General features: G+C 39.2%; 1 protein-coding gene across 4 annotated transcripts; it reads left to right on the forward strand.

The window, feature by feature from the left end:
- The first annotated feature begins 1148 nt into the window (after window positions 1–1148).
- On the forward strand, window positions 1149–106605 carry VCAN (versican). 4 transcript variants are annotated; one of them, XM_052700505.1, is made up of 16 exons: window positions 1149–1362; window positions 8905–8980; window positions 16936–17307; window positions 28403–28577; window positions 28692–28819; window positions 39584–39877; window positions 52039–55215; window positions 72789–78302; window positions 80397–80510; window positions 81974–82087; window positions 88871–89029; window positions 89772–89854; window positions 103236–103380; window positions 104711–104893; window positions 105417–105557; window positions 106237–106605. In XM_052700505.1, the coding sequence occupies exons 2-15, from the start codon at window positions 8911–8913 to the stop codon at window positions 105545–105547; spliced, it is 10659 nt and encodes a 3552-aa protein (XP_052556465.1). In that variant the 5' UTR covers window positions 1149–1362; window positions 8905–8910; the 3' UTR covers window positions 105548–105557; window positions 106237–106605. The 4 variants fall into 4 exon arrangements, with proteins under 4 accessions (XP_052556465.1, XP_052556464.1, XP_052556466.1 ...); XM_052700504.1 differs by having other exon boundaries at window positions 105417–106605; XM_052700506.1 differs by having other exon boundaries at window positions 1155–1362; window positions 52039–52452; window positions 105417–106605.
- Window positions 106606–141253: the final 34648 nt, after the last annotated feature.

Below are 141253 nucleotides of genomic sequence, written 5' to 3' on the forward strand. Positions count from 1 at the left end.
AGGCATCTCTTCCCTGGCTGCAGATTTGTACCATCCTGGAGGAGGGGGCTGTTGCACATGCTGCTGCCAGAGCTTGTGCCAGGATGGTGAGTCCTAAGTTTCTGCCACATAGTGAGATAGGTATGTTGTGGGGAAGGAGCTGCCTGAGAAGCACAACTGACACTTTATTAACTGGTGCAAGTCCCCTTTTGAAGGGTAGTTTAGAGTTCTGCTTATGACTTAATCTCCGAGAGGTCTGGAAAGAAAATGCAAAGGTTAGTCTTAAGGAAAAGAAAAAAAAAAAAAAAAAAAAAAAAAAGAAAAAGAAAAAGGAAGGAAAGGAAGGAAAGGAAGGAAAGGTAGGAAGGAAAGGAAATGAAAGGAAACGAATGGAGAAAAAAGAAAAAAGAAAAGAAAAGAAAAGAAAAGAAAAGAAAAGAAAAGAAAAGAAAAGAAAAGAAAAGAAAAGAAAAGAAAAGAAAAGAAAAGAAAAGAAAAGAAAAGAAAAGAAAAGAAAAGAAAAGAAAAGAAAAGAAAAGAAAAGAAAAGAAAAGAAAAGAAAAGAAAGAGGTTGGAGATGCGTAAAACAAAACTAGGGTGGAGAAGCTTTTGGCTCGGGAGGCTGCCGATGCGAGGCTGCCTGTGAATTGGCAGTACTAGGGGAAGTTTGGAACAATCACCCATATATTCTTTTATTGCAGCCTGTGCTGAGACTGGGGAGGCAGAGGGGAAAAAGGGATTTTGGTCCCAGCCACTTTCCCCACTGCAGCCGACTCCGGGAGCCAGAGCGGAGGAGGTCTCCCCATTCTCTCCCCGGTTAATTGTTTAATTGGGGAACAATGCTCCTCTCGCGCCCGCCTGCCCCTCTCTGCGGGGCTGATGCCGGTGTGCGGAGGGACCCGTGCGGGGCTCCCTTGCTCTCGGGGGGCTACGGGACCCCTGAGTTGCCCGCGGGGGCTGCGCGGCTCGGGGGCGGCGCAGAGCAGGGGTCTCCCGCGCCCAGCTGCTGGATGAGGGAGCTTTGCAATCGCGAGGAGGCTCTGGTGGAGCCTGAGAACCCTCCTCTCGCCCAGCCAGCGCCCCTCCTCTGCAGCGCTGACGGTACAACGATATAATAATGATGGGTGGCTGAGGCTCGCATTTGAACTTGCATGCGAGCTCCGGGTGCCCGCAGCTCGGCGCGGCTCGCAGGCAGGTGCTCACCGGTGGGAAGGGAGGGAGGGAGGGGAGGCTTGGGTCGAAGGGGAGACCCCCGGAACCAGCACCTCCTTCCAGCACCAACCAGGGAATTTACTCTTTCATGCGGCCACTGGGATCTCTGGACTAGCCTGGCCACGGCGTTGTGATTTTTTTTGCAATCTCTGCAATACGCTACCTTTTAAGGTAACTATAACTCTTTTTAACGCGCTTTCCCCTCACCCCCTCCTTTACTTGTGGTCTCCGGTAAACACCTAGCGTGGGGTTTAAAGCGATCGTTTCGCTGTCGGTACCTGTAAGGACAAAGAGTTGAACGGCAAACCTTAAGCGGGAGAGGATAGTAATGATTGATGATTTTGAACAACCTGGGGTAAGTTCAGCGACAGCCGGGGAAGAGAAGGGATGCCCGGGCACTCAACGAAACCTCTCGGTGCAAAGAGGAGAACAAAGAGAACTGGGCAATTTTGGGGTGGGTGCCCCAGAAGTCTTCGTACCGGTTGCTCGGGAAGGTAGAGCTGCACCTTGGTGTGCGATGGGGCACTTTCTTGCCCGGGGGAGAAAGAAGAAAGCTATTTCCTACGGGTACTGCAGACACAAAGCGCTCGTGCAGCAGGAGAAGGGAATGGCCAGAGGGAACCTTTCCGGCCACCAGGTTTCCTTGCGTTGGAAAAGCGTGCGCTCAGCCTCCTCCGCCCTTGTGTGCTCCCCACACCCCACCCCACCCCCCACCTTCTTTTTTTTTTTTTTCCTCATTTTTTCTTTCTTTCTCTTTTGTCTTTACTTCTTCCTTCTTTTTATTTTTTTTTTTTTCTTCCTTGTTTCTGGAAAGCTTCTGCCAAGACAGAGTGGGGCAGAGGCGCTCGGGTAGCAGCATCTATTCGGAGGAGCCGGAGAACGGGCACCGTCCGAACCACATTTCCACGGCCGGGAGGGGCTGGCAGGGGACGCGGAGAGAGACCGCGGGGTCAGCGGAGCAAAGCAACGCCTCTAAAGCCACGGACGGCTCTCGGGGGCACGGGGCACTGCTTTCCCCCGCCGCCCTTCGGCTTTTCGCCTTTGTGTCACAAAGAAAGTGAGAGAGCATCGCGGAAGGAATTAAGGGAGTTCCGACGGCGGGAAAAAGAGGGTCTGTGTGTGCGGTGGGTGGGTAAGGGGGGCTTGCCGGAGGGTCGGGCACCCACTGCAAGGGATGGGGCCCCGCGTACAACCTCTGTCCCTCCATCCGCCCCCACGGGCGGCCCCGAGGTGACTCCGCCACACAAAGGGGCGACGGGGCGCGGGCCAGCCCTCATTGTCCCACTTGTCACGTCCTCCCGGCCACCCCCATTCCCTTCGGGCACAGGGATTAAGACCCAAAAGCATTTTTTCTCCTTTTTTTTCCTCCTTCCCCCCCCCCCCCCCCCCCCCTCCTTTTTAAAGGAATGAAACGTGTTGCAGAAACCCATCCCATGACAACTGGAGTGTAAATGTTGGGTGGTTTTTCTTTTAGGGGAAAAAAAAAAAAAAAAAAAAAAAAAGGAGAAAGAAGGAAGTTTCCTTCCAAAAGGGGATGAGTAAGACTTGGCTGCGGGCGGGGAGCGCTGGCTGGGGCAGCAGGGCGGACCCCGGGGACGTGCGGATGGCCGGAGCGGGGGCAGCCGGCGGGGCTCACCAGCAGCGCGCTGAAACCGCCCCCGGGGCCCCCTCCCACGGAGCTCCCCGCGATGCCGAGAGCGGCGGCACGGCCGTACTCCGCTGCGGGGCCGGGAAGGGGTCCCGATGCCACCGGGCGCGGCTCCGCCGCTCTCGAGGAACGGGACGGGACGGGGAGCGGCGGCGGCAGCGTTATGGCGCCCCCTGGCGGCGACCGGCGGCGGGGCGGGGAGCTGTGGTTGTACGAGTATTTAATTTCCCGCCGGCGGCGTTGCTCGCGTTCGGGAGGAGAATGGAGAACGATAACGGGGATAAAATGGTCGCCGTGCGCCGGCGGGTGGGCGCGGTGTGACAGCAAGGCGGCACCGCCGTGAGGCGGGGCGGCGAACGGCGCCTTTCCCTCCTCTGGAGGGGGCTGGTGGTGCGGGGCCAGTTCGTGCCCGCTGCGGGGCAGCGGGGATCCTGCGGAGCTGCTCCGAGTCAGCCGTCGGGGCACTGCTGGCTCAGCAGCCGCCGTCGTGCGCTTTGTTTCTAAGAGTGCTGCTAATTTTATGCACTGAGGGGTAACATATCCTGCGTTGGTAACGGCTTTCACAGACCGAGCCAAGCGCTCCCTCTGCGAAGAGGCGGACATGTTGCGTAAGCGCCTTAATGCCCACCTCATGGCTGCAGCGCCTGTCCCTGCCCGGCCAGTCCTGCCACCTTCTGCACTGAGGGTACCGGGGAAAGAGCGACGTCAACTTCCTAGAGTGCCTGGTAGCTGAGGCTCGGGCCAGGTGCGCTCGGCTCGGCCTGGAGGTGCTGGGAGTTAGGCAGAGCTGAGTGAGGCTGAGCCGCCCTGCTTTCCTCGGACAGCTTCCCAACACCTCTCTGCATAGCTGCCTGCCAGCCCAGGGCTGCTTCTGGCTTAAATTAGTGCAGGCCTGGAGGGATGTCCTGAGGCAGCAGCAGGTTGCCCACAGCTGCCAGCATGGGGATCACCAGAACACTGCTCTGGTCACTCTCCCGTCTGTGCTGCTGTTTGGGGCCACCAACTGTGCTGCTTGCCCTCTGGGGTGAGGGGAGTGCACCTTGGGTGAGGATGCAGCAGATGCCCCACAGCCTTTTTGAGGACCATAGTAATTCCTTTGGAAGTGATAACAGGCCAGCAGACAACGATGATGAGTTAGATGGAAGGCGAGTTAGATGGAAGGCGAGACAACGATGAGATGAGACAACACAGTGTGCTGATTAATCACACAGCAGAGATGCAGTGAAACTAGCAAAGTCAATTGAACGGTACTTACAGTGAAGCTGGTATGTGTTGGCAGTTAACAGTCAGATGGCATGAAGGAATCAAAAGCCTGCCAGCAGAAAAGGAAGTGCAGAGCCTTAGAACAGACATCAGCTGAGAATGTCCCAGTGCCTGGTGCTCAGGAGGCAGTAGGAAAGGCACTGCATCTGGGCTGCACTGGAAAGTTATGCAGTTTACTGTTTTTCCCATTAGTAGGTACAGTAACTTCGACTTATGACTCTAGTATCAGGTTCTCTTAGATGTTTCTCCTCCTCCCCCTTACCCCTCCCCCCCCTTTTTTAAAAAAATTATTCTTTCTTGGTATGAACCTTACTTCATTATATAGGCAAAGAGGTTAAATGGGCAGAGACTACTTTCTTCATACTCAACATACAACTCTGCATCTCATACAACTGCAGAACATGTGCTGAATGACCTGAGAAGCTGCAGCCTTTTATGACAGTTACACTAGGACAGCAGTTAATTTCTCATTTTTCCTACTTTAGGGTAACCTTTTGTGTTACAGATATGATGTTCTCCCTCCTGGTTAAATTAAAATAGCATTGGTGTGAGATCAAGCTTGCACTGTAAACTAAGCACAAGCTGGAATTTGATCAGAATTTACTGCTCCTATGACACTCTGCTGTTGTAGGGAAAGGAGCAGCGCCTGCAAAAATAGGAGCTCTGTTCTCTGCTCAGAGGGAGAACCCCCACCATTAGTTTTCAAAGATATAAAGTTTATCAGGAACTTGGTGACTTTTGCTTAAAACTCAGATCTGCATTCAGTTTAGAAATGTGATGCAAATGACTGCTATGAATCAGTCCGTGAGCAGCAACTCCAAATGAAGTGGACCAGTCCAGTTGGACTCATGCCAATGGCAACCTGAGTGTGGTCACATGAATTAAGATGCTTTTTTTTTTTTTTTTTTTTTTTTTTTTTAATAGGAGGTGGAAATTAAACACTTTCTCAAATCATGCAGCCTTTAGTTGGCAGAACTTTTTTGCTCTGTCTGTAGTGTTATGGCTTTCTCTTCCTCTAGGCGCAGCAACACCAAGGGAAAAAAAAAAAAAGCTCATGGAGAAGATATGACTGGAAAGAGCTTGGCTACTTACTGCATACTTAATGCTGCAGCCAGCCAGCAGAGGCTTCTGTAGAGGGCAGGACTAGAAATACAAGACACTCTTAGAGCAAAGATTTTGTTGCAGGAGCAGTCCCATCTGATCATAGTTTACTGAGTGGCTGAGGCACTGGTTGCTAGCAGGCTCCTCTGCCTTGCAGGTTGCTTTTGAGGGAGATTGGTGCATGCCAGGAGAGGCCCATGTGCTCTTTCCAGGCTGGGCTGGGTGTTGCTGTTTGCATCTGCCCATTGTTCCTCAGACAGGGTAACAGGGCAATTTCACATTTAATTCTGGCAGCTGTGGTAGAGCAGCACTTTGTAACCCAGGAGTGTTTGTAGGAACCCATGGAGGATCAGGCTGTGAAAACTCTCATGCATGGCATATTGCATGGCAGTTGTGCTCGTGATGCTCATGAACCCAAGATTTGAACCCTTCCCCCAGCATTTTTCATTACTTAACAGCCTTATGGTGGAGGATATCTAGAAAATTGTGTGAGAGAAGATTTTTGAAGTGCTGGGTGGGGATTTTTGGCAGGTGTCTTGTATTAAGCTCTGTGGTCATGTACAGTACATTTTGGATTTTTTATTTTTTTATTTTTTTAGCTGTGTGAGCTCTTACTATAGCAAATAGCAAATATAATTTTATCAATCCTCATCACAAGGCCAAGTCAAGATCCCAACCATGAGTGCTCTAATGGTTTGATACCACCTGGTCCTCAGCAGTCACAAGGTGTCTTCGAAGTCATCTCTCTGCAGTTGTCTTTTCTGTTTCCACATTTCATTTTGAGTATATGGGGTTTTTTTCATCATTCAGGGCTGAAAGCTGAAAATGTTTTTACAATGAGATTCCTCAAACTATGTTAAGAGTGCTGTAACCAGCAGTGTGCTGGAGGCACGGCACTCTGTGCTTGTGTGCAAGGTGGGCAGGAACGAGAAGGTGAGATCTTTCATATACCCACTGCAGCTGACTCTCAGCAGCTCTGCAATATGGTGGCAGGTCTGGTGGAATTACCCGCATATGGGACTGGTTGCATCACTTTGTGTCACAGTACTCCAGTGAGTTTCGGGGGACACAAGACCTTGCACAAGTGCACGTTGTCCACTGACAGAGGGGCAGCTACTGCAGAGGAGCATGCAACCCACCCTGCTTAGGTGCTGCATACCTGTCTTCCTAGAAAGTCATTTATTCCTTTTCCATTGTGAATTTGTTTGATCCCATTGTCCAGTTCCCTTGTTTCTGGTCTCAAAAGCCACAGTTGCCTACTAAGGGAGAAGGGATGTGCAGTGCATGGGTAAACATGGAAAGCTGAACTTGTAAATAGTTTGTTCTAGACTTTTGTTTAACTGTTTGATGCAGCCAGTGCGTGACACATGGGAAACATGTGGACAGAACAGCTTGCAAGATCTGGAACTACCATGTCTTCAGAATGGCCAGAGCTTTTGCATTCACCGTCTTTGAGGTTGGAGAATACTGTAGATCTCCTTTGTGTGCTGCCTTCATAGTACTTGTTTTGCTACAGGAGCTAATTGGCAACGGCCTTGGTGTTTTACAGTGGTCTCAGGACACAAAGGTGCTTGAAACATCTTCTGGTTTCAACACATCTGCAGTCTCACAGTGACCTCTCATTTTCTGAGACTTTGTGTAATAATAGGGATCACTTGAGCATTTATTTAAGAATATGTGGCTGCCTTTATTTGAAAATTGTCCCTCTGAATTCAAAGCACTCTGATGTCTGCAGCTCTTACCAAGTGCAACCTTCTTACTCTTGATAGTGTTCTGCGGGAACATAATATTCTGAAGCACAGTATAGGTTTTTAAAATTAGTTGTGAAATAAACACGTGTATTCTCCATTTGCTGCTTTGCTTATGTTAGTTGGGAGAAAGATAAAACCAGCCAGTTAGTGTTTGAGTCCTCAGAAAAAGCTTAGTGGAGGATGGGGCTCAAACTGAATAAAGTCAGAGACGTCTTGGTTCATGTTTGGGACTGGCTCATAAAATGTGCAGTTTCTGTGAAGTTAATATTGCCAAATCAGTGATATCACATCGTGCTGTGAGCTCTGTCAAATGGATGAAGCAGAAATGAGGCGTCTTTGGCAACATGCAGCCTGCTCCATGGAAAGCAGCTGTATTCTTTCCTCCACGCCCTGGGAATAGGTTGCAGCATATGTTTCCCAGTGCAACCAGCCAGCCCTGGCCATCTGCATATGGGGAATGAAAATGGCTTGGATTTTCAACCCTTTTGGGTGGGAATTTTGAGCATGATGCTGCTATGTTAGAGACTGCCTCACTGGAAACTCTTCATTTGAGATGTTTTGCATCTTTTCTGAACCATTCAGCGCTTACAGGTCAGGTGCCAATTCACACAGATTCATGTTAAGTATGGGCTGCAGCTGTTACCGGTGTAGGGAATTTTCCTGGGATTGAACACATCATCAGTAATTTTTTGAATTTTTTGAAATTACTGCATGTTTCACTTTTGTGTTCAGTATAGCTTATGGACTTTTGTGGGTTTATTAGTTAAGGCTTTGACCCTACAACGTTACATATAAATACTAAATAACTAAAATGCTAATGTAAAAAATGTCAGAAAATGTGTAAGTAATACAAGGTTCATAGCAATAACATAGATCTCTTTAATCCTTATTTTGCTGTTGAGCTGTAATCTATTTTAGAGTTCAGATTTCTTGCCTATTTCCAAGCCAAGTAGTGTACTTTGACAGCAGTATCAGGAAACTCACTGTTCTGTGACTTAAAACTTTTCAAGGGCATTTGACAAATCATTGCTGAGAGCTATTCCTTAAGATGCCTCAGTAGTGCATATATATGACTGTGTGGGGAAGGAACTGTTTCTAAAAGCATGGTGGTGGTGGATCGGTGGATGGGCTAACTGATCTTAGTGGTCTTTTCCAACTTTAATGATTCTATGTTTCCAATAGTCGACATTTATGGGAATTGTGATGGTTTTGCTAGAATGCTTCTTAAGTTTGCAGGATAATTGCAGATGTGTAATTAGAAACTGAAATAAAAATGAGAACATACCATTATGAACAAGCAATGTATTATGTATGTGTTATATATGTTTTCAGCTGTGAGAGCATGGAGCCTGTAAAAGGAGCAATAAGCAAACACAAAGGGGATTGACACATTTGTTTATTACTGCAGACTCAGTAAACTGAAATTCAGTATGAATTAGTATTTTATAGTCATTAGAACTGCCACTATAATAAATCTCCACTATGAAATAATACATTCAGCAGTTCTAAAGCAGGACTTTTGTAGATGGAAAGGGTAATAGTGCATAGTGCAGATGTTGCTTCACGCTCAGAATTCATGAAGTTATTGTGGGAGCCTCTTTTAAACTTAATAAACTTTTAAAGGTTATTTGCTGATGCTAATTGATAGGGCAGTCTATGTTATGGATGCAGATCTTCCTGGAGGCTGCATCTGAATTGGCAGCTCTACAAGAGGAATAAGTCATCATGTTCTACTTATGGACTGCTGTTGCTGTGTGGTATCAGATTTAAAACAGTGTACAAAATGGTGAAGATCAGAATATTATTATTCACTGTCCTTCTGAGCATCATTTTTTGAGCCTACGACTGCTTCTAGTATCAACCAATGATGAATAGAGTTGTACTGACTTGCTACACTTTGTAAGGACTCAGTGTTAAATAACCATTTATTTTGTTTCTCTTTATTTGTAGGTCAAGATGTTGTTAAATATAAAAGGCATCATATGGATGTGCTCTACATTAGCTATAACTTATATGCTACCTAAAGGTAAGTCTGTTATGTATGGAATAATTTATTAAAATTAATTCCAGTGACAGCGGGAAGGAGCACAGTCCAATTGGGAAAGTACTTCCCAGGACTGGGGAAATGTGTTTTCTGATTTTATCTCTGTACTGTGTAACTAATTTTGTTCCTTTTTGCCTACTGATTTACATAGAAAACTTCTGGTGGTTGAGCATGTTTTTGGCAAGGTTTTTACACAGTTTGTGTCTCCTGAGGTTTGTCAGTGCCATTACTATAATTCGAGTAATGATAAAGACAGCGTGATAATGCGATAAAGACATTAGAAAGCATAAAGCGAAACAGCTTGCCTTCTTCAAATGTTCAGGAATGTGACTTAACTGCTTTAACCTCTGTTTGTGAAATGTTGGGCCTGTTTGTCAGATATGTCTCATACCTTCATTTGGCATGGCCTACAGAGGAGTTCCCCTGCATGGGTGAAGTGGGGAGTATTGGAGGGGATAGTTTTGGTGAAAAGCAAACAGTTTCATGAGGGCTTCAGCACTGAGAAGTGCCAGTGCATGAGAGCAAGAGCAGCTTGCTGCTACACACCTAGTCAGGCTGCAGAGGTCGCAAATTAAGTGGGGGAGTCTTGGATCTACACGAACAGCTGGGCTGCACATCCACCAGTCAGATCCCAATGCATGCATTCATGTTATTGATATGACAGCAGCCTTATGAGTTTGTATGTCTCTGACACTCTCTATATTCAGGGTGAAAAGTGCCACATACAAGTGAGATATAGAGAAACCAAGAACCCCAGTCTCTGCCTGCCTCTGTAATAACAGAAGAATGAGCCTAAGGAGGCATGCTTTTGGGGTCGCCAGACCCTCCGTGGTGGGGGCTGCTGTAGGCCAAGCTGGTTGGAAGCTGTGGCAGTCTCCTGGCTGCTGGGACCTGGAACCAAAACATCTTAAAGCAGCTGCAGGTGTTAGCTTTGGATAGAAAGTAGGAGCCCTGTTTACTTCTCATGGTGATTACGTGTTAAGCTGAAGTACATATTCATATATGATTGTATGGTTTGAAACTTTTGACTCAAAATTAGTACAGAGCAGGTCCCTACAGCAGCTGCAGACTCCGAAAATTGGAATGATGGTTTTCCCAAGCCTCAAATCAAGACAATTTTTATTCTACTTTCTTCTTCTCAGGAGCCTTTGGAAAATCGGATATACTCTTTATACTTTTCTTTTTTTTTTTTGACTTTTTTTTTCTTTTTTTTTATTTTTTATTTTTTAGCTCTTATACTGTGTATAGCAAAGTTCTTTCTTAGGTAGTTTTTCCTGTAAGATAAAAACTGTTTTGCTTAAGTGTTGACTTTAGAAGAAAAGATGGTGGGCCTTTTTTTTTTTTTTTTTTCCTTCACTTGGGTTGGGAGCACTATCCTTCTCTGTTTCCTGTCATCCCCTCCTCCTTAAATCTAGTTTTGTTTCTCCATTCTTTACTAAACACACAGCAGACCAAGACAATTAGAAGACATTCTCAGAGGAAATGGACTCAAAGCTTCAGGGAGGGGCAAGATGCTAAAACTAAGCTTCCATTTTCTCATTTATTGAGGGCTGAAACTCATTTGGTTATTAAATGTCAAGCTTTTTTTCTTTCCATTTTTTACTCAATAAAATCTGTAAATGTACACTGCTGTACAGCTCTTTGATCTGCAGGCATTTAATTATTTGTTCATATGAAGTATTCTAGAAGGCAAAGCAAGTGATTGTCAGAAGAAATCATGGACCAACAATGTCAGTTTATATAGGGAACTTAAAAATGTTTATTTGATAAGTTGTAGCATTATTAGTGAGCTTTAAAATGGAGTAAATGCTTGTACATCACTCATGGGATGAGAGGTATGAAGTTAAGATTTTACCTGATAATCAACCTTTGGGAGGAGAGCATGTAAGAAGAGGATAAGTAAGACAAATGAATCTGACATTGTATGTAAAGCTGACATTTCTATTACAACCTACTGAAAATCTGATCATGTTTATTTAGGGCATAATTCAGTGGTCAGTCTAATCTCACATACATCGTTTAGCACTACATGGGGTAGTTCTTCCCCTTCTCCGTACCCTGGTGCTGGCTGACATGTATTTCTTTGTGTTGACAGTACTTATGGGCATATCTGTCCAGCTCAGTCAGATAAATGACTTGTCTGAGAGACATCGGATAAGTCTTTTTGCAAGTTAGATCAGATCTTTGATCTGCCTCACTGATTTACGCAATTACCTGAGCTGGTAGAATTAGGGAATTAGGAGTGCATCAATATTTGTGGAGAGGTGAGACTGAAGGAATGACACCATTAGATGCCCCTCAACTTACTCCACTTATCATCACCTCTGAAATGGTTTATAAATTGTTCAAGTGATTTCCAGAAAAAGAATTTCAAGAACACAAGTGTTCTGTGAATGTGCTGGTGTGGTCATCTTGGGAATACAGACCAAGTTCTGACTTGTCCTCATTCACTTGAAATTTTTGGAAAAAGTGCAGAAAAATCTTTGTGTTCCTAGAAATATATTGTGGACTTCATGGGTTTTATTTTTGAAGTTGAGTATCACACTTTAGCCTTAGAGATTCTCAAATGGGAAGTTCTTCAGAATATGGTCATGCTGAAGAGGAAAAAGATAAGGTAAACTTTAATGTGAATTAATCCAATAAAGTCTGGGCTTGATCCATATCTTTCTGTTTTGTAGAAATAATAGTAAGTTTATGTAATAACTTTTCTGAGGATTAATATTGCAAGGTCACAGACAAACCTTTCCAGTCCTGCTGTTTAGAACAAAAAGAAACAACAACAACAAAAAAAACCCTTTAAAATAAAACCTCTGTTTGCATTTTGAAAGTTAGACAGGAATTTCTTAGATTTTGATTTTTTTTTTTTTTTAAATCCTGAATTTGAATGAAATATTGATGCCTTGAAATCTTTTGTGAAACACAGATTCCCATACTCTCTGTTCCCAAAACGGGTTTGGTTAACCATATGGGTTGATTGAGTAGTCACTTGCCTATGATTAATGGCAGTGTATCCCTTTGGGTAAAACTGTTCTGAAAGCTTAGATTCATTCTTTTGAAACTCGTATAGAAAATTCGTCAAAATCGACAGTTATTTTATGAAAGAAATAAGCTTTGGCAAGATGGCATTTTCTGCTAAGAAAAATGTTGTGTTGAAAAATTTAAATATCAATTGAGAATACTAATGTTTGAAAATGTGTACTGTTTAGAGGCTAAACTATCCAGTCTGTATTGATCATCTGTCATTCAGTCTGATGTTTGATTTTGGCATCATTGATTCCGTTGCTTACTGAAGCACTTCCTTTTCTCTTCCAGTAGCTCCAAAAGGCTTTCTTTGGAAGTTCCCCCAAACCCCTCTTTTCAAAAAACAGACAAACAAAGTTATTAATTCTGGAATCCAAGAGATTATTAGGTTATAGAATCATAGAACTGTCAAGGTTGGAAAAACCTCCAAGATTATCTAAACCAACCATCCATCTACCACCAATATTGCTTTACTAAAGCATGCTCCTCAGTATAACATCTAAACGTGTTCATCCAAATGTGTTTCTTGAACACACCTGGGGCCATGACTCCACCAGCTCCCTGGGCAGCCTGTGCCCAACCAGCACCTGACCATGCTTTCATAGAAATCTTTCTTGATATCCAACCTGAACCTTCTCTGATGCAACTTGAGGACATTCCCCCTTGTTATTTCTAGTCTGGGGGAAAAGAGGCTGACCCCATCTTGCCACTGCCTCCTTTCAGGCAGCTGTAGAGAGATTAAAGTCTTCCCTGTGCCTGCTCTTCTCCAGACTGAACAATCCCAATTCCCTCGGCCACTCTTCGTGAGATTTGTGCTCCAGATCCCTCACCAGTTTCACTGCCCTTCTCTGGACGACATGCTGTGGTGCATGTGAAGGATTAATTGATAGAAATTCATGAGCAAGGTTTGCTCATGACACCTACTCTTGGCCTGCCATTTACTCACTTTGAACTAGCTGGTGTTAGAATTCTCTGGTTTACAAGCTGGACCCAGTGATTATGATCATTGTTGAAGTTTACCTCTCTCATTATAAGCTGCTATTTATCATGTCACGAATAAGTGTGTTTTTGTGAAAGCCCTACAATCCAGAAGAGAATACAAACATCTTAGGTTACAGTATGTGATAATGTCCTTTTGAAGGTACAAATAATATACATCAACTTGGCATATCATGTTAATATTATACGTGCTCTAGAACACGTGTGCTTGCTTATAATATTTGCACATCTGTATGCATGTTACACTAAGACAGCAGATTACCTTGTAAAGAACTTGAGTGAGGACTTTATTGGTCTTGGTCTTCTACAACCTCTGCTATCAAAATTTCATACAAATTTGTAAAAGCTGTGCGTTACGTTTTAGTTTTTCAGTATCTTTATTAAAAAAATGATGGTTAACGAAAAGACATCTCTTAGGCTCAGTATTACTCGTTAAAGTAACAGTACACAATTTCATTGGTCTTTGCAATTTTTCTTGACAGGAAATATATCCTGTAAGTACATTGATTACAAACAATTGCACAGAGAATTCTAAGGAACTGCTTTGTGCTCAAGCAAGAAGTAGTTTGTGTCCAACTTCAAGAGAAACATATAAAAACACATGTCATTGGTAAGATAAGGCATGTAGGGAAAAATATTCATATATACTGTCATTTCCATGATAAATTGATTAAAATGTCTTAGCTATAGGTTTGGGGAATATACAGCATTGTTTAGTCTGTGAAACCCCTACCCTGACAGGACTGTTTCCTGTCAGGATACTGTATGAGAGATCTTCATTCTGTTCCTGCTTCTTATTCTGATATTGAACCTATTTAATATTTAAATTGAGGAAGACATAAAAACCCAGCTGCTAAAACACAGAGTCTGCTGATAACCTGACTGCATGTCATGCTCTGGGCTTGAATCTGCTGTCCCATCATCTAGTACAAAGCTCTCGTTGACTTTACTGGCAGTTCTTGAAAGATAGATCTGTAGCCAGATTACTTGGACTTAACTGTGTATTTTGTTTCTTTATTGTCTATTTTCCCTAAGGACTTATATATGCTCAAGAGTGATGCATTTTAGTTAGTAAGAGAAAAGAATGCTCATACCATATCTCATTTAAGAGTTATCAGTGTTTTAGGTTTTACTTGGGTAGATGGTGAAGACATGGTATGAAACAACGTTCAGTGCTAGGATTGCTCTTCGCTGATGATTGGGTAAATACCTGCTTTTCTCAGCTCATATTCAGATTTACAAACAGTTAGAAAATATTTTGTTTGCATTTTGTTGACTGCATCCCTTCTAAGGTACAGTCTGTCTCAACTGGCTTGGACTACTGAAGAAACCAAGTTTTTGAAACTGAATGAGAATATTTCTTAATCTTCAATACAAAGTTTTTCTCCCCTTTTCTCATCTGCTTGTCAAACCAGAGTGCTTTTAAAAGCGCTTCATAGTGCTTTCTACAGCTAGATGAGTTTGTAGGTACATAGTTTTTGCCTTATTCTTGGATGTAGTCCAGTTTAGGGTAGATCTAATTTGCATATCATTATGATATCTGTTTGCTGTCAAGGGTTTCATTCTACTGATGAGAAGACACAAATTCTGAAGAGGAAATTTCCTCAGGGTTTGGTACTGATATTCTAGATCACACATAACTGAAAACAACGCCTTTGAAAGTTTATTAAAATTCTGTCAGTCAGCGTAATTATAAGTAGATCATTTTTCATTTAAGAAGTTCCTGTAATGTATATAGATGACAAGAGATCATAATAAAAGCTAAATATTTTGAAACTGATTTAATCTCCCACCTGTGCGATTTGGCAGTTTTTCCATCACAACTGATAGGATTGAGTATTCATTCTATTTCTCTAGCTCTACCCAAATGTAATTAAATAAAGTTCCAAGAAATTAAAGGTGATACAAGAGTTAGTGATGTTTTCCTACTGTAAATCTTGGGATAAAACCAGCCCACTATGGTGTTTAGCAATCAGTTCTAGGGAAGTCAGGTTTTTAGTTCTTTTTAAACAATATCTGACTTCCCCAAATTCTTGTTTCAGTATCTTTTTTTAAAGAAATGTGTTTGCAATCAAAGCTTTTGAGCTAGTCTATAGTCTTCAGTAACTTCTGCAGGCTTGTCTTAAAGCCTTGTGAATTGTTCAGTCCTAGTTATATGTTGGTCCTGTTTTTGTCATTCACTGTTTTATAAATACATCCTTTCTAGATCTTTCTCAAGTTGTGTTTGTTCAACATGAGTTGTAGTATCTCACCAATCTTTGCTTGTAAGACTGAAAATTTCACTACATGCCTGAATCAAAGCGAAAAATCTTGCTGGTAAATCAGCTCAGTTCTGTGTGAACTTTTCATTTGAGCTTTGGATGCAGTGCAGCTGTATTGGCAGAATGCTACACCATTGTTGTTAGACTCTCTCTGGTCTAATCAGTTCTGATAAAGCTAGCTTGAGTGTTTCTGCACTAAGTTCCCAAGAATCTTAACTTAGGTAGGTATGAATGGAAACTATTTGAAGACTTCCGTTCCAACTTCTTGGTCATCCTTGGCTGGGCCAGTATTTTTCTGGCTACGACTTTGTTGTAAAAATGTATGACTGTCATACTGGTGATTATTGAATATTTTTGTAGATGTTACTATTAATGTTTTATTCTCTATGTGATGTGCATCTGTTAAAAATCATCAGCTTAATAGAAAGTTTTTCTTTTTTTTTTCTTTTTCTCCTTCTCTCCTGTTTTTCTTTCAAAATACTCTCCTCTTTATAGTGTGATGATGTTTTTGAAGGTAACTAAATAACTAGATAACTTTTCAAGTACTGGTATCTCATATTTCATGCTGGTGCCTGGTATTTGAAGATATTTTTTGTTTCTAAACTTTATGAATTCTACCTGACTTCAAATTAATGATTAGCATTTTCAACCTTTGAAAAAATGTTTGCAGGTCAGTGAAAGAGGACATATACATTCTATTATATGACAGCCTTTAATCTTCATTAAGCCATTAAATATGGTGAAATAACATCACATAACAACATAAATCTAACAGAAATCCTGTTTTCAGACAGTTGCTGTGTGCAGGTTGGATGAACAGTAGTCAACTTTCCCCTTGGGATATTGTCAGATGGAAGCATTTCACTGTAAAGTGTTTGCAGCTGGAGATGTCATAAAAATGATAAAGGTCCTATCAAGTCAAGCTTGAGCCAAGCAGGGACTTTCTGTGTGCTTTGCTTCCTTCTTTGCTTTAACATCTTAAAATACCCCATTTCTGTAATGTGTTAAAGGCCCCTGGGCTACAAGGAAATAATTTTGAAAGAATGACAACTTAGGATAATGAAAAGGCTTTTGTTTCAGCATGTATACAATAAAAAAAGTTAACCCTTGAAAGAGAAATGGAATAAGGAAGGCAGTGTATGTAAAGTCTTGGGCTGTGTTTTACTTCTACTACATGAGCATATGAACAGGCTGCTGTAAGGTAAAACAAAGTGTAAACATCACTAGCTCCCCTAAGTGCTTAGTTTTGGCCAGCAACAAATGTGAGATATCTGGTTGTCTTTCAACAACTGGTTTTAGTCTGGTGAAGTTTGAAAACATAGCTCTTACAATTCAACTGTCATCTGTAACCTTCAAAACAGTTTCCAAAGGAAGCCAATACCAATCCTTGCTACAGTCAGTGACTAAGACAAGTGGAAAAAACAAATCAAAGAGCAGTGAATTAATTTACCCAGACAGGAAAGAGCTCAGTCAAGGGCTGAGGATGTTGGTACAGACTCTGTTTTGGCTTACTCTGGTCAGATCTGTTGTGAACCAGCTAGAGTTCAGGTCTTAAAAGTCTGTTAATTATTAAATAGTGATGAAATGTAAGTGTTTCTGATTTTGCTGGTTGCTAATGTGATATATCCTTTCTCTTCCTCTCTCCCATTCTTCTAGTTAAGGCAGAAAAAAAAACCCTGGTGAAGGGATCCCTCTCTGGAACGTCAGTCCTTCCATGCTTCTTTTCAACCACACCCACCATAGCCTCCAGCTACGCAGCCGAGTATCTTCGAATCAAATGGTCAAAGGTTGAACTGGATAAAAGCGGAAAAGATGCAAAAGAAACCACAGTCCTTGTGGCCCAGAATGGGAACATCAAAATAGGCCAGAACTACAAGGACAGGGTGTCAGTTCCAACCCATTCAGAGGAGACCGGTGATGCTTCACTGACTTTCTCTAGGCTGCGTGCAAGTGATGCAGGGGTGTACCGCTGTGATGTGATGTATGGAGTTGAGGACACACAAGGCATTGTATCGCTGGCTGTTGATGGTAAGAATTCATTTATTTCATTTGTAGTCAGCAGTAATCCCAGTCAAACCGGTAACAGCTACTACTTATAACTACAAGGCATTCACATGACCAGTTTTAGGAAATTGTTCTTCCTTCACTATTGACTTGTTCCATTCTCTTTTTGATTATTTTTAAGATTTTTTTCCAGCCCATATTTTTCTCATTTCTCCTGCACATGTTCTGGGAGGATACTCTTGATTCACAGAGCAAATGCTGTTCACTTGTCCCAGTAGCACGCTGATTGGTTTTATATCCTTTACAAGATGAACTCCTGTTTTCACAATTACTTTTTTTTTTTTAGCAAGTACCTCTAAAGTTCTCCAAAACCAGTCTTTTTGAACCATAGTACATAACATAATACATCTATCTGAAAATGTGTCTTTATAAGAAGATAGACTTGGCAGGCAGAAGCAGTTTCTTAATAATTGTTTCTGTAGGATGAAAAGAAGCAACTGCTCTGCTCTACTGGAGCTCTGGTTGCCTTCTCTTGCTGCTTGGCAGTGGGAATGTAAACTGTCTAACCTCAAACAGCTCTTTCTGTGATAGAAACATCAAGCACCAAGGAAGAGTTTATCTCCATAATAGCAGTTGGATAGCTAAGAAAATCACCTGCCAAAAGCTGCAGGAAGACAAGTAGAAGGGTGCTATTATTCTTCCATGTGGAAGACTCAGGCCTAAGAGTTGGCATGCAAGCACCATAAGGAAATAGCCTCCAAAATTTTGGGGAAGAGAATTGTGCTTGTAAAGAAGCACAGGAAAGAAAATTTTAAATAGAGTGTTGGTGGCAAAAGTAGCACTGATCTATTGGCATTTTTCTCCTAAGTTCCTGCTTATACCCATGTGCAGACTGCTCCAGAGCCTGATGCCCTGCCAGTTTGGCACCAAGCCTGAACTATTAAACTGCTGAAAAGCAGGACATGTTAGCCCAGGCACTGTGCCATGTGAATTCTGGACCAAAATTACTCTGAAGAGCACTGGGCTGTATGGATGTACCAGCTTACATGAGCGTTGGTTTGGGCTCTACCTTGCACTTCTCTGCATTCAGGTGTTTTTTTGAAACTTAGGTATTTACTCAAGTGACTGAGTCCCAAAACAAACATTAGGATCTTCTGTTGGAAATCATGACTTTGGCTAAGATTTTTTGTAAGCTTAATACTATATTGTTCTTTCACTATGCCTAACCTAACTTTAGCAGTCTTTTGGCATCTGTTCAATGAAAGGTTTTGAAGGTGTGGTCTTAATTTGGAAATACAATAAATCAATGTAACCATTAATGTTTTTTTCTAACTTCATAAGCTGTGTAGTCTTAATGGCAAAAGCAAAAGAAATCCTGGTTTGAACATTATTTTTCAGTAATGAATATACCTGGCATTCCTTAGCCCTTTAAAGCACTCCCTTGGCTATGTATCTGTATCCAGGAGCAGCAGATGTTCACTACAATAAAATATCAGATGATTTACAGCAATACTTTAGCTTGTGTTACTGCTGCTACAGTACACTGCAATGAGATGCACAGTTCAGATCTCTTTTAAATGAAAAGAAAATTTCAAACACAGCATTTTCTTTCTGAAGCTACTCTTTTTTGTCGTTTTTTGCCTTTGATGTCAAAATTTGGAGAACAGAACAAGCTGTATCTTCATACACATGGTAAAGTAACATTGTTATCATCTGTGCACTTGATTTTCCATTTTCTATATAAACAAATATAATTTTTCAGACTTGTAAAAATTTTATATTAATGTTGTTGCTTAATTTTTGTACCCTTACTTCAATAAGCCTTCAGCATTTTTGAGACTTCAGCTATTATCTTAAAAGAAAAAAAAAAACAAACCAACAAAACCAATTGTATTAGTCACAAACATAATTTATTTTGATGATGTCATCTTTTTGAATCTGTGCCCTGAAATAATAACAATTACTGAAAGAGAGATGTGTGTTCTTTGTGTGTTCTTCATCACCTGTTGTTAGCAGTTAACATTATTGAGAAATCTTCTTTATGTGTTAATTGTGCTAATTTCTGAGTTGAGTACTGGTGTGGCTCAGCACTGCTTTGGTCTGCTCTTCCAAGAAGACCTGCAGGTGATGTTGCTTGTGTGAAGCTGAGTAAAATTATCACTCATTTTGCTAATGTGCATATTTTATGATCATGGAATGAAAGATAAAATGCGTTTGTGTAGCACTTAATCTCTGGGGTCTGAACAAGCACCTTTTGCTTCACCTTTTTAGTGAATTAAAAGTGTGTAGACAAAGCAGTTATTATGACTGTGAACATTGCAGTAAACTTCTTGATTGTGTAGATGAACCCAACATGACTAACTTGTTGGAGGCTTTTGCCAGCTTCACTCTGGGGACAATTTAGAGATGGGAAGGAATGCTTCTGTGATGCTTTGGGAAGCATAGAATCTTAGAACTGTGGAATCATAGGATGATTTGGGTTGGGAGGGACTTCAAGAATCATCAAATTCCAACTCCCCTACCACAGGCATGGTTGCAAGTCATTAAATCAAGCACTAGACCATGTTGTCCAGGGCCCCATCCAATCTAGCTTTGAACACCTCCAGAGAAAGGGTATCCAAAATCTATCTGGGCAGTCTATACCTGCACCTCACCACCCTCTCAGTGCAAAACTTCCCCTTGACAAACAATCTAAATCCTCCCTCCTCTAATTTAAAACCATTCCCCCTTATTCTATCACTATCAACCTTTGTAAAAACTTGATTTCCCTTCTGATTATAATCTCCTTTTAAATATTCTATTTCAATTATTTTAATGCCAACACTGTTGTCTGTGTTAAATCAAAGAATAAATTAAGGAGAAGTTGTAGCAACATAGAACCAAAAGGACATGCTTGATCGCTTGAAAACTTATTCCTTTGGTGTTACAGATCACCATGTTACATGTTGTGTTATATACCTTCATTAATGCCCAAATTGAGCAGGGATTACTATTTGAATGAGTTGTCAGGCACTTTGCATGTTATGTCCCCAAAATCATAGAATCACAGAATGGTGTGGGTTGAAAGGAATGTTAGAGACCATCCAGTTCCAAACCACTCCAAGTGCAGGTTGCTACCCACCAGATCGGGTTCCATCCACACTAGCCTTGGATGCCTCCAGGGATGGGACACCCACAGCTTCTCTGGGCAGCTGTGCCAGGGCCTCATCACACTCTGAGTGAAGAATCACCATGTAATATCTAATCCAAATCTCCTTTATTTTACTTTAAAGCTCCTCCCCTTGTTCTATCAGTATCTGCCTATGTAAAATGTTGGTCTCTCTCTTGTTTGCAATTTCCCTTAAAGTACTGAAAGAACACAATGTGAGGTCTCCCTGGAGCCTTCTCTTCACCAGGCTGAACAGTCTTAGCTCCCTCAACCTTTCTTCGTAGGAGAGGGGCTCAAGACCTATGATCATCACTGTAGCCCTCCTCTGGACCCACTCCAGCAGTTCATCTTTTTTGTCCTGAGGTCTTCAGGCCTGTTTGCAATTAGGGCCTAATGAGGGCAGAGGGGAACAACAACCTCCCTTTCCCTGCTGGCCTCTCCTCTGTTGATTCAGCCCAGGATATAGTTGGCTTTCTGGGCTGCAAGGGCATTGCTGGCTCTTGTCCACTTTTTATCCACCAGAACCCTCAAGTTCTTCTCAGCAGGCCTGTTCTCAATTAGTTGTTCTTGCAGTCTGTCCTCATATTTGGGATTGTCCTAACCCAAATCCAGCACCTTACACTTGGACTTGTTGAATTTCAATATCTTCCCATTGGACATCTTCTCCTGCCTGTCTACATCCCTTTGGATGGCTTCCCTTCCTCTTGTTGTATCAACTGCACCATTCAGTTTGATGTCATCAGCAGGCTTGCCGAGGGTGCACTCAGTTCCACTGTCTATGTCACTGAACATCAGTAGGGCCAGACTGCTGTACCCCTCATTACTATTTTCAATGGTGAGACTGAACTGTATCCCTCATTACTATTTTCAGTGGTGAAAGCTTAAGAGAGAAGTGTGAAATACTTAATTTTAATTGTACAGGAAGCTGTAGGCTACCACCTGGATACCATATTTAGTTAATGGCAATTATGGGTTCTCCTTGAGGCTGGGGAGGGAGCCTGCATCAACTGCTCAGCAGTGTTACATAGTTTCATCATGCTGAATACCTCCTTTTCCATTACTAATTGTAAGAAAAATCTTCCCTTACACCCTACTTGTTGCTACAATTAAATCAACTTTTCAGACAGGATGATTTTTTTGTTCATAGCAGACCTAGCAGTCTACAGTATTATGCACTTGGACCTCTTACAAAAAGTGGAACATTCAGAACATTCATATTTGCTTTTCATTTGAGGTGATGTCTCCTCTTTACACTGTACTGTTTGAAAATTTCTTTTTCTTGTGTGCGGTTCCTCCTTTTCAGCTGTTGTAATTTTATCTTTCTATGGTGTTTTGAGCTTATCTTTAGGACCCTTTTTGTAATTATTAAACCCAGATCATAAACTCTGTCCTGTTAGGAGTCCAAAGCAGTTGGACTTGATCTTTATATGTACTTTCCAACTGAATTATTCTATTTTACTATTACTGTCTTTGGAAACCTATTTTGCCATTGTTCTTAGTTTCTTCCCTGTTGCTGTTACTGAACATCAAGAGATTTCCAGTACAGTGCCTTAGCTGGCACTGAGCTGTCTCTCCATTCCCACTTCAAGCTGCTTTTTGAAACAGATGAAGTTTTACCTGCAACCCAGTATAGATACTTGGATAGAGATAATGTAGAGGTTGATTGCCAGCAGGCAATGATCTTCAGGTCTTCTGACCATCGTCCTTGAGTGTTCAGCCACCCACTAATAGTTTATCAAGTTTCACAGGTGTGCTGGGTCTGAAGTCAGAGTAGAATTTATTTTCAGTGATTTAAAGTTGGATGCCTAGCACTCAGCTCTTTTCTGATGGGAGTTGTGGGTGAGATGAGCTCTCTAGTAGTTCTCATTCCTGTTCCCTGATCAGAGAGTCTTAGACAGGTAATGTAAACTAGGCTCCTAACCTTCAGGAGTAACAGTGGTAAGTTTGAATTCCACAAAGAGTTTAATAAAAAGTACTACTGTACCTCTCCATATTTATTCCATTTCTCTAGGTATAATAAAGTTCGCTTGTGTAAAATAGATATAAGTTTCCTTATAAAAAGCTGACCTGGACATGCAGAGTAACAGCATGATTCATTCTCAAACATAGTTGAGCATTTAATGAGACTGTTGTTTTTTGTAGTTCTGCGAGATATTAAAAAGCAATATATTTGGACAAATGCAAGGAACATGAAAGAACTGATCTAACAACTCACTTGAGCCAGTTTTTGGTTATTTACCTTGGAAATGCCTGCACATTTGATTGAAGTGGCAAATGTGATCCTTCAGTTTTCTTGCTCTTTTTCAAAATCTTGTCAGAGAGTATTTTTTGGCAATAATGTTACCCTTTTCTTACTGCTGTCTTGGGAGTTCACTGCTTTCACAGACCTTCTTTTGTTAGCTTCTATTTGAGTCCACTGTTTGAGAGGCTTTTTACAAATCGGATTGTAGAGAAAAGCCAATAAGAAAAATCCGAGGCTTAAAATACTGACCTCTTTAAAGGGAAGAAGCAGCAATTAGGGAGGCAGAGTAGACTGTAATTCACAATTTTATTTTTATGCAAACTTCTTTCTTGCAGGCATTATAGTGATAATAAATGGGTGTTGTTTCCAGTGGGAACACTGCCTCTCAGTTGTGCCCTGAGCCCTAAGAGATTGCGTGTTGACAACGCAATTGATTTATTCTCTCTAAAGCCAGAACTCCCCTTTATTAGCACCTAAGTATGGCATTTGAAGAGATGGGGTTTTGTAATCTTTTAGATTTATCTATCTTGAATCCTTATCACCTGTTGATGTTGAAATTTCATATTTCCTTGATAACTAAATAGAAATGGACTGCTACATTTTTAAGCTTATTCTTTACTCTCCTGAGGAAGTGATGGTAGGGAAAATAGAGGTTTCTTAGCTACAAGGTAAAGAGCAGAATATACAGTGGCTCAAAGAGAGGGAAACTGAATTCTGTATTGAGATACCCGGTTCTGCATGCATCTGTGCCTAGGGAGTAGGAATGAGGATGCTATGATACATCTGTCACAGCCCTGGCACAGGGACTTGGAAGGTGGCAGCTGATTTTCAGGCTGCAGGTGATTTGGTGTCAGGCTGAGGATGTGCAGAGGACCACACACCTTCTCCCTTAAGAAGATAAAGTAAAGTAGGTGCTGATATGCATAGCTACACTGATTTTTATCCTGTCAATCATCTCCTATTGTGAGAACAGTTCTGAGAGGCTATGTATTTCTTTTAATTTTTTTTTTTTTAACAATTTAAATTTCAATATCAGTGTCTTGGCCTCACTGAATGCTGTGTGTCCAACTACATTGTTATGCAGAGGTAACAGCAGGTACGTGATCTAGGCTGTCTGTTCCAAGGTATTGCAGATGTAGTAACCAAGTCCTCCACTTTGGCAAGTTGTCTGTCAGAAGAATGCAGTTCAGGCTGAGCATCAACTGCTTTCTTTCTCTGCACTAGCTTGTTTAGAGGAGTCTGTGTACACTTGCATGTTGCTGCATTACTTTGTAAAGATGGAAGCAAAGATTTTGGGCAGAGGGGTGATGTGCGAGTTGGTGCAAGAAGCCTTGTCCTTGGAGAGCCAGCAAGTGGAACTGGGTGGTTGGTTTGTGCTTCCTCTTTGCATGCAGAGAGGATCCTGGAGACATCTGTGAATGCAATGCAAGGCTGCTCTCAGGTTGCCAGAGCAAGAGATGGGAGTTGCAAGATGTTTGCAGAGCCTGGAGTGGGAGAAGAGATGAATTATTGCAAGAAGCTCAAAATTCCTGTTTCTTCCTTTAATGCAGTGCTCTTCCCTGTTGCCTCTGTTTTGGATTGTATTTGTAATGTAAGTTGATTTCTGCATAAAAGTAAGGAAGATCACCCAATTTGTTTAGAACTCTATTAGCTTTGGCATTGAGGGATGCTTGAAGGGTCTATACCACTTTGACTGAGACTTGAAAATAAAAATGAACAGAATAACAACTGCCATAATTATCTTTTCTCTTTACATATTCTTTGTGTTATGAGACTACTTCTGAAGTTCAGTCTTTATGTGACTCCAGGCAGGCAAGTTGCAGCAGCATGAGCTCACTAGTGAAAGCTGTTGTTTATTAGCCACAATAAAGCAGGAAGTGTCTTGAAGGAGCCCTTCCCTCCAGTTCTAGGAAGTGTTGTAGCATGATACCCTGGCAAGTGATAAAGCAAAGCTGCAATCCAAAGGTGCAAAACCATAGTATCAGTCTCTTACTCAGGAAGGTCCTAGTTTGTTAAGTGAAATACTTCATGCTTTCCTTCTCTGGTGTAAGGCAAAAATAAGTGAATAAAAGACATTCTCTCTTGCTCAGGCAGCAGCAGTGAATTTTTGGGTGCTGCAGATTACTTTCCTGTGAGTGCTCTTTTTTGCAGACACTGCTGCTCTTTCCTGTAATTAGACTGACTTTGCCAGATGTTCGGTGACAACATTACGCTCTTGTAGTCTGTTTTCCAGTTACTTTATTTGTTCCTAAGACAACTCCTTTCTTGCCTTTTCTTTCAGAGGGCAAGTGGACAAAAGGGAAAAATCCTTTACAAATGTTGTAAAGTGCAAGAACTCGGACAATGGATTTTGCCCCCTTCTCTCTGTCTAACTGAAACAATGAAAGTCCTGCACTTTAATCTTCTTAGCCCCAGGGGGTCTTCTAATTATTGCAGCTGTTGCTCAGGCTTATACATACTGACGTCTTCCTACCCATTCATCTTGGAGGCTCTTTTATGTCCATTGGCTCCTCAGTGGAAATGGAAGAGCCTTAAACTCGGAGAATAGGTGAAGTTTACCTTTTGGATCTGGGTGAGGAGAACAAAGCATTCTCCAAGTTCCTTTCCAGGATTTACAAATGACCAAAGGCATTTTCTCAGCAGCTCTTTAAATTTATGTTAGCACTAACTCTTTAGTTCTGCCTTACCAAGGTAATGCAAGGTCCACATGTCATCAGCAAAGCCATTGATTGCTTTCAGTTTGTAAGAAATAAGGGGCTTGTTGAGAAGGCACTCATATGTAGGCAGCTTAAAGCTTTAAAATAATGCGAGTTTAGAGAAGTATGTTGCCTTCTCCTGCTAAGTTAATAAACCTTTCTGTGGCTTTATGGAAAAGCAGTGTTCTTGTGCCTTGATGAAGTCATGTTACATCAGTTAAGTGAACTTGCAGGGGGGAAAAAGTATTGAGGCAATGAGTCTAAATGTCTATAAAATTTGTTTTAATTAAAATTAAAACAACAAGCCAAATGAGCAAATTACTTCACATACTTGTGCATTTCTGGCTTGACTCTGTATAAACAGTCAGTGTAAAATATTGTATGCTACTGGTACAATAAGGCCAAGTTGGACAGCTTGTGAATTATACCATGACCAAACAGGTTAACTGAACCTCAGCATTTTTATTTACTATTGTGCCACTGAATAGAGTCATGCTGGTTTATACCAGCAGGTATGTGGCCCAGATTATTGACTGTGTTATAAAATAACCAATATATTAAAATAAAGCTCTTAAATCTTCAAATAACATATTTGTTATTTTGAATTTTTAAATTCAAAAAGTAATTAGTTGTTGTTACCTTAACTTTTTGTGTTGTAAGGCAGTGTACTGTGGACACATGGACATGTGATAAGGAACTGCATGGTTGTGGGGTAAACAAAGCCAAAATACTGCTACACATATGCTTATGGGTATACAAACACGTATGCATGGATAAAGTTTTGCACAACTTAAAGCAACACAAATGATCTGTGAATTTGCCTAAAGCAGGCAGTGGAAGAAGCCTTACAGCAGAGAAAGTGTAGGGGCATAGGAGCTGGTAAATCTCACTCTCTGACATTCCCTGTCTCTCAGAACAGAGAGTTTTCATTAGTAAGAGCATATCTTCCTTGAGGCTGTGCCATAGTGCACGGGCCATTGGAGTGCTGTGGTCCTCATTTTGTATCATTACGCTTGCTCTTCTCATGCTCAAGAGAGAAGAAAGGTGCTCACGGGCAGCTGTCCTTGCTTTTTGCTAACTCCTGAAGTCTGCCTAGAAAATTGTTTGGAAGGATGTTAGGAGGCCTGAGCCAAGTAACTTGCCGAACTAGTCTAGCAGTTTTAGCAGTCACGATGATGGAGTTGCAGGAGTTGCACCTGGAATACTTAATTTATGTAATATAAACATAGCCATAATTTTTTTGTGACCTGCTCTTCACTTTGGGCTTTGCCAGTTCAATATTTGAAGCTGAAATAATTACTTTGCTGTTTGTAAGAAGAGCTATGCATTATGTATTCTGTCAGCGACTCTGAAAATGCACTTTATGGGTCAATAGTAGCCTATGAGGATCCAAGCGGTGGCTGCAGCTGGTGTGTGGGTCCACAGTAAAGTTGAAATTTCTGGTGCTTCTTCCATTTCTTTTGTTTTCTGCCAGAAGCTTTAATGAAAATTGATGTCTGATGACTGAGCTTTGAACTACCTGTGTGTGAATACACATAGTGTGTTGTAATTTTGTTTGAGAAACTTTCTTAGCAAACCACAATAAAGAGAAAAAAAATAGTATTTTTTGCTTATTGTCCATAGTTAGATCTTTGATAGGATAATTTTACTAAATTAATCTTTAGGAAAAGCACCTACAATTTCTAGGTATGTTGGAATTTGGTCACTTTTGGAAGCTTCTCATATTGCTGCTTACTAGTAAGTTATCAGACTTCCATCTTTCAGCAGTATACTAATAACAAAGACTTCTCATTAAATTTGTTATTGTTTTAATGCCAACATTTCCAAGGTCATAACAGTGTACTGTATCCTCATCAGGAAATACCCCAATAAAATTATCACTAAAAATAACGTTTTGTGATTTATTTTTCTTGTTTTGTGGCAATTCTGCATAGTGGATTATTTATGGTACTATAATGCTTCTGAAGATTTTCATTTAAATAAATGAGAGTAGGTGTTATTTTTCAGTCATCATATCCTTTTGGTGCTAAACTGTTAAAGACATTAGCAATGGAGAAGGATGTGATTTGGTCAGATGGGCCATCTTAGAATTGGTGCCCTTTATATTGTTTTAGGTGTTCAGACACAACTGTTGTCAAACTGAGTTTGAATCATAAGTGTATGGAAAACAGAATGTGGTTCCTTGACATAATGTGTCTTAACAAAAACCATCTTAACTCTTACCCTTCTCTCTCCAGACATCTGACATATTCTTGTAATTGTGGAAATTGTCTAGATTCTTTCCAGAATCAGAAAGGCAATAATAAAAGCAAGCTTTGTTTTGTCTATATTGTTGGTACTGCATGCAGGAAAGCCTAGCAATGAAAAATAGGCCAACAGGCATATACTTATAAATGTTGTGTTTGCAATAATCTGTGAATGTGTAGGATCAGACATGAGGGCCATCACTGATGATTTAGCTTGCCTCAAAAGAAACTCTTTGGTGTGCCTGCTTGCTGCATGCTTCCCTGTGGCTGACAGATCTCAAACATTCAAGGGTTGCCCCATTCACTCTTGGCATTTCTGCATGCAGTTACTGCAGCTGGCTACTTCCAAAAGGCTGGTTCTTTTCTTGCTTTTTGATTAGGTCTGTTCAGTCTTGCCTGGTCACTTGATTTGACTTGCAATTGGATGGGCTGACAAGTGAGTGTGTCAGGTAGTGCCTTAGCATATGGATATACTTCAGTGTACGTTCTTTTTGGTCACAATGTTCCATTATACTTAAGTGGAAATGCTTAGATGGTTTAATTACTTTTTCAAAATATGCTGAATATAGTTCAAACTATTAAAAAGATAGGGTGTCATATAGTTACTGGTAGTAGCCACTAGAGGGAGGGGCATAATTCAATTGGTGGAATATCTCAGCCTTCTAGTGTTTTAATTGTACCCATCTGTTTTTACCATCATAATAATATCCAGGTAAAGTTACAATATGATGATGACTGCAGAAATGATGCAAAATGTGTCAGTAATCTGAGTTTGTTATCTTTTCAGGTGTAGTATTTCACTATCGTGCAGCCACCAGCAGGTACACTTTGAATTTTACGCAAGCTCAGCAGACTTGTTTGGACAATGGTGCTGTCATAGCAAGCCCAGAGCAACTGAAAGCAGCATATGAAGATGGATTTGAACAGTGTGATGCTGGCTGGTTGTCTGACCAGACTGTTAGGTGAGATGCTTAGAACACTCTTTGACAGAGTTTCTCCAAATTAGTATGCTTAGCCTGTAAAAACTTAATGTTCTGACTTATTGTGTTAATAAATATGGACATGCTGCATTTCAGATATCCAATTAGACATCCAAGGATTGGTTGCTTTGGAGATAAAATGGGAAAGAAAGGAGTCAGAACATATGGACGCCGTTTTCCTAATGAAACTTACGATGTGTACTGCTATGTGGAACACATGCAAGGTAAGATAGGTCCATATTTATTCTGCATGACAAATTTCAAAATAACTTGGGGTTCCAATATGGAAAAGCAAAGAAATATGTTCCGTGTGCAATACATTTTGGCCGTTTTGAATCTGAAGTGAATTGCTGAGTGGAGTGAACCTATAGTTTGTGCTGTACTAGACCTTAATTAAAAACAAATGTGAAGTCTACAGAAAGTCAGTCTGGTTTAAAGATGCTATAGTCAGTGACACCAGATCACACAAAACTAGTGTCAAAATGTTTTATTTTTTAGATGTTATAAAAGGATATTCAAAGAAATTACAATGAAAGTTTGAGAAACTGTATGTATCTTTTATATATATATACATATACATACATATATATATATCTCTATATATATGGAGATGGATATGATGCAAATGCTGCTAAATATATTATAGTTCATAAGGTATGTAAGTGAGGTTTTCACATGTCCTGAACATAAAGTTGGAAAGATATTTAATTGAAATCCAAGTTTAATCTTTTTTTTTTTTTTTTTTTTTTAAAGAGAGTCATCTCAATATCAAAAAGAAAAACACGAGCATGAACTTTCTATTGAGGATTAGCATTTTTAACTAAATTATTTGTGGTTATATAATACAACTGTAGTCTTTGCAGAAGTTGCTCATTAAATGACTCTAATGCAGTAGAGAGATTATGATCCTGCCACATGTTGATTACAAAACATAGATCGTGATGTGAAGTCTGTGGTACTTTATGATCCACTTGTGATCATGTGATCAGTCTTGGTTCAACGAGGTGTTGGATGTTGAAAAGTAAAAAAAACATTAAATTTTCCTGTGATTGGTCTATTCTCATACCCACTCTTTCGGAGAAGTAGTGTTTTCTACCATCCAACCTGAATCTTGCCTGAAGCAACTTGAGGTCATTCCCTCTACCCTATCTCTTGTTACCTGAGAGAAGAGGGTGACCCCCGCCTCACTACTACAACCTCCCTTCAGGTAGTTATAATTCATACAAGCTTGGGAACTGAAAGTTAAGCAATGCAATTAATGCTCTTAGTTTTGTCTTAGTTTTATTTATGTTCCTTCTATGTCTGACAGTGAACAGCATGCTTGAACACAGAGAATCCATATCATTCCTCCATAAATCCCTGACAGAATTCACCTCTGAATCAGCTCTTGAATCTAAGGTTATACATTCAAAATAGATTGTTCCTAGCTTTCAGAAGCAGTTTTGACAAATCTATATTGTTCTGGAATGAAAAAGAGAAGCGTTCTTCTCTTATCTTCATTTACCCCTTTATTACGGGGAAGTGTTATAATATAGAGAAGCTCATCCTGGATGCCACTCCATCAGATCCACAGCTTTTATATGCTGGAGACCGCAGAATTAAATATAGGTGGTGTCACATGAGACTGCATTAGATGGAAACAATTCCCTCAATCTGCTGGTCAGGCATCTTTTCAAGCAGACCAGGACATGCCTGGCTTTCTGGGCTGTAAGCACACATTGCCAGCTCGTGTTTTTTTACTATGACCCCAAAGTCCTTCTTGCAGTGCTTCTCTTGATTCACTTATTAGCTAGCCCACGTTCATGTTTTGGATTGCCCCAGCTCATGTGCAACACCTTGCACATGGCCTTGTTGAACTTTATGAGGTTCACACAGGTCTTTCTCAATCCTGTCCAGGTCCCTTTGGATAGCATCCCATTGTTGTGTTCCATCAAGATTTGCACCATGTTTCTTGGTGCCACCTGCAAACTTACTGAACTTTTAAGCCACTGCCTACGTCAGATGTTAAATAGCGCAGATCTCTGAAAAAGATCACTTATCTCTGGTCTCCATGTAGACATTGAGCTATTGACTGCAACCCTTTCCATCTAGGTGGTTCCTCTTAGTGGTTGATCCGTCAAATGCACGTCTCTCCAATTTAGAGACAAGAATGTCATGCAGGACGCATGCTTTCCACTAGTCCATTCAGTTGACATCAGTTGCCCTTATTCACCATTGCTGTAAGTCCATTGTTGAAGGCCACAGAATTTGTCAAGTGGAGTTAGCCCCTAGTGAAGTCATATTGCCTGTGATGAGTTATCTCTGTTTCGTATGTGCCTTAGCATAGTTACCAGAAAGATCTGCTCTGTGATCTCACCAGACACAGGAGACTTGCTGGTCCATGATTTGATAGGTGTTCCTTTTTACTTTTTTTAAAGATTGGGGTTCACTGGGCTACCACTGCTTCTCAAATATGACGAATAGTGGCTTAGAAACTTCGTCTACCAATTTCTTCAGGACCCTAGGATGTGTCTTAAGTCCTGTGTACTTGGGCATCTTTGGGATCCTTAGGTGGTTTCAAACCTTATCTTCTCTTCTCCTACAGTGGGTGATCCTTCATTTCTCCTAGTACCATCCTCTGGTTTCCGACTTGGATGGTAGGGCTAGAGCATTTGTCAATGAAGACTAAGGCAAAAAAGCTGTTGAATACTTCACCATTCACTACAACTTGGGTAACAAGGTCTCTGATTTCCTTCTGGACAGGACTCACATTTTCCCTACACTTTCTTTTATCACTGACATATTAGTAGCAGTCTTCCTTGTTTCCCTTGACCTCCTTGGCCAGATTTAATTCAGATATAATTCTGTCAGGACTTAGCTTTCCTACCCTGATCTCTCTCTGCTTGGACAGTGTCACTGCATACCTCCAATGATACCTGTCCTTGCTTTCTCCCTTTATAGGTTTCCTTTTTGTGTTTGAGTTTCCAGGTGTCAGGTGTCCAGGTGAACATGTGTCCAGGATCACATGTTCATTTCAGGCCTCCTGATGCTTTTGTCTGACTTCCTCTTTGTTGGAATGTATCACTTCTGAGCTTGGAAATAATGATTATTGAATAATAGCCAGCTTTTTCAGCCTCTCAAGGTACTCTATCAAACAGATCCCTGAAGAGGCCAATGTCTGCTTTCCTTGAATGCAAAGCAGCACGCTTACTCGATGCCCTTGATATTGTCCTAACGATCTTGAGCTCCACATTTCAGGGTCACTGCTACTGGGGCTGCCCTTGTTCACATTTTCTATTAGCCTCTCCTTGTAGGTCTACCACACCACCTCTCCTTGTTGACTCTTTGTCTCTTGGAGAAGGAGGTTATCATCAACGCACTGCAGAAGTCTTCTGGTTTGCTTACATCCTTCTGTCTTGTCCCACCAACAGATATTGGAGTGTTTTAAGTCCCCCATGAAGACCAGATGGTCACATTATGGTCCCAGTTGCTGGAGTACGTGGGTTATGTTCATATATAATAGTATTACTGCACAAAATACCTTACTATGGTAATAAACTGAATCTGAGTAGAGGGGAGAATTCCTACTAGGTCGGTCAGAGTTTCACCACTGACTTCAAGAAAGTACTGTCAGATCAATACTGAGCACATAATAAAGCTTATCCTTAAGCTCTCTATTTATGTAGCTGGAAAGTTCTTTATGTGAAGAGGCAACTGTGGTGGAGAAGATAATTGCCAATTAACAGTAGAATCTCAGCCCACTGCACAGGGATTTTGTTGCTTCTGTCTATCAATTTTAATGCCAGATTATTAGATTATTGCAACAACTAACCACATTTTTTTTGCCTATTTCCTCAGTTTTCAATGAACTCGAGTAAGAAGAAAGTATCTACAAGTCAGAAGTGCTATATGGTATAGATATGTTACACTGACATGCAGAGGAGTTAATTTATTCTCTTTGCTGAAGAGGAACAGATGTAGTACCATGTTATGGTACAATGCAGGATAACTTTTTTCCACCGACTTCACACAAACCTGTGCCTCTGAGCCAGAGTTCCTTTTTAAGAAAGAGCTATGGAGCCAAGATGGCTTTGTCTGAATAACAGAAACAGTGTGGTTTTTTGGTTGTTTTGCTTTTTTTTTTTTTTTTTAAGGAACAAATGATAATTTTAAATGCAGAACTTGTTTCAAGTTACACCAGTGGGATTACACTTTGCAACCATTCATTGCAGAAGACAGATTAAATTTAGATAAACTGCCAACAGAAGTTATTGGAAAGTGAACACTGCAGAAAAGCAGCTCCTGCATTTTATCTTCTGCATTGTAGCAAGCTCCTCCACTGGTGGAAAAGTTAGCAGTTCAAGATTAAGTTTTAGTCAAATTTCTAGTTTCCATATTTACCCCACCTATGGTTGATTCTGAAAGTGCAGCCATCTCTTGTACTGAGTACTGTCAACATTTCATTAAAAACAGCTGATACTTTGCGTATTGTAGAACTGTGCTTAAACACGATTATTTCCATACAAATTTGAAAGTTCTTATCTACATAGTCTGTTCTGTTTCAGTGCCAAATGTTATATTTGGGCTAAATAAGTCCTTATTCAGAGAGCTCATGTTGAGCAGATGACTATTCATGGAATAGGATGGTTGCTTGATTAATGATATCAAAATCTAGACCATGATGAGATGTCAGCATGGAAGTCATTGAATAGTTAATGGTCTGTTGGCCAATACTGGAGATATTGTTAGCCTAGAAGGCCATAAATGGTGGTAGGAATACTTAATTAGAATACATTGTAGTATAAATTTGTATTGAATTTGCAGTACTAATTCGGGAAGTTACACAGAGGATTTGTAGGAGCACACCATTTCAGTTTTCTTCCTTTCTGGCCATGTAAGTTAGCCAAACACTTGGATTTCTCCTTGAAACACAAAAAAAAATTAAAACCAGTTGTCTAAACTAAATCTTGCCACTTCCTTGCTCTAAGGAAACCCATAGAAATTAAAGACTACACAATTATGCATAAAATATTTTGAGTTTTGCTAAAAGCAAACTACACAGGATAATACTTCTGAGAAGGATTTTCAATTTCTGAGCTCCCAGTGATAAAAATAAGAATGTGGAGACAAAATCTGGAGTTAAGATCTTGTTAAATATGTACTGGGCTTGGGGGTCTTACTGTGCACTCATATACTTCTAAATCTTCATATTTCATTGCATATTTCAGTATGCTAAGTGTTTAAAAATATTTAGGATATCTACCTTTAAATATGAGAAGATTCCTAAATAAGAGTTTAATCTAAAGAGATTCAGTGCTAAGGGTTTGGATATAACTGAGGTTCTCCAAACATCTCCAACTGAAAAGTGTCCAGACCAATGTCTGATGTAGGAGACTCCATTGTAAAGAGATGGTTGATGAGTAACAAGGATTTTCCATTCTGTCTTCAGAGATAAGGTTGAATATGATTGATTTGACACTGATGTGCTGTCAGAAATAGAGACAAAGTGAAATCTGGTTGCCAAAGCCTAATGATGAAGTGAGGGACTGTGAAATTGGCCTGCAGAGCCAAAGCACAAACTACTCCATGCAGCAGCATCTTCTGTCCAAAGACAGTTACAAGCCATATATGTCTAATAAACATATATAGTATGCAGATGGGAAGTCATGCTAAGAAAGTTATTTTTGGGTGTCTGTGGGAAAGATTATGAAGTCTCCTTTTCATGCACCATTTTCAGCCCCCTAGTGAGTGTGGGGAAGAAAAAGAAAACAAAACCAGATGGTCTTTAAATACTTTCAAATTAGTCTCATTCATTTTTGCTATTGTCATTGAAATCTCTGTGAGAACAATAGTGATTTAAAAGGTCGAGGTCTAAAATACTGCTTCAGGTGTGAAAATCTTCTCTAGAGTCCATTCTTACTCTGGAGTGACAATTGGATTTTAAAGAGGAAGCACAGAGAATTATTTTTTCTTCTCAGTTCAAGGCCTGTGATACAGCCACAGTTTTTGCATTGGTATTTGCTGGATATGTCTCCAGCCTTGAACTATGTGATTTGGTGTAGATTTAAGGATACAAGAGTTCTCAAGCACTCAAATAATGGAACTAGGTAGAAAGTAATTCTATGCTGCTTTTTATGCATGATGTGGAATTTGATCTGGAGCATGAGAAATCTCGTCTTTAGGGAGATCCGAAAATTCTGATTTCTGAATACTTTCTATGAAAGTAAAGCACAAAAAGGAAAAAAAAAATCATATGCAGTTCAAAGTTCATTTCTTGCCTTTGTATGAGGCAGTGACAAAGCTCTGTAAGGACATAGCAGTTGCCAAGGTACTTTGCATGCTGGAGGGCAAGCTGATGGGGAAAGTATACTCTTCCAGTCCTATCAAGTGCAATGGATTCCTGTTCAGCCTGTGATTTTGCATAGAGCAGATCCAAGACAATCAGGAGAATTTAATTAAATTGTTACTGATGTGTATCAAAAGGAATCAACTAACTTGTTCTAACGTGTAAAGGAAAAAGACTTCAGCTTGCCTAACATTCTGCTTTAAAGTGCAATGTAGCTGCTTATGTCTTTGTGATAAAATGTTCAAGGCAGCGTAAGTCTGTTTTCTTTAAGTAAACCTGAGCGAAGCTGTACATCCAGGCTGGTTTTCTAGGTTTTCCTTTCCTAGAAAGAGTGTCATCATTGTTTGAGCTTCTGTTAAGGATACCTCTTTAACAGTCTGGTGTATCAGAGAAGTAACCCTTAGCAGAGGCAGAACTGAGGAAAAGAGTTGCAGCTGAGACAACAAATCTTGTCTGTGCAGCTTGGGAAATGAAAATTGACTCGAGAGCTGGACTAATAAACAAACTAACTGTAACAGTGTCTAAGGACACTGCATGTGGTGAACTTGTCAGGTCCATCTTGGCCTGGGTGTGCATGTGCTTTTTTTCCAGAGTAAGCAAAACAAGGGTAGAGGTCTCTGTGTCCTCATGCACGTGTACTTAGGTAGGGTAGATGTGGGTAATAACTCTCTGTCCCTGTGTTGCCCTGATTCTTCCCTTTGTCTTTCTTTAGATGACACTGATGATAATGGAAGTTGTAGACTCTGAGAACTCAGCCACAAGATTGGTGAATGCTTGTGAATTCTTTTTCCTAGTCATTGTTGCTGAATCCCAGATGGGATATTGTTGATGAAGAGTCTTGCTGCTTTGGGAGAGTAAAATGGGCAAAAAGGCTACAAATATTAAATATTGATAAATGCAGGGGTCTTTTGGTCATTCTTAGAAATGGGTTGAAGAACAGCTAGGACACTCAGTAGGTAGTTACCAACCACTATCAACACCAGCTGCTGTGCTACCTCTTTTGTCTACAGAATATTCAGTGAGAAACTTGTGGGTTCTCTTGTGAGCTTCTCTGCATTTTGAGGGAGCCCTGTAAAACTCTTGTTGTGACTTGCACGTGATGCCTTCCTCTGCAAGTGTACATGGCTTGTGTCTGTCACACTGGGTGACCCTGGGAGAGTTGATGATATACTCTGGGAGAAGAGTGCCACACAGCTAGGCTTAAAGAGCTACTATAGGAAATAGCAGCATACCAATACCTTAGTTGTGGTTTCATCTATTGGAAGATAAATTACTGTGGGACTAAATCTAGTTTTATTACTTTTGCCCTAGTCAATACATGTTGCATTTTGACCCCTGGCTATGCCTGCCCTTATTTCTGTGCTTGCTTTTAAGATGTGTGATTCATGAAATTCACACCTACAAACATGCCCAGCTCAGTGAGATGTCTCTGATGAGAGAAGATAAGTGAGCTAGCCTTCAAAAGAATGAAGCTTGCTATAAAACTAGCTGATAAGTTTGTGGATTCTAAGCTTTTTCCTTGGGGGTTGCAGTGAATCAGCTTGTCTTCAAGAGAAAAAGCTGGTTTCCTCAATCTGTTTGATCTGTTTGAAAGAGGGAAGAAGCAATAGAGAGGGAAAAGGATAGCTAATGCAGCATGATTTCAAACCATGTTCTCTTTCCAATGGAAAGTGAAGTAGGACCAACACTCTTTTCACGTACTATGAACTGAATTTCTACACAGCTGTGAGGATAGAAGTGCAGGAAAAGGAAGTGGGATATTATTAAATAGTCCTTGCAGCACATGCATGATAAGTTTTGATAATTTGGTAACCATCACTTTCTGACTAAGAACTAATAATGTTAGAGAAATGACACAGATAGCAAAATATCTCATCTAAATATAGAGATAAGAGATTTCTTCTTGATCTGCAGTAGTGTAAAGCTGGTTTTAGGAAATACAGGACATTTAACATCCCCACACATTCCATTCTGATTGCACTCAGTGCACACAAACAGTGGGTACTGATTAATTGTTTCTGTGCTCTATGGGTTAGCAGATCCCTGAAGTGCAAAGAATTCTGTACGTGCATCTTACATGACCACAGCGTGCTGCGGGTGGGATGTGCAGGAGGGATTGTGCATCTTCTGTTCTTGGGCTGCTGTAAACTAAACTGATTCTATCCCGCTGATGAAATATATTGAACACTGCTTTCTTTTCAATTGCTTGACAGAAGACAAACCTTTCCTTTTTTTCTTTTCCAATGTGGTTTTCAAATAAGATTGTAGGACAGCTTTTAAGAATGTTTGAACTTCTATAGCAAGGCCTTTATTAAAACTTCGCTTTTTTTTTTTTTTTTTTTTTAACATTTTGTCCCAGCAATTATCACACACATCAAGTGTACTCTCAAACAAACACATAGAACTTAAATTTATCTTCAGTCTGGACAGCCAAATTGTGGAGTTGTTTTTAAACAGTGGATTCAGTGGATTGTTTTTAAAACAAGAATTCTGGAATCAGAGCAAATCACTTTTTAAAGCTATTGCAAGCTGCTAAGTTTTAGCATGTATTTACTTTTTTTTTTTTTTTTGTCAGCAGTATTCTTGAAATACATGAATGATATGTGATTAAAGGGAAAATAAAAGCATTTTATTGATTGTTCTGGTACCTTTTTACATTCTTTGTGAATTTATCTTCAGATTTTATTTTTAATATGCCAAATAGGTGGGAAAGAAAAGCTTGACTTTTACTTGCTTGCTGAACTGTTCTAGTTAGACTGCATTTTTTCTTAAATATGTGGGATTTTTTAATCATTGAATTTTTTTCTGGTAAGATACCTTTTGACAAAGATTGTGTCTGTGTGGGTATAGCCAGCTTCAAGAGATGAACCAAATGAGTTGGTGTTGAGTCGGTAGAATTGATTAAGTACAGACATGTCACTCTCCTATTAAAATTGCAGTATTATCAATATTGCATATACAGACAAATTCAGGCAAATATCTATGTAAAAATCTTCCTGAGCCTCTTGGGTATTTCTTTGCAACCTACTGAGCAACCTACATAAATTCTGTGTGTATAATGGCTGCTATGTGAGCATATATTCCTCAGAGAAGAGGGAGCTGTACTAGGGAGGTGTTTAATGACGTCCCCATCTGGGACTGTGGGATAACTGCAGCCCTCATTCTGTGTTGGCCATGATACTAGATCTGCTCCACAATACAGAAAAAGCTGTCTTCTGCAGATCTGTTTAATAAAAAAGCTGTATTATATATGTGGTCTGGAGAGCTGGAAGAAGCATTCTGATACCTCTGAGGGTGAATGATTATTCACTTTCTTTATCATGAAGTGTTCCTGGTAGACATGTTCTGCCCTTCAATTGCTACTTCTAATTTAAAAACTCCCTACAACAAACTTACACTGTGGAATTGATATTACAGCTGTAATAACAAACCAGAGTTTCTACCCAGAAGGAAAAAGAATATTGGCATTTTGCCTTCTTTCACACTTGCATTCCTTTCAAGCCTGAAGCAAGTGTAATATGTGAATGAAATTGCTTGGGGTGATGTAGTCTGTCTGCCTTTTGCTAGGTTGTCTTGAAACAGCTGCTGAGGTGGGACAGATTGCATGTCCAATGTGAATAAGCGGTGCTGTCCTGCAACAATGGTTGCTGTGTTCTGGTCTGCTTACAAGGGATATGGGAGAGAATTGCTATCTTGTAACAAATGTTTTGAGTTTGCACTATTTTCTGCAGATGAATGTGTTGATTTTAAGTTTGATCAGTACTTTCTGAAGCCTGAGCAAAATCTGGAAAGAAGTCAATTTACTTTTTCGTTCCCAGGACAGAAAGATCAAAGCCTTGATTTTGCTTATAGTGTTTGGGTGAACAAGGCAACAAATCAACTATGTAATGGCTATTTAACTTTGAAGCAAAATATTAGGCATAATGTTTGTTTTCAGTCTCTAACTGAGAGGCTAGTAAGTGCAAATTACTATTTAATGGAAACAAAACTATAATAGGGGTAATCTAGATTAGTTCGGCTTTTTTACAAAACGGGCTTTGTGCACACAACATGTCTGCTGCATTCCCTCATCTGTGTTTCCCCACAAGGCAAGAGTAAGATTGATGTAAATACGACATTTGAAGCTGCTGCGGAGCAGGCAGGGAGGAGCATTATTTGCTCTTTGTCTGTGTCCCAAGTGAGATTTTAGCGATGACTAAAAAGGTCAGGTAAAAGGCTTGCAGATGTAAAGGATTTGTTATACTGAGAAAGTAAATTCTGTTGGGCTGGATTTAATTAGCAAAGTTGAGTTGGAAAGTCTGCTCCAGCGGAGGTCACGGAGGAGCTTTGAGGCTTGTGTTACCATTGCCTAGAGACTCAGTCTCCAACCATGATGTAGGTATAATTTGAGTATGAATGCTCGGGCTTTCTTGTAGGCATTTTTTCATAGTGCCTACAAGTGAGATATAAGAGAGTTATATCTCACTTATAAGAAAAGTGAGATTTAGGTTTTCTGTCTGTTTTTTTTGTTGTTGTTCATTTGTTCGTTTTGAGCAAAATGGTAAGTAAAAGGCATCTAAGCAAAATTTGAAAGTCACCTTGCAGGATATGGACAGGATGAGAGAAGCTAAGTTGACTAAATGAGGGAATTTGATACTCAATCTTTGTCTTTTTCTCCCTGTAGATGAAGTTGTTCATGTTTCTGTTCCTGAGAAGCTCACCTTTGAGGAAGCAAAAGAGCTATGTCGGAAAAGAGATGGTGTTCTTGCTTCTGTTGGAAACATGTATGTTGCCTGGAGGAATGGCTTTGACCAGTGTGACTACGGCTGGCTGGCGGATGGAAGTGTTCGCTACCCTGCCTCTGTGGCTAGGCCCCAGTGTGGCGGAGGTTTACTTGGGGTGAGAACCCTGTATCGCTATGAGAACCAAACAGGCTTTCCTTACCCAGATAGCAAGTTTGATGCCTACTGCTACGAACGTAAGCTTTTTTAGTTATAATTTTCAGTACACTCACTGTTCTATGTCTGAAAATTGTTCACTATAATATGTTTTGTTTCAGTTCTTGAAGTGCACGAGTCCTTAAAAAATGTTTTATCATTATGGCTTTAAAAAAAGTAATAAGAGAAAAGCCAAACTAAGACAAATGTCTTAAAGTAACATCTTGGTACATTGATGCAAAATTTTAAGGTAAGATTTCAGCCTGCTAAGTACTGTTCTGTTTATGCAGTGATATACACTATCCGCAATCACCCTGGGACCTGTGACTGTGGAATGCTATGTAATTCAGTGCCTCACTGCACCCTGATTCCTTGTATGTAATGTCAATGAACATGAGAACAGAAAAAGATGTCTTCTTTGACTAAGGGAGTGACTATCATCTAACCTGATGCTCTATTCTGAATGATGGCAGTAAGAGAGGCTGTTTACAGATTGCATTTAGCCCTACCGATGGAAATGCCAGTAATCTGGAGGCTGTCATTGGATTCTAGACATTTCCTCCCATCATATTTTTTATGCTTCTAAAGCAGTTTTATGTTCTGCTCTCACCCACGTGATGTTTCACGTACTTTTCAGCTGGCACTGTGGATTGTCTAAATTGCCTTTCTTACTGCTGCTTTTTTTTAATCTGATATTTTCTGAAGCACATCAAGTATTTGCCACATCCATCTTTAAACTGCATCAATCTAAATCAGATCTCCTTCATGCCTGTCAACTTTCCTTGGTCTTTGGGGTTAAATGTTCCTCTGCAACCTCTTCCATCTTCTGGTCAAGCAGCCTGGCTCTGCTGTTATTATGGTGCAGTCTATCCCTGCACAGATTCCATTTGTCTCAAAGATTCCCCAGCTTCTACTATGAGCTTCTCTTCCCTTTACCATTATCTCACCTGTGCACTGCAGGTCTAGATCCCTGCCTGTCTCTCTGACCTTCCTGGAACTGACAGTGCTTCACATACCACTATGGAGAACCTGGCCTCATCTGCCCAGCCTCCTTCAGAACACCTCTCTGACAATTCTCTCCATCCTCACTGATGATTACTTACACCGCCACCTCCCCTCCACTTCCAGATAACTTATCCATCCATCCTATGACGTTAAACATTTGAGCTACTATGTAGACCTTTCAAATACTGCACACCAGATAACTGTGTCAATTAGCAGAGGATTCTATCACCTTGTTTCTGTCCTTTATGATCCCTTCTATCACAGGACTGTTCCTGATGCAAGAGGACACTGATACTATTAGAAGGTCAGTCATGTATAAGAGGTTGGAGTTTGTGTCTTCCCAGCTGAATGTCCTGAGTCTTACAGGCTCCTCACCAACACAGGAAGGTCAGACTTCTCAATAATTTCCCTACAGGCCTCTCTGGTGAAGTTCCTGTGGTTACAGACAGTGCTTTTGGCACTAAGGAATAAAGACTGCTTGTGTTGTATTAGTCTTTAACTAAGAAAGTACAGTTTGGAGGGGCTCACTTCTATGACTGCAAGTCACCATTACTTGAAATTTGCAACCTATGCTGTCCTCAGTTTTGTCAGTGATGAGCTAGTTGAAGATGTGAATCTCTCCAACCAAGGCACTGAAGGCTCCTTTATGAACAAACCTTACTGCTTGAGAAACAAATCCCAAGATCTAGTGTAATGTTACAGTCTGATTGTTCACACACACTTGAACATGCATTTTTAAATTTTTATTATTGTTATTTGTTGCTTGTGAGTTAGATACTGCAAAACTTTGCATGTAAAGGTAGTCCTGGAGGACTTCAGAGGAGCTGTATACCAGGAATAAGGACTAGTTATGTTAGGAGTGTGTTTTAATCTGCAGGGCATAATTTTGTCATGTTACTCCTTCTGCCACTTCATATTTATTGTTTGTAAGTTGCAGGTAAAATTAACTAGTGGACATAAAACTCATTAATCCCTCTAAAAAACTGAAGTAAGTACTGAGTGATTTGCTTATAGTCCATGAGTATGGAACTTTTAATGTGAAAATAAAGAAGACCATACCAAGCCACCATAATTTATTAAATAGTGAACTTGAATTCTAGGAATTTTGATTGCAGTCAACATTACATCAGACATAATTAAACACTGCTAGTTAGATGACTCAGGTTTTGCCAAACATATCTTGATTTGTGCAGGGAAAAAAAAAAGAAGTATAATGCTGAATTGTATGTACTCCCCTTCATACTTGCTGAAAACTCTCCCTCTCATAAGGTGCTTAGAATTTCTCAGAAACCATCTGCAATTCTCCATTGCTTTTGATAAAAGATTTGTGCATGTGTTAGTGAGACTATCTAGTGGTTTGGTCTTTCACATCCCAGACAGCTTCCTGAAGTGGCAGCTGTAGTGAATCACTCTGCTGGTGGAGCCAATCCCTTTTCGGGGACAGAGGAACAGGGAAAAAGTTAAAAATGGCTCTGCAGCATAGCAGGAGATGTGAATTTAAGTCTTTGTTTCAAATGATCCTTTATATGGAAGTTTCATCTAAAGCTTCCCAGTCAGCTCTATTTCAGCATGACAATATACCACATCAAGTCCTCTATCCTGATGCTCTGAGTGCTTTCAGCTTGATATGAAGTCTAACACAGTGATTCCTGCAGTGCCAAGAAACCAAACATTCTTCCCTAAAACCTTGATTCTTTGCAGTTAACTCTAATAGATTGCCCATAGCTCTTAATATGCTCATTAGGTATTTGATGTTACAAGACATTTCTGTGGCTGAAAAAGAATAAAATGGGGAAGTGGCTATGCACATCTGCTACAAGAAAAAACACTGAGTTCCTCTGCAAACAAGGAAGGAACAAGTTGCCTGTTCAGATAGTACCAGTGCCAAAGGTCTGCAACACAGATGTTCATACAGTGACCTGGGGTTTTTAAAGCATCCCCATACAGTTTCCTCTGCCAGCAAGGTTCACATTGATCAAGCCTTGAGTACTGTGCCCACATGTAGATATTCTGTTTGAAATGCAACAACAATGACTGAAGACCTGCACTTCTACTCATGCTGAGCAACACTTTCCACCCTGAGCAAGACCACTGCAGCAAATGCTGCCCAGCACCAGAGTCTAGCTCTCAAATTTACATGTACTTTAAAGCAATAGGTCTGTGGCAAAGCAGGCAGTTGTTTGAATCATTATGAAGACAAGTCTTGAGTTTAAGAAAATGGATACTTCTTTCTTCAGCCCTCCTTAAAGTCTTTACTCCTAACTTGTGATTGAATGTATTTAAATGGAATATCACAATATATTAATTTTAGATTGCAGTAGAGTTAGAAGAAGCCTTAACTGATGCATTGAAAATCTAACTTTCAGACTCACATGATCAAAATATGTATTAAAAAAAAGCATAACTCAACTGTAAATTAAAACCAGTAGGCACTAATTTCAATAAAACAGCTGACCTGGACAATATTTAATAGTGAAGTTCAACTTTTGAACTTCAGCTCTTTTCTGGCTACATAATTACGTTGTGCAAAGTGTCTTTACTTCTGGTAAACAGAAATGGTCTAGACTAGTAATATATGATTTAAAATCTAAAAATCTTGTTAAAAAATAACAACCCTCTTCACTTTGATCAATCCTTTTCTTATTCTACAGAAACCACATGGCTTTGAATTTCTGAAACATTATCCATGTGTTTCAGCTCATCCTTTGAGTATTGCCAGACATCTTAGGGTTTTTTTGTTTGTTTGTTTGTTTGTTTCTATCAACAGTTTACGGGATGGTTCTGCCCAGTTCTGTGACAAGTGGGGAGGAGGGATCCGCAGATCCGCACCTCTGGAAAAAAAGGAAACAGGAGACCCCAAAATAATTAAAACAGCAGCACCGATCTGAGGAGAAACAAACTAATTTACTAATATGTTATCGGAATGCAAGATAACACACTATAATACAATATAATCAGAATTGAAGCTAATAAATCAAATATAATGAGAGAGAGAATGTCTGAAAGGGTGGATAGGCCTCACCACAACGCTGGGGTGAGATGCGCAATCCGGCTGAGCAGCAGCAGAGATGGGAGCAGTGCCCACGATGAAGGGCAGGTGAGAAAGAGCAATCAGGTGACCCTGCCAGGAGTTAAACCTCCTCTCCCTGACCGCAAGGTCCCCTGGGGAATGTAGTTCTTCTTGTCTTCAGGGCAGGTACCCAGGACTTGAGCATTGATAGTTAAACTCCCAGTGCCCCACATGATGTTATGGTGTGGAATACCGAAAGCCAAAAATCACAAAACCATGACAGTTTCTCTAAGAGGTGCCAAATCATGTATCTGATAAAGCTTAAAAAGTTTCAGATTAAATTAAGTACTTGAAGCTCCCTGGAGACCATCTTCAAGGGAAGTTTTTCAGGTGTTAAACTATAGGACTTCTAGTCACGGTTCAAAACAAACAAACAACAAAAAAAAACAACCCATTAAAAAAAATCCACGCAAGAATTAATGGTAGAACAGCTGTAGAACAACTGATAAGAGAATAAAACATTGCTTCAGCAAAAAATTCCTTCATTTTTAATTGGATACCTGTTTAATATTTCATTGTTGCATGGAGCTATAGGGTATTTATTTAACCCCATTCTCACCCCAGCCTCTGTCTCTTCATGCTTAATTCGGTGGAGTGTGTGGGAACCTTGCACAGACTTCAACAGACTTTGGATTAGGCATTTTATACTGCATTATCTGTAGAATAAATTGTGCTCCAGAAATGCACTAAGCAATATCTGTGCAGTTTTTGATGTGCATATCAGTAGCAAAACTGAAATAGATACACACAGAGGTCAATGAAGCTTTGAAGAATGAATGCACGTTTTACTGAGAAATGCTGGTTTATTAAAGCTGAATACTTTCATAGAGCTGTATGGTTTTTGTGAACTTCTCAGTAAAACAGTTTTTTGTTTGCCTCAAAACATCTGTTCGACATTTTGGAATAATTCTGCTCTGGATTGACCATTTTGTTTCATATTTGCTTTTTCATTTTGACTTTTTATTTCATGCACCTTCACTGATTCTCTTTCATTACACTCTTTGGTTTGGCTTTATGATTTCCTTTTAGCTGGGAATTGGGAAATTCTGCATCAGAGGAAGCATTTCCTTGCATAGTCACCCATGAACAGGGTCTGTGTTTGGTTTTTTTTTTTCTTTCTTTTTTTTTTCTTTCAGAAGAGCTGCATCAGGAGTCATTTCAAGTTATCTACTTCTTGGGTCTTGCTGATTTTCTGGGATGAATGGGTTTTGCTCATTTGCTGCTTCATCTGAAGTTCAAAATCAGTGCATTTTTTACAAAGAAATACAGGAAGCTACAGTCTTCATAATATGCAGCGGGAACTTATCTTTGTAAGACCCAAAGGGAAAATACTTGTCTCTATGCAGATTTCTGTCCTGTCAGCCCCAAAGCCTTTCCAATCTGAACCCTCTGTTTCTTATTATTTTATTTGGTGTGTTTCATTAGGATGCGGGTTTTGGTAACTTGATAGCAATGTTTTCTATAGAAGTGAGAAAAAATTAGAAAGAAAAAAATGTCCTCCAGCATTAGCCATCATGACTGCAAACTGCTGCCCAGGAGCATGAACTGTTAGCTTGTCTGACAGCAAAAAGGATAACATTTTTAGGCATAACTCAAAAGCTGGCAGAAACACTGTTGACTATCTGTTTGCTGTGTGTTCCTTGGTTTTGAAAACATTAAATAACTAAGCAGTCTTATTCTTTTCCACAGCAACCATCAATGACTGTATGTCCCACCTATTTTATGGATGAGAGATTATTTCTAGCCTCATGTCAGGGGCAGCATGGAGGGAGATCTGTGGGTTTTTGGTCAGCTTGAGAATGGCTGCAGAAGGTTGTAGACTCAGCGATAGTGGTACTCAGCACACAACAATGTAAACATGGATTAAATTTAAAAAAACTGTTTATCTTTAGAGAAACACAGTAGAATACAGATTTTGTCAAAGCCAGCGTCCTCCACCTCTTCACAGCTCAGTTTAAGTGTCAGCATGGGCAAAATAACTTTGAGCAAGCAAATGTTTGTAGGTGATGGTGCTGGCTGGTATGTGCAACAACGTGGGCTGTGCTCATGCTCCTTTTCCCTTTGTGGAGTCGAGGCCTTATTGCAACAAAACAGTTCTCTGGCTTTCATTATTTTGCTCAGATGGCGGATTTCTATGCCTCTTCCAAGTATGCTGTTTAGCCAGACCTACAAAGCAACAGAGCTGTCCAGAAATGTCTAAATTCCCAGGCTCCCTGCAGGGTCTGTGAGTGAATGTCATGAAGGCTGTGAAGGAAGGCTGTGCACAAGGACAACTTCTAGTGTTTCTTATGTCAGCCTGCCATACTTACAGAGTGAAGGGATTTTGCAAAAGAATTCAGAGCACACCAAAAATAGGCAAGGAATTCTCTGTGTCACACACCTCCCTGATACCTGTAGAAGGAGGAGGAGGTGGTGGCTGGGTGCAATTTAGCCTTTTAAATATCATGTGAAGTATAAAGACAGGATTTGATTTACCCTGGACTAAGTCCTGTAATCCAGCTACAGCCTTTTGGTGTCTCTGGAGGTACAGCTTCAGGTGCATGCACTTCTTTTGCCAAAGAATGCAAATATGCATTTCTCTGAGAGGTCCACAGGTGGGTTGCTGAAGCACACCCCTGAGCACAAACAGTGAACAGGAAAGGAAAGGGGACGCAATGGGAGGCATTTTCTTTTCATCCTCTTGGATAAAAAAGGTAGAGGGTCTGTCCCTTTGGGTATTTAAGTACAAGGAGGACAAATCCTTTTTACTCTTTATTGCCTGTGCTCATTGCTTTGGGAGCTGCATACCACCCACGGAACATACAGGTAATTTGTCTCCTTTCACAGTGGGTGGCAAGAACAAAGCACTGACATTTTTTTGTACCAGTTCCTGACTGAAGTGACAATCTTGGCTTTCTTTATTCTTCCATCATTTATTTTTGCAGCCAGAAAACAAAGGTTGTTTTTTTTTTTATTTAGTGCTGGAATGTGGACTTTGTTAGGAAGAGCTGAGTAAAGAGGCTTACCTAAATTTTGTATCCTTTGGCAGTTTAATTATAAATAACATGGAAAGAGAAGTACTTTTTGCTATTGTTCTTTCTGTGGGCAGGCAAGTTAAAATTTGTTCACAGAACCACATTTACATCTGGGGAAACTAGGGATAACATCCTTCCCCCCTTAGCTGCCTGACCAGATATTACAGAGCAGTAAATATATTACAGAACAGCATCTATGTTTATAGAGCTCATGGTGCTGCTGCCCATGCTGCGTTGTTAGCTGGAGGGAAGCAGCCTTAGCTGCCAATGTCAGGAGGATGCATAACCTTTCTTTCTCAAGTTTTTTCTTTCAAATAAAGTAGACTGCCAACTAGTTATTGATTTGAATTATTACTTTTAAGAATCCCACTTAGTTTCTCTGATTTTGCATGTATTTTTTAAGTGAAAAATGACACTGCATTTAGATTTTTCATTATTTTTCTTATTACATTTGGCTGTGTTCTGATATCAAAACACAATGTAGGTAACTGGGAGTATATTCCTAGAGTAATAGGGAAACTGTATAGCTGTAACATCAGATGTTGAGGCCTCCATATGATATCGCACATCTCACAGGTAGTGAAGGGGTACCTAGTTGCTGTTCTACTGACAAATCTTTGGCTCTGTCTGCAGCCCAAAGTTCCAGTTTTTTTTTTTTTTCTGTTCTGATCTGATTCTTAGACTTGACTTAGACTATTCTTAGACTCCAGGCAGTGAGGTTCTGCCTATTGTTTAAACTCCAGATGGGGCATCTTGCAGGGGAGCATTCAGAACTGTGCTGGTGCTCGGGCAGGTGGCAGGGAAGGAACAGACACTAAGAGCAAACTTAATGAAGCAGCAGTTATCACAGTATGTATACATGAAACACAGCAAACTGCTGGTGTAGGCATACTCAAAATGAATGGAAGATGTCCATTAAAAACCATTAATTTGGATCTTTTCAACATCAGTGTTATTCTGGGAAAATTTCTTTTGGCTTCTGTGATTCATAGAAAGAATTCAGCATTTCCAGGTTTTAGTGTGACTTAAAACTTTTTATGTATTTATATATTTTTTAATTGTCCTAGGTGCTGACAATAACTTGAAGAAATCTCTTTTTTATCTATAGGGTCTATGTTCATCCAGGTTCTTACATACATACCTAAATGTAAGCACAGAAACAATATTTCCAAGTGCAAAGAGACTGCATCAGTGGCTCATTTTAGACACATGGTTAAAGTTTTGTGGAACTGATTATGCTGAAAATGTATATATAAAAGTCATAATGTAGATAATTTATGTAATCTTTTACGAAAGCATTTTCTCCTCCAAGAAGTACACCTAGATATCCTGAAAGTATTATTAAATAGAATAGAACATATTAAAATCCTTTCTTGGTAATTGCAAAGTTAAACCATGTATAAAGTAGTGCATTGTGATTTCCTTGAAAAAATATTAAGTTTTAATATTACTCCATTATTTTAAATCCTTCTTTAAACATTAGTGGGAGAGAAGAGGAAGAAAGTGCTGTATAGTGAAAACATAAAATAAATAAACAGAGAATGAAAATGTGCAGTATCTTTATGAAACCATATACTCCATCCAAAATCAACTTAATTCAGACTGTTCAATATAAAAAGAATTGATTAAAAACCTGAAAGATAGTCTTTGATATGAACAGCTGCTGGTGAGATAATTTGCTTTCTTGTTGCTAGCATGTTCATGAATATTATTAGGAAAATCTGCCTCATGTCTTGCATAAGAAGAACAGAGGAGATAGCATACTGCATGCGTGTTGCAAGAAGTACAGTAATACAAAACATCTGGGTGAAGAGTTCAAACTGATGTTCATTCTACTAAAAAGGCAATCCTCTCTTTGGTTTTCTCTTTTCTCACAGAAGGAAAAAAAAAAAAAAAAAAAAAAGAACACTGATAGATTTCTCCAAGAAACTCAAAACACAAACTCAAAAAAGTCTGTGAACCTGAATAATGTGTATGGAAAGCCTTATATATCACATTTATCACATTTATGATGAAACAGTTTTGGAGGCCCTAAAGTTTATTTGAACCTATGCTCTATGTATGTTGGCAATTGCATGTCTTGGAAAAGAGAAAGTTAGTCTGTTCATTGATTAATTATTAAAATTATATATATATTACTTATACCAGTATATGAATTCACATTTGCTAAATCAAATACACTTACTATTTGGCCAGATTTACTGCCAGTGTACTGATTTTATCGCTGATAAGCAGATAATTATAGGAAACAAAAAGTAACTGCATTTTGGGCATGAATCTGATCTTTTGGCACTTGCAAACACTTCCAGGAGATCAGGAAGTTACTTATATTTCCCAGCCACAGGAGAATTAAGTTACTTTTCACTTCACTGCCTATAAAACCAACTTTTGCACCCTCATTTTTATCTAGCTTTGTAAAAGAGTATTAGGTACCAATATTCTTTCCAAGAGTGCTCTTAATTGTCTCTTCAGGGAGAATAATTGGGCACTCAATTGATGATATTTGCTGCAAAACAAATTCAGTTTTCATTAAGGAAATGCATCTTGTGCTTGAAAGGGATAATATGGCAATATGTTTTGTGCTTCCTGCTTTGCTGTTCAGAGGAGGTGTGTGACAGATCTGTGGTTCTTTGGTGTCAGCGCAGCAATTAACTGCTGCCACTCAGCAGAGCTGTTCTAATTTACTTTTCACTCCCTGCTTAGGAAAAGAAACTCCATGCCTCAGACCACCCTGCACACTCAGTGATGAAAAGCATAGTACTTTTTAAGTTGTTGATTTTGGGAGCAGCATCTCATATTCAAAGATCATAGGTACTGAAACAAATAATGAGTATCCTCTTCAGGTCATAGGACCCCAGAACTCAAAAGTCACTGTTATTAAGGCTGTGCTTTGCTTAGTAAGCTTTCAAGAGTTTTGCTCCTGCTTGTTCAAGTGCTCAACTTTGGCCTACAAAAAATGTGTATAAGTGGCTAAATCTTCCTTATAAAGCAACACACACATGTACACAAAAGATCAGATATATGGTAGAAACTAAATCTATTCCTTTTTCTGCTGGCAAAGAACATCATTTTAAACACAGCAATATCCTGCATTTTTACCCTCATAATTTCTTTTTCACTTTCACTTCTTCAAGAAAGCTGAAATATAATTTCTATTTCCTCATTCCACTGCTCTGTAAATCCACCTACATATTCTAAGCAGCCAGCATCTGGCTAGCAGCTTCTGTCTCCTTCAAGGTAGTTCAAATAGCTTTTTTACAAAGGTGACATTCTCAAAGTTTTGTGTGTGAAACTAAACAAACATTTGCATGACCTTCACTTGCAAAGGCAAAATCCACATGTTCAGTATCAAAGGCTCACCCATTTAGGCATAGTGGTGTGAAAGTAACTGAACTGTGCATACATACTGGGTTTGCTTGAGAATAAACTGTCACTATACAAATATATATGGCTACAGTTGAGCCTTCCTAAATATTTTTTCCTTGTTTACATTCCGCTATTTCTGCATACTCTTAACTCCTTTAATTTTTCCAGTGTTACTGAAGTCCCAGGTCATTATCTGGAACATCTTCATCTCTGGGCCAGGCAATAATAATCCGGTTTCAGAATGCACTTTTCTCCCAATAAGTAACTGGTATTCATTCCTTACAATAGCTAGAGTTTCCTGGTCTCTTTTACTATCTCAAAGTAGTAAAAAGAACCCTCTGGTTTCAGGCTGGAGTCACAAAATATTGAATCTGATTTGATATTTGTGTGTTGGAGGAATAGATTTTTTTTTTCTTTGCTCAAATAGATGTTTAGCAGTATTTTCTTAGACACCAAATGTCTAATAATAACTGACTGTGGTAAGTTACTAGTTCTCATATATGCAATCTATTTAATGCATCCTCCTTGTGCTTGGTGTAATGCTTTGCTCTTAGCTGGTGTCCATCCAAGTTTTCTGACTCTTAGTCACTTGGAAATGAACATGATTTATGACTTCCACACCCCCCACCTCTCTATTCCTGTTGCTCTTCTGAAGATTGCTGACCTAGAAGAACTGGCAGAAGGGGGACATATCTACCTAGGACTTTTCCTGAGTAAATCTTGCCTTCTTGCCTTCCACCTTTTTCAAGAGTTTAAATACCATTACCAAAATTTGGAGTGGAATGATTCATTTCCTGGTCTGGTGGGATAGCAATCTGTGGCAGGATTGGACAGAGAAATGGCACCAGGATCGTCTAAACCATCACACTTTGGTTCATTGGAATGACCAAAGTCATTGTGAGGGTAAAAATGCATTTGTGCCTACTTAGCTATCCAGCATAGCTACCCTTTACTGCTCACATCATTTAGGAGGTTCATCGCTCTGCTTTTTCATGAGAATTCTGAGAGTTCAGCACTCTCATGGAAGCACTTCTGTTTGTGAAGGAAGTTCAGTTATATCTTTGAAGTGTTCTCCAGAGATCATCATCATAGCAATAAGTTTATGGACTTATGGTTTACTGTTCTCACCTTTCCCCGTAATCAGAATTTCTCTCAATGTAATTTAAAGCAGTGCAGCAATTCTTGCATTTTAATACAGAATTTTCTGATGGTATGTTTGTTCCTGTTTCTCAAGCGTGCTCTCCTGTGAGGATTCCTTTTTGCAGTCAGTAATTATGTGCTGAAAATAAACTGAAGTGCTGTTTCAGTCTCCTTATGCATTTGAGTTGTATGCTATAGTAAGCTTTGAAGAAAACCCACGGATTTGCAGTACTACTCATTTATGCCATTGTGGAATAAACTTTTATATGTCCTGATCAGTACTTAGCTGTCAAATGGATACTTGTATAGTATTAGGACTCTCAGAGATAATTATATAAATAACAGCTACAAAGAATACTGCTCCTGTTCTCATTTCATTTGACATTAAGTTACATGCAACTTAAATAATATGATATTTATGTCACTCAAAGCTCAGTTGTATGCTCAACACTTGTTGAAAGCTTATTTGCCTCTATACATATTTCTCAATGTAACATGTAATTTCTTCTAGGAATATGTGAACTAATTGAAAATGTTGGTAATCTTACTGAATGATTCCTTAACTTTTCTTTATTCTCTCTCTCTCTTTTTTTTTTTTTTTTTAAAGGTAAAAAAATTGTATCAGAGCCTACAACTGTTAAGCTGGTTACAACTCTGAAAACTGACAGTGTGAAACTATCAACTGCTAAAGTTACTCTTAAACCTTCTGTTTTTGAGAGTTCGGTTACTGAAGTGGCTGTCACCAAAACAAAGGTCCCTGCTTGGGAGGAAGCAACCCTAGAGAATGAAGATACAAAAATGACTACTGAAGTGGCTGAGGAGAAAAGGGAAATGGAGGTGCTTATGGAGAACATTAAGTTAACCACCCTTTTACCTCAGACTGTCACAGATGGTGAAATAAGCCCTTATGATACGCTGGGAAGGACTGAATATGATGTTTCACCTAGGTTAACAGAGAGCACATCTGCAGCTTTGGAAGTGGAGCACACTTACTCTGAAGCAGAATTGTCCGAGGAACAAGGTAGGTCTGAAAGCACTGAGGACGCTTTCTTGACCTCTGTAGTTTTTCAGGATAGCACAGCTGTAGCTAAGAGTTCCACTGGTTCGTGGGAAGATATTGAAACAGGAGATACACAAAAACATGATGCTGATAATCAGACTGAACAAATAGAAGTGGGTCCTCTGATGACAGCTACAGATAGCTTGGTACCAGCTTCTCAGAGAGAGTTACCCAGGACAGGGACTTCAGTTTCACTAACAAAAGAAAATCTGTATCTTGGTTCTCACTCAACAAAAGAACCCACAAAAAAATCAATGGAAGCAAAATCTGACAAGAAACTTACAACTGTTGTAATCCCTAAGGCTTTATTCACTGATCAGTATGATCTTACTACAGAGGGGGAGGGAAGAGAGAGCATGTACACCATTATGCCTGATAGAATTTCTGGCGTGGCTCTGGTTAGCATCGCAGAATCTGATGTGCCTGCTGTATCAGAGACACTCATAGATGAGCTTGCGGTAACCACTGGACAATCTTCTACAGCAGATGAGTCAACTCCATTCATTAAATTTAGTTCGTCTGCAACTGTGTTTGATAATGAGGCATCAGCTGAGGGAAGCAGAGAGGATTTAAAAGATGTGCATCACACTACGTCATCTGGAATACCTGTATCCTTTTCTGTATTCACTGCCAATGAAACAGGATCTGTTCTCACAGAAGGTACCATTGCCCCACAAAAGTTTGAAGAAGGCATCACGTCTGTTCTTCACTCATCTCAGCAAACAGAAGGATCAGCTATTTTAGAAAAGCAGGAAAAAACAAAGGAGCCAGAAGTGAAGACAATAGATGATAAAGTCCTTTATGTCACAACTGTTTTTCCTGCTTCTGTTAGTGCAAGATCTGAGGGACGTTTCATAAGTGAGAAGTTCACACACACTCCTCCAGTTTCTGGCATGTGGCTACAGACAGATAAGGATCAGGGCTATATAACAGAAGAAATATCTCATACTAAGAGAATTGAGCTAGACTCTGAAGATGGTATCTCTGGAATGGAGCCTACATCATCTCCAGAGCAAATTATAGAATATACAAAGCATCTGAGAGCTTCAGTTTCATCAGTAACGGATGAAACCAACACAAGCATGGAGACAGCAGAAACAAAAAGTGATGAAGAAGCTGTATCAGCTGATTTTGATTTGAGTGAAGGTACTACAGATGTCTTGCAAACAAGCAACTCTTTAGATTTGGAAAAGTTTACTGTATCCAAAATATCAGTGGATGAAAGTAGTGGAACATTTAAATCGTTTAGCTCCTCTAGTGGTACTGTGTTACCAACTGCTGTGCCCACTGTCCTGGAGGTGACTGATCATGAAGCAGATGAAACATCAGGACATGTTATGAAAATGACTCTTTCTACCCCAGAAGGTGAACAAAGAAAGGCTACTGAGAAATCACCAGCAACCTCTGCTGAAGATGAAGTCTCTACAGGGATGGAGATCTCAAAACACACAGTGACAGAAGAAGGCCAGACAACCAGTGTGACATCCACTGTGGAGAAGTCAGTGGCAACACTTCAGGAAAGTGGAGGAGAAACATCTGTTGGCTTAGGAGTAACAAAGGAACCCCTTAAGTTTACAAATTTAACTGAGATAGAGAATACATTTCCACAGAGAGAACATGATATTTCACTAGTTCCAGTCACTGTAGGTAGTGAGAACATTGGAGTTACTGATCAGACTTCTTTTGACAATATCATTCATACTGAAGCAATAGTAACAAGTGCAAAAGCTAGTGAAGTTTTTCCAAAGGAGCTCTCCACAAAAGATCAAGATAGGGAACTAGGTACTGCCACAGGGTCTACCTTGTTTGTGACATCTGTCCAAATGCGTGAACAAACGACGACAGCAAGATTTGAATCATCTCTAACAACCACTCTGGAAAAACATGATGAGACAGGTTCAGCCTATGATGAGATGTATCCAGCAACAGAATTATCAGTGCCTGCATTAATGCTTACAGAATATGGACAAGTTTCAGGGCCTGTTGTAACTAGCACAAGGTCTTCGCATCTCACAGTGACTCCCAAGGCTGAGACTGCTACTGAGCAAGAAGAGAAGATTACAGAAGCGATGCCTGTAACTTTTGGTACACAGGCAAAAGTGTATGAAAGCAAAGGAACCACCACAAGGGAAGAAGACAGAAATATAGGGAGCTGGAGTTCTGTGTTGCCCCCCCATAAGATGCTGAGTAGTCCTTCTACTGCAGGAAGCATTAGTTTTCTGACTTTGGAAGCTTCTCCAAGTCAAACTCCAGAAGGTTCAGGAATATCAGAAGAGCTGGAAGAAGTCAGAACAGTTCCATTTTCATCTAAGGCAACAGTTAAAACAACTGTGCTCAGTGATGTAGATACATCATCTGTTAGTGCTGTAGAGAAAATTCAGCCTACCTCAGCATCCAAACCTTTTGTTTCTCTCAAGACGCCACGTATTATTCCTGAGGAAGATGAGGAGGTAACAAGCAGTGACGTCATAGTAATTGATGAATCTATTTCTGCAAGTAAAGCCACTGCTGAAGATGATCTGACAGGAAAGATGGTAGAACCAGAAATTGATAAGGAATATTTCACATCATCAACTTCTACTGCAGTTTCACGTCCTACTGCCCCACCCACAGTGATGGAGGCCACAGAGGCCTTGCAACCACAAGAGATTACTCCTACTTCACAGCCTGATAGTGGAACTGACATAAGATTGTATGTTATTCAAATCACAGGCAATGATACAGGTAAGATTTTGCCTTTTAGACCTGCAATCCATCGTGATGGACAGTGTATCATAACAGGCTGGTGTGACACTTCTAGAATATACAGGAAGTGCTACTTGGATCACTGAAGCATGCAAAGCACAAGTTTTATCTAGACAACAATTTGCTAAGTGTTGGTAGGTCTATTTTTCTATCAATTCAAAATGATTGGAAAAGTGTTATATATATGGCTTCAGGTGAGGTTAATTTCTATGTAAGAATAATATTGAACTGTTACACTTCCTATTAAGACTAATGGTGGTTATATTCCAGTTTTCTTACTTAATGTTGTCACGTCACTGATTTAACTTCAGCTATCTGTGGAACAAGCATTTTAATTTCACAGCTTCCATTCCATGCGTTACTAGTCCTAAACAAAGCACTAGATTATTTTAACATTCCATTAGTCCGTAGCAATTAACAATGCCATGTACATGTAGTCAGCTAAAAAAGGCTAATGCATCCTGCTGTGTCCTAAGATGGATCTCCTGTGATGTTAGAGAAAGGTTTCTGAAGTTTTCTTAGATTTTTTCTACCAGTTTTACAGAATCTGAGATGTAAGTTGATGTAATTTTTTGCAGTTTCATTCTATTTTTTAGCTGATGACATTGTACATGTGTATGCAGCTTCAATTCCATGGGTATCCAGAACAGAAACTTCTGAAGTAACAATGAACTGTTTAATTTTATTAAGAATATGTCTCCATAATTCAAAAGTTGAAGAAGCATGTAAAATGAACGTTACTTAAGAAGCCTTGGTAAAACCTTATTTTTAAAAATTAGGTGTTGAACATTGATAAAAAGGAAAGAGCTCAAATATCTAGTATGTTCGGTATTGCATTCTGTTTTGTTTTTTGTTTTTTTTTTTCAACAGAAACAGTAAAAATTCATTCTATGCTTTTTATAGCTTAACTGTACGTGATGCTTTTGAATGATTATGCAAGAAACTTTTGTCATTGGTTCTTTGCCATAATCTCCTTATTTTGAATAATGTATCCAGCAGAAATTATAATTTATGGAAGTCTGGTAGACTGGTTTTATTCAGTTTATGGTTGGTAGAATTATGTTTAAAAATCAAGAGGCAGAAGTAGAACCCTTGAGATGTGCTGTATTGTTATTTGACTTTCCCAGTGGACTTTGTATGTTTATTTACTTTGTGCTTGTTACTGTACTTTATATTTACTAGACATAAAACTACACAAGTCATATCAGCAGTGACTGAACCTATTTCAGAAAACAATAGTTATTTTAAAATTTAAGCACTGCTTTTGTTTCTGTGACATATTATCTTTATCTTAACTGAAGACATAGTTGTTGCCAGTGTCTTGGAAATCTCAACTGAATGAGACAAAAGCGGTAAGTCAGAACAGAATTTCTCAAGACTAGAGTAAAGTTACATGTTTTTATCCCTTAGGAAGTTTGGATAATTCTGTTTAACAAGTAATAGGAGGACTGCGTAGTAGTGAAATAATAGTTTTCTCTGTTCCATTGTTGATTTATACAGTAGTTTGTTGCACAATTGAGTAGATGTCTTCAGGCAGCTGTTTGTTCCACATAGATGGGAAGTAGTAGGATGGTTTGGCAGTGTGTGGAATCTTCCTGTCTTTTCAGATAATGCCTACAGTGTATGATTCGGGATTTTTCTCGGTCTCCCTCAGATAGTCTTCTTTATGCTTTCTTTGGAATGCTGTGGGTAGGAATTAATCCAGTTCCTAATTTCTGGACTACCTAAAGAACAGCAGATCAGTGCACAGCCATGATTTCTCTCACTGGGGTGATGTAGTCCTCAGAACAGACTTTATTCAGGGTTTATCTTTTGGTTCTTCACAAACATTTTTCTAGTTATACATGTGCATATTTTTGATGGTTATATGTTGAATTAAAGTTTACAGCCTTAAAATTCTGCCCTTAGGACTGATATAGTCTATCAGCATAGGAAAAAAAAAATCCTAGAATAGTATGGTAGTATCTTCATTTTGCTTAAATAATAATAGGATTTATCAAGTACTCAGTGAAAGGTCAAGAAAGAGCTTTATTTTTCTATTTTCATGTGTGACAGTGATAATTCCTCCATTTAGATATTCAGAGAGGAAAGCCACCCTATGCCTACTTGCAACAAGTTAAATCAGAGCTGCCAAAGATTTGTTTTGTCTGAGGATATGGTTTAGGGCTTTCTTTTCTTTCTCCAGAAATGAGAGACTGTGCTTGAAACAGACTGCCAAGCCAAGTTTCACTTCATTGTTATGCAGTCCATAAACTTTTCTTTGTACTGAAGAAAATGTATATAGGAGGTGCTAAAGAGGAATGAATTTGGCAAGTATTACTAACATATGCCCTTCACACAGACACAGTTCAACTTCTTATTCTTTCATTGTTTGTCTGAAAATTGATCTGCAGACATACTCAAACTACGTAAATTGTGCCTCTGATGTTTTGTTCTCAGCTAAATGACAGCAAGACATAGTTTTCACTATCTCTTACTCATAAAACAGGAGTTTTTCCTTTTTTGCTTTGGCATTCATTACAAGGCAATACAGTTTAGCATTCTTAAATAAAATAATCAGTGGAGAATATCAGAGAAGGCCCTCATGATTTTAATGTCATTATCCAGAAGTATATTTTTAGAAATGGCAATTTCTTTTTACCTAACCCTTCAAACAGCAGCTGTTGTGGAATAGTAATGGGAAATCTGCTATATAAAGGGCATATATGAATGTGTATAAATGAATGTAGTATTTTCCTTCTTGTGTGTGCACGAGTGTTGGAAATATCGTTGGGATTAGTTTTTTTTTAATCTTTCTTCACCACGTTGCCATTCAGCTTTCTTCAGAAGCAGTACTCAATGGAAATACATTATCACATTTGGTTCCCTAGCCACATGGCTACAGTATAGTCATGCTATTATACTAACAGCCGAATAGCACTCTCTGCAGTTCCATTTACCGTCTGTAGTGTAGTCATAACACTATTTCTGTGGAGGTAATGTTGTCTTTGTGAGAAATATTTCACACTCCACGAAGAGGACTCACGCCATTAGCTATAGGGAGGCCATGGGCATCTCTCCTGTGCCCATTGAAGTGAGGAACATTTCCATGGCCACACTCTGTGATGAGGAGGAGAAAGAGGGAGGATTTCTTGTGCCTTTCTACTTGATCTCAAGGCCTTGCTAAAGTTGCATCACCTTCATTGAGGTGCTTTGAAGTCATCGGCTGGAATGTGCTGTAGAAGCATGGAATGTGTTATGGATGTATGGAATGTGGGGGATATGGTTCTTGATTATTATTGTAGACTCAAGCTGCACTTAAAAGACTTTTAATATTGATGATGTTAAAGTCAATTGAATCTATTGACAAAGATTTCAGGTTCTGTTATACTCTACCAGAATAATTTGTAGTGGTACTGTATGTAAGTCAGATATTTCTGATTTTAAATAAAATAGGCCTTTGAATTTATTGAACCAGCCATCCAGGAGCAGTTTCTCCTAGTAGGCTTCTTTTCTCATGCCATCCCTGAGCTTAACAGTTCTTCTCCTAGCTTTTAAAATGCATGCTTGCAATCCATTAAAAATTTCATAAGGGAAGTTTCAGTTACTTTTAGATAATTAACTATGGAAGCAGAGTTAGGGGAGTTGGAAGGTCATCCTCATTAGCTTAAATTCTGATAAATACACTCAAATGCTGACAGGAAAGAATGCAACATCGGATGGATTGAACAACTTGTTTCTATCAGAATATGTCACCTTTCAGTGAGAAAATGTCATGTGTAAGCAATACACACACTTCCATGTGTGCACGTGTGAGGCAGGTGCACAGATTTAAGAGGAATATCAGGCATGGTGTTTCTGATGGGCTGTGGTAGGTGGCCATGTCTGGATTGGATGTTCCAATTAGTGAGGAAAATATATTTGTGTTCAGGGAAACGTTCCTTTGTTTTTATTCTAATAAGAAGGATCATGCACATGTTTCATGATGGAGAAAGCCTGGAACTTCATTCTCCTTTACGAAGCAGTAAGCTGACACAGCAAAGTGGCTCTCATCCCAGTGTTGACCACATGAGCACTTCTTCGTTACATAGGATAGGACAAGGGAATCATCTCTTTCAAGGCAAAGAGGGAAGTCTTGTTCCTTTGTATCCTTTATTTCCTCACAGATCTGATATGTGTTGCAGTTATGAGCGCTGGTGCTGTTACTGGAAGGTAGTGTATCAGCAGCTGGGAATAAAACAAAAAAAAACCTGAAGGAACTTTTCAGCTCATAAAGATTTTATGGGCTGAAAAATGCTTGTGGGGGTGTTGTTTAACAGTGATACTGGAAACATAACTCCTGTCTGTATCAGGAGTAATTTGCACACCTGCATTTTTTGGAGACATTTAAAAGTCTTTACTTAGCGAGTGTATTTCAAAGCGCTTATTGGACCCTGGGACTCACACCAACTCTGTCTGGTTTCTTGTCCCCTCCAGCTTTGAGCAGAATGAAATTGCAGAAACTTGTGCTCTGTAGTTGAGGAATTTTATGGAAAGAGGGTTACAAACCTTTGTGTTTCAACATGTAATTCCCTGACATGCATATTTATTTCTTAGTAGTGTAAGAAGATTGTGAAATTTGGAAGAAAAGGAGTACTGTAGAATGCAAGATGTTAATGAGTCATAGTCGTAAAGCTGAACAAAGGAGGCAGAATAGGGTCTTTGCAGGTCCATCTTAAAATTCATTTAATCCTTTTGTTCTTCCCTGCTCCCTCTGGAAGGCTGTCCCAGATCATTATGACTCTCCTAAAGTCTGATTCTAATATCTAGCCTGAATTGTTTCTTGGCCAGTTCAAACTCGTGTTTATTCTTGCCAGCATTGTCTTTAGCTTGAATAGGTCTTTTTTCTTCTTGACACTTATCCCTTGATACTTTTATTTCTCTGTTCAGTCATAGAGAATAACCATGTCCCCTTTCAGCCTTCATTTTTCTCATTACTGAGGAGAGAGTGAAAATGCTGTGGGATTCTGCAAGGAGCAGGATCTACTGCTCAGGGTTGTTGGGATGGTGTTGGGTAATGGTGTGAAGAAGCAGAACTACATGGCTCCCAGCTTTCTCCATGTAGAATGTGATCACATGTGATCAAGCCATTTTAGGAGCTTGCAGCATCTGTTCTTCTAGCTGTCTTCACCTGTACCCACACTGTTGTCTTTTAAGTTGCTTTATTTATGTCTACTGGCAAATACCTAACTGGACACTGTTCTTTGTAGTAGGTGCACGTGTGCTACGTGCAACTTTTGGTGTTCTTTTCAGAAATTATTAACATAATAATTGTTGTGTTTGAGAGTTCTGCTGAGGGAGAAGAAACCTTGACGTTTATGTGCTGAAATCATTTATGTCCTCCTGCAATTGATAGATGTGTGCTACAGAAACATTGTTTATGCTTAGGAACTGTTTCAAATCAAAGCTTATTGTAAAGAAAAAAATGCTGTCCTGCATAAAGCATTCTCCTTCTTTATGCAGTGCCTGCTAATGCACTCAAACATGTATGGATAGAACATCTCTGCCTGCACAGGTTGTTTAGCTCTCTTAGCAACTGTGTGATTCCTGGTATCAGTTGTGCATTTAAGAGAAAGAGAATTGAAAATGTGCCTGAGCATCATGGCGAGCAAAATGTCATTTAATTTTTAAGTGTATCTCTTCCGATACGGTATTCTATGGCCATGGTTCTATTGGTACTGTGTTGAGCTAAGCTCATTTCTGTTGGGATGTTGGAGCTCTAGTAAGCTGAGCACTAGTAAACTTCCTGTCTTATTAAATACAAAGCCTCCTGTTTATTTAATGGAAACTGGACTAGTCTGCTTACTAACTGATTTCCAACTGATATTAAGACTATGGTGGCTGCTGGCCTTCACTAGCTCTGGAGTTGGTCGTATTCCCTGCTGTTTGCAGCAGTCAGTGGGCATGGTTTTATTTCAGCTGATGAATTATTAATGCAGTCTTTCCTAGTGGTGTTTTGTTTGGAGCTCTGGGTTTGTTTGTTCAGCTAGGAAAGAAAAATGCCTAGTAGTTTTGAAACACGTTCTGAATGAAACAGGTCTGTCTGTATTAGATAGCTGCTCAAATAATTTTCATAGCCTGAGTGACTGAATTCTCTGTATCTTGTAAAATGTAGAATACAGATAGCCAAATTTTTATTTTGTTTAGAGTAACTCAGGCTAAACACCAGCAAACATGGCCAGATTCTGATATCATCTTTCCTGGTGTAATTACACCATAGTAATTACAGTGAGGTGACTGAGAGCAGAATTGTTTAGGGGACAATAGGAATGTCTTTATAGCATTCACAGCTTCTCTTTTGTTCTATAATTAGTTACATTTTACTTCAAAAGACACTTGTATCATGGGGAGTTAAAGCAACATATTTAATTCTAACTGATAGACCTGTTACTTAATTAAGCCAGTTAGAATTTTTCTGTATTAGAATATTCATGTTGTACTGATGCTGTGAAGGATGTTTTAAGGAGTGCCATTAAGTTGGTCACTATCACATATAAATCATAGTTAAAATTCACCAGCAAGGATGCCTGACATGGGAGAAAGTGCTAACAACAAATAAACTTAAAAAAACCAAGCTCCCAACCTCTTATACTTTGAAAATAACAGCTCTGTGCTAAAACTTGATATTCAGAAGCTTTCACAATAAACTAAGTCTGTGAATTAGTAAGAAGTTTTTAAGCCACTATTGCTGGCTCTTCCTGCAGTCTTATTAAAGAGCAATGATTTCTTTTTTCACATTCCTTTATAGACTTCCATAGATACAGGGAACACTGCCCTCACATTAAATACTGCTCAGAGGATGCATACACATTCCCTGCTGTTTTTGCATTGTTTCCAAGGAAACGTCTCCGTCCTAGACATAGGGATTACACATTTGTAGCTTTCTCATAGCTCTTTGTTTATTCATGAGACAAATGAAGGAATTTTATTCATAGGTACAATGTAGTTTTTCATTCATCTGCTGTAAAGGAAGAAGAATTCTGTTAGGAGTTTTGTTTACATGTGAAGAAAGTCTTTAAAAGTCCTTTGGCAGAAAAGATGAACTGTCATTTACATGGAAACTATATCTACCATATGATTCTTTATTTTTTTAAGGAAGGTGATCATCTGTTCCAAAATTTTCTGAGCTTAGTCCCTCTGTAAGAAATCTTGCTACTTACGATGAGGATATCAACTTTTTTGCCATTTTCAGAAAACATTATCTATACTGTGTTGCTTTACATGAAATGTTAATGGGATACAGTGAAATTCTGATTGAATACAGGATATAGTCCCAGGAATATAAATAAAGATATTTTTATAAGTGCTTCAAATAGTAAAGCTCTTAATAGAAAATCATTCCTTTAAGATAGGACGCTTTGTATTTAGGTCTGATAATAGCACTCAAAAAGTGTTTGCAATATTCTTTCTTTCTGAGTGCATGGTTTTCTTTTTTTGCTGCTGTTTTTTGCACATTTTAGATGTAATTATTAAATTCACTCCTGCTGATCCAGCTAGCCTTTTCTATCACCTTCTGTTTTTTAGTGTTTAGATGATAAATTTGATCAATAATATACATAATGCCTGCTGGTTTCTTTCAGGAGGTTTGTGAATTATTTCCTGGCACAAGTCAAAATGTGTTTTCAGTGTCTGCTACATATTTTCTGTAGCCTTTGGGAACATGTAGTTGAAGTCATCCATCTTGATCATTGGAGTAATTCATGTTTTAAAAAAAAACTGCTTGCTGAATTGTATTAGGGTTTGTCTGATCAGTCTTATATTACTGTCCTTGCTTCAATGAGGATAATTCAGTAGCAAAACTCATACGGACATTTCTCTTCATTAATGATTAGAGCTGAAATTTCTCCTCTCTCTCCTGATAAGGAGTTGGAAGTTTTGTCTTCTTTAGGATTGATTTTGTCTTTCAGAACCCTATGCTGTATTTGATTACTTCTTTTTTTTTTTTTTTAACTGTAACCTTTTGATTTTTTATCATCCAGCGAGAGTTTGATAGTTTCAAGTTTGAGTTTTTTGGCATTTGAAGAAGAATTTCCACATACTTGATATAGTTCTGTGCCAACATAAAAGGGATATGCCTATATGTATACAGAATGACATTCTTTTAATATGAGAACTTATAGTGGGATTTTACCTAAATTATTTCTTTTTCTTTTTTTTTTTCCCCTTTCTTTGAGGTGATGACTGAAATGACTCCTGGATTGCTCCTGCATTTGCTATTTAGGCTTGTAGTGAGTCACCATTAAATATTGCAAGCAAAATTCAAAAGTCCTGTGGAAAAGTTGTATGGTCCAGGTGACAGTTTAGGAGGCAATTAAATTATTATTGATAGAGGAGGTTGCTTTCAGATAAGACCTCTGTAGTTATAACCTCATTCTGGAGTATTTCTGCTCTGCCAGGCTTCCTTTTTGACTGTACTTTTCTTTCTGTCTCATTTGCTGTGCACATGTCCCTGCAGACTGGAAAAAAGTGTGAGGATCAAAGACATCCCAAAGTTGATTCAGAAAGAGATTTTGTATCAAGCTTAGTATCTAGTTTTTAAAAGGCTTTTACCTGCATGGCACTATTCTCCTTTTCCTAAAAGTATATTTGAAAGTTAAGAGTCACGTCTGAGATATTCTGTCAGCAACAGTGGGTTTATACAGTCTTATATTGGTAAAACTGAGGGTCCAATTTACTCCCAAACTGCTTTGGCTTTGTAATACCCAAAGCAATCATGCTCATTAACCCCCTACACAATAAATCTGAAATGTGTGAAGGCTTTTTTATTGTTTTTCTCACACTTCAAGAGATGATACTCTGAACAGCCCATTGAAATTGTGATTACAGAATCTATTCTGTTTTCTGTGTAAGTTTGCAGTGCATAAAATGTACAAGAATCCGTATGCCAAGTAAGTCAATATCTATGAGTACAATCACTCTAAATAGTTGAAAACATACATTTGAATTTAAAGTTTTACGAAGAGAAGTGTAGTAACACAAGCATATGGGTCCTGGCCAAGATTGATTTGGCCCACAATGGACTACTCTAGAAAAGCCTTGCTCGCATTTCAGTGAATAAAATTCAAGCCTTAAAATAGATTGGTGAGTATGGATTGTCACAAAAATAATAGCTATAAATTTGTCCCCAGAAGAAACAGGGGCTGCAGCTGAAAAGTGTGTCTGATTCACTATATTTTTTTGTGCTGTCTGCTTGACCAGCAGGTTTGTGCAGAGATTAAACTGTAAGTGTGCTTATGGAGTGTTTGAGAGATGTTTAGAGAATTTTAGGGGATAAAATTTCAGAGAAGCATCACAATAAATGGCAGACATATGTGTAAACTACTCCAATACTCTGTAGAAAAAGCATTGTGAGCTAGATCAGGTGGGATAATGTGATATATTCACTTGTGCATCTGTATGTGTAAACAGAATGACCTGTTGTAGAGCTTGAACTTTAGGAAATTTTCTGGTTTTATTTTTGCCACATAATCTTTCACCTTTGAAGCAAATGACATTGGTTAAGAAAGTAAAACTGAGCACACGTGTACTCCATAAAACAATTGTATTACTCCTACATTAATATGAAATCAACTTAAATTTTTTGGTAACTAACACAGTAGGGAGTCTACTCTTAAGTTTGTTGCTAAAGCCAAAGATTGCTGACATTTACCATGGGATTGAGCATTAATTACTGGGCGTTTCATGTCTCATGGACATCTGCTTTAGCACTGTGGCTGTCGCATTTTGATGTTTAGGTCCAAAGTTTTGTGGCTACAGGTCATTTTTTTGCTGGGAAGGGGCAGTCATTTCCCACATTAGTAGGGATGGAATTGATTCTGACTTGTTCCAAATGTGTAGTGACAGAAGCATTTTGGGGTTGCCCTCATGTAAATGACAGCTAGCAAAGGGCAAGACCTGTTTCCTTCTTTACTATGGAAGAGTACTCATGGGATCAAAGCTAAAGTTTTGGTGAGTGGTTGTCTTCCTTTCCCAGCCAAATTTTCTGCCTGCCCTGGTGAGCTGGCCTCTGGAGTTGGACTTTTATAAATAACAGGCAGAACGGCTAATCCAGGCTGCACATTTTGCCTTTTTACTTTGTTTAGGATTTTAGCTGCAGAAACGGATGTAGTACTTGCCAGTGGTTTGTTTTGGGTTTGTTTAGCCCTGCAGAGTTTTAGAAGTGTCTTCTCCATGGGCATAAAGTAAAATGTCATTGTTGGAAGGATGCTCAGGAGTGAGACGCTGCTGTCTGGAACATAGTTTTGTTAAAGAAATATTGGAGCAGAGAGGAAATGGGAACAAAATAGTTGTTGTTAGGATATTGTATGGCAAATACTCACTCGTTATCCAGGAAAGTATATCTTGCACTTGCAGGGGCTCAGACTTGACACTGTAAAAGTGCTGTTTTTAACAACTTGACATTTTACTCAATCTGTTTTTTCTTAACAAGCTCACCATTGTGTCAGGGGGGGAAAGCAGGAAGCAATGAGGCTGAAGGAAACGCCAAAGGCTGCCAGAAGGTTTCATGATACTCTTTTATAATAAAACAGTTCCTTTATTTCTGACATGGTTTTTGCATCATCATGTCTATTACTCCAAAATTTGGCAGGGATGCTGAAACAAAACGATGCAGTGCAGAGCCTTGTGCAAAACAGATGTCCAGATGAGTGACACCCTTTACACAGGTGTTTCTGGTCATGGCCAACAATTCAGTCAAGTGTGAACATGTGGAATGGCATAGTTTGAAAAAGGCTGCAGCTTAATGCCAGCAATTGATACTAAGGCTTTCAGCAGGGCTGTATCTCACATGAAAATAGAGGTACTCAAATAAGGTAAAGCAGAATGGTGAAGTCAATTTAAGTAGACAAAGCTGACCACCCACCTTGAATTGCTTTCAACTCCTACCCATCCAGCTGTACACAAACTCTTCCTTCCCAATATTTGCTTCCAGATATTTGCTTGAATGATTTAGATTTCTTTTCAAGCTCAATGTATAGAATTTATATCTGATTTTTTTTTTTCTTTTCTTTCTTTTTCTTTTTCTTTTCAAAATGACTGATGTGATTTAAGGAATAGTAACTTCTCTTTTGACTGTCAGATGGAAAGTAAAAAATTTTTTTTATTAAACTTGATTAAAAAAAAAAAAAAAAAAAGCAACCAAAAAACCCCAATGGAAATGTACATTACGTCCTTAAAATTTTCTAATGGGAGCCAAAGTTAACAAAACTTACATAAATATATACCTAACTGCGGAGCACTTTCAAGTGAACTAAATAAAACCCTTTATTTATTTAGACTGAAGAGTAATCAAGAAACTGTCTTTAAGTAGACCTCATTATACATGTTGTGCATGTTAATGAAAAGTAAAAGGATTAAAATAATCAAAAGTTTAATTATTTCTGGACTTGTCTTTGTTGTCTTTTACTCAGGTGTGTATAGTAGTAGCCATGTTTCTTTAACACCTCAGACCAGCTCCTTGGCAGCATTCCCACCTTTTTCTGGTGGGGAAGATGAGGTATGCCTGGAGCACTGCTGCACTTTGACCTTGCTTAGGTAGGTTAATGGTATTACAAGATGGCACAAGTTAGAGGAATTGCACATACTGTAGACTGACACTTGGAATTTTCCTTCAGCAGGAAATGTCTGTATTTCAAAATATTATTTCTTTTGAAATGAGATGAAAAGAATAATAATTAAAAAAAAAGCCTCTCTATGAAACAAAAAAGAGTCCAAAAGATGTTATCAGAATGTTTTATTTCTGTAAAACAGAAGCATTCTATATCAATTCAAATGTAAACTTTTTTTTTTTTTTTTTTTGAAAAAGAAGTCATTCTGCATTTCAGTTCTTGAAACTTTAGAGACTTTTTTCAGTTTTTTTAATTGAAGGCCATCTTGTCAAATTGCTCCTCCACTCCTTCATCACGCTTTTAAATTGAAATATTCATTGAGACTGACACATTACTATGGGATTGACTGGGCTTTCTTTCACTGGAAGATTTTCAGAAAGCCGTAGTCGTCAAACTACTGAGTCAGATTCAGCTGCAGTGATGCTCCTCTGCAGAGCTGAGAGCTCTGGGGAGTCAGTGTGTCATTTGGAGCTCTTAGTCATTCCTCAGGCTTGGTCTTCTCCAAAGCCCACATGTGAGCCCTCAGTGAATTTTTTCACAGTTCAAATAATTCAGTTTGGACCCCTTACTTTGAGGATTACTAAATATTTTATAGAAGGAGTGGAAATATCTGCTGTCTGAATTTATGTCCAGTGATTCTGTGTTTGCTGTTGGGAGGTCACACTTGCTAACCTATCAGGTGTGTCTCACAAACATGCATGAATTTTTGGACAACACATAAAAGCCTTCAGAGACTCTTCATAGAGTCTTAGTCAAACGCAACATGCATGTTTGAATCGATTATTGAAAGCATTGTTTTTCCACTGTGTAAGGTTGGACTTAGTGAAATTCTGTGACCCATCTCATGCGGGAAGCTAGGCTAAATTTTGTGAATATACAAAAATGAATCAGATACTGGTTTGTGCTTCTGCACCTAGTCCTCACTTCTGACATTGTGCTTTCCATAGCATGTTTTTGAAATACAATCGTGCTTTGCATTGCCTTTTTCAGAATGTTTTCTAGAAGTCTAACCAATGGATGGTTTGAAGAACCATCAGCTTCAGATCTCTGACCTTGAGTTCTTTTATCAGCTTGCCCAAGCTGATGATCTGTTCTTCCACAGTGCGAGGGATTACAGTTTTGTCTATCCCCTAGTCCCCACCCCAGACACCCAACGATAGTCCCAGAGCATGTGGTCTATTGGAAGTGATGTTCAAAGCTGTTGCTGAGGTGCATGTTTATCAAAGCGCATGTGATGAGGGTCTTCAGGAGTTGGTGGCTGTTGTACTGTGCTGACCAACTGTAGCAAAGAAGCAGAGGTACCTGAAATTAAGCGCAGAGTATATAGCTGTGGGGAAGAAACAAGGTGATGTAACCAGTAAAGCATGGAATGTAACAACTGTACTAAGGGAAAAAAAAGGAGGGGAGGATTCTGCATTTTTTGTCTTAAATCGTTAATCACTTTTCCTTCTGAGCCAAAGGTTATTTTTTTTTAATTTGCATTGCAAGATAAAAACATTACGTTTTTGAAACAGTCACTAAATGTCACGTTTACAGAAATGTGCTGAAGACACATATATACAATATTGTATTGTAATTGTAGTCATAATATGAACTAAATCCACTGTGATATAATTCTGATGGAGCCAAAACAAAAATTTCCTGATTATGAAATGCAGGAAGAAATAAGAGTAATGCAAACTATCTTGTTTCTTTCATCCTAGCCTTCTGGCTCTGCATTCTTGATAGCGAATGCTATGTAATTTGTGATAGTGTCCCACTATGGAATGATACTCACACTTAAAAGACAAACAGTCCAAAAAAGTTTTTGGTCTTCTTCTAAAATTATCTTTTATTTTTATCTGTATTCTAAACAAAATGCAGGGCCTCAGTCAAAGTCCGCAGAACACTGTGTGAATCTTTCAGTGGATACCATGGGTTTATCAGACCTTTAGTCCTACAAAACCAAGAACTATTACTTCTGGCACATAACTTTGGAATTTTCACCATAAGTGGAGAAGTTGCAGAAATCCACAGGTGAAACTCTGCTGTTTGCAGAATGTCATATTGAATGCTAATTTTCCTATTATGAAAAAGACAAGAATATGCTTAATGCATAAGCCTACTGGTTTTTATATTTAAGTTTTTAAAAAGTTTGAAAAAATCAGAATCTGTTTTTCATTTAACTTTTTACTCTAATTCAGTTGTTTATCAGAAGGGTTTTTAGAGGGAAAGCCCCCTCTAATGCCTGCCCCCTCCCAAATGATCTTGAAAAAGTCTTTTAGAATTCTCTGTAGAATATTAATACTGTTTAAAACAAACAAACAAACAAAAAAAAAACACCAACAATTGATATTTCGTGTTATACATTATTTACACGTGTGGAAGGCAGCAGTGAGTAACTTTGGGGAATTCCTGTCATTGAGTCTGTGAAAATTAATTTGACTGTAGAGCCAAGGATCATGAGAAGGGATGGAATGGAAATTAATGCCATCTCCATCCATTACTCTGTGGTTTTCAGTAGTATTCTCTTGTGTCCAAAAAGCGCCTGGAGCAAGGGAATTTCCATTTCTTATACACAGTTACACATATTCTGAGATAGATTCTTATGCTATGCAGGTAATTTAAAACATCTAAATGCATTAAATCAATTAAGAAGCACTGTAGCCTGCATGTAAACCTACCCACCTATCTATTTCATCTTTATTTCACTGCATATCTCTTCAGTTTTCTGCACAAAAGGCTTTACTGGCAAATCTCTGTTGGATTGGCAATGTAGACCTACTACCCTTGTTTAGACTACTTTTTAATTGCTTGTTCTTACTTTCTTTCTTCTGAGAGTAATAGAAGAGCACCTCTTTGAACCTCTTTGAGTGCTCCTTTTGTCTCAGCTGTCATTGTAATGTGTGAACTATTGATAAGAGCATTTAGGAACTGAATTCCTTTCCCTTGTCCTTACTCCACCTTATTAACAGGCTCCAATGTATATGTCTTTCCCTGCAGATGAAATGGGCACAAACATAAATATAGACAGCACCTTTCAGCTACATCTAGACAGCTTAAAGCTATTGCGAGTGTTTGTGTGTCTGCCCTGAGCATCTGCTTTTCCCGCCCTATTCACATCTAATGATTGTACGTAAGTTTTCATCCTAAAGTCTTGCTTATTCTTAGAGGACAAGATTACAAGGTATATGAGCTTATATTGTTTGCTAGATTATTGCTCATCTCTAAGGCTTAAGACAATTTACTATAGCTGTTACTGCTGAGTGCTGGCAACTTAAATAACCAAAACTTTTCTGGAGAAGAAATTTTAATAAAAAATACTTCAATTGGATTCCTTATTATTTTCTTAAGAGCTGGTAGTTTTGTTCATGGGAAAAACAAAACAAGACAATAATACTTAGTATTTGATGAAAGGGTCTTCTCAAAATTTATTTTTTGAACATCACACCATAGCCAAGGTTCTTTTATGTGGATCTTTGTGGCATGTGAGATCTTGAAAGAGCTAACAAAGTAGAAGTAATGTCTGATAGAGATCTTTGCATATGTAAGAATTTGTATATGTCTTCTAGGTAAATTTGGAACAGATGTTGTTCGTTAATTTATTACCTACTGTGATTTAGCATGAGCTAGTAATTTGAGGGACTCCCAGGTGTGCACTGCTACAAAAAGCAGTACACTGGTCAGAACTTGTTAGTCATGGTATCCTCCTACGAATTATAACCTATCCTGTTCCATCCTGTTTTTTTTTCTTTCTTTCTTTTTCTTAAATATATGCAGTTCTTTGCAAAAGGATACATGCTTTGTGCACACAATCCTAACAGCTGTATGCGAAATTGTAATAATGCTTATTCCATGTTAGTTTATATACTAGGGTATTTATACATATTATTTTATAAACTTGTACACAGCCATCTTTCTTGCTTGTACATATTTTCATTTGTAATTCTCTGGTTGTGTATTTCTGTATTTCACATTATGGCGAACTTACCAAGAATCAAATTCTGAAAGCTCTCTAGCAGATTTAACTTGCCATTCCCTTTTTCATTAATTGACTTCTTGTGTATTTTTTCAGTTTAGGATTTTGAAAACAAAGTCTACAATTTTGTGCTAATAAGAGCTTCTAATTTTTTTGAAAATACAATTCCTTGATACTACAGGCTTCAATGGGAAAATACCCCAATAGCTGGGCAAAATCAGGTATAAGACAATATTTTTCATTGTAATGGGAGCCCTGAACTTAATGCTGTGCAACCTGAATGGATCTTGATTTTTCCCAAATTCTTTAGCAATTAGGTCATAGCCTCTGATTCACTGCACTTAATACTTTTTCTTTGTGAAATACCATTACTCTTCAGCTTGAGATTTATAAGAATGAAGATTTAGTGGTAATTCTAAGTTTAGCAGTAAGCACAGGGTGAACAACTAGAACATTAATTCTCTACTGAGTTGCAGTGATCTTTCAAAAACCTGAGTTGCAGTTTGCATGCATTAAAAAAAAAAAAAAAAAGCCTTTCACAGTGTTCTGCATCAGTTCAACATGTTTTAATACGTACTTCTCTAGAATTATCATCTGATTATCTCTGAGGGCTCAGTTGTCCCAGAGCTTAAATGATATTCATACATAGGATTACTTCAAACAAATGAAATACTTTTCCTCTTAGTTTTTCATTTCTTTTATTCTGTGTAAATAGTTCTAATGAGGAAGATATACTTGTAAATTTTGCTCTATCATGTATTTAGTTTGCTAAAAGACCTAAACGTATTCTCTGGATAGTAATCATTACCGATGGTGCTGCAAAGAGTCCTGTATGTTGGTTCAGGCAGTTGTAGACAGAGGTTCATTTGTTATTCGAGTTTATACCAGCAAAGTGTAATTTCACTTTGGACAAAATGGCTTTGAACATGGCCTCAGAAGCAGAATATGTTTGTGGAGTAACATTTGGAACAAAGTTTCCAGCTTCAAATCAGAAGGCTAAGTGCTGTATTAATCAAAGCCCGAAAATTGTTGTTTATTGTCTCAATCTGTTGTCTGTATGCATGGATGGATGTGAGTACATTCAGTGAGGATAGTATTTATTATCTAGATTAGAGGGTTTTAAGTAATCTTTGTTCTGAGAAGGTGCGTTTATGAAGTGCCAGTGGACTTTATGATCATAAGTCTTAGGGGAATTCATGAGGGCTTGTAGTGTCTACATAGAACTTCTTTCTTCCTTTTTATCTGCTTGGCTACCTAGATAGAAGATGAGAGGTCTGTAGTCTGTAAGATCGTATAAATCTTTTGAAGCAAGTATTAAACAGAAAAAAATAACTGGGCTTTACTCATGTTAATGTCTGAATGATGACTGATCTTTGAATCTGGTATTTTTTTTGTTATTTATTACAAAATTTAGAATGGCAAATTGCAACGACTTTGTAAAGTGAGACTATTTGCTAACCAAGGATCCAAGTGTAAATAATAGAGCACATGGTGTGGTTTTCATGGTGTTACTAGTAATATGAGTTACTCTATACTGAAGATAAATGGAGCTATAAAGGTATGTTCTTTATGTCCTACTTTAATTTAGATTTCTCTTTGTTTAGCTTCCTCTACGTTCAGTTTTAGTGGAGGTTAGCTAACATCACTAATCATCACAAGCATTTGTTGCAGGTTGGAACCAGAGTCTTGTGGTCTAGAAATAGTTCTTGTCTCTCCTATCTAGCACAGGAAAGGTTAGCTCTGGTGTGGACAGCACTTCGTAAGCAGTGAACTCAATATTCAGAAGGTCTGAGTAGAAAGTAAAACACTGTGGAAGCATTTAACATAGTGTGAGTGGAAGAGTATACTGAATTTGCTGTTTGACTTTTCTGTTGTTCTTTTCTTGCTCTTGTTCATACTTCATGTGTCTGCAATAATGCACAACCATGACTGTTACTTAGGGATTATGAAAAGCTCTTTTTTTTTTGCAGATCATCCGGTGAATGAGTTTTTGGATCTGTTCAGTCGCCACATTCTTCCTCATGCAGTAGATGAACCCCATACTGATGCAGAATCATCTCAGACTGAACCCTGTACTTCAGACTCTGTGCAGGATTCATCTGAATATATAATATTGGATCCTTTCTTTCCAAACTTTATGGACTTTGAAGAGGAGGAAGAAGACTGTGAAAATACTACTGATGTTACAACTCCTCCAGCTTTGCAATTCATCAACGGAAAGCAACAAGTGACAAGTGCACCTAAAAGTACAAAAGCTGAGGAAGCAAGAAGTGATCAAATTGAAAGTGTCGCACATTCAAAAAATGTAACCTTTTCACAAATCAATGAAACAAATACCTTTATAATATCTGAAACTGAAGCTTCTGGTACAATGCAGCCAAGCAAAGCTGGAGAAGTAATGGGGGCATTTGAAGTCACACAACCGACAGCAGATGTTGCAATGTTAGAACCAGTATATAGTGGTGAATCAGAAGTTACCACAACAGACAAATATTTAGAGTTCACTTCTATGTATGAGCAGTCACCACAAAAAAATAAGGAGACTGTAATGTGGCATGGATCTGAGGAGAGTTCTACCAAAGACACAAAAAATTTGCTTTTGATTGATAGTGAATCTTCTGGAGATGGCTCCACTGAATCTGATTTGTCTAGGTCTGTGTTCACAGAAATTGTGACAATGTCAAGTCATGAAGATAATGAAAAATTTTCTGGTACAACTTCTGTTCCTAGTGCCATTTCTGTGGAAAGTTCTGCAGTAACTGCTGCTCCAAGTGCAGGTTTTGATACTGCTACTGTAGGCATAGCTGTGAAAGACTTTATTCCAAAAGATGGGACCACCACTCCGGGAAATTACTATAAATCAACTATTAAACTTGATGCAGAGTACCCTTTTGAAAGCAACGTGGAAGCAACAACTCATGCAACAAAGACTGAGATGAGTGCTTCTTCTTTTCTAGATCTAGAAGGTTCTGGGGATGTAGAAGAGAACAGCACTTTAGCTTCAGCCACAACAGAAACAGCAGTTGCAGAAACACTTTCAGTGCAAGATATTTCTCTGGGTTCTGGCACATTACTGCCAACAGAAATTTCTGTAAGCATTTCAGAAATCACCTCTGCTTTGCCTGGAGGAGGAAGAAATCTTTATTCTACTTTTGATCAAAGTTCTGAAGCAACTGTTTCCACCACTTTTGTGTCTGAATTAATTACGGAGCAACTAGTTGGCAGCTCTGTTGCAACTGAAAAGAAAGTTGAAGATGAAAAAGAATTACAGACTACTGTTTATTCAAGTCAGGAAATTTCAGCCACTGCTGCAAATGGAAAATCAGAACTGGGTGAGCTTGGAAGCACTACTAATGAAGTCAGAACTGTAAGTCAGGAACAGATCCCTCTCAGAAAAACAGTACCAGTAACAGGTACCATGCATTCTGAAATCAAAAAGGTTACCACCTCTCCTTTCTTGAGAGAAAAGAAGCTTTTTGTAAATGAAGGATCAGCTGAAGAACCAGCAGACTTATTTTCAGGGAGTCCAACAAGAAAAGTGGTAAGTACTGACTCCCCGTTTACTGATTCAGGTTCTGGAGACATAGATGTTATCATTGAGTCTGCTGCTTTGACTTCAGTTCCATCAAGGTCTATCATGGAAACACAAACAGTAAGACATGAAGGAAATATTTATGTCATCAATGTTTCACTGAAGAATGCCACAACAGAATATGAAGAGCACATAGGAAGAAGTGAACCAGCAACATCAGTTTCAAGTACTGGGTCAGATGGCTTAACAAAGGATTCTGAAGTAGCAATTCAGATGTCTGAGAATGTCTTTAGTAAAGAAAACCAAGGAGAACAAACACAAGAAGCAGAACCAACTCACACAGCTCCTTCTGACAATAAACCAAGACTTGGTTCTAGAAGAGAGGTAACATCTCATGTTGCACCAGTAATTAGAACAAAGGATTTACAAAGAGCTGAAGTCACGTCATCTCCAGAATCAGTTGTTAATAACAGTACTCTTGACACCATGGTGACATATGATGGCATAAAAGCAGTAACCGAGTCTACAGAAAGCAAAAAGGGAAAAGGTAGCTTTTCAACCGTTTCTTTGGGTAAAATTCTAATGATTGAGCATGGCTCTGGAGAAGAACTCAAAGCTGACAGCAGCACCACAAAACTAATGTCTAATGAACCTACGGAAAAAGTGCATTTTTCACTTTTTGATCAGGGATCTGGAGAAGCAGAAACTTTAACTGAATCATTTACAAAAGCATCAGTTTTACCCACTGGAAAACCAGAACCACAAGAGCAGTATGACAGAAAAGCTGTCAGCATGCCATCTGCTGTGGTTCATGCCTTCACTGCTGAACCTAATGAGCTAGTCACAAATCCTGAATATGACATCACCATTTTGCGAACTGTAACTGATACAAAAATGGAAGAGAAAACAGCTAATGAGCTGACAGTGACATCTTTTGCTACAAATCTTCCTGTGTCAGAAGATGTGCAATCATGGCAAGACAGACCAAGCGAAATTTCAACAAAAGCAATAGAATCTTCTGGAGAAGCAATGGAGGATCCATTCTTCAGAAGTACACAGGCTAACCATGAACATGTGGAATTTTTAGATGTTCCTACTATCAGACCATATTCAGAAGAAAACAAAGTAGAAGCTGAATCTGGTGAAAAAATATTGTTGCCATTTAATAATGACAGAGTTACTGAGTCTGCAATAATTGAAAGGAAATACTTAACTTCTCCTGTTGAAGGTACGGAGGAAGAGGAGAAGTTGGTACAAAATATTTTTCCCACAGAAGATATTCCCAGATTACTCCTGACACCTAAAGAAGAAAAACCAACAAACAATGATCTCATCAGTGATCCATTATTTTCAGGACAAGGATCGGGAGATGAGTTTACTGTTATTTCTTCAGTGGAGTCACTGGCTGTCAAAGAAACCACAAATACTTTAAGTCCTCAGTCTTTTCTTCCTGCAAGTGTAGGACCCAAACTTTCCACTGACATGACACAAGTCTTTGAAAATGGAAGCACTGAATCAAATGCTGAAATTAATGGAGAAATTAGAACTACTGCAGCAGAGCTGCTGACAGAAACTGCATACTCAATGGCCACCAGTTCCCCAGCTTTAGAAGAAGAGAGTTCCAATCGCTCCAACTCTAAAGACAAAGAGATAACACATTATTTTGTTGTGATTGAAGAACCTTACAATAAGGAAATGGACCATAGGAGGGGAGAAGATGAAACAAACAGGCCAGTAGCTACTCCTGGAGATGTTTCTCATGAGGAATCTTCACATATGGTGGCTACAGATGACATAACTCCTGTTTCTGTAATACTGAGTGAAACTCCTTATCTTGAAATGGGAAAATCTCTTTCAACCTCAGCAACAAAAATGCCAAGCAGAATATTTCCTGAAAGTTCTGGAGAGGGATCTGGTCAGGATGGTGTTTCAGATTCATTTCCCCCTGATGCATTTACTCATTTTACAATACCTCCTGTGACAGAAGTCGAACTAACTGCTTCATCTCAGGTTCCTGAGGAAATTTATCCTAAAGTTATGACAACAGATGCACCAGGAGATGGATCACAGACTGTGATCACAGGATTAGGTTCACTTTTTACAGAAGAAAAAGAGATTGTGGCAAATCAAACTGCTGCTGATCCAAAGACAGCTACATCAGAAGAGCTGACAAGTGATACTGGGATGTCACTGGATATTATTCCAGTGGTTGATGATAGAAGACATCTTACACTGAATGTTTCTGTTTATGGTGATATTACACTAATTGAAGAACGACTTCAAATCCCATCAGAAAAAACAACTATTATAGACATGGATCACTCCAAGTCAATGCCTGAAGATATAATAAGTGTGCAGACAACGCCAAATCTCGCCATACAGTCAACGTATGGCAGTGATGATAGCATGAAAGCTGAAGAGGATAAGTATGATTCAACACTTAATTTTTCTATAATTGAAGAGAATATATCTAGATCTGGTGATAATCTTTCTTTGACTACTTCCATTCAGCCAAATAGTGAATCGGTGACAGCTGGACATGGACCAAAATTAGTAGACAAGGATGTAGGTTCAGGGTATGCTATGCAGTTTGCAACAGAAACTCTCACAACTACCATACTCAATGAACTGGGAATTTTCCTTCCAACAGTACCCGCGCTGGTAAGCCCCCATATGCCTCATGACTCTAAAGAATCTGAGTTCGAGGCCAAACATGTTGGAAGCACAAGCAGTGCAGATGATATGCATGAGCTTTATACTTCAGCAAACAACCAAATAGTAACAGATCAAAGTGAAACAATGTCTGTTACTGGGTTTTCTGGAATGGGCCAAGAAGAATCAGGTGATAAAAAGCCTGTGGTTCCTTCCCTCACACCAGATTTGTCTATGGAGACAGAAGAGGCTTTGACAACTGACACATTTGATGTAAGTATGGTCACCACACAGAGTATGTCCCAACATGCAACTGTATCATCTAGCAGTAGTGAAGAAAAGCACTCTACAGTATATGTACAAACAAAATCAGCGTCAGCAGCAGAGTATGAAGAAACAGACTCAGTAAGTTTAAATTCTGTTTCTCAAAATCCCAAATCCTCGGTAACTGTTCAGTTAGTTAACGGAGTATCTGAATATCCTGAGGTAATCATTCCAAGTACATCATCTGCAAAGGATTCAGATCAGTCTGATCACTCATCAGATGGAACTTTCAAAGAGGTTAGTTCTGATATTGCAGCAACTTATAAACCACCCACAACAGACCTAGATACAACAGAGTCTTCTCTGATAGAGTTTTCTTCTGAGCCTGAATCAGAAAGCATAACTACTGAAAGTACTCTTCACTTTAATAAACTTGTAACAGAGAGGTCAGAGGAGACAGAATCTTCTGTAAATGATCTGATTACTGAGGAAAATGCTACTGTTTCTGGAGATTCTCCATCAATAGGTGACTACCCTACTGCTTTTCTGAATTTTGGAGAAAGAACAAGCACAGATATTCCAAAACTTAGCACCATAGAAGTTGAATTTTCTTCAGAGAGAGTGAAAAATCCCAGTCAAGAAAGTGATAGGAGTACTGAGAGAGAGACACCAAGGCTTTCATCCACACCTGCTTCAGATTCACCTGACAGTATAGAAGTTGGAGTATTTAAACCTGACCAGGAAACAGTTACAATGCTAACTTCATCTTTAGAGCCTTTGGACAGAAGCTTCGAAACACAGTCAGCTTTGCTTGGTCGACAGGAGATCACAACAGTTTCTTCTAACATTGCAACAAACAATGCAGCCCCTGGAAATAATCCTTATTCAAATGAACAGTCAACAATAAGCTCTGAGGAGCTAAATACTATTGAACTTGTAACTTCATCATTTTCTCTTCCGGAAGTCACTAATGGATCAGATTTCCTGATTGGCACAAGTATGGGTTCGGTTGAAGGCACAGCAGTGCAAATTCCAGGTAACTTCCACATATGATCACTGTTATATATATTTGTTATGATAATTGTAAATGAATGTCTTAACTCTGATAAGAGGTATGGCAATGAAATACAACAGAACTCATGACCCTCAAGCCTGACATCAGTATGATGGTAAACTCTACTGTGATAAAATGAAGGAGGATGGGAGACCAACACTCAAGTCAGTGACATTTCCTGAGTGTTTGCATCGTGAAGCTCTGGATCAGACTTGGGCTGCCCAGCAAGTTCTAAAAGTCAGGATGATAACACTGATTGTGATAGAGAATTCAGCTGTGATTATTCATTTTTCCAGTTTTCTATGAAGATATATGCAGTTATTTTATTTGATAGCTGTTCTGTGTTTGCATGATGATAGCACTTATACAACTGGTTTACAGGTAGGATTTTCAGAGTATTATTACTTTGCAGAGCAGATCTAGCTGCATTTTAAGTACTGGAATTTTCCATTAAAAATATATTTTCTTAATCTACAAGGTAATTTTCCAAGAAGAAACTGAGGCTTCATGAATTCAGTTTATCTGTAGCTTACCTAGTTAATAAAGCATCTATCTTTCATAAATTATAAATCTTCTTGTTAGACATAATTTGCTATAATATTTTGGTTTACATTAATGGTTATTAGGCACCATTTAATCAAATACACAGATGGTGCAGGTAGGATCTTTATGAGGAGTATAACTTCAATTTATTTTATCTAGATATAGCTGAAGAAGGAAAAAGGCAAGTTTAAAATTACATAGCTTTCTATTATATATCTTCAGATAATCCAGGTAGCTATGAATTTGAACATGTTTACCAGAAAATTATCTGTAGATAAACACATGCACAGTGAAAATAGGTGCTTAACATTGGTCTGCTTTTTGGATTTAGACATAAGCAGTCCTAAAAGAACTCTATTTTAAGATTATTAGATTCTTTTGAAAACCTCTGGAGCAAGAGTCTGCCAACTTACTTACATGCCCAAACTTATAAAGGGGGATTTTCTCTTGGAGGCTTTAAACAGAACTTAGTTTACCTCCAGCGAGTAGATAGGGAATTTGGTACCTTAAGAACACTGCTTCCATAAAAATTTTACCTGAAAGGGTAAAACAGATGTTATCTTTTATTTTACAAAGAATAGCCAAACCACTTTGGGAAAATGTAACCAAAATATAAAGTTTTTTCCTGTCTTTGAATCAACTTAGATGACAAAACTCTTACCCATTTTGTAAGTTAGGTCTTTATTCTTGTATCCCAAAAGGGTTGTCTTAATAATTTTCCTCTAATGCTGAGAAGTGGATATGAATCGTTGTCTATTGAACTTTTGTGTGAGTGATTGCTCCTAGGCATTAAATCAATTGCAAATACCTAGGTATTTAAGCTTAATTGAAATACACATCACTAGAAGTCACCTTTGCAAGAAAAATCTATTTAAATGATAACTCCCGTAAAACCAGAGGATTTCACAGCAGGTAAGCTTTTATCTTAATGTTTAGTTCAGCTATGAATGTACTCAGTACCTTTATTTGTATTCTTGAAGTGTGGTTTAAGGAAAGGTGAGAAATGTACATGAATGAAAACATACTTTCAAAGAAATAAGAATCTGTGTGCACTGATCGTTTGAATATAATGAAATGAACCATCAACAGGCAGGCAGTATATTCAAGAGATATATGTTCTGTGTACCCAGTCATTCTACATAAACTAACCCTGTTCAAAAAAAGCAAAAGCATTTTCCATTCATTTTGCTTATGTTTAACTATTTTCAGCTATAATTAATTGTCGTGTCATGCTGACTAAATCCTCAGTAGATCATTGTGACTGCCAAATGTAGTACAGATTCTGAAAATTATTTATGTTGGTTCACAGTGAATGCCATGTAATTTTTGAAGTTGTAAATAGTGATGCCTGAAAATGAACTTTATTATTTTACAAAAGTATCTTAATATTCTATCTTATTATTGTAGTTTCTGTAACAATAGTAGGTCTTGCAATATCAGTACAAAAATGAAGAAAGATTTATTTTTCCAAAAATTCGAAAAGATATCAGCACTTTGAGACCACAGGGTAAACTTTATTTTTCTACTTAACAGGACAAGATCCATGCAAAAGTAATCCCTGCCTTAATGGTGGTACCTGCTATCCACGTGGTTCATTTTACATTTGTACATGTTTGCCAGGTTTCAATGGTGAGCAGTGTGAATTAGGTAAGTTGATGTCATCAAGATACTGGATTGTCTTTAGATTAATTTAAGTATAAAGTTTTCATACATGAGATTTGCAAAAGTAGGGTTTTTTTGTTTTTTTTTTAAGTTGAAGAAAACATGAGCATATGAAAATATTCTGCAGTAAAGCCTTACTTAAGATAAGAACACAAATAGGTCCACTGTCCCCTTTTCTCTCTGCCTGTAGTGTGCACAAGCATGTGCACACACAAATGTAAGTGAATTATAACTGAATCACCTAGAAGCACAAACATTAAATTCCTAAATACATTAAGTAAAATCAGTTTATTCAGGATAATTCCTTAAAAGCATCGTATAATTATATTAAAGAGTGGTAAAATAGCCGAGACCCAAATATAACCATTGAATGTTAGCTGGTATTTTTTCAAGAAAATTTTAAGTATGACCATAATCAGATGCATTTCTGGTAAAGGTTAGTATTTTAATAACTCTTTTAGCAGAGGATCTCTTCAAACTGCTTGTGACACCTGGATTTCTGTGCTATGAACTTGGGTTGAGAAACTCACCCATACAGTTCAGGATAAACAGTTTTTCCTTTCTTTTCCTTTCAAACCAACAAGCCAAATTACGATGAAACTAGCAGTGTGGCTATTTTGTATACAACTTTTGCACAAGTTTAGTCTTTGGAAAAGTTTTTAATTTAATTCCCTGATCAGTATCATGGGTTTGTTTGTCATCCACTGAATATGAAAGAAAAAAACCTTATGCAATATTGCTAAAATGAATTCCACTTATAATATACTGGGGAGAAAAAAAGACAAAGATTGATATCAGTGCAGAACAATTATCAGGACTACTGTGGTTTCATTTGTTTTCTGCAAGAAGATAGATGATTAAAAAAATACTTAGCCAGTATTTTTCCTGGCTTACATGGATGAAATTTGTAGTTCATTAGTGGGTTGTTGCTGCTAGAAGTCTCAGTTTAGATACTGCATCTTAGATGTTTCTCTTTGTCAAGGAATCCCCTGGTTACCAGCCAAAGATCAGAGAATATATTTTTTTCCTTTCATTTGAGATTTGTGAAGATATTTGAGGTTTCCAGTGTTTGATGAGAATTTTTTTGTGTGATGGTCACAAATCCAGGCAAAATTCTCTACTGATAGTGGTCCTGCTGTGCAAGATAACTTCTTTCTCAGCTATACAATGCACTGCTGAATATTTACAAATTAAAGCAGGAGTGCAGGATTCTTGGATCAGTAAAGTCACATTTACTGAAGAACCTGCTTCTTGCTTTTGGGATGAAGAGAAAGGAAATGTGTATGAAATCAGCTGTCATGCAAATAAAACCACTCTCTTGGATCTTTCGCAATACTTCATTTTTTTGGTGTGAACTTGTCCAAGTAATAATTATGAATAAGGCAGAATAACATTTCCCTTCTGATAGCTGAGTGAATTATAAAAACATTTTTATCTGTATGTTGTAGATATTGATGAATGCCAGTCTAACCCATGCCGCAATGGAGCCACATGTATAGATGGTCTCAATACTTTTACTTGCCTGTGTCTACCAAGCTATATCGGTGCTCTCTGTGAGCAAGGTAAGATATGCTTTTAAATCTAGAATGACTTAAGTCTTGTGTATGTGGCTGTGAAAGAGGAAAAATTCTGTCATGTTTTCCATGAGAACTTAAGTGAGTTGAAGTGCCGGAAGTCATGCTTATATACGTTTCTTCTTAATCATAAAATTGGAAAAGACCTTTAAGATCATCGAGTCCAACCACCACCTAACCATACCTAACTCTAACAGCCCTCCACTAAATCGTGGCCTTGAGCACCACATACAAATGGTTTTTAAACACATCCCTGGATGGTGACTCAGCCACTGCCCTGGGGAATCTATTCCAGCGCTTAACAACCCTTTCTGTAAAGAAGTGTTTCCTCATATCCAACCTAAACTTATCCTGTTGCATCTTGAGGCCATTTCCGCTCGTTCTGTCACCTGTCACCAGTGAGAAGAGATTGGCCCCTCCCTCGCTGTAAGCGCCTTCCAGATACTGGTGCAAAGAGAGAGTAAGGTCTCCCCTCAACCTCTTCTTCCCCAGACTAAGCAGCCCCAGTACCTTCAGTCTCTCCTCATAGGGCATATTTTCCAAGCCCTTCACAAGCTTTATTGCCTTCTTTGGACCTGCTCCACCATCTCATTGTCCTTTCTGTACTGAGGTGCCCAAAAGTGAACATAATGCTCAAGGTGAGGCCTCACCAGTGCCGAGTACAGGGACAGGATTACTCTCCTAGTCCTGCTCACCACAACTTTCCTGATACAAGCCAGCATGCCACTGGTCTACTGGTCTTCTTGGCCACCTGGGCACGCTGCTGGCTCGTACTCAGCCAACTGTCCATTCTTGTTAAACTCAGAAGTTTATCCTTTCATCCTTTTTCCTCTTCTCTCACATTGTTATGCTACATATCTACCTTCAATATGAAGAGTAGAATGTCTTTATTTTGTCTTGTTTTGTTGTTGTTGTTATTTTTGTTATTGTTGTTTTCCAAGCAGTGGAGAAACATTTTAGAGAGATGAGTCATACCAGCAGGTACCTAAGACACTTCCAACTTTATACACCTATCTGTTTCCATTTAAATAGTCTTCTGGAATAGCTAGATTAAGGTAGCTTCTTCTAGTAGATAAAGGATTGAAGAAACTATTAAGATTTATAGGAAATCATAACTGTGAGATGGGTTTGTATTTTTTAGTCTGAACAAAATTTGAGTATGTTAGACTCCCATGATTTGTAGCTGAGGGCTCTTTGTTTAGCATTACATTTACACCATCTTTCTCAGATGGATGAGAGCAAACACTATCCACATGCTTAATCGATCAAAATTTGTACTATTGCTGTACTGAATGTTAACTGAAACTGGGATCCAAGGCAAACACATCCTGTTCAGATTGGCTTGCAGGCACAAAATCAGGTTATTTCACCACTGTAGAGATGACTTTGGGATAATGAATGGAACAAAATTTTACTGCCTTCTGAACTTTTGTTTTAAAGTAATTACATGTAGTGTGAAAGACATATCAGAACACATCACTTCAGACAGTTGTCACTTGAAAGTAGGAAATATCCCACTCAGTATACTAGATTATATATCAATTCTCTGAGGTTCATAACCTTGACATCTTCATCCCAAACTTTTCTATATTGATTCATTTGGTGTTGTTTTAGGAGAAGTATATTGCAGGACCACAATTACAAGTAAGTTTTAAAATTTTCTGAATGGGACAATTGAAATGAGATCAAACATCGGATTTTCTGTAACTGTTAGAACATTGCCTTGCAAGAAATGTTGTTGTATTTAAGAGAAATATCCATGCTGCAAGATATTTACTTAGTGTGTAGATATAGGAGTGCAATAGGGGTAGCAAAATCTGTTCTGTCGGTAAAATTAATGAAGACATCTCTATAGGAAAAAGAAGTGGGACCTTAAAATGTACTTTCTGAAGCTTATAAAAATATCTTTTTCTTCAGCTGAGTAGTTTCATTCACAGGAGAATGAACTGGACCTTTGGATTTGTGTAATTAATGCTGTGTCTTAACCCTTCAATGTGCTACCAATTTTCAGGCTTGTGTTTCATATTCAGTGAGTGGAAGGCAGTTTGAAAACTCTTCCAGTTCAACCTATAGAGATGTTTCTTAGAGTTTAAACCTCTTGAAGCTGACTGGTTCCAGGACTTTTCACTGTTGAATTTTTTCAGTAGTCTGCCCAACCTTGTGATTTGAAAGGAATTCTGAATTTGCTCTTAAAAATTGTGAGTTGTCAATATTCTCGCAACAAAAGAAAGAAGTGTTTTTGTTCCTCTCCTTCTTTCTACCTTTAATTTCAGCAAACGCATAGTAGTGATGGGCTATGAGTACCATGGTAGCTTTCAGCTGCTTTTTATGACTAACCTGAGAGTGCATTTTAGGTGGTTAATGGGAACATTTCCTAGTTTGTCAATCAGAACCAGAGCCCTGCTCACTCAGCTTTGGAATTTAAATTTCCTCCACTTAAAGTCCTGCAGTGGTTTGAGACTTGGGAAAATTGTTCAGTGCCAAATTTCCACTCCACCAGACAAAATAAAACCGTGTTGGCAATTGAGATGCAGTTGTCTGGCAAGCAGGCTTTATTTCAGGGCACCAGTCCTGACCTCACTAGATTTAAAGGCCAGCCAGAACAACAGAGTATGTACCTCAGTGCCACAGGAAAGGTGGAGTTGAGCACACTAAGATTATATTTCATTACTTTTTCTTTTTTTTCTTCAGTATATACTATTCATTTTAGAGATCCTCAGAAAAAGTGAAGTTGAAGGGCTTTCTTAGACATGGTGCTGAGTATTCAAAATATGATGGAAGTGAGAGGAAGAAATGAATGCACGTTGCTTCTGAAAACCAAATTCAAAATGAGACTTTTTTAGGATAGTGGATTTCCAGCTGACATAAAGCCCCACAGTTTTAAGTGTGTGCCAACTTTTGGAAATGTGACGTAGGGATAAACCCAGGAGCTCCAGCAGGTGGTAGAAGCTGGGGAGCCTTCAGGGTGATCTAACCCAGAGTGAAAGAATCGGTTCTGAGAACCAGTGAGCTGTAACTGGCTCTGTGACAGACATTTTTCTTGCCAGGTGGAAGCGGTTCAGCAGACAATCCAAGCCCGGGAACTTCTTCCTGAAGAGAGCTAAAGTTGTCTGATGTTAGAAATAGAGCAACTGAGGGTGTTTCCTTTTTAAACTAGATTTGTAGGTCAGCATGCCAGCATTTCTTCTGAATCAGACTAGATCAAAGTGGAGTGGAGGACCTCTGCTAGAAAATACTCTCTTTTTCCATCACATGCATGTTTTCAAAGCACAGCATGCCACTTGCTGACATTTGCATGTCATTTCCTAAATGCAGAAATATCCAGAAAAGGTTTTTCAAAGGATGACTGCAGACTGAAGTAGACCTCGGTATGAGCCTTATCCCAGGGGAGCCAGTGGTCATTGCCTTGGCATCCTTCTGTGGAAAGACCTTCTGAGAACTTCCAGCATCTGCATAAATGAGGTCAGAGCTCAGAGCATCCCAATTCCTCTTCCCAGAGTGTTGCTTCACACACTCCATGGCTGAGAAAGGAGGAGAGGGGACAAGCTAGGTATCTTGCACACATTTTGTGGAATGAATGCCAGAGAAGATGTACAGTGCAGCACTTCAATGCATGCAACTGTTGATTCAGTATTTAGCTGCTCATATTTAGGATGAGGGGAACATATTTCATGTTTACATTGGAAACAACAGAATGGTAGAGAATTACAATTTGAGCGGCAGCATCAAGAGTAATTGGGTAGACGAGCATGTACTTCTACCTTCCTTTTCCTTCCTTGAATGGCTTGAGTTACCTTCACTTTTTGTTGCCCCCTCTACTTGTTATTCTCTCTGTTATCTACCTGCTTTCAAGGCATGTTGTTTGCATTTCAGACTCAAACTTTGGTTTTCTCCACTGCCAGGATCCCTGCAGGCACACCTAGCTAAGTCTGTTTACCAAATGCAGCTGCACGCGTGGCCCAGTGTTTTGTAATGATGCCTTTGTGTTTGTTGCTGGACATGCCTCCTTGGGATGCTATAGCCAGCTGGTCTGTATTCCAGGTTCTGAAAGCAAAACAGCTTTTTTCTTTATAATTGTATCAGGAACAATGTGTTGTTGTTTGTTTTTGAAAATGTTGAAAATGTACTTATCATGCCTGCCTGTGTATTAAATGAACAGATTTAATACATTTTTTTAATGCAGTCTTTAGAGATGTTGTTACATGTATACAATTGCAGTTGCAAAGAGCAGGAGCTGTGTGGGTGTCTCCTTGCACACATCACTGGAGCCTGTAAGTTGTAATAAATCCTGAGGCTTACTCAGACAACTTTTAAAATACCGTAAATTTAGCACACAGTTTATCAGTCTTTCCATCATATTGTGGAGCAAGGTTGCAGAAAACTGTGATTACAACCCAGAATAAGTATATAATGAAAATGCAGTATTGTATTCTGTAGTATGATTTATGATTTATGCTCAGGCCATTTATATCTCATTCTTTGAGCCTGATCTTTTAGTCTTTTCTTCAAGACTCCTTATCTCCCATTCAACCTTTCTGCAGACCTTCTCTCAAACTGTGAAGCTCCTCCTGTGCTGGAGCCAGACTAGCACAGCCCTGATCCGCTCTCGCTCTCCAGCCACAGTATTCTCAACATGCAACACATGCCTTGTTGTTATCTGGCTTCTTTCCTGTGGGACAGGATTGTCCCTGAACAAGATGAATAATAAAAGCTGAAGTGCCTTCAGAGAGTACACGGCACTGTTAGTCAGCAATGTGTGGTTAAAAAAACGTTCAAGGAGCCAAAGGCAGACTAAACTTTGAAATGGCCTAGATCCCAGAGATTACAGCCTGCACCTCCTACAGAATGCAAAGCAGAAAACACCAAAAACTAACAAGTTGATAATATAGATTACATCTCTTTTTCATATCTGGTATTAGCCAAAGCACAAGCAGCTTTCTGTAGCTTAGCTTATTGAAAATAGAAAAGAGGTAACAAGCGTAAGCTGTATTATGCCTTCATATTCAGTATATCCATGTGATGACCTAAAACAAGATTTTGATATGAGATTCATAAGACAATAATTGTTTTGTTACTGACGTTGCCAAGAGCTGACAGGGAAAGCCTCTGAAGTTATATGTTTGCACATATCCATTCATATATTTTAAAGTTTAGTTTTTGTCTCAGAAGATTAAAAAAGGCAAAAAACTTCCAAAAAATTGACATATTCATGCTTCAGGATGTAAGCAGCATCTTCCTTCTGTGAATTAAGAATCAGCCTTCTGTTGTGATTTGTTTTTCCAAAACTGACTCAGTGGTAGCAGCTCAAACCTGAGAAATATCATAGTTAAATTATACGCAGACATATGTTATTGGCTATTCTATAGTATTTGGCTTTTTCCTAAAAAAGTGCAAAGAGTCCTTCAGGCCAGAGAATCTTACTAACAATTATCTGTATTACTTAACTGAAAACAAGAGATCAGATTCATACTCACAATGCATGTATAACACTGGAAAGGCAAGATGGTTGCTTTCAGATAAGGCTTTGTTTGGTCATTGATACAAGACCTTCTGGGAAGTCACAAATTCCTGTTTGGAGATTAAACAGAAGCTTTTGTTTCCATTATCATCATGCAGCTGAGGTTCTTCAGGATGAGTAGCGTGGCTTAGTTTGCTGGAACCAGCTGTAGTCAGAACACACCATAACCTTGTGCCACCAAAAAGTGTCCTTTTTGGTGCCACTTTACCCACCACTGCTCAAAATAATCCTAAGATTTCTCTGAAGTTTGTCCCATTCCTCTCTAAAGCTCTCTCAATGACAGATTCTTCCCATTATCAAGCACAGATCAGACTAACCCAGGCATCATATTTGTTATTGCGTGTCTTATTAATGCTGAGATACATCTGTGATTCATTCCTACAGTGCTGGTCCAGAAGCAGACTTGGGATGGAAATCTTGTTCTTTACCATATTCTCCGTATTCTGATTGCATTTGCCTACCCTTGACAAAGCAATTAATATCAAATCCAGAGATTGTTCTGAGGATCATGTTTATTTCTCTTTATATAAAAGGAAATATTGGCTGATATGAACTTTTGACTATTACGTATTCTTATCAGCATCGTCCCTCATATGAGTACTGGCAGTGTACATTAGTTTGTATTTCAGCTTTATAGCCTTCTTTTGAAACTGATGCCTAAAGCTCATTAATTGATAGTTTATCAAGGAAGATGGGTTTTTGTGAAGGATTTGGAGAAGTAAAATCAGAAAGGTAATACTGCAACTTTGCATCTGTGGACTGAACAACAGTAAGAACTTTCCTGTATGATTATTTTCCATTATTAGTTTCTTCCAAACCAAGGTAATTCAGTGCAGTCATTCACAGAACTATTTGCCCTTACAAATAAAAATCCTAATCCTCACATACAGACTCAGAAAGTTCAGATGATATATAGACTGACTGCAATGTAGCATAAAGGCATTTCGTTCACCCTGAGTAATGGAGTAAAAATGCCCTTGTAGAATTGTCGGTGTACAGCATAATTCAATCAGCAGGTCACAGTTACCAGTTATGGGTATATTCCTTACACAAATAATATACTTGAAGCTTACACTGAAGTAGGTAGACAAAACAAATTGAATGAGTACTCAAGGATGAGTGCTCATTGCTTGTGTTCATACCTCTTTACAGATAGTGGATATCTTCACCTTGTGCTTGCAAAAAATCCATCCATGTAAAACATTTATATTTCACACCCATTATCAGAATTGTGGTTTGTTTATTTGTCACAGACACAGAGACTTGTGATTATGGTTGGCACAAGTTCCAAGGACAGTGCTACAAATACTTTGCCCACCGACGTACCTGGGATACGGCCGAGAGAGAATGCCGCCTACAAGGGGCCCATTTGACAAGCATTTTATCCCATGAGGAACAAGTCTTTGTGAACCGTACGTATGTTATCATCTCTCTAAACAAGTGCAGGATTCACAATGTATCCTCCTGTTTGTTCAGCGTTTGCATTTCCATGTTAAAATGCACTAAGAGTGTTTAAAAGATGCACTTCATTTTCCTGGTGTTTACTTCTGCCATGTGATGTTCCTATCTCTACTAAACTACGATTTGTTACGAAGAGTATTTTCATTTGTTGAGGAAGTGAATGAGACACAGAGTTCTGGCATTGAAAATAATGAAACTTTTTTCTGGTGGCTTTACATTTCTTGTTCAAATAACATGATTGCCATCATATTAGGTGGGCATAAAGGGTTCCTGTGTCCAAATGCTGCACAATCTGGACTTTGGTCACAGTCTACAGTCTAAATAAAACTTTAAAAATGTAGACTTAAATACACTGCTTTTTTCAGTGTGGTTTCCTGATATGTGCACTGATAGGAAACAAATCTGTTTTCTTTGGGGGATGTAGTCCGGAGAGAAGAGGCAAGATTGTTTAAAAATGTTAGATGAGAATCTGTTTTTATTATAGATATCTCAAATTAAAATTAAAAAAAAAAAAGTTGAAAATAAAAATCAGCTGAAAATAACTGTAAATAGTTGTTTGCATAGGTATTAGAAGAATCTTAAGAACAGGATGTCTGATTCATTCTGAGCAAATTCTTTTAATTTTCTTTGATGAAATCACTGCCATTTATGGGAAAGTTAATAAAAATATCCTGCTGGTTCTTTTCCCATTAGGTATTGGGCATGACTACCAGTGGATTGGCCTCAATGACAAAATGTTTGAGCGTGACTTCCGCTGGACTGATGGTAGCCCACTGGTAAGATGCCTTTAAAATGAAATCACTCACTCAGCTTTTTGTGGTGTTTTATCAAGTTCCCACCAGAACTGAGAGAAGTTGCATGAAAAACATCTAGTCGCTAAATACACATCCAAGCAAACAACCAGCACACCATCTTGTTTTGGGATAATTACTATTTTGTGGTGTAGTTCTAAAATCTTATTTCTTATTGTTTTACATGTTGGACTCCCAGAGTTTCCAAAGAGAAAAACTCTTAGACTTTTTGTCTAAGACCATTACTTAAGTATACTTCTCAAATGGAGAAGAATTCGTGATCTTCAGCTCTTACATTATGACATATAGCAATTCACCTTTCTTCCTTACATATACAGAGCAGAATGCTTTTTTTTTTTTTTGGATGAAGGTATGGCATACAAACCCTTATATTGGCTGGATCTTTGAGAATGCATGAAGAAGCCTCTCAAGTTTTCTTGGAGGCTGTCCTAGTCTGTGTGGCAGTTGTGCAGCTAGGCTGGGGAAATACCATCCTTAGGTGGTTTAGGAGGTCTTTAATTGATTATCTGTCCATAAACGTTTAAGTTGCTGTTGATACAACTTGTTACCTTAAAAAAAAAAGGAAAATCAGCAGAAAGAGAGGGAAAACACTTTCTGCTCACCTTTAGCTAACCTAGATCAAAGAGACCTGCTCGAAACAGGAAATAGTGGAGCTCTTTCCACCAGAACAGGGATAGTTGTATTAATGCTGTTTACTATCCACTGAATTATGTGTATTTATATGTATATTTGTACATGTATATATGTATGTATATACACAGACACACATACAAGAATATACAGAAGTGGTTCGCTTTTCATTTCCTTTCCAGTTGTGAATTCTTCTTAAAGAAGAAAGCATCTGGACTTCAGGTTACACATGTGCACATACTCACATGTGTACATAATTACATGTGTACTTTACTGCATTCTGTGTGGCTACAGCTTATGTAGACAGGCACCTGGAACAGGCTTCACTTATTGCCATTTCATGTAAATAGCCAAAGGTTTAAAGTTCTTTAAATGACTTACAAATGAGCCATTTCTTGGGAAACTACCGTGGGAGGTGCCAATATGGGGAAAAAAGAAGGAAGATGATAAGTTTTCTTGTGCACTTGGTTGCTTGGTGACTCTTTGGTCAAACAAATGTGCCCATTTGTGCTTGGAGCCACATAATTTTTCAGGATGTGAGTGGAGGAGCTTCTTTTTATCACTTTCTCTTAATTCTCCTCATGTATTTTTGAAAGCAAAAGATGGACCGTAGCCTCAAACTTTATTCATGCTAGATGAGTTAATTCTGTTTCTCCTAATGTGGCTTCTCATACCTTGCTAACAGCAACAGGCATACACTGAAGATGGTTTAACTGACATCACTACTTTCTATTGCTAGTGATTTGTTACTTCCCTATTAATTAACAGAAATAATGACATAATCAACAGTATTCATTAAATGTAATCCCCTGATGTTGACCTAAAATTCCAATGAATTTCAATACTATAGTTCAAAAATCTACATCATTTATGTATTTGCAGCTGAAAAGCAGTCATGATAGTATTAATTTACAATCTTAAAAATAAGCATTAATTCTTAAAAACTCATATTCTGTTACGAATTTCTGAGTAGAGGTTGTTGCATATATTAAAACTTACATATATCAGAGTGCATCTGTAATTTGGCTGTTTTTATTTTGGTAGCCCAGTTCCTCTCCAAGAGAATATTTTCTATCCAATTCTATTCAGGGATTCTATTCAAGACTTCTAACTTAGTAGAAAATTTGCCAAATCTGCTGGGTATTCCCCTGACATAAAGAGTTTCTCTACTATCAAAATCACAACACAAACTTCTAGATAGTTCATATAAAAGTAGCTCACATTCATTTTTATTTTGATACGTGTTTATATACTATGATAATAGCTTAGCTTAATTTGAAAATCATACTGAAGTGGTTTCTAAGCTTTTGGGTTAAAAAAAAAGTTGTGATATTTAGTAGATTAAAAAAACAGGAGCAAATGAATAACGCTACCAACAGCAAGACACATTATGGATTAACTTATTGGCCCACTGCTGCAACTGACCTAGTACTGCCCAGATTAAATAGCTGTGAAAAGTGTTTATACAAAAATTTATGATTTGTCTTTCATTTAATTTTTCTTTCTGAGCCAAATTAAAGGAGTCATTACAACTGGAACTGAGAATCACTGAATGACAGACTTTACTATTGGACAGTATGAAATAAGGCTTGGATTATTTTGTTACACTTCTTCTGTGGACATAAGGAACCCACAACTCAAATATTCAGCATGTTGAAAGGAAGTTTTACCAGGTGTTTGCATACAGCTCATTAACAATTTCTGGAAAAAGGGTCAAATGCTTTTTTAACATTTGCACCTACAGGATATTTCAACCAATGAATTCAGTTGAAGGAAATCAGTCACTTTTTTAATGTTTTCAGCTCAAAACCATGCTGTGTGTTTTTCCAGAATTTTTAAACTGAAACTAAATGCCAGCCACTATTATTTATGACCATCAGACAAAAGCAGATATATGAATTCCTTATTGAAAACCAGCAAACATACATCCAAATGCACTGTGCATCATTTCTATCTATAGTGTGCTCTTGAATACACACCTCAGCTACTTTTTGTGGACTTCACAGTCATATCAAACATTGGCTTTAAATCGTGTGCTATTTAACTCCATCAGCTCCCAAAATACTATTTTTTTTTTTCAGCATAGCCTTCTTATACAATCATATGAGATGAGTACTGAAATGCTGCAGCTATAGGACTAGAGAGAGAGTGATGAGTTTTTCTTTATCATTAGTCTAGTAATATGAAAAGGCTTAGATTCTCTGATGTGGTTGTGGAAATTTCCCCTCCCTAATGAATCAATGGATAACAGTTTTGCTGGTCAACTAAGAAAGGGCCTTTAAGTTTTCTATGAGATCCGTTCATGCCACTTCAGTCAGATGGGAGATTTGTTTTTAATTCCTTAAGGAGAATATGACCAAGGCTTTTAAAGAGTGAACATATATAATTAAGCTTCTTACCGGGAAACCATAACTGAAGCTAGGGTAGCAGAACAGGTTCATGGTCATATTGAAAACAGGGGCAATTATTTAGGTGCCTAATAATCAACTAACTATTGTTAGACACTTTGAGTATCTTAGCGTTCTTGTAATTCCCTACAGAAAGTGTTGACAGTCAACCATCAAAAAGAGTAGCAGTGCATTAAGCCCACCTATTCCTATGCTTATTTTTCATCTGTCAAGTGGAATTTGTATCTAACTTGCAAAAATAATACCAGTAAGCATATTTTGGAAAAAATGAAGAGTAATCCTGTAAAAGCACTGTCTGATTCTCAGAGTTACTCAGGACACAAAGAAGATGTTTTCAGTAATGAAGCATGTCCAATCAAATTCAATGAGAAAGCAAGTAGTAGTGTTTATAGCATCAGAAACATTAGAACTCTTTTTCAGTCCACAGGACATTTTTCTATGTCTGTGCTGCTGAATATATTTGTTTGACTGTACTGACATTACACACTGAAAACATCAAGATGTTTTCTTTAAGGAGAACTGTTAGGAGAAGGAAAATTTTCTCAACAAAATAGAAACATACATAGTCATAATTCATCGTATTGTGTGGCTCTGTTCCTGCAAACAGAATGTGGGAAGACTTTGATGTACCTCACCGAATCATTTGGTACATATTTATCTATGTGCTTTTAGTGAATTTTGGCAGATTTTAGGTCTTTGTTGTAAAGTAGCTTTTAATGTTAAACTGCTCAGCAGTTTCCTTTCTTTTAGGCAAAATAGCACAGTGTTATGCACTGGATTTACTTGTCTAAATAAAATCTTACTATTTCCTTGTAAAAACACCTGTTAACATGCTGTTCCCAATACATCTGAAACACAAACTGGGCTTGAAAACTGCCAAATAACATGAGTAAAGTAGCTAGGTAATACGTTTTACACCCTATAGTTCAGTTGGTAGTCTAGACTTTACTTTTCCATAAACAGATTACTTTCTAGGTAACTAATACTACATTATATGGGATTTTATTAGCCAGGACATATTTCATTTGTAATTGTCTATTTTTTTTTATAACTGTTCTATAAGACATAATTGGGAGCTTCTTAGATGACGTAAGTGCACATCATCAAAGGAGCTCCAGGGCTAAGCCTAGGGTATCCTGCCCAATATGTAAACCAAAATGAACTGATTTCAGTGAACTGTGAAAGCTATTGCTGGCCACCTGTAGTTGTTGTAGTTGTTAGTTTGTTCTAATTGTTGCACTGTATCAGTACGGCAGTAAGCAATCTTTTATCATCTTCAGTATCCATTTCTCATAGAAAGAATTTTCCAACATTTCCAATGGCTAAGAAAGTTGGATTTGTGTTCTGAAGCTAACTGCTACATGAAAAGCACTTCAGCACTATTTCTTCTGTTTCAGTGTTCCCAAGGTGCTGATTGCCACTGTGTGAGTGCAACACAAAATGTTCATGTTCTTTCAGGAAACCAAAGTTGAACTTGTGGTGCAAGTTCAGCTTTCACCACAATGATTGCAGAAAGTTAGTGGCCATGGCTGTAGATCTGGAACATTGGTAGCACACCAGATAACCTGGGCCACTAAGAAGGAAAACTGGGCCTACTAAGACCTGCCTGCCTAGATCCCAGCTTCCAAACATCTAATCTTACCAGTACCCCCCTATTCCTAGGGCTTTATTATTCATTTCTTCTTCAAAATCAAGCAAATTTTTGTTCAGGACATTTCAGATATGATTGCACTGACAGATGGAAGAGCAGAAGGAAATAATAGAATGTTACAGAGCATGTTTTGTTTGCTCTGCTTTCATTCTTTCGCAGTGTGGTTATGTGCTCTTGGTATTTGATGTTGAAAGGCCTTAGTTTTACTCCAATTCGTAGTTTACAAGGGAATCAAAATACATGTATAAGAGTTTATTTACATAAAATATTTTATTAAGTTTTATTAAGTTTATTTACAGGATTAAAATTATTTATTGCACCTCTCTGTAAATTTTTCTTCTGACATTTCTGTGATAGTGAATAACTCTTTTATGTTCAATCATGGATACATTTTATGCCACATACATTGTAATCTTGAAGCAAGAAAAACAAATAACTTTTGGAAAGTCATGTGATACAGAAGGAGGTAAGGCTATAACAGTCATAGGACTGTAGGAAAATAAGAGTTTGTCCATAACTACTTGAGTCCTTTTATGACTTGAATTTCACAAAGTAACAAGACTTAACCTATCAGTGGAGACATTTAACAATTGGCTTGATCTAGGAAAGAATGAACACAATGTGACATTTGAAAATATCTAAGGGAAATTGAATTTAATTAATTCACTTAACTCTGTGAATAGTAACTTTTACAGCTGTAAAGCACACCCATCCACACAGAAAAAATCTGGTGTTGTTCTTGGCAGCTTCTCCATTGTGTTTTGGCTGCTGGCATTTCACTGTTAAGGACCCTTGTGAGCTGGCACAGTGGTAAAGGAGTCCTTTGGAGCTATTCATGTTATGGATTAAGCACATATATAGCTACTTGGGGTTGTGCCTTGGGCCTCCATCTCACAAGGGGTGTTATTCATACCCTTTGGAAAATGCTGTTGATAATTAATGCTTTGTAGGGCAGTGAGATCACTCCCATTACATAAGATTAGCACAGTAATAAAGAGCTGTCTAGTGTCTGTGGCCAGATTGTCTGTCACTGGGAGAGTAATGGGGCATATTGCTGCTTTTAATACTGTCCAGAGACTCCATTTCATTTTTCGTCCCTTTGGCACTACAACGTTACACCCTGCATTCACAATGCTAGCCCTGCAGTTGTCAGTGCTAGGTAGTCACATAAAAACAAAGCAAAAAAAAAAAAAAAAAAAAAACACAAACCAAACAGAAGTTTAATTCTGGCAAAAAACAAAGCCCTCTCTTGTCCTCTCTTTATTGGTCAGTGAATCAGAAGGCTCTGACCTGAGCAAATCCATAACTGCGTCCTCATAGAAAGAGTAACATTATTAAATGCAAAGCCCTTCAAAAGGCTCAGGGTACTGTAGGGAGGCAGCCTGCCTCCGAGGGTTAAATAAAGCAAACAAACTAAAAACTACTGTAATCAGCTGCAAACAAAAAGCTCATTGTGCCAATATCCCACAGGATCCCTGCTGAAGGAGATTTTAAATTTACCAAATGTTTTGATTTTATGCTGCAGTCAGTCATTACAGCCTCTTTTTAAGATGCTCATTTGACCTGTGTTTAAATGGAGGAGAACTATATAATGTTATTAATGACAGGTATGTTTCTAGTTCAGAATGTCATAGGCACTAAGGAGGGCCTCTTGGACAAAGTATTTTTTTGTCTTACTTTTGCCCATGGGGCCAGTTCCATCAGAGCCTTGTTTCAGCTGGGCTAAAGGTCTTGGACAACTTCAGACTTGCTATAACTGTTGAAATAAATGACAAAGTGGAAGATTTTCTTTTTTGAGTGGCTCTCCTGGAAGTTGTGCACAAAAGGAGAAAGTCACACCCTGTACAATTTGCATCACATTGATAACATATAATTATGTTGGTGTGACTCCCAAAGAACATATATTCTGTCAACCAATATTTAACACCGTAAAACACTTTTCTTCCAGTAAAACACCTGACCACTAGCAAAAGAATTTCACCAGCTCTCTGTGCCACTCATTTTTCATTCTCTGTACTAAGGAGTATCCTGGAAGACCAACACAGTATACTCATAAAATTGAACCATTGTGAACTGCAGTGAAAGTTAACACCCTAAGCGGACTTGGTCCAGAGCAGGTCAAAATCAATGAGATGCTGTCCACTTATTTCAGTTAGTTTTAACAGAGTTCATGAAAGAAAGATCTTTTCTGAATAATGATGATTTTGAAACTACTGCAAGCAGCTGGAGGCAGTCGTGAGTAGACATTGCCATCTAGTGGGAATTTTCTGCCATACATGCAATTTGTGCTCCCCCCAAAATACAGGTTTAGTACTGCTTTTGTGTTTCAGCAACATCAGCTAGCAAATCATTTTTACATATTTCAATCCTAGTTCCTAGATTTCTTATCCCAATTGTATATTTTTGCAAAAATCTTAATGCTTATTCAATATGTGATCAGTTCTAATTGATGTTTACAGAGCCACACAAAATTTTTTCGGAGTCTGTATTTACAAGTTGTTTTGTAGGAGCTAAAAGCATTTGCAGTATATCTGACTGCTCTGTTGTCAGTGGTGTACGGGCAGGTTCATAAAACCAGTGCCTTTGGAAAAGGGAAACAGGGGACCCCAAAATAATTAAAAACAGCAGCAATGATCTCAGGAGAAACAAATTTACTAAATATAGTATCAGAATGCAGGATAACACACTATAAAACAATATAATTAGAATTGGAGCTAATAAATCAAATATAACGAGAGAGAGAATGTCCAAAGATGGATAGGCCTCACCACAACACTGAGGTGAGATGCACAATCTGGTTGAACAGCAGGGAGATGAAGAAGAGCTGATGAAGAAGAGCACATCAGGTGGCCTTACCAGGGGTTATATCTCCTCTGTGACCACAAAGCCCCCTGGGGTATGTAGCTCTTCTCTTCCGGACAGGTCCCGGAACTGGAGCATTAACAGTTTAACTCCCAGTGCACTACATGATGTTATGATGTGGAATGCTGAAAACCAAAAATCACAGAACCATTACATCTGTTACAAAAAATAACAACAAAAAAGCCTATGGAGGGAAGTCTTTTGCAAAGGTCCTTAGCAACACTCCTTCTGAGAGTTTGACTTGCTCATGGAGTGACTGACTGCAGTGGGGAGGACTGCATACCTGCCTGATCCAAATTCTGTTTGTTTCCCAAGTCGCATGAAAAACGCCCAGATTAAGGGTTTGTGGCAGGTCATTCGGCTATGATCTAAATATTCATAATATTGGGTAATTATGTGATTTATCTTATGTGCTCATAGGCATGTTTAGACATAGCTGTTGTTTTCAAATTGACTCAAATTTCTCGCAGCAGAGACTTGCCAACTTTCATAGCCCAATCCCTTCTTTCAGTGTGTTATTTTAGCAAGTGCTTGAAGTATGCATGGGATCTACCCTATGGAGTTTAGGACACCATCCATGGCTTTAAAACAAGACCTGTGCTTAAGCACCCACTGAATGGATTTTTTAGTCTTACAAATACTTTCGGTGAGTTCTGTCAAACTACTCCCATTCATAAAATTAAACAGGAAATCTTTTTCAGTACTGGGGTGAAATGAAGTGAAACAGAACCTATGCTGTAAAGTACATTTTTCTCAATGTATAAATGTATTTAAAGACTAGGTGAAGTTAATGTAAGTATTTTATTCATTGCCAAATCCTCACAGTAATCTGACTTTTTTTTTTCCTGTTGAAAGGAAATGCAATGCTTTTCACCCCCACATGAATATCTCATGTAACAGTATCAGTGCTGGTTAACAGCATGAGCCTCAAGCCAAAGATTTCTGAGGTGATCCATGTACTTTCTGTGCCCTGGTACTGATCTGTTTTCATTCACCCAACCTATAAGGCAGGGAAATGACCAGGACTTGTAGTCTAGTTATAACAGAACCTTCAGAGTGAGGGACATGTTCACAAGGCTTTTCTGAAGAAGACTCCTAAGAATTTGTCTGTTGTGAAAAAAATATATTCCTATTCTGTAGCAAAATAGTGGGAAAAAAAATAGAGACAGCAGCCAATAAGCTTTGTAATGGTGGCTTACACTGGCTTAATGATGATGTCGTGCTTCACTTAAAATGACATAGAGAACATTCAGTCAGCTGACTCCCTGCATCACTGCTTTTTTGTTTGTTTAGTTTTGTTCATTTGTTTTACTTTTTAGCTACATTAACCTTGCATTAACAAGCTATATGGTAAGAAAGCAGCCAAAATGAAACAAAATAAAAATCATGGTGGACATTATAAGTGCCAAAAGTAGCCAAGACAAGTTTATGCTTTAAACTCATTTAAAGATGCTGAAAACATGCATTCTTAATCCAAAGTAAAGTCATTAAGCCTATAAATCTAAATAGTAGTTGCATTTCAAATAAGCTGTTTCCTAGCTCTGGTTACATACAAGAGATTACTAGCCTTTGCACTACAAAGGGGTTAAGCAGTAACGTTTTGTTTGCATCAGTAGCTGTGCTTCATTAAACATGGTTTTGTTAACTGTTCTGGAATGCAGAACCCAGTCATTGATCTAAACCAATCGGTGCATCCTTTGGAGATAAAGGGAGGGCTGAAAAGTCTAAGAGCTTGGTCAGATACTGGGTTGGAGATTCATCTTGGCAAGGCAAACATCTGAAAGAGATGAATGGATAACTCATTAAGAAGGAAATTAGTTCCTCAAATAAGGCTGGCTATCTTAAAAAAATAAAAATAAAAATTAACAAATCTCTCACAAGATAGGATCTTGTACATATCAGGGAAGTGATGCTTACTGCCAGCCATCTGAATAACAAAAATGATGGCCACTAAAATCAGTATTTTCACAATTCTTTGTGTGATCTTGGTTTTCTTTTCCTACTTTATCCTGTCATCTGCATCATTATCTGCATCATCATTAAGGCTGCAATTTAATTCAATCCTGCTTAAGGAAATCTTCCTCAAACACATAGAGCTTTTACAATAAGGAACAAGACAACACACATTGCCACTGTGTCACTGACTGGAGATCACTCAGCCAGGGAAGCCTGTCTCAACTGTGGCTCTAACCCATAGGCATTCTGTCCTATTCCTGAGGGAAATTTTTGGTACTTTTCATCATGTGGACTTCAGTTTCATCAAAATACAACACAAGAAGGATTTCTGAAAAAAAAAAAAAAAAGTATAGCAGGAGCTCATATTTTCAGTGAGAGCTAATGGTAAGACACAACAGAGGTGTAGCTCTCAAAGAGACAAATGAAAATAAGATAGCAAAACACAAGAAATATAACTCGTACTTCATGTGTGATACAGCTAAAAATGTTGCTAATGGCCATGATTGAAGCTTGCCTGTTGGCAGAAGGATGCCCTGCACTTCATCCACTGAAACGCTGTGCTTCCTCTTGTGGTTTTGCTGGTGTGGATGTGATGCGGACATAGCAGCAGGCTGCATGGGATGTTGCCGGTGGGTTTTGGCTCCTCTCTGACCATGGCTGATCTATTTTGGACATGGTCTTAAAAGGCAAACAGTCTTACATGATACATGTTGCCAAGGAATGAAATTAAAATATTGAGCTTTTTTCTTGTCAGTAAAATGTTACTTTTCTAAAATTCTGTAATTGCACTGAGGATCTTAAGTGACATCTTATTTAGAATATTTTGAGCATTGCTTTCTGAATGAAAATTTATGAATGGAGTGTTTAAAATACTTTTTTTTTTTTTTTTTTTTTTTTGTCTTGTGTGATGAAGGGAGTGTTTACACTTAGCACACTTTGTATGAGATTGTAAGGAGTATTGTTGAAAATCAACAGTAGCATACATTGGTATAAGTGTCTGGTATAAGGGATTTGGTTCTTTTTGGTTCTTTCCCACTAAATTTCTGCTGTTGTAGTTTTACTGCATCTAGTGCAATCACCTCTGGTTTGTAGTTATGAAAGCAGAAAACAGTTTCAAGCTGGTGGCCATGCAAAAATATCATCTATGAGGGAAAAAAAAAAACCAAAACCAAAAAGCGCATTGGTTTATTTCTCTAACAGTTTGTTCCACTAGGACTGTGAGAATCTTTTTGTACCATTATCATGTAATCAGTGGCTAAGTAAGGAACTGAGAAACTACAGAAGATCTGGGTGGAGACCTAAGAAACAGTTCAGCAGTCTGGAACTTCCTCTGCTTAGCAATTCTGGCATTAAAACCAAGCCAAATCAGTGGTATTCCGCCAACATAAATGTGTGCAATGATGATATCAGATGTGAGGTAACAGCATGTCATGCTAGAGGATATCAGACATTCTTGAATAAACCACAAAGTCTAGATATAATCCTTTGCCATTACACAGCAGCCCTGCCAACAAAGCAAACACAAATGTTCAGCTTCTTAAGGCAAGGCAAGTAGCAGTGTATGGAGTGTGGCTTAGCTGGGAGCTGGTGTGAAGTACTCAATTCTGGTCTTGAGTAAAGAAGTTAGCATGAATTGTAGTTTAGGACTATTAGACACAGATGAGACTAAGAACAATGAAGTTAAGCTTGTTCCACTTGAAGAATGTTTTATGAATTGGAAGAGGTAATAAATTCAGTGCAGAACAAATTTATTTAGACTATAATTGTTAAATTGCTTGGAGAATTAAAATCTGTGATGAATGAGATGACATAAAGCAGGAAAAGGTCAATTTTTTTTTTTTTTCATAGCCCGATTCATTGTAAGGTAAATGCTACCCACATGGCATTTGTTAACTGTATTTCTAAAATGTGTTCACACAGGCAGTGATAAAGCTAAGAAAATAGAAAGCTAAACTTTTATGACATTTATATGGCTCAGCTCTAGTCAGAAAGATGTAAGCACTCAGGAAAACATAAGCATTATAGAAACGCTGCCATTTTGACCATACAAGGGACTGTCTGCCCAGTTAAAGTCTGGCATTTATGTGAATTCCTGTTCTTTTAGATATCTATTTTTATCTTTCATTAAATTCTTCATGGGGTGACACAGAAATCCCAAAGAAAATTGCTAAGAATAGTTTCCCGTATTTACTCAAGCTTTCCTTTGCATAACATTATGAAAGTCTCAAATTATTGTGCTTAACTGGGGATCAAGGTGAAACAAGAAGTGGAGTAAAGATTATCTTGCCTCTGCTAACTGCAAGGACAGCAAATCACACGTAACCTATCAAAGACTGTTGCACAGATTTTCAATCTATGTGACAATTCTTTTGCTTCTGCTTTTCCTGCTAGTTAGGGAAACAAACAAACAAACAAACAAACAAACAAAAAAGTCATCTAGCCCATCAAGATGCATTAGTATCAAACTGCACACAGCATGCCAGCAGTCATGATCACACAGCTCTTGGTAGGGACATAGGCAGATCCTGAGCTGGAAGCTGAGAGCTGTGTAGCTATGTCACTCCAAATCTGTATATTGCCATCTTAGAACCACAAATGCAGAGCCTGCCTATGTTGATGTGCCAGATTTGTGTTCCAGGTACTGGGCTAGAAAATTTAGTTTGTAAATAAATAAATAAATAAATAAACAAATAAGCTTTTTAAAATTTCTATTACGTACTAACAACCAGATTTGTACTTCCAATAACAGTGTACAAGTTTCAGTTTTCATTGCCACAGATACATGTAAGTTGCTCTCAAAGTAATGCCTCCTATTTACTTCCATGGAAACGTCAACAGATACAAAAACCATAGTAACACTATTTGGGAGAGCAAATTCAAATTCTCAGCTACAAAACACTTTTTTTCAATGTAGTTACGACCAATAGCTATGCATTTCATTTTTGCCAGTGATGAACAAGAACCTTCATGTGTGCTTGTAACAGTCTGCATAGCCATCCAGAATGTTGGTTGTCTTTCACATTGTGGATGCCACTGCAGAAACATACTACCCACTGCCTCACTGTGCTCGTGTCCACTGGCTGCTCTCCATCGAAGTTCAGCAAGCATCAATGAATGTCACCAGGTGCCATTTTTATCACGTGGAGGAATTCAGTTCCAAATTCATTTCATCTGCATTTCCATGTCAGATGCCATTCTGTCATACTGCCCCTCTACTGCTATCAGTCACACGGCAATAACATGTAACAGAATATTGGTGGGAAGGTTTAACTTCTACTGCCATAGCACCAACCAACGTCTGCCTCTGACGTCCTGAGCCAACAGAAAAAATTAGGAAGCAATACTTTCGGAGTAGCCCTCAAATGATCAAGATATCTGTGATGTTAGTTTTTTTTCAGGTGGATGAATTAAGATAATCATTTCTTAATCTGAAAGGCTGCTCTGTACTATATTCTAGTTTTTAATGGAGATATCGATCTGCAGTGATATGGGCACACACCCTGACACCTTTATTTATTTTACACCTAATTCTGCAAGCTGTCCCATTGCATGGCTTCGTTAAATGAAGTCAGAGGATAGATAATTTGAATCTGAGAAGCCAACCTGTGTCTTGCCATTTAGTAGTCATGGACTAGCAGGGATAGTAGTCTATTTATTGCATCTGTTAGTAGAGTGGGAAGATACTGTAAATCTAGCTTTGTTTAGTTTGCGCTTAACTGCTTGAACCAAGCAATTGAAATTGCTGCTCATTAATGGTAATATTGTGTGCTCTTCTGTAAAATGGAATGTAAATGTATCTCAACTCTGGAAATAATGAATTTGTTAATCTTTCCTGCAGCAATATGAGAACTGGCGACCAAACCAGCCAGATAGTTTCTTTTCTGCTGGAGAAGACTGTGTTGTTATAATATGGCATGAGAATGGACAATGGAATGATGTTCCATGCAATTACCACCTGACCTACACCTGCAAGAAAGGAACAGGTAGAAACATTACAGAAACTATGGCATATAATTCTTTATTCCGGTTTTGTAATGTTAACGGGACAAAATATTGTCGATTTCTGGTAATCAGTACAAGGATTTCAGAAGTGAGTTAGCCCCTCAAAATCACCTTTATCCGCAAATCACATTTCCTAATCTTCTTTTGACTCAGACACAGAATGATACCCAGTTGAAACTCGTGGTTAAAACCAGGCAAATTTCTTATTTACAGATTTCAAGAGACATTCACAGGCCTGGCAGGACTGTTTTACTTGCATGCCTTGAAAATACTACCAATTCTTCTTTCCTTTGATGACATCACTGTGAATGATGTGGGCAGCAGAGATAGTATGCATAGGAACAGAACAAAGCTGCAACAGGGCAGGGTCAGGCTGGATATTAAGAAATATTTCCATGCTGTGAGGATGGCCAGACACTGGAGCAGTCTTCCTAGAGAGGTGGTGGGTGCTCCATGCTCGTCAGTGTTGAAGCGGCATTTGAACAATGCCCTCAGTAACATGCATTAACTTTTGGTTAGCCCTAAAGTGATCTGGAAATTGCTCTAGACTCCAATTTTCTCTTCAGCACTGAGCATCATCTGTCAAGTGATGCTGCCCTTCCCTTCCACATTTTCCAAAACCGTGTAGCTTAATCACAGAATCATAGAATTGTTAAGGTTGGAAAAGACTTCTGAGATATAGTCCAACTGCTTAGGAATCTGAAATGTATTCTGGGCTTACACACTGTTAAAGCTGATAGAATAAATCTGAGAAATGCCAGGAGCTGTACATTAACATCTTAGTTGTTCTCTGCCTCTTTGGACTGGGGAAGTAAAGAAGAACAAAAATTTTGTGTGTACTTCATCACTGCCCAGTTACTGTTTGCAGCTTGTTACTATGTTCTCTGTGCACTGATGAACGCATGAGTTTAATGTGTCTTTAAACAAGGTGCTGTTGAGGAGGACATGATACGTTTTGAGAATAAGATAATTTTCTTAAATGCTTGTTGTAACTTCAATGCTTTTTAGGTTTTACAGTTCTCCAGTGAGTATGAAAACTTTTTTGGTTCAAATTTATATCAGTAACTTAGAGCAAAAAGGAAATACTAACAACACAACCTGCGATTTCCCATTTCCCATTTGCTCTACAAGAACAGAAGACCAATCTCCCTGTTCTTGTTTGAACGTGTCTCTTTGGAGTCTTGCTGAAGCCACTGGAGCAGAAGGCAGTTATCACATTCAGATGAGCTTTCACTAACTGACATTTTGGGTTTTGTTTTGTTTTGTTTTGTTTTTTTGTTTTTTTGGTTTTTTTTTTTGTCTTCCTTTCAGTTGCCTGTGGTCAACCTCCTGTTGTAGAAAATGCAAAGACCTTTGGGAAGATGAAACCTCGTTATGAGATTAACTCCCTTATTAGATATCACTGCAAAGATGGTTTCATCCAGCGTCATATTCCAACCATACGCTGCCAAGGGAATGGAAGATGGGATATGCCTAAAATTACATGCATGAATCGTAAGTTCTTTGAAAATGAGTTGGTGTTGGACTGGGATCAATAGGCTCATTAACGTAAAAATTATCATCTATAATTATAAGTAATGATAAGTAACAAGCACATCTTTTAAGAGAAGTGCAGGAGATATAAACAAAGTCTTGCATCACAGATGATGACAGCAGTGCAACTCCCTCTGTAGAAAAGTCATCTGGATCCAAGAGCTACCATGAATGTGGCTTTTCTGCTTTTACAGAAGCCGTTAAGATTCTTTTAAATCAAACAGCAGGTCTCTTGCAAAGTCCCTAAAAGTAATAGATTAAAGTAATAGGTTACTTAAAGTAATAGGTTACTTACAACACAACTTCTATCGGTGTGTTCTGACTTTGTGTAAGAGATGATTCTCCTGTCTGTAACATGGTCATACTAGTTAATCATTTGTTAGCCCTCTAATTAACCAAGAATAAATAGAAAGGGACGGAAAGACGAATGATTCATGCTTGAATTATTTTGATTTCCTTTTATTTTTCCTCCTTCTCATTGCAGCGTCCACATACCAAAGGACTTATTCTAAGAAATACTACTATAAACATTCTTCGTCAGGAAAGGGAACATCATTAAATTCATCGAAACACTACCATCGCTGGATCAGGACGTGGCAGGACTCAAGGCGCTGAGTGCTAAATGGTGAATGGGGATTTCCACCATTTCAGCCAAAGTTGTAACTTTCTGTGCCTTTTCTATCACTTTTAGGAGTATTATGAAATTGTTTTGAAACTACGGACTCCGGTATTCACAATGCATTTTGCAAAAATATTGTGTTTATCAGAAAATTTTAAAAAGTATATAGAGGAGAAGTGCTTATGGGGATAAAAAGAAACCATTTCCAGCCTATAATGATCATTAGTTTTCTATATGCCATCAGTGTGGACCATTTTATGATACTCACCAGCCTTTTGCAATATTTAAACAGCTCAATTTTAGCACCAATGAAAATGTAAATAAGATGATTTTAATGTTTAATTGTTTTTTGTTTTTAAAATCCTGTATATAAAATGAAAAGTCACACTAAGTTCGGGCATATTTATGGTTAGAATGGCCTTAGAGGTCTTCAGTCATTTATGACATTGTTTTTATGTTTACTTAGGCTGGAAATGGTGGAAATAACTTTACTGACTGAAATTTGCTATTAACAGGTGAAGATAAACACAAAAGTTACATGAATTTTTTTAAAATGCAAACTGTGACAGTTATCATTCAAGGTACAGTTTGTGTCCATGTGAAGCAAAATTTAGAGCACATAAGCGGGGATATAGCATGAACTAGGGACTGCAATGTGGAACTTTTTTTCTGCTCTCCATTCCAGCCTCATCATTCGTGAGAAAGGACTGCATGGAGGACTTATATATGACAAGGAGGGCCTGTAAAAATCCAAGTGCTAATACATTAACTTTATCAACCAGGGCCACCTTTTTTGAAAGAAAGAAAAAAGAAAAAAGAAGAAAAAAATGACTTTCACAACATTAATTACAAGGTCTATATTACAGGTCTCTGCATTCTAAAATGGAGATAGACCTAGTGTTTGGGGGATCAATTTTTGTAAAAAACAAACAAAATCAAAAAAGTAAATAATTTTGTATATATAACCATTTTTTAATCTTTTTATAAAGTAATGAATGTTTGTGTATGAATGCTGCAGCTGTGAAGCGTACATAAATAAATGAAGTAAGCCATACTGATTTAATTTATTGGATGTTATTTTACCCATGCAAAGAAGATTAAAAGAGCTCTCCAGAGCAGTATTAGCCCCTGAGCTCCACTTTTGGAACCATCTTATGCTATTTCCCTAGAGAACAAAAATTCCTGCTAAACAGGCTCATTTGTTTGTGGTTAGATGGGTGAGATCTGTGCGACTTGCAGAAGAATCAGGATCTTGGCTTTCTAGACAAAAGTGTGTGCACAAAGGAATTATAGGTGGTAGTTGGTGCAGTGTGTGCGTAGGAGTTTTCTGTTAATTTCTTACCTTGGTCAGTGTGACAACTGGCCTGGATGTGTACAGTAAGTGTAGAAGGTAATGTTTGAAAGGACCTCTCCACATAAAGGACTGTGATTATTTCTGAGAAGTTCCCCGCGCAGCTTTGGGCACAGGAAAAAAGGAAAGAAAAAGGGAAAATGAAGAACAGTGAGTTCCCTGGGATACACTTTCTAAAATGTCACTGCAAATACAGAGAGAGATGAGAGTTTTATGCCTTTGTGTTACGTGTAAAGGTGATACGAAAAGTTGAAAGGGAAAGGAAAAGAATTGAAAACACAGCGAGTTTGTCCTAGGCAGAGCTACCCATGAGGCAGCCTTGCCACAGCTTATTGGGAACAGTGGTTACAGTCCCAGACAATATCTCCTAAGAAAATGGCAGTGACTGCTCCATCCTGGGTACCTGGCCTTTGTACTTCAGCCTGGCAATGCATCGCTGCGATGGCTGGTTCATTCCCCATCCCTGCCCCCAAACAATGCACATAATACTTTTCTCTATTTATATTATCTTGTATAGTGTACAATGTGAATGTCTGGTTTTTTGTGAATGAAAGTCTAAAATCTTTGTAACTTTTATATCTGCTTCTGTTTCACCAAAGAAACAAGGTTTTGCTATACTGTGACTTGTCTTGTTATTGCATGTCTTCCTGTTTAAATCTATGCAATGTGATTTTTTTCATATGAATACAATTAAATTGTCAGGTACTTCACAGTCATTATGGGCTTGGTCAAATGCCCACTGGAGTCAAAGAGAATCAGCTGGCTGAACTTTAGTAGGTGCTGGATTTTATTTTATACGAGCAATGGTAGGAGATTTGGAGTAACATTTTAAGATATGCAGTTTATGTTCTGAAGTTGATTATTGTTTGTATGAGTCACGGCTCTGCTCATAAGTATACAGTATTCTGCACATCACTTCCTTGTATCAGAAGCATACAGAACAGAAAATATATTTTAACATTCTGCAAACTTTCTCACCATATGTATAAAAAACCCTGCATAGATTTATTGTTTTCTTGTCTACTTGTTGGATTTAAACAATGTTGTAAGGCATTTGGATAACATTGTGATTGTAGTTTAAGTAGGTTAGGTGCAGTGATTATATTGATTTTTTTTTCACCTCCTTCTATTACGCATAATAAAGTAGGACTGACAACATTCCTTATTAAAAAAGAAAAAAAAATACAAAAAAAATACAAAAAAAAAAAAAAAAAAAAAAAAAAAAAAAACAAAAAAACCTGTTACCCATGCTTGTTTATTTAGACAGATAATTAAACTTTTTTTTAAGCCTGATCTGAATCCCAGATTGTCCAGTGCTGGAACTCATGTCACAGGGCAGGTCTGATGGGACACTGGGATGTCACTGCAGCAACACTGGTCTCCAGAACATGACAGGGCATTTAAGATGTACAGGAACTGCTGGCAAAGCCAGGGATTTACATACATTCTTTTTTCAAATGCTCTTCCTTAGCTCTCTTTTCTTGCCTTCCAAGTTTGCCAAGGATCCTGTGTAACATTTGTCAGACCACCCTCTGCAGATGAGGTTCTCCTCCTTCAGAGCTTAGCACTTACGCAGGATAGGGACAAACCAGGCCACATATTCTGGTAGAGCATCTCTAAGGGGTAATGCATTAGGCATGTGCTGCCTAGTGGAAAAATTTCTGTATCCCAGCTACACCATAAAGACTGCACGACTTGAATCTAGGTAGAAAAAGACAGTTTTATCTTCTTGCAGGATACTGGCGCCTTTGGGACCTCCTATTGAACTGTCACTGTAAACAGAGACTTATCAGAGGCTGGGGATAGAAGTATAGCACAAGAGAAAATACAAGGACGTACTAGCAAGGTACAAAACAGGCTGGCAAGGGGCTACCAAAGGAAGGGATAGCATGCAAAGAGATCTTTGCAGTGTGGGAGGGTTTTGCCAGGGCCATGACTGAACACTGACCTTCCACTGATGCAGGGTCAGTCTGTGGAATGGTTCGGGTCCCTGTCACTGTAAGTGAAAGATCCTCACTGAGCAGATGCAGAAGCCAGCACACACATGCAGACACATTTCATTGACAAGAGGATGATGGACCTGCCACAGCCAGTGTGATCAGAGCTGTGAGGAGCACTGGCACGGCTGCCTGGCTGGTGGAAGCAAGGCAAGCAGCAGCTTCAGCTACCGATCTAAACGTTATTATGTAACTGCTGGAAACTGGGATCATGATAAAAGTCCTAACAGTGCTTGCGGATATAATTAAATCCTCTGTGAATCTCTGCACGCTGCTGCCTTGGCAACTTGGCATCCAGAAGGGCTGTGTTTATGTCTGCTGGTTGTCCTTGCTACCCGGTGCCCCACAGAGCGGTATCTGCTCGTTGTGTCTCCAAAACACCCCAGGACTGAGCAGGGCTGTGGGGCAGATCCTTGATCCATGGCATTCACATGAAGAGGTTTGAGATCCTGGTGGTGTGAACCTGAGCTGAAGTTTTGTTCGGAGAGCAGGGAGAGAGGGAGGCCATCTTATCTCGCTGAAAGCCCTGCAGCTTGGCCTTCTGGGTGCCCTGCCACAGCTATCTGGTAGAAAAACACTCCTTCACCAGCAAAAGTTTAAGGCTGCACATACTAAAAATGATGAAATATTTGTGTTTTCAGTGCGGCTGCATTAAAACTCAAAGGGAAGTTTGTCTCTTTTCATTGTATTATTTACCATAAGCCATAACATGTGTAGGCATACTGTACAATGTATGTGACATGTACAAGCATACCTTTTTTCCTACAAGCTGTGAAAGGGATAGAGATGCTGTTTAAACTGAGCACTGTAGAAAGCTGTGACATGCAAAGAGGCCACATAAGGTCATTAACACGGTGAAGCCAAGATGTACAGTAACTGTAAGGAAAGAAGAAAAATGCAGCAAAAATGTTTATGATCTGAACATTCATGCAATGGAAATTAAAGGAAATACAAGATTTTGGAAAGCACAGTTTGATGCAAACTCTGGCTTTCGTGGAAAATACATATTTTTCAAGTGAGGAGGTCATCTGCGCTAAAGGCTAATATAATGTTTAAGTGCAGAAAGAAAAAAAGAGGGACAGGTGTATCTGAAGAATTTAATTGCAAAGATTGGAATGGATTCACAATGCTACAGAAGTGCCTCCAGATGTCCCTTCTGCCAGTAGCCAGGAGGTCAGTTCGAGCTGGAAGTGGTCTGGAGTCCTACTGTTCAATTGGTCAGAAGATCTGCGGTTTGACAGTGGATTCCTGGCAACTCCAGATGTTCTGTGATTCCATGAGGGGAAGCTACAGGCCAGGCAAACACAGGCTGTGTGGTCCTGCACTAATACAACAGTTTTAAACAACAACTATATGGCTTCTGTCTGTAAGATATAGGAGCTGCTTCATGCAGTGGTGAAAAGTTCTGTGATGGTAGAAGAAAAAAGCAGGAGGAGGTCAGCTCAGGAAAGAGAAGAAGCAGCGTGATTTTCTCTGCTGGTAATAGCAGATGTCCTTCATCTCTTACATTGCAGTGTTCATGGTGTTAATCAAAAATAATTTTCCTACACAGCAGGGAAACAGAAGCTCGGCAGAAACTGCATACAAAAATCTGTAGCAGACCCAGGAAATGAGTTTGTACTTCATAGGGACCCTACTCCTTTGCAGGTTCAAAAAAAAAATGGTTTCTAGAAGATGGAAGTTTTCATTTCAGAGGCACAGGTGAGAAGTTCTGCAATGGTAAAACCCTTACTTCAAGGACTAAGAGGTAACCACAGCTGGTGGCTGGGCCACATCTCCCTAATATGCACCTGGGTGTCTCCAATGCATTCTCCAAAGGTGCCAGACTCCCATCCCACACACCTTGCCTGTGACCCTTTTGCTCAGGGGAAAACAAAGTAGACTGGGCAGCTCTTACTAGCTTTCTAGTACTGTTGGGGCGGTAGGAGATCCTACCCATACCAGTAATTTGTGGTACCTAATCAATCGCGTGCCACTGGGCGACAGTCTCTACGTGGGTGGGATCTCCATGTGCTATCTGCAGCACTTTCTCTGAAGCAAAGGAATTTCTCTTGCCACTATGTGGTCGCTGACAGAGAGCAATGCTCTAAGGAAAAAGGCATAACTGGAAAAAGTTACTATTTCATTCCTACTCCCCCGTGTCCTTTCCGCACCAGCAGCCTGGCTCTCTCCCCAGGGGCATGCTCTCCAAACTGCCATTTCCAAAGGCAGGTTAAAATGGACCAAAGTCTTATGGAAATTATACTGTCACAAAAAGAAGTCAGAGGAAAAATGCAGGAAAAATGTTTGGATGAAAAGAACATAGTCATTGCTTTGAAAATGGTAAGTCAATCCATATTAAATTTGTGTTAGGAAAGAATTTGATTTTAAACTAAAAAATTTACACCAGCTGGACAGTTGTATTCTGTGACTGTACATCAGTATAATAGCTAGTTATAGTATAAGATACATGCTATGCTACTGTAGTTTTCAGTAAGTAGGATTAAATGAATGTTTTCTTGATCAGTAGCAGAATTTTTATTTGCACTTTGTTACTAGAATTTTTTTAAAGTTCCTAAAATCTTTCAGGACTTTTCTTAGTACAGACTTTCCACATGGTGTTTGTGCAAGTGGGCTACACATTCAGTGACTTTCTAGTCCTGGAAAATGGTTATACTACTAAACCCAAATATTTGAGTTTAAAATGACAAACAGTGGAAATACAAAAAAGGTCTTTTTGGAACACCTCAAGTGATGCTAACATACTGATTAAGTGAAATGACTTCTGAAGTGAATAGCTTAGGATATCCACCATCTCCTACAGTTGTTCCCAGAGATGAATGTGAAAGATAACAGGAAAATACAGTGTTTTGGTTTTTTTTTCTGCAAAAGTAACAGGTCTACTATGAGAGGAAGAGAGAATGCAGGGTATCTAGGACTGGTGTCATAGGCATGTTCAAGTCAGTGTATTCTGAACCAGTGCAAAGCAGGGTTGAATTTGTAGATAAGGATAATGTGCATGGTGCAACAAATCTTCAGGCTGCTAGGATGGCTGCAGTTCATTTCTGTGGGAGTACTTTTACATTTGTGTTAAATCACTGGCTTTCCAAACGAGGATGCAGTTCAAAATTATCCCTTCACGCAACATAATCTGCTGCCATGATCCATGCGTGTTTGGAGTAGCTATCTGTCCCTGAAGACACTTCTCCTGCAGGCCATCCCCACTATTGCTAAGCTCCACTTCACTTCTTTGGGGTTTGCAGGCCTTGCCCTTCCTCTGCACCCTTCTGCAGCTGCATCCCAGTATTTCACCCATTTACTCAACTACCTGTGTGTTCTTGTGCAATCCGAGTGCAAGAGATTGCACGCGGAGGTAAGGCTACAAATATCAAATCATGAGCAGGGCACTGCAGCACTTGTTCTCAGCTATCTAAACCCCACACACAGTATGAGATCAGAGAAAATGTAAAAGCATAGGGACATGTTGAAGGACCAATTCAAAGCCATGGGTAGAAGTTTCTGTGCTAGCCAGGCAGAAGAGGAGTACTTTGCCAGTAATTTCTTGTATCTGTTTTTGCATTGGTGTACTCATTGGAAATGTGTGCCAGAGTGTGTATGAGTAAGATGGGATTTGACTGTACAGCTGGAGGGAGAATGGGTCTTCTCAAATGAAGGGCTGTTACTCACTTTGAGGCCACCAGGTAGTCACACAGTCATATCTGTTGCCAAAAATGCCATCCAGGATTCTTCACCTGCAGGCAGAGTGCAGTTGTCCCTGACACGTGCCCTCAGCGAGGGCTCATACAAGCTAATACTGTACAACAAAATGAAAAGGCATGGTTCATTTCCTTTAGTCTCATCTTTACAACAGGGAAAGCATCAATTTTTGTACAAACATTGCAAATGCATAGATTACATGTACAGATAAGGAAGAAGAGAAGGAGAAGGAAAGAGCAGGATGTCTTCAAATGCTCCTTCTGACACAGGCCATTCAATGATGCTATGAGAACAGAGAAACAATAGGAAAAACATTGTTCAGATTTGTTCTGGTAGGCATTAGGAAGTCTTGTTCCAAGAGCAGCCTCGCCATGTCCAAGAATGAGATAAGCTCGAAGAAACATTGGAGTACATGGATATTGTTAAAGTTTATTACTTCCTCAGTTTTCCACACATACAGAAATTAAACCCATATATTATGCCATGGGGCCAAGACATTTTCGGATGAAATAACCAACATGATGACAACAGCAGGAGACAAGGAAAATCTTTTTTTACAGAGACTGTGTCTCCCTGCTTTGCACCCTTCCTGCAGCAGGCATATAGCTGCCTGATTCCTCAGAGATATACATAGTCAAGGAGTTAAAGCCGGAGGCATTTTGTTTGCTTTCCTGTGTTATTTACTTAAAAGAAAAATGACATAGGTAGAGTCCCCAAATGAAGGCATATATGTCCCAAATTCATAAACCTACAACATACATTGTTTTCGGTCAATGGCAAAACTAATACTGCTCTTCATCTATTCAAAGTGTAGCTTTGGGTAGCTACAAAGTCAGTGTTGTATCACCCACAGGCTTATATAGTCTGTGCCTACATGGAACAAAGTCAAAAAGGAAAATGGGATAGCTTAAAAAAAATGAGTGTACTAATTGCAGATCATATATTTGAAGTATGCTGTGGTGCTACATGGGCATGCCTTCTGTCCAAGGATCATAATGAAATACATAAGCATGGAAAGCTTGATCTTAGAATATTCTAGCACTTCCTCACACTTACTCTTCCTTACATCTGGGCTGTGCAAATAAATTTTCAGCACTAAAAGTTTTGGTACACCCAGGATCTGGGGCTTTGCTCCAGTATTTTTTTAATGCAGTAAATATCTTATTACTCAACACAGCCAACATCATGCTTCAAGGCCATGTTTACTGATACGAAGCCAAAGACAACTAAATAAATAAATGTCCAAATGTTCATGCCTTTATTCACTGTGTGTTCAGGACCAAGTTCAAAACGGCCAGGTTAAAGCGGGCAGATGTCAAATGCTACCTCCTGTAACCTCAAGCATCCAGATAGAAAAAGTATAATGGAGAAACACTGTGGAAGTGCAACTTCACTACTTAATGCTTGTGTTTTTTGTAGGAGCTATAAGTGTACCCATGAAAGCTGAAGTGGAAGTTGAGCCAAGCTGGATGCTAGCTCACAGATGTTACAGAAGGATGTAACATTTGCTATTGCTGTTGATAAAAGCCTTTCTTCCCAGCAGAAGGTCACCTATTAATATCATCCATCAGGCTGAACAATAGGAACATGTGTCTTTGTACATTCCCACCAATGGATCTGTTGAGCCTTTTAGAATTACCTAACATGCATGTACTCAGCTTTCATTTGAACCACAAGCTGTTTCAATTTAGCACTTTTCTATTTTATGTCTGTCTCTTTTCTCCTATTTTAGAGCAAATGTTGAAAATATTTCCAGTGTTTCTCCACTTATCAGTACAAAGCCATAGGTAAGACAGTTTTTTATTCTCTTTCTTTAAACTTACTATGTTTAGCAAAGCAGAATCTTGCCAATGCCAAACGCTCAAAAAGCCTTTAGACAAGAAAGCTGATTTCTAACTCCGAAATGATATTGATTCTTTTTTTAGTTTTTTATTGCACAATATTAGCTGAACGTCTTTGCTTTGCTTCTGAATAAAAGCTGAATTCTTGTACAATTGGAGACTTCAACAAAAAATCTCAATAGTGATGATACAAATGTTGAATTCCCTGTGAGGGAAGCAAACAAACAAAAAAAAGAGTTTCTTAGGTTACATACATGCAACAACACATTCAAAATCTCCATCTGAGCCACAAAGACCTGCACAGATGAGTGCTGTGTACATTTTATTGACAGTGTAATGGAGAACCATCAGGGGACGTTCCACTGCCTGATGATTTATTTTTCTCTGTGGCCACAGTCAAAGTATAGAAACTGAAAGGAAAACCATTACTTTTCCCAACTGCCTCAGTCTTTATGCTAGGGGCAAATACCATTCATAAAAGCAGAAAACACTAGTGGTAGTGTAGAATTGTGTGTTTTCAGTGAAAATGCTTCTATTTTCCCCCTCACTGATGTGCTGAGTGCTTCAAGAGAAATCTAGTGTTGGTCATCACTTTAGGATGCATTTTCAGATATTACTTTGCAATAAAAATGCATAATGCACATCTCTACTCAGTGCTGAGACTAAGCTGGACAAACAGCAGGAAATGTCATGTCATAATGAAGTTCACAGCTAACAGCCTGTCCCTGTGAAATGACGAGCTTGAATCATCTGCCTAGTTTGCTTTGCCTCCTGCATGTTCTACCTAAGTACGACTAGGTGAATTTTAGGACCATTTGGTAAAACCTCAGTATGTGGTAGAGCACACGTAAGTCCTCTGAGAGGGACTGGTGGGAACACTGAGCACTGTTTGCCCATGACAATTCTGAGAGTTGCACCTGTGATTGTGTTACGCTTGCTGGAGAATGTTTTGCTGGAGGTAGGCTGGCTGATTGGCCATGACAAATTATTCCTTTAAACACATGAATGTACATTCATAGAGAAACCTAGGAGGAATTTTTATTGCTCTTTGGATAAATTGGCTGCATTGAGATTGTGATTTATTCTTGTGTGCTAGTTTGACTTATTTTGCAGTTCAAGAAGCAATAAAGCTAAGGTGCTTTGAAATGCTTGTGGCAAGCTTCTGCTCAAAGCCACCTGCTGTGGGTGAGACATACATCTTTTCTTTGAGAACATGAGTGATAGCCTCTGTAATATAATGTATCTTTCCCTTGAATGGGGTTAGAGTCCACCAATTTAGTACTTATTATTTTATCTTTTTTAATTATACATCAATAACAAGGATGAATTCCAACAGTTTAATTTACTTTCCTTGTTGCCACTATATCAGTACCTCACTTCCACAGAATGCCACTGTGTTTCCAGCTGCTTTGGCAAACAAGAACCACAGAACATTTGTCCAACAGCTGCAGATAAAACAGAAGAGATGGTCAGGAATGATAAATGTTAACACAGTTGTCAATCAATGTGCAGAGACAGAATATAAAAGACTAAATTAAGGAAATCTAAACTGTGCAACCTATTGTAGGAAACCCGCTTTAGCAGGTGCTTGGACTAGTTGCTCTCCAACCCCTAAAATTCTGTGATTCTGTAAACTGAGAGGAGCAAATTAACACCACATTTTGCTAAACATACAAACAGCAATGTCTGGGACAGAAGAAAGTGAATGACAGTGATTGAAATTAATGTTGTTCTGTTCTCAGAGTTGTACTTTTCTGAAGTCACTTTCCTGTGAGTATCTTCACGCGATGCATGAATATCCAGTTGTTCTTTTCATCAGAATTTCCTTTTATTCTGACCAGTGATCAGATGAGCAGACATTACTCATGTCAGATGCAAAGTGCTGCTGGCAGCATCCTTTTGGTTTCTGGGGGACTGACGTTGACAAGTCATTGTGGCAAACATCCCCAGCCTGTAGAGGGCTCAGGAGTGACGGGTATTGCTGACTGGGATGTAATTGTCACCCTTCACCACACGAGGGAGAAGTGCTTGAAACTGTCATCTAGGATTTCCTTTTTTTCCTGCCTTGTTTTCCGTAACCACGTTGGACTTAACTGTCCTTGAGTGAAGAGGCATATAGACGTTGGCTCTAAAACTTAAGTCCTTCTACTCTCAACACTCTAAATTGATAATGGCATTACCAATTTATGGTGATGGAGCATTTTCAGTTAAACTATCAGTGCTTTATATGCCAAGATTTTTTAAACGAGTTTCTTGGACATTTGGTTTTTTTGCTACTTCATTGGCAGTTCTATTTTCTGTTAGTAGCTGACTATGGCAAGTGTTATTTTTATTAGCTTCGTGATTAGCTTCTGTCCTTTGCAATATGAGGTGTCTTTCTCACAATCTGATTTGGCTTCTAGCAATGCCAGGTCAAATTACCCTCAGATACCCCATCTGTTGATTTTTTTCTGGTTTGTAAGAAAAGGTGACCTCATATGGCCTATGAATTCACAGTTTCTTCTGGTTTCTTGCAAGGAAAATGTACCATGTTCTTTCTCTAGGAATATTCTGGCATGGAAAAGGCATATCCTTCAGTTTTAAAAAGGCTGTCTTCCACCATCTGTAGTCATGATGCAGTTGTGATATGACAGCTCTTTGTGTGTTGTTGGACTGCAGAATTTAGCTCTGTGGAGATTCAAGTCCGACCTTTCCAGTTTGACCTAAATATTGTCTGCATGCAGAGCGGGGAAGGAAAGCACTGTGGTCCCGGAAGCAATTTCTGAGCATTCCTCTTAGAGCAAAGGGTTGAGGGGGGTGCATTTCTTCCCCTTCACTATAAAATAGTCTTTAACAAACCACATCAGTGAATTGATGGATCTGCTTATAACCTTTGACTTTCATTATATTCTTGCATGATCTCTGCTAAAATAGCAAATTTGATCTTAAGCCAGAAATACAGTTTGAAATAGAAAATATATACTGGGCATCTAAATGTATATTCCTTTTCTTCTTATCAGTCAATCAAGAAGAAAAGCTCTCCTTGCAGATTTTGCTTTTTATTGACAATAAGTGATAGAAGTGGGATACTAAGGATAAATTTGCCAAAACATGAAGGGAATTTAGGAACAGAAGTACTGTTTGCTTTCTGAATCTTTTTGTTTGTTTGTTTGTTTTTGTTGTTTTTTGTTGTTGTTGTTGGTGGTGGTGCTGTTAATAGATCTTTAAGGAGCATCAGAAAATCTCTATGCTTTATTTACTTTGTCAGTCCAATAACAATGACAGAAATTATAAATGTCAATAACTGTACAGCAGCAACCATTACCTCAATATCCAATTAAGTATCTGAAAAACAACACTAACATACTTGCAACTTGCATAGGAAAACCAAAACTTACTCAGTGAATTTTATTTCCTTAGACAGTTTTTGTTTCTGCATTGATTTTTTTTGTACTATGGATAGAATGTCTGCATTCACTATTTTTTTTAACTCTTCAGATGGCACGAACTTGGTTAATTTACCAGTACTAGTCTTCCTAGAAAGGGGAAAGCAGTTTCAGACCTGTTATCAAATAATTGTATCTTAAGGATGCACTTTTTCCCCCTCTCTGGAATGAGTAAGGGGTTGTGGGACACCTTGGATGAGCTCCTTGCTCTTTCCTTGGTGATGTGTGATAGGACTGGGGGGTGATAGTGGTGTGTGAGCAGCAGCAGTGAGAAGAGCATCCTTGCCACCTGTTCTGCCCTTTGTGTGGATACACTGGAGTAAGGGAGTGGATTTCAAGCAGAACAGGCCAAAAGGTTCCCCCTTCCGAGTTAGATGGCAGCGCAGTGCAAAGCCTTTGGTTTTCATAGAATGACTGAGTATTCCAAGTTGAAAGGAATCCACAAAAAATGAGACCAACCCCTGCACCACACAGCCCTACCCAAACCCAAACCCTGCATCTCAGCATGCTGTCCAAACGCTCCTCGAACTCCAGCAGCTCAGGGCCGTGCCCACCACCCTGTGCATCCCGTTCCATGCCCACCTCCCTCTGGCACAGACCCTTTCCCTGACCCCCAGCTGCCCCTCCTTTCACACAGCTCCATGCCGTTCCCTCGGGCCCTGTCGCTGTCACATAGAGCACAGTTTGTCCTTCTCACTGAGGCACCCAGCCCTGCACAGCACAGCACAGTTGCACATCCCCTCCCCTCGCCCGATGGCAGCGCTGGTTCGGACGCAACGCAGGCGCGGCTGGCCATTTTGCCTCCCGGACACAGTGCTGGCTCGCATTCATCTTGTCATCAACAAGGCGTCTCCCAATAAAAAGAAAGCCACCCTTGTGAGCGATGGCCTGCCGGAGCAGCGGAGCGAGCTGCGGGAGGCAGCGCCTGTCCTTGTCTCAGCCCGACGCTAGGTGTCAGGCGGAGGCGAGGGATCGCTCTGCCGTACTTGGCGTAGAAGCGGGTCGAAACTGCATCTTCAGGCCTTTGGGATTCCTATAAGGATGCAGGTTTTTGCTGCAGTTATGACAGCACGAAACATTTCCATGTATGCCACTCCTGATGCTTCCTTCTTTTTCCTAGCTGTGAAGATCAGTATGTGCTTTAGTTAAAGTATGTGCCTGAAATCTCCCCAAATCACAAAGAATTCCACAAATCATACTTGAAATGCTTTTCACAGAATCATAGAATGGCCTGGGTTGAAAAGGTCCACAGTGATCAACGAGTTTCAGCCCCCCCTTGCTGTGTGCAGGGTCGCCAGCTACCAGACCAGGCTGCCCAGAGCCACATCCCTGGCCTTTGTTACTCAGTCTTTTGAGAATCTTTGGAGCATAGAGAATAAACTACGTGTCTCTTTTTTTTTTTCTACTAAAAAAAACACTGTTGTCCAGTTGTGTGAGTTGTCCTAAAGTTCGTTTGCAGAATTTGACTGATTTTATCACGAATTGCTTTAAATTATTAATTGGTGCCTGGGACATGAAAATTTTGAATTTCTACATTTTGCTACCCTAATTGTGACAAGAGAAAATTAAACACTGCTTTGATAACTGCCACAGTTTGATAAGTTGTTATTTGAGTTGATAAGTTGTTATTTTGAAAAGGGAATTTAGCTGTGAATTTGATCCAAACAGTTGAAGCAGGCTGGTAAAAGGTACTAAGAGTGCAGGGAAAAACATCCCACAGGGTTTCAACAAATTCTTTCCATCAACAGGCTTCTAAAGTCTATCAAGTGCCTTCCAAGAATCATTTGAGTTGGAAGGCCATCCTTTAAAGACCATCCATCCCAACTCTCCTGCAATGAACAGGGACATCTACAGCTCAATCAGGTGCTGAGCCCCCTTCGGCCTGGCCTTCCATGTCTCCAGGGATGGGGCATCCGCCACCTCTCTGGGCAACCTGTCCTTGTGCCTCACCACCTTTACTGTTCAGTCCTAGTTTTTGTCAATATAATTCCTGTGGGCTGTGAAATGTAGGGAACATGTACAGAAAGAATATGATTTTCTGCTATGTGGATTTATAAGCAGAACTGCATGAGGCAGAAGCAGGAAAGTGAACGTGTCTGCACCTGGTGCTGAATGCAGGTTGGGTATTAAATCAGTGATTTAGTGTGTGCAGACAGCAGTGATCATTGAAGGCTGGGCAAACAGCTACAGGGAGACTCTGAAGAGTTCTGTGTCACTGCAAAGGCATGGCCAACAAGCAGAGCTGGAGGAATATAAAGGAAAAAGCAAATGTTTTTTGTAGTCTGCACAATTACCACTGGACTGAAAGGAGACTATGAATTTTCAGAGGTTCAGTATTACCAAGATAAAGTTGCATGCATTTCTGTACGTGAAGTGTTAAGGAGCAGCACATAGCACTGGAACAGGCTGTCCAGGCGGGCCGTGGTTCTCCTTCTCTGGAGATACTCAAAGCCTACCTGGGTGCTTACCTGTGCAGCCCACTACAGGGGGCCTGCTGTGCTGGGGTTCCAACCCCAGTTATGTGGGGTTTGAGTAGCAGATCAGTTTTCATCGAGGTTGGTCTCCTTGACAAGCTGCATTGACTGCATGATGCCAACCATCCCTTCCTGGAAAACTTGTTTCAGCACACCAAAATCTGCACCTGCTCTTTGGACTTTGATGTTACATTCAGCATAGACTCTTGTCCATTAAATTTTAGTAAGGCTTTTTTAAAGTCTCGGAACACTTCCAAACTTCCATCCCAGCTAAATAGTGGTATGAATTCTGAATATTCAAGCAGCTGCCTCAGCCCACAGGATCAGCTAACATCATGTGGTCATAGTTCATGTCATCATAGTTGATGCAGAAAATGTTGAATGGAATACTTAAAATCCTAAATTTTCATGATCTTTTATAGTTAATTATTGCCATGTATAAATGAAAAAGAACGGTTGCTTTTTTAGTAGTCTGGCTTAAGTCAAACAGAAATACAGAGTGAAATAACTGAAAACAGAAAGAGAAGTATTCACATCTGTTGGGGAGGAGGTATGGCTTCAAGTTCTGGTTTGATGTAGAAATGAAACTATATCCTAAGTAGGCTGCTCTGAAAGTAATGCCTCCTCTGTATTTCTGTGGAAACAACAACAAATACAAAGAGCACAATGATACCAAAAGTCAGCAAATTTTCATCTGCAAAGCACTATCTTTGAACAAAGTCACCACAATTAATTATGCATTTTTTACCACTGATGAACAAGAGCCTGCATGCTGGGCTTGTAACAATCTGCACCAGTAGAGGTGACCCATTGTTGCTGTCTCCACATTCTATCGTTGATATCCTTAGGATGCTTGCTGGGTACCCAGTTTATTTCTTCTTCACAGGGCATATATTCTCGACAGAGACATCAGTGTTCTTCATACAATATATGCCTTATGTAGAATGGATATTTGTAAGAAGAAATTATTTCAAATTGAAGTGTATCCAGAATTGAAAATTGTTATAGTACAACTAGATGCTCTTTAAAGGTTTCTTTCAACCCAAGCCATTCTATGATTCCTCTGTATTCTTTGTAACTGTAAAGGTCAGATGCAGATTAAGTGGGACAGGGAAGAATATTTGTTCCTACATGAGTAGATCAGAGAGAAGGCAATTTTAAAATGTTTAATATAGGAACACAATTTCAAATACATTTACAATGTCTCAGCACATGACAAGCAAAAGAACCAAAATATCTTTGGACAACCTGGTGAGCCATGCTGCTCGCAGCAGCATTAGAAGACTATGTGGCAAAACATCACAAAGGTTATTCATGAGTTATGATGTTATGTGAAAGAGGCAGACAGCAATGCCTTTTGCCTGAGTGCCCTGAAAGACTGTCTATCAAGCAATGTTATTAAATAACCTTTTAATCAAATAAATAATTCACGGTTAGTGCATGATGATACTAGTGTCTGGGAATTGGGCACTGCAAGAATGGTAGTAAGGCTATCAGCATGAAATGACAGTGTTAAAACCCAGGATGGATCAATGGAGAAATATTTAAATATGTAGAGATAGATCTCCACTTGATTTATAAATGGGATTAATTTCCATTTTTTAATTTTATTTTTTTTTTAAATTATAGTCATGACATGTTTCCTGTACAACCTGTGCTCAAAGTCAACATGATCTTGGAGTTCTCTATCTTCCTAGCTGGTGATGACCCTCTGCAGGATTTAGCTCTTACTCCTCACTCAGATATGAATTTTAGTCATCATCCCAGAAGAGGTAATCCTCAGAATCACCACTGAGTGCCAAGGGCACTCCCTTGGTGGAAGGCTCTTTGTTCATTGTACAAATCTTTCCACCAAGCCCTTGGCAGTGAAACCTTGGCGAAGTGGCCCTGGGCTTGCATAACAAAGGCAAACACCAACCACCTGGGAACTGTTTTCTGTTGTACTCTCACCAAGAATCTGGTACAGAAAAGAGTACAGCCATGGTGTGATGGACCGCTGCAGAGTTAGGAGAAAAAACAGTCTTTTCATAAGTTGTTGAGAACTGTCTGCGTGTTTATGCTTAATCATTTGCATTCATATGGAATCTTTTGGGTACAGGACTGTAACCTTATCACTCAACAAGTGTGACTCTCAGTGTGAGTAATGACTTAGTTGTGTTTTGTTTTTCCCATTTTTGTAACTCTAAGGAAACTAAAGACATCTGGTCTCTTTTTTTTTCTTCTTCTTTTTTTCCTCTGGATCTACAATTAAAAAACTTTAAGGTTTTCATTGCTTTAGTTAGCTGTCTGTTTACATGAACACAACCCCCCTAGTTAAGCGTGGATGATAGTACAGGAGTTACATACTGGTGAGTAGTAATAAAAAAATTGCCCAATATTAGATGCAAAGTAATTACTTTCTCTTCCCTCTCCTACAGACTTTATTTTTTGTCTTGATTTTGATTTACTCACAATTTTTTTAAGGTTTGACATACAAAAAGCAAATCTTTACTTCCCTATTCTCTTCATGTTTCTTTTGCACACCCTTTTCCTTGCCCTAGTGTCGAGAAAATATTGATGCTTACCTTCATTTCCATTTTTGTTGGCATGGCAGTAGATAGGGCATGTCAGAAACAACCCCTAATTTTACAAAGAGGGCAGTGTTTCATCCAAAGAGTCAGGCAGGCTGCTGGGAGCAAAAATTATCCACAATGGTATCTGCACAGTTTCTTCTGTCAGTGATAAAGACCTCTGCAACTTTTGCACCTAGAGTACTGTGTTCAGTTTTGGACCCCTCACTACAAGAAAGACATGGAAGCCCTGGAATGTCTCCAGAGAAGGGCAACGAAACTGGTGAGGGGTCTGGAGCACAAGTCTTACGGGTAATGGCTGAGGGAGCTGGGATTGTTCAGTCTGGAGAAGAGGAGGCTCAGGGGAGACCTCATTGCACTTTACATACCTGGAGGGAGATTCTGATGAGGAAGGGTTTGAACTCTTCTCCCAGGCAAAAAACAGGAATGAATGAAAGAAAATGGCCACAAGTTGTGCCAGAAAACTTTTTCTCTCAAAAAGTGGTCAGGCACTGGAATGGCCTCCCCAGGAAGGTGGTGGAGATGCCGTCCCTGGCAGTGTTCAAGAGGCGTGTCGATGAGAAGCTACGAGATATGGTTTAGTGCTTGTGGTAGCAATGGTAAGGGGAGGACAGTTGGACTAAATGATCTTGTAGGTCCTTTCCACCCTTGTGATTCTATGATTCTGAGATTCTAACTTTTGTACGACTTCCTATTTTTCCCCACAATTATAATATTTCCAGAATCACTTTGCAAAACAAAACTAGTGTCTGTATATAACTCAAAGTATTTCTGTGAAAGGTCATGGTTCACTTCTTGCAGTTTTGCAACAGTGGAGGTCTCAAGGTCTACTTGAAGACCTGTGCATGCTCTAAACTAGGAGCATTGTACTGCACACATGTGGAGGGGCAGCAGAGCTAAACATGGGTCTCATTATTTCATATTAAAGACAACATATAGTGACTACAGCAGTTGCATCATGTTAAACATGCAAGAAGAACATTTAGCAATTGTTTTCCATGTGTATTTTAGGCCAGTTCTCCATTTCTTCCCCTAAGCACCCTTCAAGGTATGTGAAAGTTTTCCAGGCAGGCAGTACAAGGATACTCTTTACAAGCTAGGTCATTCTAATACTGAGTGACACAGGAGAGTGAGACCTTCCCCACCTACAAGACTTTGCTGTTTAGAGCCAGCCTGGAAAGTGAGATCACAGGCAGATTTACTGAATCACTGTTCTTCCTGGAATACTGGAGGTGCTTTGAGAATCGGCTTTTTGTCATTTTAATTTGGAAAGCAATGAATTCTTGAGCCTACTCTCATATCCACTTGAAACTTGCTGTGTAGCAGAAGATAGTGGGAACCTCTGGTAGCACCAGAGCTAGATGCACATTTTCTGCAAGAAATACATCTTCAATGCACTGCAATTTAGCTTTCTTTTTACTTTTCATTGCCCAAGTAATTTGAAGGGTTGGAATAGTTTTAATGATCAAGCCTAGTATCTGTAAGTGCCAAATACATCAGTCATCCAGAGACAAAGATTACATTTGCTAGCTAAAATCTGGTCCAGATTGAAATGTGTTTATCTAGACTTTGTTTATTGTGAAAGGTCTGTAACCTAATTTAGTTAGAATTATTATTATTATTTTGTAATTTAATACAAATTCAGTTGCTTTTTCAGTCAGGAAGTTAGTGAGCAAACTTCAGTAGGATTTGACTAGCAAAGTGCACTTACTTCGTATTTATTCAAACCTGGGCATTAAATAAACTGATTGTATTAATTGTTGAATTTGTAAACATAAAAGAAAATCCTACCCATGAGAATTAACAAGTTTCTTATCAGAACACAGAATGGGGCACCCTCACTGTGCCCTCCTCACGTCCCCAGCCTTCAGGGACCTGGCGTGCCAGGAGCTGTGGGAGGAAGGCTGTTGATCTCAGTGGCGCAGTGCAACTGCGGCTGAAGGGCAAGGGATGAGGGGTTCTTCAAGCCCTGCTTAACAGCAAAGGAAGCACAGCTGGAAATGCACTGGCAGTTCAAAAGAACGAATGAGCAGACCCACTGATAAACAATGATCTGTGATATGGGAAGGACTGGGAGAGCAGTAGTAACTGTGTTGTGACCGTTAATGTAACTGTGGTGAAGGAGACCTGAAAGTGCTCAACAAAGTGCAAAACAGCAAGACAGGAATTTAGGTAAGACACTTTCATGGCTTCAGTGACAACAGCTGTGAACTCCAGCTGAGACAAAACGTGCTGATTTCTTGGCAAGAGACAGTAAGCAGCAGGGCCTTCTCTTCAAAAGATGTCTGGCAGTTTATCTTGAGATGTCCAGTCAATCTGGCTAAGTCAACATGTGAGATGAAGGGGTTAGTAATCTCTTTTCCCTCCTCCGTAGACCCAGAGTCCTCTCCTGTCTGATTTATGAGTTCCTGCTGGTTTCCAAATGGCCCCTGATCCTCCCTTGAAACCTGAGACACACAGGACCCTCCTGAAGTTTCTCCTTCACACTCAGAGGGGGAGAAAAAGTTTCAAGCCTTCTGATGAAAGTTTTGTGCATGTTACTGTTCTATCACTATATATTTTAGACTAGGGATTATTACATATCAGCTATTTCTTCTGGTAGGCATCACTTGGGATAACATTTAGGATAACCTACTGTGTTGCTCTTTACTGAAGCAATTGAGCTTACACTTAACCTATTGTTGGCACTGCAGGGCTCTTGCAGCTGTAGTATCTCTGTGCCTGGTAACAGTTCGGATGATGCAGGGAAAATTATTTCCATTTTACATTAGATGCACAGAGAAGATACAAATACAAATTGTGTAAGACCGCACAGGGACACGGTGCTGAATAATGTGCTTAAATCCATCCTGCACAAAAATGAAACATCTTAACCACCTGCATGAACTTATTTTCTTCACCTTAACAGAGACCTCATTGCAAGAGGGAAGAAGACCTACTGACCGAGCAACAGCCAGTCACAAAAATTCAATATAAAGTGAAGCTTTCCTTGGAAGGCTTCCAGTGAAATTTATTGCTTGACATGTTCCTGACAGGTCTCTCGAGAGTGTTCAAAGCTTGAGAGAAATTGATGGTGTTCAAAAATGTGAAGCAGGAAGTATTAGCTGCGTGTGTTTGCTTTGGGGGGGGGAGAGGAGGTTGGTGGTGTTTTTTCTGTTGTTTTTTTTTCTTTTTTTCCCCACTGATTCTTATTTTTTCTTTCATTACCTTGGCATTGATTGAAGTATACCTCTGCAGCCTAACATGGAAATCTATGAATGCTGTAACATGCCAACAATGACATGTTTTACAAGAGGGATGTGGACGCAGTGGCATTAGCAGAGTATATGCTGAGCTTGAGACATCTCTCCACTTCCCTCTGGATTCCCTCTTCTGAGTTCTGAGAGCAGTAGTTCAGGTCTTGGCATGGCAAAGAAAAGACTCTTTCAGTAACAGTTATGCAGTGATGAGAAACTTTGAGAAAAGCTATCTGAATTCCTTTGTTCTTCTTTTGGGAGAGATGAACTGGATGGCTATGAAAATACCTAGTGTCTCTTGAAACAGTGTCTCCATAAACACTGATGGACTTTGGGAATATGTGGCTTTCAGGAATTGTTTGACCATGTGATATCAAATCTTGAGACTGGTAAGCAAAGCAGCAACATGATATAAGCCACTGACCCAAGAATGATTGTTGACTCCTAAGGAATTTTACTGGGGAACTATGAACCTGTCAGCCTCACCACTGCTCCAGGTTATATCACAGACTGTATCCTTCTAGATGCTGTGGAAAGAGAGGGAGGTAATCCCAGACAACCAGCATGGCTTCACCAAGAGCACGTCCTGCCTGATCAACCTAGTGGCCTTCTGTGATTGTGTAAGTGAATAAGTGAACATGGGAAAAGCCACTGATATCATCTATCTGGAATTCAGAATGGCCTTTGACACAGATCCGTATAACATTCTTCTCTTCAAATTGGAAAGGTATGGATTTGATGTGTGGACTATTTGATGGAGGAGAAACTGGCTGCAGGATGGTACCCAGAAAGGGCTGGTTAGTGGCTCAACGTCCAGATGTAGATCGGTGATGAGTGGTGTCCCTCAGGGTTCAGTGCTGGGGCTGATGCTCTTTAATATCTTCATCAGTGACACTGACGCTGGGATCAAGTGCACCCTCAGCAAGTTTGAGGATAGCACCAAGCTATGTGGTGAGGTTGACACACCAGAGGGATGGGATGCCATCCAGAGAGACCTAGACAGGATTGAGCAGTGGTTTTATGTGAACCATGTGAGGTTCAACAAATCTATGTACAAGGTCTTGCACCTGGATTGTGGCTACCCCCACTATCAGTACAAACTGGGGGATGAGGACGGTATACAGTCCTGCCAAAAAAAATGTAGGGGTACTGGCAAATGGAAAGCTGGACATGAGCCAGCAATGTGTCCTCACAGCCCAGAAAGCCAATCATATCCTGGGCTGCATTAAAAGAAGTGCCGTCAGCAGATTGAAGGAAGTGATCCTGCCCCTCTGCTCTGTACTGGTGAGACCTCATCTGAAGTACTGCATCCAGATGTGGAGTCCTCAGTACAAGAGAGACATGGACATGTGGGGTGCATCCAGAGGAGGGCCACAAAAATGATCCAAGGGACGGAACACCTTCCCTGTGAGGACAGACTGAGAACTGGAGCTGTTCAGCCTGGAGAAGACTCTGAGGAGACTTGATAGCAGCCTTTCTATATCTAAAGGCGACTATAAGAAAGAAGGGGATAGACTCTTAGCAGGGTCTGGGGAAATGATTTCAAATTAAAAGGAGGAGATTTACACTGGATGTAAGAGAAGGCTTTTTTACAATGAAGGAGGTGAGGCTCAGGGACAGGTTGCCCAGAGCAGAGGTGGATGCCCCATCCACGGAGACATTCAAGGCAAGGCTGTATGTGACTCTGAGCACCTGATGGAGCTGAAGGTGTCCCTGTTCGCTGCGAGGGAATTGGACTAGATGGCCTTTAAAGAATGGCCTTCCAACTCAAATGATTCTATTATTCTGAGAGTCGATGAAACAGTCAAAAAAACCCTAGCTTGTTGTCTATCAAGACAAACCTAGAAGATATGGTAGGAACTTGGTAGTTGGTGTTACTTGTCCTCTCTGTTGCACTCATCTGCTGGACGTGTCCATTTTGGTCCTTGTGAGCATGAGAAAATGGGTGAAATATGACACACTGAATTAATTTTGTCTAAAAGAAATATCAACTTCTACTTTGAAAATCCTGAATTAGTTTTATTATTAGTTTTTGAACAAAGGTAATTTGTGTGTGTGTGTGGGGGGGGCTTTTCAGCAGAGCTGCCAGCACAGCACAGAGCAGTAGTATTCAAAATAGAGGTTCCACTGTTTCCAGGACTGAGGCTGGTTTATCACATAGATTCTTGATGGTGTGTTGATCTAGAGGAGAACAATTATTTCTTTACCTTACCTGCTACTTACAGGCATTTGTTCTGATAGTATGAGTAACAAGTATGTGCTGAGCTTTCACAGGAGAAAGTTTTCTGAATGATTTTTCTATCTTTGAAAGATACCTGATTTCTGAACATCACTGCATTTTTGGAATTAAAAGACCTCTGTGGCTCTAACCAAATGACGTAAGGAAATGTTACACACCTCTATTCCCACCACCACCACCATCACCACTCCCTTTTTTTTTTTTTTTTTTTGTTTGTTATCATCAGTCTTTGTGACAACTTGCCGCTGTCCTTTTTCATTAAATGACCTATCAAGCCAAAACATTACTCAGCCAACTATAGGTGCCAATGAAAATGGAGTCAGTGCACAGTGCAATGAATCATTTGAGGTTCACTTGTGACCTTGGTCTTTAGTGCTTACAGCAGACATAGATGACTGTCCTGTGCAATGACATGTTTTGTTATGGTCTGTGTCAGAACAATAATATTTAAAGGACTAGTACTGTTCTGTATAAGGTAAATCTAAACTAACCCAGGTTTCTATGCTGTTTTCTTAACCCAAGTTTGCTTCTTACATTCAGGAGCCCTTACAAATCTATATGGGAGATACAGCTAGGTTAGTACTGCCTTTGCAGATCTGGGGAACCTGAAAATGAGTGTGTCAGGTACTGGACAAAGAGGTCTTAAGGCAACTGGAGGTGTGGGATCTTGGGATGAGAGGTAAGTGGAAGGAGACACACTTCCAAACTATGGCAGGTAAGGAAAGACCATCCAAGGCAGAAATCTGGAAGCACTTCTATCCAGTTCCCTGGGAAACAATGTGCATATGGGCAAGAAAATTCTGCTTCGCAGTGTTGAATTTGCCTTTAAGACAAACTGCCAAGAAGATATGACGGCTTGTTTAGCTTAGGTTTTGTAAGTTGTGTTGTTTTGGTCTGGCTTGATTTGTTGTTTTTTACTTACTTTTTCCCACTCTGTGTTTTTTTGTTGTTGTTGTTTTTTGTTTGTTTGTTTTGTTTTCGTAGCTTCGGTTTGTTTGTTTTTGTCTCCTGCAGCCTGTCTGGAATTAGTTACAGTTAGCCAGGCAGACTCATGTCAAAAGTGATGCCTGGATCTGGCTGTTGCATACAGTAAGATATTGTGCAAGATCTAGGAGTGTGCACAGGGTGGGGAATCCCAAATTCCACCACTCTGGGAGGGCATGGCTCTGCTCACAGCAGTGGTGGGATTTGCCTTATTAGCAGAGTGCTCCGTCACAGCTGACAAGCCACGTCTTTCTGTAGGACAAGTTCTGTGAGGTTGTGCTGGGCACAGCTGTGCTGGTTGAGGTATCTTCACAACCATATCCTCACTGTGTAGTAAAATGCTCCTTTGAATATGCCCAGAAAAATATTTGCCTCCGCAGCTGCACCTAGCTGGCTAAAACTGATTAAACCACTCATTTAGGAAAGTGTCCGTAACAAACGGACCCTGCAAGAGTAGCTGCTAGTGTCCATCCACAGTGCTCACTGTGCTGTGCAATGCACTCTGCTGTCCCTTCCCTTCCTCCCTCTTTTCCTTGGCAGAGAACTAGGAATTGCTCAACCAGCCTGGAGCCTGGAGCACGAGTACTCTCTGGTACATAAGTAAGAATAATTGTCTACAGACAACAAAGAAAAAATTGTGCATGCTCTCTGTTCAGTCATTTGAAAATGATGCAAGAATAAGGATAGCAAACTTGGAAATGCCATCAAACTTGAAGTAAATATACACATTCTAGAAAAAGTCCCCTCTTCTCCCATGAAAAATCCCCTAATGAAGGGGGAACAGGAAGATGAGAAATTTTGAGTTTGATTAGTTCTATTATTCCTGAAAATAGAGATTAGAAAAAAACACAAAAACATATATAAGAATAAACAATCATGTATTTTACTTTTAAAATGCTGATGTGAGCCTTCACCTACCTACAAACCTGGTATTGTCTTTCCTTTTCAAGCGGTGCTACCTCAGGTTTCTCTGTACACTGTATTATACATTGCAGGTTAAAAAAACATTGCAATGAGATACAGATTCCCACATTACCTCCACTAGGTGTGGTAGCATGGGTTCCCTGTGGGTGAATGAGGCCTGTGTTTTGTTCACTTTGGTGACAGTAATGAGTTATACTGTCTGCTGGGGTCAGGCTAATTTTCCCTGTACATACTCTGTCATGGGGGCACTTTTCATCAGGGCCCCTTCTTCTGGCCCAATCCTGACAGCTACTGCTGTGTTTTGCTCCTGGTCCTTGTGGACACCTGCCTGGGTCGGATGGCCCCATTGAAAAGGTGACAGCTGAGAAATGTTACTGTCTGCATGAGCAGCATGAGCTCTGCAGGGCTTTTTTTAGATTCAGCTGGGGCCGTTGCTGTTCTCTTTCGTATAGAACATGGACTCCACAATACCACAAAATGTACTCAGTGACTTTCAATTCTATCCCAGTAACAAGAATGTAGGGCTGATTGTTCAAGAACCTTATGGTCTTGATTTAAAGGCTAGAAAGTTAACTTACAGTTAAGATTTCCCAAAAAAGACAAAATCTATGAATCACTCTTTATCCAACTAAGACAATAATTCAAGATTTTTTTGACATAGTATTTATTCTTTAACAGAGTAAGGGAAAGAGAACAGACCCTTTTTTTTTTTTTAATTTTATTTTTTACATATATATTTTGCCTTGAAACTCTGATTTTGTACTGCCAAGTTTTTATTAGAATTACTTTTTAAAGTAGAAATCTGTCACTAATTCAATATAAAGCTATTGGAACATGAGTTTCAAATATATTCAGAGTGAGGATCTTAAGTACTGACCTAAAGTGATTATGAGCACCTTGTAGTTATGCAAGTTCAAAAATAAATTAAGCCAATAAATGAAGTTTGGGAATTAAATGGCACATCCTGACTCGGTTTTCATTCGGTCTCTTGTTCTTTATGCCCAGTGCATGTCTCGCTCTCTCCCTCTAACTAGATGCACCATGTGGCACAGATCTGGAAGCTCAGACAGATCAGAGCAGCAATTGAGAGACTCAGCTGTCCTTCAGGAAGGTCAGAGCACTATATCATGGCTCTGTCAAGTGGGCTGTCAGAGTCTGACAGCAAAATGTGTCTCAGCAAATTTACACTTCAGTGACAGATTCCAAACATCAGTAATTCAAAAGTCATCCCGTGAAAAGTGATCAGGGTAAAAAGGCATATGGCACATGTAGGGCTTCAAAGTGACCAAGTCATTTACATCTGTGGTGTCACCCAGTAGCCCTGATTACTGAGCTTTCCTCCACAAACTTCTCTCCCATAGACAATGGAAGAGCTGAACAATTTCCATCCTGTTCAGGAAGGCGTCAGAATGCCCGGCTCCACAGTGACCTTGCATTGCTTTGAAGGACTGCGGTTATTTGGAGAGATTTGTTGGGACCTGAGTTATTTTCCCGATCACCTGGAAGGGTTAGCAGAGTAAGCCCTAGTTGAAGTGTAAACATGAGGAAGGTAAGAAAAGAGGTGTGTTAGGGATTAATTATGGAGACAGCAATGTCAGGCTTCCCATGTCTTGAGTACAAAGCGTGCTGAGCTGGCCTCACTCCTCCCCTTTGGAAACACGCACACTCAACTCCACGGCGGAGAAGCCTCAGCCCCATCAACGTGCTCTCCCTCTCCCCACATTTTTGAGAGAAGAGAGAAATGGGCAGTGAGGACTCCCTGCCTTCTATACTGCAGTGCAGGACCAGCCTATTCTGTTTGTCTGGTGTGGAAACATCACTGTAAAGGCGTTCTTGTAACTGATTGGGGCAGTGTCTTACTCATGTCTAGGCTTGATTTCCTGAGCAGAAATCATACTTTTATAGACAACCATACATTTGAACACAAAAAAGAAATTATGGAGATTGGGGAAAAAAAAAAAAATCTCTCCTTTAGATTATTAAAATACACTTTTTTTTTTCCGGTTTGTTTTTTTTTTTAATTTTATTTTGGCAAAGACTGAAGTGGCTGCCAGCCAGCAAAGAACTAAAATACAGTCAAAGACTGTCCTTGTCCACATGTTTGAAATGGACTACCAAAAAATGTATCATTTTTTTCCAACATTTTTGTTGGGTGGAGTGTGGAAGGTGATTCCCCCTTCACACCCTTAGAAAAACATTTATACAGAACAACTTTAGTTTAACCTGAAAGGAAAATTCTGGGAGTGCTTCAGAAAGCCTGTGGTAGGAAATAAAAACTGAGAACAATTTCCATTAAATTGCTGGCTCTGAAGACGACGTCGTGGGCTTGGCATATATCGTGGGTTTAGGGGTGAACAAACGGCCCTACAGAAACCCCCAAAGTTTTAGACTGCATCTTCACAAAGTGTCTCTGTTAATCACCAGCCTCAGGAAAAGGCAAAGAGGAAATGCTTTGCTGCCTTGGGAGGGCACTGTAAATAAGCCTGCTGTCCTTTTCTACCTCCTCACTGAAAAGCAGAAGAATAGTGAAAGGAAGCTGTATCTGAGGAAAAAATGCATAACTTCAGAGGCACAAAGGGAATATATAAAGGACCATACATTTTTTCAGAAATAAAAAGGTCCTTCATCAGAGAAGGAGGGATTTGGATATGCCTGGTTATTTACAGCTGAACCAGCTCAGGCTCTTCTAACCCAGCAAAGGAAAAAAACAAACAGTACTAGATTTGATGCTGTGGTAGCGGTACTGAACTCCATCCTGAATTTATATGTTCCTTTTATTTTTTCCCTTGCTGGGTTATGTTAAACCTCACAATTAGTAAGTGACCCATCCTCAAGTGCTTCAATTAGAGCTGAGGCTGGGCAGTGATCCCAGATGACCTCCTTGCCCTGGACTCATCTTCATTTCTCATTCATGGCCATGGATCAGCAACATGGTGCCTGGATGGGATGAGCTTTAGCTTCCTGGCCAGAGGATCAGTGTGATTGTGCAGCCATCTGCTTTACATGATTTTCAGAAAATCATGGAATCAGGTCAGAAGGAACCCTTAAGATCATCAGTTTCAAACAGCACCTGACTCTAAAAGCACACCACTAAATGATGCCCCTTAGTGCCACATCTGTATGTCTCTCAAATATGTGCAGGGTTGGGGACTCCACCTGTCTGGGAAGTCTGCTCCAATGCCATCTTTTCCATGAATAAAAATTCTTCCTGATACCCAGTCTTAACCCCTCATGGTCCAATTTGAGTTCGCTACTTCATGTGTTGATTTCTAGCATTCTTAATTTTCTTAATTTTGCTGGTTTTAAGTAAGTGGGGAAGGTCAGACAATGCCAGTTTCTCTTAAAAATCTCTGCTTGTGCTAATCTATAGGCAAGTACTACTTCACAGATACCTTCTTTACTCTGTTGGAACACTATAGTTTAGCATTTCTTTGTGTAATTAGCTGATTAGCTGCTGTTAGGTTTTTTGTTTGTTTGTTTGTTTGTTTGTTTGTTTGCTGTGATCTCAAAAACCACTTAAATGCTTGGATATTCACAATGTTCTCCCAGAAGGAAGCAGTGCCTTTTACTTTATCTGAAAGTTTCTTTCCAATTGCACCACAGCTATCATGAGAAATGAAACAATGCTCTTCATTTTGGTTCCTAAAAAAAGACAGAAATATGGTATTTCACCAGAAAAGACTGTCAAAGTAAGAACTGCATGAAGGCTGCCCTGCCTGGGGAAAGAATTGGCAGCAGCTGTAAGTCCCTCTTGACCATACAAGGGACTATTTGCTGAGGAGGGGATGCAGAGATGATAGCTGCTACCGCCCTGTGCACACAACAGCTATGCCCAGCCATAGCAGCAGCATCCTGCAGGTTCATCTGCTGACTTCCTCTTTATTCCTGTGCATCACAGCTGAGATACTTCAGAGTCCTTGTCCTCATGTTACTGAATTGCTGAGCTCCGTTTCTTTGCTCAGTGAGTCAGATCAGCTTCAGAGGCAGAAACAATGAAATATACATATTGCTTTGCATTTTTAATGCTTATAAATAGGCATTTACCAAACGGGCAGGGAGTCTTTAAGCAGCAGAACAAATGTTATAGCTTTATGACTAATTGTTGCAACAAATTCTTACTGTGGAGTTCTGATTAATAAACCATTACTTTCCACTTGGGAAATGTGTGGTATTTATTAATGTGGTCTTTTAATCCATGCCATGATGGAAATACTTAGCAGTGCTGCTCTACTGCTTGATCTCAGAGTTCTTGTTCGTAAATCTAAGTCACATTTTCTAGTTATACCTTTTAGTTTGGCTAAGTATAATTTGCATGAAGACTTTTATAAAAGTGCTTATGATTTTAAGTATGGATTAGATGGGCTTCTGTTTCAAATCAGGCTGAAATAATTGCCTAATCTGTAATGGAAATAAAGTTTTAAGAACAATGCAAGAGTAGGTATGGATTATTAAGCAGTTGTGGCATTGTCTTCTTGCTGACGTGTATATTTTGTCTCCAGTTATCATATGCATGCAAATTGTATTTTTGTGGGGTACAAGCCTTGCTGATCTCTTTTGAAATACAGGCTGTAGCAGAGGCATTTATAGTTCCTGTGTGGATGGGAGGCTGAAGTGTGTGCAGCTGCACTCGTCAGAATGATGTTGCCCTGGCAGCAGCTGCAAGCAAGGGAAGTCCTGTATACACCTTGTGTGCAGTGAGTGAAGATTCACAAGAACAGGGGTAAGACCATGTCTTTGTATTTTTGGTTTGATTTCTTATTTTCCTTCAAAATGTTTTCTAGCTGGAATGAATGACAATGTTTTAGACAGTAGCTATTAATAACAGGGCCTTTTCCTCATCCTTCAAACCTAAGTAGCTTTGAAGTGCTGATGCCATTTGAAAGCAGAACAAGCTACCACCTAATACGTACTTCCTTTTGACCAACTGACAGGCCATGTCTTGTCCATCACAGCTTCACCGTTACAACACCAAATCCACTTAGAGAATGGTAAATCTGGGAGTGCAAGCCAGACTTTTGTCCTGTTTGGCCATGCTGCCACCCAGAGGGACGTGGGCAACCTAGAGAAAAGGGCTGAAAAGAACCTCATGGAGTTCAACAGTAAGAAGTGCTGAGTCCTCTGGGGAAGAAAACCCACAGGCTGAGGTCACCCAGCTGCAGGCAGCTCTGCAGGAAAGGCCTTGAGGTCCTGGTGGGCACAGTAGGTTCAGTATGTGTCAGTAATGCATCCTTGCCATTAAGAAGACTAACAGTGTTCTTGTCTGGATTAGGCAAAGTATCACCAGCAGACCAGGGGAGATGATTCTCCTCCGCTCAGCATTAGCAAGGCCTCACCTGGAGTGCTGGGCTCATTTCTGGCCCCCTGGAGAGTGCAGTGCCCAGAGCAGAGCCACTGAGATGCTGCAGGGCCTGGAACAGCTCTGCTGGGAGAACAAGCTGAGAGAGACAGGACTGCTCAGCCTGAAGAAGAGGCTCAGGGTATCTCATCTGTGTCCATAAATACTTGAAGGGAGCCAGGCTCTGTTCAGTGCTGCCCAGGGCCAGAGGTACTGGATGCAAACTGGAGCACAGGAGGCTCCCTCTGACCATCAGGCAGCACTTCTGTGCAGGTGATGGAGAGCTGCCACAGGGTCATAGGGGCTGTGGGATCTCCTCCTTGGAGATTTCCAAAAGTCTCTTGGACATGGTACTGGGCACACTGCTCTGGGTGTATCAGGCACTTCAGGGGGGCAGAGTAAATGCCAAGATAGATATTCCTGTGACTTTCCATAGTCAGTTTCTTAGCTGTTAGTTTCTAGCTTAACATTACAAAGGACAAACAAGTAACAGTATATACAATACATGCATATGTATACGCACATATCTACACATAAGAATCATAGAACCATAGAAGGGCTTTAGTTGGAAATGACCTCAAGGATCATCATGTTCCAATCCACCTGCCACAGGCAGGGATGCCAAATATGTGTATGTATTAAAGTACTTTAGAAGTGAAGATAGCCAAAATATAGACTAGCACTGTTAATGATATCAATCCTCCATGCTTCTGAAATCACTACTATTATACATCTAACTTGAAATTCTGCTATTCTGTGAGGAATACAAAGTTTCCTTTAAAAAGCTTGATTGATTTCCATATATAGTTAATCTTGCACAGCTGATTACTGCATTCCCACTGTAGTTTATACCAACTTGAGAAAAACCTCATGAAGAATATTCTACAGAATCAATATATGGCCAAGTTCATTTCTGTTCTGAATCAGTGAGGAGACTGAGGTGTTGAAAACTGCAGAGGAAAAATTAACATCTATTTAAGTAGTAATAATTATGATTGTCAGTCTTATAGTACATCTGAGAATTGTATTAAAGAACCACAACATGATTATTTTGTAGAGTTTTAAGGTGTATATACTTTTTTTTTTTTTTTGACAGAGTAGATCAAGATTTATAGGCTATCTTCAGAAATTCTGAAGTATAGATATGAAAAGGAAATATTAAGTATTGAAGACCATATTTTAAATACTAGAAAGACAGTCTTTCCTGGTGTAATCATTGATGCAGTCATTTTATGGTAATTATCTTTCAGATAATGTGAGAATTGAAAAACTTTCCACAGCTCTGTTTTCTAGCTGAGGCCATTCTTGTGCATTAGGATGTCATCTCTTGGTGTAATAAATGTGAATGCATCACTAAAGAGGGAAGAAGCAGAGAAATGAAATGGTTAAAATGCCCTAACTGCTTGTTTTGAAATATCAGTAATAGAACCATATATCCAAGGAGCCTCCCTAGAGACTCACTGATGCAGTGAAGCTCAGCTTTACTTGATTGCCGTCACAAGCAGCAAAAAGTCTTATTTTACTGGCTCTCCACACAAGCAATACTTGGTGCATGCTAATAATATGTGTTGCATTGATAACAAAGAAAATTATTTTTAGTCTTGTATAACAAATTGATAGATTTTCTGTATCTTTTGGAACTGATTGGGATTTAGCAACTTGATGAAAACAATATGATTGCACTTTAGCACTGGGATACTGTTTGATGTGCCTGAAAGCTACTCTCCAATCTTATTTTTGTAGTCTCATCTTTAAAGGCTGTGCACAACAGCTTAAAAACGCATGTTTAGAAACCACCTAGCTCTGAGAGATTGTCTGGAGCCTGTTCAATTTGAGTACCAGCCTGGGAGAAGTTACATGAAGCAGGATGCATCCTTCATGCCTTTTGTATTCGGAGGCTCATCCTGACACGTCCCTGAGAGAGAGCTTGGAAAAAGGAAAGAGGATTCTAGGGAGGGTCTTGTGATTGCCTCCCCAAAGCCTCTACTGCAGCAGCTAGTTTTACAGTATGATACTTAAGTACCTACCAGTCCTAACCATTCCTTCTATTGGGGATCCTTCTATCCCTGAGTAGAAGGGAGCATACAGCATGCATCTACAATTGGACACACAGTTCAAAGACAGCAAGAACTGTAAGGTTTGTTCTTTCTGCGATGAATTATTCATTTGACTGACTATTAATTTCTCTATGCAAAGCACTTGGGGGTTTAAATGTCTACATACATACATAAAATCCTGCATAAGACTCACTGGACATGATGGCAACCCAATGTACTTTCCTAGGACATGAAGTAAATCTGTATTACAGGTGCAAGAGTGTTGTATCCAATACTCCTGGTAGCTGCAAATGATCGCTGTTAGGAAATACCACTGAGCTGTTATCCCTGTGGCTACACACTTATCAACAGCACTCCATGTTGTCCATCTGTTCTATGTCTGTATTAGCAAGTAAATCAATACCACAGGAGGGGTTCATCAGATAGGAGTAGTTAGTGCTGGGATTCTTACATCGGTGTGTAGTATTTTTCACTGTGTTAAATTTTAGTCTGAACCAAAAGTGCTTTGCAGTTACGTGGATTGAAGATATCTGAAGGACGGAGAATTGCTTCAGACCTTTATCTACCCCATAGGGCTGGGGGGCACTTGATGTCCACCTCCACTTGAGCTTACAATTTAGTCTCCTCCAAAGATAATCTAATTCATGCCCAACAGGATTTCTCCAAACAAATCAAAGTACAAGAAGTGTAGGTGACCAAAAGATACACTTCGAAATCGAAGAGCTGCCTTCAGTTACTTGTGTTATCTTTTTAATGTACATGCAGCCGTGTGTAACTGTGACATCAGCCTCTGTGTAGCACACTTAAATTGTCATCTAACTGAAAAAAACTAAAGAAAAGTTCGATGCAAAAATTCTGAAGCTTTTAGCTGGCAAATGAGCAGGGTCAAATGAGCATTTCACCTACTATTCATGCAGTAATATAAATACAAAAGTTGACACTGAGCATATGGGGCACCTGGTTTGCAGGAGAATGTCTGTGTCTCTGATGTTCACTGAGAAAACCTTGGTAAAAGGGCACAGAGGAGCATTACACAGGGTTGAGGAAGTTGCTCTCCTAATCTGCAGAGCAAACTCAGAGCTCCTTCCAGCTGCACTGTTCCTGATTTCACATCTTCCATAGCATCCTGCTGTGTTATCTGGTGGGTCTTCCCACCCCATTTACCTTCCTGAAGCAGGTGAAAGATGTCCAGTGGAGATTCAAGGGGCAGAAAGACATGAGATACTGCAGGAACTGTGGGAGAGCAGTCCTGCAGGCAGGCCTTCCCCAGAGTAAAGCACTGAAATTATCAGCTATGGTTATTTTTCATACTTCAGTGTCATTATTAAAATATTACTGACGTCCACTGTTCTTGGTTGGATTTTTCCCTACTAGATCTTATTCTGTTGCATTTTTTTGTGCCCAGTTTTCTTCCATTTTATTCACTGTCAATGAAAAAAAAAAATCTCCAAATTAAGAGCACTAACAAGAAAATAAAAACTCAAAAAAGCATCCCTGAGAAGAAAAAGAACAGTCACTTCTGCTTCGTGTGTGGTTACACAGAAAATAAATTAGTCGTATAATAGGATTTAGAAGCTCGCCATGGTAAGAAGCAGCCACAGATTCAAAAGCCACAGCTCTTGAAATGAAGACTTGTTAATTATGCTGTGTTTGAGGTAGAACTTGAAATTATTGAAATCTGGTGTTTCTTGACATAATCAGATAATTAATTTTCTGCTGTTAAAGAAATCAGAATGAAATTAACTGGGAGGAAAAGGTTATCGTGCTTGCAAATAAGAGTGAATATGAGCATTGGAAGTAATGAGCTGACATGCCTTGCAGTATATCCTTTTAATAAGGAGTAGAAACTGAACCTCTCATTCAGATAGAATCACTGCAAACTCCTTTCTCTCTCTCTTCTTTTTTTTTTTTTTCCTAGCCATTAAAAAATATCAAATATATATTAAAAAAATGGTTGGACTGGATGGTTGGACTGAAAAATACGCTGGTGCATAATTCATTAGCTTAGCACCACATCAGGACTGTTGTCATTAGTTAAACAATTGCTTGCTCCTGAGACAACACGGAAGAAATAGATGGACTTTGCATGTTAATCTGCAGTGTTTTCACAGTTTGAGACAGACAAAAAAGAGAAAAATATTTCTTTTCTAATGGGAATTTTCATTCTCCAATTTGAGGCTTGCTGAAGAAAAAGATGAAATCCTTTCTAAACCCTTGTTCTACTTCAATGTGTGTTGCTTTTCTTTCTTTCCCCCCAACTTTTATTTGTTTACTTTTAAAAAAAATCTTATATTTGAACTGGTGTCTTAATTTTTTGCTGGGCTCAGTGTGAAAAAGGCAAACATACTGTGACAGACAAGGACCCAAAGTATTGTTTTCTGTCTTATTTTATTTTCCTTAAGCACTGTCCACTCTTTTAATGTGCACCTCAATTTTCTTGACATAGGAAGAGAAGTATTTTTTAAAGAATTAATCTTCATCATTTCACCCTTACTTTCTGGAACATAGACTAGTTCACGCTGTTGTCTTAAATTTCTTAATTTTATATTTTGAATTGAAGTCTCTTCTCTTTTTACAGGAAAAAAATACCTAGCACTGGAATTTTGCTTCCCTGTGGTGTAGTTGTTCAGCTTCCATAACAAATGTGTAAGATTCGGCATCTTAAATCCTTCAAGAACAATTAGCTGCTGTCCTTAATGAACAGAAAGTTGCTAATATGCTTTGTGTGTAAATGAGAGAATGGCCAAATAAAATGGCAGTCTCTTACTTCATTTACTATGTCCTAGGGGAAAATCTCTTTCTGTGTTAGCCTCCATCAAATGTATGCCAAAGTCCAGCCACTTACAAACATGAAGGCAGTGTCCCTGTTTCAAGCAGTGGGATGTCATCCAATGGAAGCTGCTGCTACAAAGGAAATACTAATTACTGAGGGATTGTTTCTACCAAAGGTAGTTTTAATTTTATGCTTAATGCTCTGAAGTCAAAATGTCACCCATTTAAAAATTGTTTTAACTATATTGCTGGAAAATCAAGTAAGTAAATCTCATCATGCATTGATTTTACTACAGATTTCCCTTATCCCCAGTGATCAAATTTTCAGATCAATTGCCTTTGAGGCTCTTGCTCTTCCATTTTTAAATATGGATGATAAGCTTTTAAAAAATTAATGTTCCTCAGCAAGCCACTGCACCATGTGTAACTTTCAGGGTTAAATCTCCAGCACAGATCAATACATGAATGCAGAAACTGTGTGATCACAGAAGCTGAAAATCTGGCCCCATGTTTTGAATAATTATTTGCTTGTCACTACAAATCTTTCTTGTTACACATTATAAAGAGAAATTTTTCTATGTTTTTAGATTGTAAGCCCAGAGGATCAAAGAAAGAGTTTCATAATTTTTCTAAAATGTGACATGCTGTTCTGCATTCAATTTCTGGCAGTGCAAATGTGGAGTACTGTGCCAACCAAATTAAAAAGTAAAAATAAAATAATAGAAAAGAAGAAAGGAAGGAAGGAAGGAAGGAAGGAAGGAAGGAAGGAAAAAAAAGAAAACAACCTTCCTTGAATATACT

The sequence above is a fragment of the Tympanuchus pallidicinctus genome, unplaced genomic scaffold (genome assembly GCF_026119805.1).
Source record: "Tympanuchus pallidicinctus isolate F22 unplaced genomic scaffold, pur_lepc_1.0 scaffold4, whole genome shotgun sequence".
Classification (NCBI taxonomy): Eukaryota; Metazoa; Chordata; class Aves; order Galliformes; family Phasianidae; genus Tympanuchus; species Tympanuchus pallidicinctus.

Bases quoted from the DNA above. Each gene is read 5' to 3' on its own strand.
- VCAN (XM_052700504.1), top strand. From the start codon at position 8,911: ATGTTGTTAAATATAAAAGGCATCATATGGATGTGCTCTACATTAGCT. The intron at 17,308-28,402 runs GTAAGAATTCAT...TTATCTTTTCAG, and splicing joins TGTATCGCTGGCTGTTGATG to GTGTAGTATTTCACTATCGT. The intron at 28,820-39,583 runs GTAAGATAGGTC...TTCTCCCTGTAG, and splicing joins CTATGTGGAACACATGCAAG to ATGAAGTTGTTCATGTTTCT.